The sequence below is a fragment of the Sminthopsis crassicaudata genome, chromosome 1, assembly GCF_048593235.1.
Source record: "Sminthopsis crassicaudata isolate SCR6 chromosome 1, ASM4859323v1, whole genome shotgun sequence".
NCBI classification, from domain to species: domain Eukaryota; kingdom Metazoa; phylum Chordata; class Mammalia; order Dasyuromorphia; family Dasyuridae; genus Sminthopsis; species Sminthopsis crassicaudata.
In genome coordinates, this window is record NC_133617.1 from 618,813,391 (window position 1) to 618,944,542 (window position 131,152).

The window sequence follows — 131,152 nt, forward strand, 5'->3', positions numbered from 1 at the left end:
TTGAAGTTTTTTTCTGGTATGATGTGAAGCTGGTTGATCATGAAAGGCTCTGAGACAGCTTCGTATTTGTAATTCATTGATTACTGATTTATTACTGAATTAAAAGGACACAAACCAAAGGACTCATTGGTGCCTATGGCTGTGACTAATGAGTTTCAATTTAGAGAAGTCAATCAATGCTGAAATGAATATATCCTTTATTTTGGCATATTTAAGGAAGGTCATATGGTTTAATTGGAGATAAAGAAGGAAGCCAAAACAACAAGAGAAAGATTCTAGGGAAACTCATCCCCAGCACATACCACACTAGTACACACACACACACACACACACACACACACCCCTTCAGTCATAACTATAAACTCTAATGTGAAAGCTAAAAAAAGCAAGAAAGGGATGTTGTTAGAAATGTTAGCAAAGAGTTTCAGCATAATGATCTTCAAGCCATGGTGAAATAGGGAAAGCAGATTGGCAACCAGGTTTAAGTGACTTGTCCAGAGTTACAGACTAGTATGGAGGTCCTCCTGACTCCAGAGCCAATGCTCTATCCTCTTCCTCACACAATGATCTTTCATATAGATGCATCCTTCTGGTATATGATGCTTCACTACACCAAACTCTCTTTGGAACTCCTGGAGGATCATCTTTATTCCATGTATCAAAACAGATCAAAGTCAGACTGCTCAGTTGTTTTACAGAGTAGAAGGATCCTACTCAAGTCAGTTTAATTGGTTTTCTATTTCTGAGAGCATGGGCATGGAGGTGCTAATCAGTCAGGAAACTACGAATATCTTGCCTAGAGCCATCCAGACATAGAAGATCCTAATATAAAGAGTTCAGGAGAAGGGAAGTCATATAACGATACAGTGCAGTATAAAGGAAAAACAGTAGAGAAGGATATGAAGCAACAGGAAAAACATGACTAGGACATAGATTAAGAGTTCTTTACCTGAAGTCCATTAACTTGATTTTTTAAGATATTTCTATAGTTATTTCAAAATAATTGGTTTCCTCTAATCCTATAAATTTAATTTTATATCTTTAAAGCAATTATTTTGGGAAGGGTTTATAATCTTCACCAGTATGCTAAAGGGGTCCTTGTCTCCATCCAACCCCTCACAAAAAATAAGTAACATTTAGAAAAGACTGAGAAAGAACAAGCTAAAAAAAAAAAAGTCTTTCCAGATTATGCTAGGACCACTTTAAATGAAATGATTTTTATTTGAAAGATATGAGAGGTGGGGGCAGGAAGATGAATAAAGACCTGAAGTCAAGAGGACCTGAGTTCAAATCTAGCCTCAGACACTTAATACTTCTAGCTGTGTGACCCTGGGCAAGTCACTTAACCCCAATTGCCTCAGATATAGATATATATATATATATATATATATATATATATATATATATATATATATATATATATATATATATATATATATATATATATATATATGTATGTATGTATATATATATATATGTATGTATGTATATATATATATATGATGTTATGAGTTCTGCACTTGTATGATTCTCTAAAAACTCTTCACTAGTTCCTTTAAAACAACAGCATGGACACATAAAGTCCTTTTGGAAATGAGCAGCAGTGTGGCTCTATTTCATCACTGCCATATCCTGCCCTGATGTGATACTGAAGACTGTGATCAGAGATAAGGAGGGGATCCTTCAAAAGGATTCTGCAGACTCCTAAGGCTTGAAAACAACTATTTTCATAGCAGGGAAAAAACTTTCAAGTTCAATATCAAGCTATTTTCCCCTAGAGTTCTTTTAGTTCTGAACTGATGAAAGTCATATATACTACTCTGTTTCACAGGAGTAAAAGCCTAAGTTGCCCCCTTCAGTAATCTTCTACTATGCAGAGTGCAGTTGTGCTCCAGGGAATCAAAGTATATATATTTTAAAAGACATCGGCCAGTTCCAGTTCTCTTTCTTGTGGAACTTAACATTGGAAAATCTTTACAGAGCTTAATAAAAGCAAAACTCAAAGTAAAAAAATAAAATAAAAATACCCTGGGGAAACGTACTTTTTAATAGCTAATATAATCCTGATTTGTTTTTAATTTTTTATTACTGCTGTTGTATTTCTGCATGCTACCTTCCAGGGAGAAAATTTATTCTTGGTCTACCCAAGGGAAAAACCTGAAACATGACAATGATTAGATTAAGGATAATGACCAAGCTTTCTACTGCCCCCAGGAGTCTCTCCCTACTAAAGAAACTTTTAGTGCCTAATGTTTAAGTGAGTGGCTGTCAGTAGGTCAATTTTCTTTTCCTGAAAACTGGGAGTCTGTGGCCAAATCTGTAAAGGATGCAATCAGCAAAACCAACAGCAGAATGATGGAAAGAGTCATCTTCCCCATCATATTCAGTATCAGAAGAAATAATTTCCAGCTTAGAGGGGTACACAAGACAACCCACACCGGGAACCATCACAGCCACCATGTTTCATTACATAGATAGTCTAGAGAAAAAGTGTGGGAGATAATAGACCACATAATGATGAGACAAAAGTAGAATATGATAAAAACAATACAGTTGTAATGAACATTTCTAATGTGCTAAATGGTTTTTATGGGTTTATTTATTTTAATGGATTTAGTTTATCCTCATATAATAGTTACCACAGGTATCTACTATAAGATCAAAGCTTTTAAGTGAATTACTGCTTCTTTATACATAGTTTGGGGTGGGAATAAAAAATGAACTATACATCATCAGTCCTCATACTTAGATGTAACTTTTTTTAAGTAAAGAAATAAAAAAGAAAGAAGCATGGTATCAAAAGAGAAGCGGTATATGATATAAAATAAACAAACTGAAACTCCTTGGAGTAAAGATCAATATGAGGAAAATTTATAAAGACCAGAAAATAAGAGGAGTGGGATGGAAAAATAAGTCTTTTAGTGCATTCATTGTATGTGCTTGCATGTAATTCAATAGGCTAACAAAATGGAAGCTTCATGAGGCAGAGACTATCTTGTTTGTGTCTTTGTATCCTCTGCACTGTTAGTCTACACATAGAACAGGCACTTACTAAGTAGATTTCAAACTGAATTTACTATGTAGCCCCTTCTTTGCTTTCAATGCTGGTCCCAAAGCAAATTGAGTCCACCTTGGTTTCAATATGACAAAAATGTGGTAAATGTTGATTTATATGTCTTAACCATTAATTGTTATTTCAAGGCAACACAATAGAACAAAATATCTCGTTTGAAAGGCATTATGAATTCCATCCTGTATGGAAGACAAATTTTTCAGTGTTGTTTAGTATAGTTATTCTGACCCAGCACAATAAGGTGGTTGTAAATTCTCATGCCCACCAAGCACTGTAATTTAGTCATTATGCATTTTCTTAATCAATAAATTATGTCAGGATATCATGGGGGAGTTTGCAAAATTGTTTGATTTGAAAAGGGGTTTTATATACATGAAAAAGTTAAACAAAAAACACTACTAGTGCATAGTAATTTTGTTGTTAACCAATTCTGTCTGCTCTTAGTGACCCCTGAGTTTTTTTTTTTTTTTTTTTTGGTTTTGGGGGTTTTTTTGGCAGGTACTGGAGTGCTTTGTCATTTCCTCTTTCAAATGAGAAAATTGAAGTAAACAGAGTTAAGTGACTTGTCCAGAGTCACATAACAAGTAATCGTATGAAGGCACATTTGAACTTGCAAAGATGAATTTTCCTGATTCTTGTAGCTCTATTTACTGTGCCACTTATATGCACAAAAGTTAGTACTCATTAATTCTTGATCCTTCTTTGCTATTAACTTGCTATAAGATTTTAATTTTAAATATTTTTAATTTTTAATCTTCTTGTACTTTAGTTTCCTCATCTATAAAATGTCAACATAAAAATGTGTTCCATTGACTTCACAGAGTTGTCATGAAAATCAAAGGAGAAAATGGATGAGAGCTTTGGAAAAAGTAATATGTAAATGTAAATAATATCATCATAGTATATAATATATGATGACTTATCATAGCACATATATAGAGAACTTTTCCCCTATTTAATTTCCTCAAAGCTAAATTTACAAATTCTTTAAAAGAAGCAAGGTTCAGCCTGATATAGTATTAGACCCAACACAGTGGAAGAAAGAATTCATTGTACATATCTTTCATATTAAAAAAAAATGGAGAAAGAAAAATTCTTCAATTTATAGTGATCTTAGTACAATGAAAAGATGATAATAGCATCAAAAATCAGAGAAATACAGGGAGTCACACTGTTTTCTTTAGCTATTATCTAGGAATTTAAGCATTAACTCTTTTAAGGCCTTGAAAAAGTTCATTTTGTCAGCAAAACAAGAATTTATTAAATAAACACAAGACCAAGTCTATATATGGGCACATAATGATTGTCTTCCTAACCCCCAAATGCTCATTTACCTGCATGTGAAATTCCTGTGATTAAGGTCATTAATACTTAGATGAAAATGTCAAAGTAATTGTCTTCAGGAAGTCTCAATTACAAAGTAGCTTGTGTCACCTTGCCCATTTGTAAATAGGACAGATGACTTTAGAGAAATAGACAGGGGTAAATTTATATAGAGTTAATCTCAGCTTTAAGAAAATTTTTATTGAAATTTAGTGATTTCAGTCATGTCCAGCTTTTTGTATTCCATCCTGGAATTTTCTTGGCAAAGATACTGGAGTAGTTTGCCATTTCCTTCTCCATTTTGTTTTACAGATGAGGAAACTGAAACAAATAAGGTTAAATGACTTGCTTAGGGTCACACAGCTAATAAGTGTATGAGACTGGATTTGAACTCAGGACGATGAGTCTTCTTGCCTCCAAGTCCCATATTCTATCTACTCTAATTCTTAACTGGTCTTCAGCATCAAGAATTGCTGGATTTAAATCTTATCTCTGATCTTGTTAGGCATGTAGCATGTGGCAGGTACTATGCTAAGCAGTGGGGATACAATTAATAAAAATAAAAGTTTCCACCTCAAGGAGTTTATAGTCTAATGGGGGAAGAGGGATAAAGACAACACATAAAGTGAAGGAAAGTGGGAGGAAGCTAGAGAATATTTGACAAGAAGAGATCACATTCCATGGAATCAAAAATGGGGAGGTAAGGGTGAGGAGGGGAACAGATGCAGAGTGGAGTGAGTTCAGTGCCAATCCTGAGTATATATTATCATCGTTCGTTCTCTATGATTATATCATACATACTGGTTGTATCACCCTAAAAAAAATCATTTAACCTTTCAGAGGTCCAGTGAATTCCCTGAACTTCTAAGTTGCTGAGTAGTTGCCATTTGGCATCGAAAGAATGAATTTCTTTCTTCACTAGGAGTTCCCCCTAGAAATAAAATCGTAAGTCCAGAGCAAAATCGTAAGTCCAGAGCAAAAAACAAACAAACAAACAAACAAAAAAACAAATGAGTTCATCAGATTAACTATTTGTCACCAGGAAGAGGTATAGTATGAGTAATATTGAAGAATTATGGCAGCAGCATACATTGGGTACATAGAGGATAGATATACAACAAAAATTACAAAGGCAGCAATTAGACCATATATTTAAGCTCCTAGAGAGTCTCTTTTTTTTAATTAATTGTATCTGCAGTTCTTAGAACAGTTCTCTGGCACATAGTAGGTACCTAATAAATGCTGATTGAATTAGTTTGGACTGGACAGTGGAAGAAGAAGGGGAGAAAAGGAAAGAAGAGAACTCCTAAGGAAAAAGATACATTCATTAAGGACCATCATGGTTTCCTCTAAAACAGGCCTTTCAGGGTTTTCAGAGAGAAAAAGGTTTTCTGAGAGTCACTAACAATAATTTTATCTCTAAGAGACTTCAAAAACAAAACAAAACAAGCAAAACAGAAGCAAATAAGCTTCTCAGGCTACTTCAAAAGCAAAGAGATAAAAGGACTTGAAATATAATAACACAGAGATGAGATTTTTCATCTAGGAGTGGAATATACAGGAGGAAAGTGGAAAATTAGGGCTGGAAGAAGACAATGCAATGTTTGTGATATCTAAATAAATAGATTAAATGTTTTGTGGGAATATCTAAATAAATAGATTAAATGTTTTGTGGGAATATCTAAATAAATAGATTAAATGTTTTTTGGACAAAACATCACTGAAAATAACAAAATATATTAACTTCTCACAGATGGGATCAGTTGTAAATGACCTATGGAATCATTTGCCCCTAGAACTCAAAGGGACCTCAAAAAGAGGCAGAATGATATAGTGGGAAGGACATTAACTTTGGAGTCAATGAGTTCAATTCTATATCTCTAACTTCCTACCTATGTATCTCTCTGAGCCTTAAATTACAAATAATTCCAATTTATCTTTACAGGGTTCTTTAGCTTTATCAGCCTAATCTCACACGCAGAGCGTGATTCTTAACCCTTTATTCTTACTCATCACTATGAATCTGGCCTCAGACATTTAGTAGCTATGTAACTTTAAGCAACTTCTCTAGGCCTTAGATCTCATCCATAAAAAGAGAAGGGAAACTGGATTAGATGGTCTCTGAGATCCTTTTCTACTCTATCATCCGTACTCTATTTAAATGCCTCTTACAATGTGAAAGATCATTACACTAGTGGACAGCTCTAATTATATGAAAATTTCTATTTATACTCGGTAAAAATCCACTTCCCTGTAACTTCCCCCTTAGGACAGAGTCAGAGCAAGTGTAATTCTTCTTTCCCATGAATGATTTTGTGATTATTTGAGCATTAAAATCCACATTACAAATGTTTCAAGCAGTTTTCACACTCCTATAAACACAATTTCTCTCCTTAAATTTACATCTTATAAATAATTCCAATCTTTACAGGATATTTTAGTTTTTTTCAGTCTTTTTTTCACACATGGAGCTTGATTCTTAACCCTTTATTCTTGATTCTATGTGGCTGGGGAGGACAGGTAGATGGCACAGTGGATAAAGCATTGGGCTTTGGAACCAGAAAGACTCATCACTATGAATCTGAATCTGGTATCAAACAGTTACTCACTGTGTGATTCTGGACAAGTCATTTAACCCTGTCTGTCTCAATTCCTTCATCCATAAAATGAGTTAGAGAAGGAAATAGTAAACCACTCCAGTACCATGGCAAAAAACAAACAAACAAACAAACAAACACACAAAACACTAAAAAATAAAAAAAAAGTGGGGCCATGTAGAGCTAGACACAACTAAACTTACAACTTCTGATTTTTGGTTGGCTATTTGTTTGGAAATATGCATTTGTTTATTAACTATTCTCTATATGTGATAGTCTTTTGCATATCTAGCATTTTCTAAATTCTTTAGAAAGAATTTAATGTAAGCTAAGAGCTAATATCCAGATTTTTTTTGTACCAGACTCATATCTCCTATATCAATAATATGTAGAAAGGGAAAATAGATGCCATATTAGTCCCCTACCCTTCTTTGAGACAGCTAAGGAAAGGAACAAGTACCCATTCACAGGCTTGCTCTTCCGTCTGCTCTCTTCAAAGTAAAATCAAAGGATTTTGGCAGAGGATGGTCCAAATTCTAGACATAGCTATCCATGTATTCCACGAGATAATCCACATATTTATATACATACATTGTACACACACACACACACACACACACACACACACACACACCTTAGAGAGGCAAGGAAGGGGCAGAGTAGCTGGAGTACTGAACTTGAGTTTAAATCTGGCCTCAGATACTTATTAGCTATGTGCCCCTGAATCTCTTTGTGTCCCTGTACAGCATTAATGGGCCATTTACACAGTATCTCCAGTCAGCTGGACATCCTCTATAATCACTCTAATATTAATAAAAATATAAATTACTTCAAATTCCAAAATTTTCTTGATATTCAGTCTCTTTTGGGGATTCAAGTATTCAAATAATTTGTGATAGGCAAGTACTCAGCTTTCTGGCTTTGAGAAATCTTGAACCTTCTCAGGAGAGGGAAGTAAATTATTGGTTCCTTTTTTTGACATATATCTCAAGCTCACCATACAGGCTGCTGAGTGAAATAGACAATAAGCATTTAAGCATCTATTGTATCCAGGTATGTTAAGAACTGGGGATATTAAGAAAAGCAAAAAAAAACAAAACAAAACAAAACAAATAAAAAAAAAACCAGTTCCTGCTCTCAAAGAGCTCACAGCTTAATGGAGGAAGACACCATGTAAACAACTATATACAAACTATATAAAGGAAAAATTGAACATTTTCAATAGAGGGTAAGCCCTAGAATTTAAGTGAATCAGGAAGTGCTTCTTGTAGAAAAATTGAGTTTTATCTGAGACTTGAAGGAAGCCAGAAAAAAAACAGGAGGCAGAGATGAGAAGGGGAAGCAAATGGCATGAGGGACAGATAATAGAAATGCTTAAAATTGAGAAATGGAACATATTGTATAATTAACATCAAGGAGATCAATGTTACTGAATCAAAGGAGAAGACGGAAAGGGGAGCATGGTAATGGATAACTGATAGCATGTTATACATGATCCTTGAGATGATAGGGAGATAAATGGAGGATGAACTAGATTAAAGAAAGACTTAAAGAAGAAAGATCATTGTATCTTTTTAGAATATTTTGTTCAAGACCCAAATTGCCTTCTCCTCCTTGAAGATTTCTCTGACCCTACCTTCTTCCTTCTGCTCCCTGCTCCTACTTAAAAGTGATCTCTTTATGTTGGCAGTGCACTAATTCTGCTCTGTGTGTATTTGAGTGTGTATGTAGTGGAAGGGGAGAATAAGGGGATCAATTTGTGGGAAAGGAAAAGGAATGTGGGGGATGCCCAGAAGTAAATAGAGGGTCAGCCTTGGAGTTAGGAAAACTTGGGTTCAAGTAATACCTTAAAAACAGTTATATGGCCAAGGACAAAATCGCTTAACTAATCTCTCTTCAGGAGACTAAAACTATAAATTATACAGCAGTTATCCTCCTGCATTGATAGAGGGAGTTTCTAGTACAAAAAGTCTCCAAGGCAATAGAAGTTTAAGTCACACAGACCCATATTCTGAAGGTACTCTGAATACAAGTCATGTCTTATTTATTATTATCTACAAGGTTTAGTCTAGTTTATTGTACACAGGATGCTCTTAATGACTATTTATTTGAATTGAATTGAATCTGTACGTCATTATTTTAACACAATGATCCTTGCCCTCTATGCGAAACTCTGAATCTTGATTGAAGGGTTTCTTAATTACCTCAGGCTTAGATTAGGATATATTCTATCCTCAAAGGAGAATAGTCATCTTCTTAGGTGTTGCTCAGGTGGATGCCAGAAAGATTCTATTGACCCTGTTCTGTCATTCTCTCAAGTAATTTCAAAACTCTCCAGGTCTAATTTCAATCTTCTGTTTGGGTGTGCAACCAGAGCATTCCCTGAAGAATTTCCAGCGAGGCAGTCAGCCAAGCAGTTTCCAAGCACTTGAGTTCAGCCTCTTAGGGATACAAAGTGATATAACAATTAATTTTACTCTAACTGGGTTTTCTATAAAACTAGCTAAGTAGTATATATAAATAAGAGGAAAAGGCTCAATAATATGATTTTCCAAAAATTTTGCTTCCTGCTTCTCCCACATAAGTCTCACAGGGCTGCTGAAATAATAACAAATTTCATTAAGAATATACCAGCAGCCATTGCCCAGCATGAACTAAGGAGGATGCTGGGATACTGCTATTGCCTTGCCAACAGGCAAGGTACACATGAGAAGAATCAGTGTTTTCCTAGTGGGGTGCAGGGTTGAATATAATATAACCTCTTTTATTTCAAAATTAGATAAAGCTCTGGGGATTGGATGGTATTCATGTTTGTATATTTATGTTTTGTGGAGGTTCAAAAATTTATACATATCAATTTGTTCTAATTTTTTATTGTTCAGTTATTTGTATATAAAATAAGGCTTCGTGATCTGGCTGCCATCTCTTACAAGTTACCCCTTTACTGTCTGCTATTTCCTTTACTTTTTCTTTACCACCTAAATAAGCATTCCTTTATTTTCCTCTTATTAGTTTTCAGGAAGCCCCACTCTTTTCTACAAATCAAAATGTTTAAAAGAGTCTATTTGAAAATTCTAATCATGGAATCACCAAATAAAAGCAGTGTCTCATAGCTGTTGATTACCTACTATCATTAACAAAGTGTGATGGATAGATCATTAGGGGAAAGATGAATTATAATCTTTAACATTGCCATTAACTATTTGTGTAACTTTGGACCAATCATTTCACTTTTGTGAAATTCATTTTCTTCATCTTGCCACAGCCAAGTGGTATAATGGATTGACATGCTGGACTTGAAATCAGGAGACCTGAATTCAAATTTTGATTCAGTCATTTTGTAGCTAAATCATTCTAATCAAATCATTTAACTGCTCTCAACTTCTGTTTTCCCACCTGTAAAATAGAAATAGTAACAGAATTCACCTCTCTGGTTGTTGGGAGGATCTAGTCAGATAACATGTAAAGTACTTTATAAATCTTATGGTAATATAAGAGCTGTAATTATCTGTATGGGTTGAAAAAACCTACCTTGCTTACTGAATAGAAGTATTGTGAAGATAAGACATCTATTCCATAGAGGTAGACTTTGTCTGTGTTTCCTGGATTTAAATGCCAAAGAAATCATGTTAAGTCTTAAAGTCTGTAAGCATACATCATAGCATGGCAATATATTAAGAAAGAAAACCTTTGAGACAGAACATTTATAAAGCAAGTGTTTCCAACGGAATACTGTAATAATGTTGGTCCGTTTTCCCCATACCAATAAATATAATATTTCCCTAGATTTGTATTTCTAAGATGTGTAGAGAGGTTCTCTATAAATGTAATTGCCAATAATGTGAGGAATCACAGACATCCAAACCTGATTTTCTGTATAGTCTAAAGAAATAAAGGATCTGTAAATTTGTAATCAACCACTCTGAGTTTCACCCTTGACATAGAGGGGTCACTCTTCTCTGGACCTTTGCAGCCTCATCTAAGAAATTAGAACTGGTTGGTATTTGCTTTGCTTTCCTACAAATTTGGGGCCATGTCAATATGGTCATCACTGCCTTCCTCTCATACTAAATAAATTCTGAACCTTACTGATGGCAGCATTCCAGCATCCTCCTTGATTTCTGCTGGGATACTCTTAATGAAGTTCATTATTATTTCAACAGCCCTATAAAACCTACATAGAAGAAGCAAAAAGTAAGATTTTTGGAAAACTACGTTATCAAGCCTTTTTCATATATATATATACATATATATATGTATATATATATATATATGTATATATATATATATATATACCCCATTTTGTACTTATCTTGCTAACATGATCATATTCTTTGTTAAAGTCCTTTAAAAGATTAAGAAGGGGAATGGGTAATTATGTGTACAAAAAAAAAGAAAAAGGAAAAAAAAAGGAATAAACCTGAATGTAAAAAAGTCAAAAGAGAATGATATAAAATGGTCCAAGAAAATCTGGGGGACAAAGAGAGTAGATTATTTTTAGCTAATGGAAAATCTTCACAGAGACACTAACAACTGAGCTAAACTTCATATTAAGAGAAGGATCTCAATGGGGAAAGACATAAAAGAAATGCATTTTAGGCATGAGGTAGCCCACATGAATAAATGAAAGAGAAATAGTGAAGAATGAAATTGGGAATATTCAGACTTAAAACAGAAGCTCTGAGAGCCTATTGTTAAATTTTGATTGTGAGCATTTACACTATAGAAATTGACAAATGCTATAAATAAGAGCTCAGTTTAGTATTTTGTTAATTTTATCTAGACTTTTAAAAATGGAGAAAATGTTAATAATTCAGACAAAACTTTAAAGTGTATCCTATGTATATCCCTCTCCTCCCGAGCTAGTTGTTAAATATTTATCAGGCCATCCCTACTTAAAAGCTTCATCTCTAGCTTCCTGAATGATACAGAGATTAATGGACCCATTCTCATATTCTTGCCTTCAATGTATCATGATATACATATAGGTGATCCAAAGCAAGTTATAACTAGACAACTCTACCCATTTTAATTTAACAAATTATTTATTAAATAGCTATAAAGTACTATGCTATGCACTTAGAAAAGAAAAACAAAAGAAAAAAAAAACAGTCCTTTCCCTCAAGAATCTTACATTTTATAAGGAAGGTATAGTATATTTAAGCAAATGCATAAATACAATATAATTTGAAAAGGAAGAAAGTGCTAAATTACAACAGGCAATCTGGGAAGGCTGTTCTTAGGAGAAGGCATCTAAGATGAGCCTGGAAGGAAATTAGAGATTCAAAGAGACAATTATGAGAACAGAATGTGTTCTAAGGATAAGGCTATGTAAAGGCTCTAAGAAACTAAGATCCATTCTCAGACTTACAGGTCCATGTCCATTTCATCTCTAAGCAGATATCATCTATACCACAGCTGTAGATTGTGTCTGTTTTCTGAACTTAAATGTTATTGTTTTAGGAAAAATATCATTACTGAAGAAAAGACAGGTGGCAATGCTTCCTGAAGAGGGAGTAATCCAAAGACAGAAGTAGAATCTTGGCAATAGGAATGGCATTTGGGCAGAACCTTTTGGAACCAAGTCAGGTTGATCAGTCCAGGATCCTGTGTTTAGGAGACTATCAAATGAATGACTTGAGGCAATCAGTGAGGGAAAAAAAGAGGTGATTTGTCTAGTTTACATAGTGCTAAAAAATATCCCCTAGTAAATTCTCCTATTATCAGTTAGTAAATCAATAAGTCTTTATCAAGTTCCAATTATGTTCCAAGTACTATGCTAGAAGCTGGGAATATAAAGAAAGATAAAGGACAATTCTTATCTTTATCACTAAACAAAAGAATGGGACTGTCTCTCTTCCATTTGCCATACTTCTCAAATCCTTTTATAAATTATTTTGCCTTTCGTAGCCCATAACCTACATGCTTAGGAGGAAAATAGTGACATAACTCACTATAAAGTTTCTGGGTTCTTTTTTCTTTGAAATAAATTAAGCTCTTAAAAATATCTGCTTGTTAGTAAATACAGGCCTATATCATTAAAGTTGTTCATGGGACATTATTCAGAGAAAACACATCCCAGAAAGAAAATGCTGATGGCTATGTAACACCCACTATATATGCATTTTGTGTTAAAACTAGAAAGGTTCATCAATCAAACGCTTATCAGTGCAATATTTGGAGAACAGGTTATTCTGATAAATTTGATCTTAGATACTTTTGGATCACATGATCACCAAAATATAATTATGTATGTACACACAAATATATAGATAGATATAGATATAAATAAATTAATAAAATTAATAAATAAATTTCAACCATTTTTATCTTTCTCTTTTCTACCTCTATATTTTCAATTCTTAGAACTGTTAAAATCTTTGAAAATAAGAATTATATACAAATATTTATAACAATCTACACAGACTAAGATGCTAAGACCATGTAGGATAAGAATAAGATAAAAAATTGATAAATTCTTTTTTGATAAATTAACAGCCAAGAAAGTCAAATATTAACCTTTAATATTCTCACTCAGCATGTTCTGTGGCAAAGGAACACATTGGCTTATCCTCTGCCTTAGCAATTTCTTTGTTTGGGGTATCAACATGACCTTCTATCTTCATCCTGCTATTCTGTGACAAGAAGCCAAAGAAGTCAACTGAAGGTAGGGTGCCTAGTTGTGGCAGAAAAATACTGAGCAGCAGTGTTTAGCCAGAGAATTAAAAATAGAAGAAACTGGAAGAGACTCCCAACATGTATGGGAAGATCCACCATGTCTGAAATAAATGGGATTCCTCAATAGCTGGGGTCAATTCTGTCCCCTATGCCACCTCCAGAAGTAATTTAGGTCAGGTTCTGAGGAAAGTGAAAAGTGCAATCTCCTGAACTAGGAGAAATTGAGATAACTTTGAAGTTCAGTCCTCCAGAGGTTAATCAACAAAAGGGAAGGAGTAAGAAAGAAGGTAATAGAACTATATAAGGAAGGAAAACTGAAATAGCTAAAGATCTCAAGTGGAAAAAATGGTTAAAAAAAAAAAACCTTTATCATAAGAAAAAATAAATAGAGAAGATATTATAACAAAAAGGAAGATGACCTTTGGGACATGTAAATGGATCTACCCATCTCTGAATAAATATTTCAAGGCAAAGGAAAATGAATCAATTCCTGATGAGACAAAGAACCCTGTTAACTCCCAAGAGAGGATAAAATCACAAAAGGTTATTCCCAAACAGTTTGAAAGATAAGAATTGTGATAGCATAATTGTGAAGGCATAATTAATTTTTACACAGCAGAAATAATTGGTAACATAGAAAAACTTGGACACACAATAATGAATCTCTCCTTAGTAATAAAAGAGCAATTGCTTGGCAATGTAAAAATGTAGAGAATAAAGGACATGCTAGAAGAAAAGAAGCAAAAAGCAATAATTGTTCAAAGAAAGCATGATCTCTATATAAGTAAAACATTAATTTCAAAGAAATATATATAAACAATGTAAGAATCATAAGTTTTTCAGAAGAACATGACAAGTTAAAAAAAGAACACTATAATGCAAGAAATAATATGAAAAGTATCTCAGAATTTCTGGACACAAATTACAAAATGATAATGAAAAGAATTAACAAATCATCACCATAAAAAAAAACTTGTACTATAAACTACAAAACAAATTGTCATGAAATTTAATAATTCCAATGACAAATCAAAAAAGATCTTAAAATGTAAAGAAAAGAAAATTTGAAAAAAAGAAAAAAGCTCACAATGCATCAGAAAGTAACATGCCCTAATCAATAATGGGAAAAGTAAACACTTGAAAAATGTTTATAATGTTTATAGAGACTTAGATACTAACTAGATGTATAACTTGGGCAAACCTCTGTTTTCCTCAATATTTGTAATTATAAAATGGGGATATAACAGCTTCTTCCTCCCAGTGTTGTTGTGAGGATCAAATAAAATGCTATTTAGAAACACAGTACAGTGTTTTGCTGATAATAGGTGCTTCAAAAATGCTTGTTTCCTTTCTTCCTTTTTAGAAAAAGATACAGAAAATGAAAAAAAAAAGCCAAAACTCACAAATAAAGAAGAGAGATTTTACTTAACTCTGAAATAGAAGGGAGAAAGGGAAGAATTAGATAACTATACAAAACAAAGAAAAAGAAATTAATAAGTTAGGTAAAACTTTAATGTTCACAGATAACAAAGATGACAAAAGTGTGGAGGACTTGAGGGTTAAGGAAGAAAACTAGTAGATATAGAGTTGCTTTACAGGAGTTAAACTAAAATAATACAGAGATAAAAAACTACTATCTTTGCAGGAAAAAAAGGAACAAAAAAATCAAATTCAGGGAGGAAAATGACATGGAGGAATAATTTTACCTAGCTCAAACCATCCAATCCAATGAAACAACAACAAAAAGTGAAAGTGGATGTGAAAATCAGACCCAGCCATCTGTCATTTACAAGAAATATGTATAAATATGTATAAAAAGCAAAGACATGAATAAATTTAAAATGAAGGAATAAAACAAAATTATTATGCATCAAGTGAATCCAAAAAAGGAGAAGTTGAAATCAGACAAAGTGAAAAAAATTCAAGTGCTTTCTAGATTCTTCTTTTTTTCCCCTCAGCTTGGAAGTTTTATCTAACATTAATTTCTTTTTGTTTTATCTAGTTATCAGTCTTCCAACTCAGTTTCATAGGTAATCAAAATCTCACCTTCCTCTTCTCTCCAACTTCTTTTGTTAAGTTTTTTTTTCTTTTTTGTATCTTTTTTTTAAAGAAAAATGGACAAAAATTAGGAAATAAGGAACTTCTTTTTACTTAAAGGATAGAAAATAAATCAATATCAATATTAAACTTAGAAACTCCAAATATATCTAAATTCATAAATAAAAATATAAGACATAGATAAGAATGGTAAGAGATTAAATATTCTTCTCTCAGTTTTGGACAAATCAAATAGAAAGCTAAGAGAAAGTAGAGTTAAAAGACATCTCCAAGTGATAACCAACATAATTTTTTTCAGCACCACATAGAATTTCTTTTAAAAATTAGTGCATTTTAGGACACAGAGATATTACTAATAAATAGTAAGAAGCAGAAGGAGTTAATATATGCTTTATAGACTATAACAAAAGGAGAACAAATAAATGAAGCAGATAATAAAATAATAAGCAAAATTATAACAAAATAAAAGAATAGAGACACAGACCCAATAATAAACTTAATAATGAAATTCTAAATAACAAGTTGTTCAAAGAATTGATAATAAAAACAACAATTATGTAAAAGAAAATGATAATAATAAAAAATATTCAATTTCTAATATACAATTAAAGTACTCTTCAGGAGAGAATTTATTTCCCTAAAAATATACGTTAATAAAACAGAAAAGGAGAGAATAAATGAAATAACTATGCCTTTGAAAAAAGTGAAGTCAACAAATAAACACAGAAGAGGAAATAACAAAAATTCAGAGGAGAAATAGATAAGATAGAAGATAAAAGAATTAGAGAAATGATCAACAAACCAAAAGGTAGTTATTTTAATTACAAAACATTCCTTTAAAAAACCCAATTTAAATAACTGGAAAAACATTCAGTATGGCAAAATAAAATAAATAAATAAATAAATAAGAACTTTTAATTTTAAATTGAGAAATCTACAATTTAATGCTATACTAATCAAAATATCAAAAGAATGCTTTACAGTATTTGACAAAACAATAACAAAATTCATTTGGAGAAACAAGATGTCTGGAATGTCAAGGGAAATTATTAAATTAGGTAGAAAAGTAGGAATGAAGGCAAAATAGCACTTCTGATGATCAAAATACATTATAAAATAACAATCATCAAAACCTCTTTTTGGTTAAAAATAGAGAAGTAAATCAATGAGACAAGCTAGACAAGGGAGAATCAGAAACAATAGATCTCAATAACCTAATGTTTGATAAACTGAAGAACATGAATTACTTAGGGACTCCTAATTTGATAACTTATAAGAAAATTAAGCTTAGAACAACATTTTACATCATATTCCACAAAAAACTCAAATTGGATACATGAAATAAATATCAAAAATCACAGTTTAAAAAATTAGTCCATATATCTTTTTATAGTTATAAGTAGAAGTATTCTAAATAGAACAAGAGATAGAGGCAATTACAAAAATTAAAATAAATATTTGATTATATGAAATTGAAATGCTTCTACACAAGCAATATATATCTTAGGTAAAGAGTGAAGGAGTCAAATAGAAAAAAAATTTCAAATATCTCTGAAAAAAGAGTTTGGTACAAACACACACACACACAGATATGTCTCTACACCTACACACACCTCTATACACACACATACACACACATAGATGTATATTCATGCACACAAATATAATTAGCAACTACATATGCATACATATACATGTATGTACACATAATTGTGTAAATATATTCATACATGTGGAATTTTTAAAAATTTTGTTTTAAAGTTTGTTTCAGAAGAAAGCCTTTATTCTTTCAACCCTCTCAGGATATCCTTCTTAATATTCACATTAATATTCATTAGTCAATTTTTCATTTGTGGAAAGTAGTAAACTGGCCAGCCAGGGCAGCAGTGCTATCTGTCACTGGATAGCAGTTTACTTTCTTCTTTCCTATAGATAGCTCACACTGAGGTGTGATTAAAGCAAATATGGGCCAAAGGTAGAATATTTCCTCTGCTCAGATCATATCCAGGTATTTAAAAGAATGATGCCAGTATAATTCTGAATGAAATGCTTCTTCTTCTTTAAAGGCATGCACAAGGAAAAAATCTCTTGTATTTGAGGATTGACTAAATTTTTACTGAATTGTAAGTTTACTTTAAAATTTTCCATCTTTCTGGGTTTTTTTTTTATCTAATAGATTCATGAGCAGATTTATGGAAAAAATCATTTTATGACCAATTCTCTGATTTAAAAGATCACTTTGCTTGAGTTCATGGAGGACTTTACAGGATTTTTTTCTGAAAGCATCCTGCTCATAATTTCCCATAAAGTAGTATTTCATGACAATGTCATACCACAATTTATACAGCTATTCCCCAATACATGTACAGGTTCTTTTCCTTTAAAAAAAAATATCTTTTGGACTTCCGGCCAAGATGGCAGCGTGGATGCAGACAGCTGCTTGAGCTAGCATTTTCTCTCAGGACTTACTTCATGACAAGTCTCGGAATTAATGCTTGACCAGAAAAGAAACCCACAAATATTCACCAAGAGAAGACATCCTTGAAATTCACCAGAGAAGGTCTATGTTTGCTCGGGGGAGGGGACAAACAGACTGGGCACGCAGGGAGAGGGAGGCAGGCAGCTCACTACAGCTCAGACCCAAGGGGGGAGGGGTACGATCTCTGCCGTTTCTGCAAAAAGACTTTTACCCCAGTGTGGCTATTCCATCTTGGCAGCAAACCAGGAGCAGTGGAGAGGGTGTAAACACCGGAGGTGAAGATTAAAACCCTGGAAAGCTAGCATCTCTTGGAACCCCGCCACCCCCAAACCCCACCTGGAGTGACTCAGCGAGTTCTCAGAGCCTCAGAGCACAGATGCAGCACAGCCATTGCTGTCCTGTTAGTGGCTCGCTGCTGCCCTCCCCCCCAGTCTGTAGAGGAAGCCCATTAACACCATCCAGCCCCATCCCCCCCAAAACAGACCAATTGTTTTTCTTGTTAATTTGTTTTCTTCAATTCTGCTCTGACAAAATGAACAAAAAATTCAAAAGGGCTCTAACCATCGACAGCTTCTGTATGGAGAGAGAGCAGACTTCATATACTGAGAAGACTAAAAACAGACTGGCTCCAGAGGAATCCCCTAAGAGGGATATGAGCTGCTCCTCAATGCAAAAGAATCTCATAGAGGAAATCAAAAAGGTTCTCATAAGAGAGCTAGAAGAGAAATGGGGAAAAGGAAAGGGAAGCTTGGCAAGATAGCCTGGAGAAGTCATCCAGACTGGATAAAGAGATCAAATCATTGAGAAACAAAATTAATGAATTGGAAAAGGCAAACAACTCCAAGGAAAATAGGATTAGTGAATTGGAAAAGCTAAACAACTCCAAGGAAAACAGGATTAGTGAGCTGGATAAAGAAATCAGCTCTCTAAAAAATAAAAGGGATAAAATGGAAAAAAATTCCATAGAAGAAAAAAACTCACTTAAAAACACAATTGGACAATTACAAAAAGATATTTAAAAAGTGAGTGAAGAAAATACATCACTGAAAATTAGACTAGAACAAATAGAAATGAATGACTCAAGGAGAAACCAAGAAGTAGTCAAGCAAAACCAGAGAAATGAAACAATTGAAAAGAATGTCAAGTACCTTATTAGAAAGACAACAGACCTAGAAAACAGATTCAGGAGAAGCAATTTGAGAATAATCAGACTCCCTGAAAAATGTGAGGAAAAAAAAGAGCTTGGACACTATTTTCTTTTTTTTTTTTTCTTTTTTTTTTAATTATTTTTTATTATATATTTTTTTATAATATTATCCCTTGTATTCATTTTTCCAAATTATCCCCCCCTCCCTCTACTCCCTCCCCCGATGACAGGCAATCCCATACATTTTACATGTGTTACAATATAAACTAGATAAAATACATGTGTGTAAATACCATTTTCTTGTTGCACAATAAGCATTAGATTCCGAAGGTGTAAGTAACCTGGGCAGACAGACATTAGTGCTAACAATTTACATTCACTTCCCAGTATTCCTTCTCTGGGTGTAGTTATTTCTGTCCATCATTGATCAACTGGAAGTGAGTTGGATCTTCTTTATGTTGAAGATTTCCACTTCCATCAGAATACATCCTCATACAGTATTGTTGTTGAAGTGTATAGTGATCTTCTGGTTCTGCTCATTTCACTCAGCATCAGTTGATGTAAGTCTCTCCAAGCCTCTCTGTATTCCTCCTGCTGGTCATTTCTTACAGAGCAATAATATTCCATAACCTTCATATACCATAATTTACCCAACCATTCTCCAACTGATGGACATCCATTCATCTTCCAGTTTCTAGCTACAACAAAAAGAGCTGCCACAAACATTTTGGCACATACAGGTCTCTTTCCGCTCTTTAGTATTTCTTTGGGATATAAGCCCAGTAGTAGTACTGCTGAGTCAAAGGGTATGCACAGTTTGATAACTTTTTGGGCATAGTTCCAAATTGCTCTCCAGAATGGTTGGATTCTTTCACAACTCCACCAACAATGTATCAGTGTCCCAGTTTTCCCACATCCCCTCCAACATTCATCATTATTTGTTCCTATCATCTTAGCCAATCTGACAGGTGTGTAGTGGTATCTCAGAGTTGCTTGGTCACTATTTTCGAGGAAATTATCAAAGAGAACTGCCCAGACGTTCTGGAAACAGAGGGTAAAATAGACATTGAAAAATTCATTGATCACCTAATGAAAGGGACCCTAAAATCAAAACGCCAAGAAATATAGTGGCCAAGTTCAAGAACCATCAGACGAAGGAAAAAATACTGGAAGCTTCTAGAAAAAAGCAATTCAGATATGGAGGAGCCACAATAAGGATAACCCTGGATCTAGCAGCGTCCACATTAAAAGAACGAAGGGCCTGGAACATGATATTCCAAAAGGCTAAGGAACTTGGTATGCAGCCAAGAATAACTTACCCAGCAAAAATGAGCATCGTTTTCCAGGGAAGAAGATGGACATTTAATGAAATAAATGAATTCCATCTATTCTTGATGAAAAAACCAGACCTACATAAAATGTTTGATCTTCAAATACAGAACTCAAGAGATTTCTAAAAAGGTAAAAAGAAATCTTGAGAACTATACTTCTGCCATAAAAATATGTAAAGAACATATGTATAATTTGTTCTAGAAACTAGAGGTGGAATATCATAAAAAAGTGTAAAGTGGTGGTACTACATCTCATGAAGAGGCAAAGGTAACCTATTATATCTGAGAGAAAGAAAGGAGGGAGATGAACATAGTGTGTATCAATAGACATATTTGATTTATGGTGAAGCGTCTTCCACTTCATTGAAATGACAAAGGGAAGGAGTAAGCTAAGGGGAAGGGAATACAAAAATTATGAGGAAAAGGGGTAAAATTAGGGGAGAAACTTTAAGGTGAGGGAGGGATACTAAAAAAGGAGGGCTGTGAAAAAAGCAAGTGGTGTTCACAAGTTTAATACTGCGTAGGGGGGTAAGAGGGAAGGAAAGGAGAAAAGCATAAGTAGGGGTTAACAAGATAGCAAGCAATATAGAATTAGTCATTCTAACCATAAATGTGAATGGGGTAAACTTCCTCATAAAGAGGAAGCAGTTAGCAGACTGGATTAAAAGTCAGAATCCTACTATATGTTGTTTACAGGAAACACACCTGAAACAGGGTGATACATTCAAACTAAAAATAAAAGGGTGGAGCAGAATCTACTATGCTTCAGGCAAAGCCAAAAAAGCAGGGGTAGCTATCCTCATCTCAGATCAAGCAAAAACAAAAATTGATCTAATTAAAAGAGATAAGGAAGGGCATTATATCCTGCTAAAGGGTAGCATCAGTAATGAAGCAGTATCAATATTAAACATATACACACCAAGTGGTGCAGCATCTAAATTCTTAAAAGAGAAATTAAGAGAGCTGCAAGAAGAAATAGACAGCAAAACTATAATAGTGGGAGATCTCAACCTTGCACTCTCAGAATTAGATAAATCAAACCACAAAATAAATAAGAAAGAAGTCAAAGAGGTAAATAGAATACTAGAAAAGTTTGGTATGATAGATCTTTGGCGAAAGCTAAATGGAGACAGAAAGGAGTATACTTTCTTCTCAGCAGTCCATGGAACCTATACAAAAACTGATCATATACTAGGGCATAAAAACCTCAAAATCAAATGCAGTAAAGCAGAAATAGTAAATGCATCCTTTTCAGACCACAATGCAATCAAACTTACATTTAATAAAAAGCCAGGGGAAAATAGACCAAAAAATAATTGGAAACTAAATAATCTTATACTAAAGAATGTAAAACAGCAAATCATAGACATAATTAATAACTTCACCCAAGAAAATGACAATAATGAGACATTATACAAAAATGTGTGGGATACAGCCAAAGCAGTAATAAGGGGAAGTTTTATATCTCTACAGGCCTACTTGCATAAAATAGAGAAAGAGAGGGCCAACGAATTGGGCTTACAACTAAAATTGCTAGAAAAGGAACAAATTAAAAAACCCCAAACAAACACAAAACTTGAAATTCAAAAAATAAAAGGTGAGATTAATAAAATTGAAAGTAAAAAAACTATTGAATTAATTAATAAAACTAAGAGTTGGTTCTATGAAAAAACCAACAAAATAGACAAACCCTAAGTAAACCTGATTAAAAAAAGGAAAGAGAAAAAGCAAATTGTTAGTCTTGAAAATGAAAAGGGAGAACTCACCACTAATGAAGAGGAAATTAGAACAATAGTTAGGAGCTACTTTGCTCAACTTTATGCCAATAAATTTTATAACTTAAATGAAATGGAAGAATACCTTCAAAAATATAGCTTGCCCAGATTAACAGAGGAAGAAGTAAGTAGTCTAAATAGTCCCATCTCAGAAAAATAAATAGAACAAGCTATTAACCAACTCTCTAAGAAAAAATCCCCAGGACCAGATGGATTTACATGTGAATTCTACCAAACAGTTTAAAGAACAACTAACTCCAATGCTATATAAACTATTTGAAAAAATAGGGTTTGAAGTAGTCCTACCAAATTCCTTTTATGACACAGACATGGTACTGATACCTAAACCAGGTAGATCGAAAACTGAGAAAGAAATCTATAGACCAATTTCCTTAATGAATATTGATGCTAAAATGTTAAATAAGATATTAGCAAAAAGACTCCAGAAAATCATCCCCAGGATAATACACTATGACCAAGTGGGATTTATACCAGGAATGCAGGGCTGGTTTAATATTAGGAAAACTATTAGTATATTTGACCATATTAATAATCAAATTAATAAAAACCATATGATCATCTCAATAGATGCAGAAAAAGCATTTGATAAAATCAAACATCCATTTCTACCAGAAATGCTTGAGAGTATAGGAATAAATGGACTATTCCTTAAAATAATAAGGAGCATATATTTAAAACCGTCAGTAAACATCATATGTAATGGTGATAAACTAGAACCTTTCCCTGTAAGATCAGGAGTGAAACCAAGTTGCCCACTATCACCATTACTATTCAATATTGTACTAGAAATGCTAGCCTTGGCAAAGTTTTACTTGGGTATAGATCATATCTTTTCATCAACTATCAATTGGGCATGGATCTTATTTTTCATAAATTTTACTCAGTCGCCTCTATGTTTGAAAAATAAAACCTTATCAGAGAAACTTGCTTCAAAATTATTTTTGTAATTACTATTGTTAACTGTGTTTTCTACCATTTATTCTTGAATGAATGTATTTTGAAATAACATATTCTATAATTATCTTGATAAATGCATTATATGTAATACACATATATTTATATAATTGAGGAGAGGCATTGTAGCAAAATGAATTGAGAATTGGCACAGGGTCAGGAATATCTACATTCAAATTCTGCCTCTATTCAATCCTGGCAAGTCATTTTTCACCTTAGTGGTCCAGACTCTAACAGTGACAACCTTAAGAGTGAAATTACAGGTCCTGGCTCTAGCATAAGAAATGGTAATAACCACCACACAACAAAATAATGTTGCATATGTCCATTTCATATTATATAGTCATTATTTTACTGTAAATGTAACTGCCTAAATTTATATATAGTTTGTCAGGACAACTAAATACATATTTGTTTTCTAAATATAATCAATAAAAATGGTAGACTGTGTGATCCTGGGCAAGTCCTTAACCCCAATTGCTTCAGAAAAAAAAAAGGTCATATGGTAGATAGAATTGAGATGATATAAAATTACAAATAATGACTTGCACACAAAAAAATGGCACCAAAATATATTCAGTTAGGCATGATGGACCAGAAAAAAGAAGTAGCCATGCAGTGAAAGCAAGGGATGAACAAATCTAGTTGGTACATAAGCTGGAATACTGAGTGACCTAGAGGAAGGCATCTAGCATTTTGGATAAATACTCCGTGGAGGATTTATAAAGGGACACAGTCAAGAATCATACTTGTAGAGGGTCACAGTCACTGAGGAAACTCTGGATAAGGTATGAGACCCTTTAGCCCAGAGAGAACCTGCTAATAATGTCTGGTTCAGCTCCCCACCTCCCCTAAGGGCTCTAGGCCTTCCTGAGAAGTCAGGGGGTGGTGACAACCTGTGTCAGTGATACCACATGAGAGAGTGATACCAGGTGGCAAACTACATACATAGTAAATTGTTTATGTGGTCCTACATGCACAATGTTGTTACATTATATAAAGGGGAAAGCCCTTGAAATAAATGGACTCCATTTTTCCACCATCTTCAGGAGTCCTACCTCATCACTTCTCCACTAGGAAGGTATATCTTTATCACTCCTGTGTGGGGGCCTTAGAAAGCAAGGTTTGTTTTTTCACCCCAGCTTCAGAGCTCTAGAAAGCAGGACACAATATTTGGTGCCCAATGTGGGGCTCTAGGTGAGGTCCTATACAAATCAGCTTGACTAACCAGATCCTCCAAGTTTAGTGGAGAAGTCCCCATGACCCGGAAGTATAGAAATAGGCACCCTGGAAGAATCGGTAAGGGCTAATCTAGTCACTTTCATTTTTCAACCAAAATGAGGCAAATACTAAGAAATGAACCTCCTTCCTGAGGGAAGTAAGAAGCAGGCTTAGTTAGGTTAAAAACAAGGTTTGTTGGTAACTCAGAAGCAGATCACTGAGTTCTCAGATACTCTGGAGAGCAAGTCTCTATGGCTTTGTAAGAAGGAGAGTTTGGTGCCAGAGATATGGAAGTTAGTGGGAGAACAACTAACTGAATACAATGGAGTAATATTGGTTTTAAGGAATCCTACAAATTTTAAAACAAGGAAAGATTTTAACTTGGGTAGTCAAACCAGGAAGTATGAGGAGAAAAATAAGCAGAGGGTTGGTTTCTGTAGCCATGAAGAGTACAGCACCTGGGACAGAGTTAAGGAAGCTTTTTTATTTTTTTAGCATTTTTACCAATTTCACTGGCCAAAGATTATGGCAAATGCCTATATGTCTGGCATAGGAGGATCAATAGCAACTGAACTTGGTGCTGCTCCTTTGAGGTGAAGATTTGGGGATGGAGCAGATGATTTTGCTCCTTTTTTACTGTGAAAAAAGATCCCCATCAATCTATGGGGAAGAGACATCTTACAACAGTTAGGAAACAATTAAGTACTTTGGCTTTTGTAGGCAGGGCTGCTATAGGCAGCCTGCCAACATTCTCACTTGTTCCCATTCAATGGAAAATTAATATACCATCTGGGTGGAACAGTGTTCCTTAATCAGTGAAAAAATTCAGGCCTAATGATACACTCCTGAAATGCAATTTGGTGATATTTATCCAGATTTTGACTCCCAATAACAGAATCCAGGATCAAGACACTCCTCCAAAAAGAAAAGAAAAGGGAATTCACAGATAATCCTAGAGAACTTCTAAATTTAACTTTATGTATTAAAAAAAAATTTTTTTGAGGACACATGGCTCTGGCAGACAAGTTTCATAACCCACCAGAAGGGCAGTGTCCAGGATGAGCAGCTCTACTATCTTTAGATAATTGCCAGGTGATATGGAAAGATCAAGAAAGTGGTGAATGGAGGGGACCAGATAGGTTAACTGTTTGGGGGAAAGGGTTTGCTTGTATCTCAACATATGGAAAAGGAACCCAATGGGTGCCAATGAGCCATGTCTGCCTTGTTCATGGGGAAAAGATGGAGATGTTGAAGACCCTCAAGATGAAGGGGAAGACCCAAGAGGCATTGAGTGGTTCCATCACTGACTGGGCCCACCACTGAAGGAGCCTGGCAATTAACTTTGTGTACTCATGAACATCAAAAATAATTCTCAATGAGACTAATGCAGGACTTCAAAACCTACAGGAATCACTGGATTCCCCGACACATGAAGTGATGGACAATATATTGCTTTTGGACTATGTCTTGGCTGCTGAAGGAGGTGTATGTGTGGTTGTGAATTGATAGTTATTTTTTACACCTTCCTTCTGGGACTCATGGAATCTTTATAGCATTTTGTTTATTCATATCATTTGTTGTATTACTACTTGCTTGTATGATATAACAACTTCCCTGTGTGATTCCTCCCATGGTAATGGATTTAACCAGTGATAAATACCTGCTTCAATTAAAACAAAAGAAAAGGAGTGGTGTAGAGGGTCACTGTCAGTGGGGAAACTCTAGGTAAGGTATAAGACCCTTCAGCTCAGAGGGAATCTGCTAACAATGTCTGGTTCACTTCTCCATCTCCCCTAAGTGTTTTTGGCCTTCCTGAGAAGTCAGGGGGTGTTGACAACCTGTGTTGAGATTGAAGCAAAGTGATACCAGGTGGAAGAATGATACCAGGTGGCAAACTACATACAATAACAAGTTGTTTATGTGGTTCCATGTGCTCAGTTTTGTTACATTATAAAAAGGGGAAAGCCCTTGAAATAAACAGACTCCATTTTCCCACCATCCTCAGAAGTCTTGCCTCATCACTTCTCCACTAGGAAGGTATATTGTAATCACCCCCATGTGGGGGCTCTAGAAAGCAATGGTACATTTTGTTGCCCCAATTTGGGGACTCTAGAAAGCAGGACTCAATATTTTAATCACCCCAACTTGGTGGCTCTAGAAAGCAGGAAACAACAATACTGAATGAGAAGGTGTGAATAGATCACAACCTGCATCAGTAGAAATACTCACAATGGTGAAGTATTAATCCACTGGTGAACTAAAGTAATCAGTGTAGTTAGTTGACTCCCTTTCTGCTCTCTAAAGTAAACAAACTCTATGTACAATCGCAAAAATAACCATTTGCCAACATTCCCAAAGTTACTATAAAACAGATCATAATAATAAGTACATAAATTGGTAACTTTTTATTGATTCCTTGAATAAACATAGCATTGATTCTAAAATTCTAAAAATATTACAGATAAGATTCTATATTACTTCCTAAGGGAGATACTCCCAGACATATGCATTTCACAATTGGCCCAATAACCATGGAAAATAAGTATGGTGGATAGTGAAAGGTAAAGGAAAGTTGCTTTCCAATATTCCTTGACTTAGTGCCCAATCCTCAATTTTTTACTAGATGTTTGGAGTAAGGAACCAAACATAGGGACAGAGAGAGAGAGAGAGAGAGAGAGAGAGAAAGAGAGAGAGAGAGAGAGAGAGAGAGAGAGAGAGAGAGAGAGAGAGAGAGAGAGAGAGAGAGAGAGAGAGAGAGAGAGAGAGAGAGAGAGAGAGAGAGAGAGAGAGAGAGAGAGAGAGAGAGAGAGCTATTATAGATCATCTTTTAGACTGGATGTTATCATACAGTTGGCTCTCATAATACCAATGTACAGTAGTTAAATACAAGTTTGCTGTCCCTTTGTCCATCAGAAAAACTTCTGGAGGCAATTGAGGTCCCAGGAGATGCTAGCATAGGAGAGTGGCCCTCATACACTTATCTCAAGTCTTCTTCCAAATCCAGTCCTGTGGATGGCCCTCTACCAGACCTTATCACCCAGGCATGCAAGACAGGCTCTGGAGGAAATTATGGGTGAGCAACAAGTACTGGAGCTAGAAGTAGAGTTATAACCACTTCTAGTGTCAATAAATGAAAGAGACAAAAAACTAGAGAGGGAAGCCAAGAGCTTAACTGGGAGTGAGGGCTCAGGACAGAGTTAGGGCTAAAGGATTAAGATATTAAGTGGTCATCCAAGGCCAAGGGACAGTCCTTGAGGGAGAGTGGTGAGGGCCTTTCCACTGTGCCGTCAGTTACACGTTCCTCTCAACTGCCCACTCTAGAAATTCTATTCCCACTGAGTGCGAGCGGATTGTGGGACAGTCACCAAGTAGAACAACCTACAAGACCACCAGAGGGGCTTCCCTAACACTCAAGCCAGAAAAACAATCACGGAAAATGATTCCCAAACCAAATTGTGTCTAATATCTCTCTGTTTTCACTTGATTAATGGACCCAGGCTCAAGGAGAAGAGTTCCTTTGTCCTGCACCCTGGGTCCAAGCCCCACTCTCTATACTACCATCATCTTCTCTGGATGCTGTGGTCTCCACTAAAGGGACAACACAAGGTGAAATGCAGCCATTTTGTGGTCAGCAGCAGCTCAGAAGCAAGATGTCTTAGCGACAACATCCAGTAACGCGCTCTTTGTCAGCACCCACATCCCAGATGGCTTTAAGACCTTAGTGTCAGCCGAGTGGAGACAGGGCTTACTTTTAGAAAATATCGTGAGCAATTTGTGAGAAACTTGTGAACCTGCTTTTTTTTTTTTTTTTTTTTTTTGATTCTTCAACCTAATCATTTGTGTTTTAAAAAGCTGCCTCTGGATTCAAGTAAAAGGGGGACAGTGAAACAACCAGATATGGCCTGCATCATGGAGGAAACTGGAGGTGAGGAACCTCATCTTCTCAGACATATTTCGTGTGTGTGTGTGTGTGTGTGTGTGTGTGTGTGTGTGTGTGAGGGGAGGAAATAGAGAGAGAGGTGAGAGATAGAGATGAAGAGAGGCAGAAAAAGCAAAAAGAATAGAGACAAAAAAGGAGAGGGAAGAAGAAAGAAAGTAGGAAGTTCTGAGCCTTAAATGTTTTAATACATCATTGCAAAAGGGAATTTGAGTAACCAGTTTTACTCCTTTTGCTACAGCATATCTAGACTAATGTTAATTTGTATGCAATTGTAAACATCTCAGACATTGTTTAGAGCTTTTTTTCTCTTTAAAGGTTTGCAGACCATCAGGGGATTTTTTTTTTTAAAGAAAATTTCCTGATTTAGTTTTTAACTATTCATGACTACTCTGGAGATAACTGAATAAAGAAGGGAATGATCAGGAGGTTTTTCAAGTAGCAAGCAGAGAAGAATTTGAAAAAAGAAAGAAATGATACAATCAGTACAATTATGAATGTTCCAAACCAGTGGGTCAGTTTCTAACCTGTTTCTCCCTGAAGTATATAACAACCAGAGAGAAAACAGTCTTTTAACTAGAACATTGTTAGAAGAGAAACAGAAAAACCATTGGTCCTCCTTGAGGAAGTGTGTATCTGGTTTAAGTAGCTATTGGAATTAACTCTAAATGAAAACTAAAAAACTATCTTTCTATCCAAAAAGATCTTCCTTAATGAGACATGTATAGGACTTTGGAGACTATGGATTTCCAAAATAAACTGTTTAAAACAGATTTTAGCCAAAAATATATTGCCCATTTCAGTCCTTCATGTTTTATGGTGGGAGAAAAAGATATACCCATGCCCTATTCTTTCCTCCACCCAATAAAACAGAGCCTGATAGTAGATTTAATTAACAGTTGTTAGATTACAAAAATAATAATAATAATAACCCATAAGAATGACATAAAGAGAGGTTCAGCATAATTTTAACCTTTTATCACCATATACTCATTTCTTCACACTTAAAGTGAAGTTGTAAAGAAAATGATACTCCTATCTTGTTATACATTAATTAGCCTCTACAACCCCTCATGGCTTCCAACTGACAAGATTATATTATTTACATAATTGCTAAGTCTAAATGTATGTCTCCTTAAGAAGTCCAATATTACGTAGAAAATTCCAGATTCAGAAAACAAGTAAATTAGGAAATGGTCATATTTTCCAGAATGTAAATGATTAAATTCTTTTAAAAAGTGAACCTCCTTTTTAAATTTTAGTAGTGATTTGATTAATGTATAACCTAAAGGGACATATCTAGCATATACAAGGAGGTGAGATCCAGAAATATGACTGTATATTGTCACTCATGAATTTTATATCTCAAGTTTGAGTGAAAAAATGTATTGGGAAATTTTATTGTCTGCCTTGATTAATCTATGTCCTTTGGGACCACTAAGGTCCAGTTTTAAAGATAGATAGGGGAGGCCTACATGGTCTGATGTTGCTGGTTTCTTTGAGGGGTCTCCTCTCCCAACAGGCATACCAAGGTCTGAAATTCCAACACTCCCAGAAATATATTCCTTTGATCATTGAAGATTATATAGTCTTTTAGAATAATTTAATAAGATAGTAATTACCAAGAAGAGTTTATACATTAAGATATTATCAACTAACATCAATGATGCTTGGTTTAGAGCAAGATACTATGGGAACAAGATAGAGAAGAGCTGTCTAGACAGGAATTGAGGATGGGGATGAGAGGATATTCAAAGGGGAAGATGAAAGATTGCCAAAGATGATCTTACTCATTTTTCATAAGGATAGTCATGACTAATGGGATTAAAGTAATCAGGAACAAAACTATAGGCATGAGAATTAAAACTCCCATGGGATATCATGTTTAGTGTCTTTTGAATGTTGGAATAAGAAGAAATGAGTAGTCTCTTGTCTGCCCAATGGATAGAAAATGAACACCTTGTCTATTTCCTTTTTGAGGCAATAGGACTTGTGACTTACTCAAGATCACACAACTAGTAATTGTCTGAGGCTGGATTTGAACTCAGGTCTTCCTGACTCCAGGGCTATCCCTTGTGCCACCTAGTTGTCCCTACTTTGTCTATTCTTCTGGATACCTTGACTTATGAATTGCATATCCCCCAAGTGGCTTTGTAACATAATAGATCAAGAACAATTCTTGACATCAGAAGGCTTGGTTCAAGTCTTGTCTCTGGCACACACTAGCTGTGTGACTATGAACAATTATATTTAATCTTTCAGTTCCCCGGGTAATGCTCCAAGAGTACACTTGGAGATGTGCTTCTGATGAATTACTGAAGGGAGCTTCAGAATCGAGTTCCCTGCACTAATGAAACCATGGGTCTGCACCAACAGCAATGTTCTTTAATACATTCTGAGCTCATTGAAGGCAAGATCTACGTCCTTGCCATTTTCCACAGAATACCCATCATACAGATCATAAACTTAATAGATATTTGTCAAAATGTTTGCCAAAATTAAATTAAAACTTGGTGATGATTATCCCTGGGGCATTTCAGCAAAGAGCTCAGCATCTCCTTTTGATTGCCTTACAGAAATTTCCAGAGATATTCACATTACTCTTGGTATGCTGGACAAAGAGGACAATGAAGGCAAGGTATGGTAAATTTACAACAAAATGCAATTGTAGAATCATAGATTGTTTGGTTAAAAAGACACCCTTCATTTTATATATAAAAGAATGGAAATTTGAAGAAAAATAACATCCTTCTTCACAGTTTTCAGATCTGTTGTAAAATTTCACACCAATCCCTTTTCACCTAGACACTGTAATTTCTTTCCAAGTTCCATTTATCTCTAGATTAGTGATACTTCATATGGTGCTATCTTTCCCATGAAATAGCAGCTTTAATAGAAATCTTAATTAGATTCAAATGACTACATTTAATGATATTTTAACAATCACAGAATCCAATTCTCTTCAGATTTGTGCAAAGGGCATCCTTTCCAGTGCCATTTTGATGTCTTATTTCAAACCATCAAATTTATGCTCTGATTGAGCCTTCATCAGAGTGGTAAGGTACTTTTATGTTTTCAAAAGCAAGGCTAGTGAAATATAAGCTCTAGTATGTCTTACCAACGTGGAAAAGATTGAATCTGCAACTGGCTATAGCTAAGCTGAGATACAAACTCACCAGTAAAAAACTGCCCATCAAATGGTAGTTATTTTATTTATTTCATTTTTAACTTAGAAGCTCATTCATTTTTAACTTTTAGGAGAGAAACTTTTGTCATCTTAGAAGGAAAAAGTACCCAGTTTGAAAAATTGCAGATCTTTTGAGACATAGAAGTATATGAACTATTGAACCATTGAAGTATGTAAGAACTATATTATATGTTGATTAAAAATAATTAAATTATTCATTTAGTAAAATTAAGACTTCCATTGAAGCTGTTTATAGCAGGAGAGGGGAGAATGAGCCAATAAATCACCAATGATCAAATAACTCAAATAGAAAGCCTCCTTAATTTTGTCATTTAAGAGGTTCTTGGAAAAGTCCCAAAATATCATCCTGCATGGGATTGTTGCAGATCTTATCAGACATTCATTCTTTTAGGTTTCCAAGTCAGTTCTAACTCTTAAGAGACCCTTCTCTAGTTCTTCAATGACTTCATTCATTGATACAAACAGTCCCTCCCTCAATGGAGATTACAACTCATTTGTGTTCTCTTGTCCTGGATGATTCTGTCATATTGTCTTCTACAAAGTTTTTATTTAAGCAATATATTGACTCTACAAGTTATTTATATACTTCAGAGACATTAAATGTATCACCTGGACTGTTCATATGTTGTTGTTCCTGTCAGGTCCACTTCTCTTCCTAGTTCTAAATGATGATTCTTGTGCTAGAGACATCACAGTATAATGGGTTAAAACCTGGTCTAACAATAATTGGATGTTAGAACTGTTCAGACTTAAAAACCTAATGTCTTAGATTAGAACCTAATGTTTGTACTAGCTTCATCATTTCTGTAGGTTTTTTTTAAATCAGCACATTATAAAATGACAAACATTTTAAATGGGTGCTTTTAAAATTATCAAATTTTAGCATAATTATCTGAGATCAGTGTGTTGTGATTTCATCTATGGCATGACAAAATTATCAACCTCTCATTCTTTTTACTGCCTCATTTATTATGAGCCACTTAATACTATAAACCAAACAAGACAGTCTGATACCAAAAAATCCATGTATTACAAATTAGATAGCTTCACTTGATAGAACATTAATTTAAAATAAACATTTAAATAACTTATTTTTTACTGAGTATGGACAGAATTCTATTTCAGAGGGGAAATTGTGCTAATTGTCAAGTGATCATATATAAAATGGCATTTAGAAAAGTGCTGGTTATATAAAGATACCAGATACAAAGCATACACAGATATATGCGTTCATACATTTCACATAAATGTAAATATATAATGTAAGCATTTGAATGTACTTGTTAAATTCATTATATTTTAAATGTGCTTTTCACACCATTAAAATCTTCATTTAAAATAGTAAGCTTAATGAAAATGGCAGTTTCAAAAAAAAAAAAAAACTAGTCTAAGAGTCAGAGCTGACATCTACTGGCTATGTGATTCTGGAAATAACATATAAATATTTCAGTCCTTTGGGAAACTCAAGCTCTAAGTTGTAGAACGGGAACCATGCATCACTGAAATTCCATGTCTCAACTATTTCCTATATAAAAAGTATTAGAAAATGTTCTAGTCGACTTAAATTCATTGCACAGCTGATTTCTCCACTGTTTTCCTGAGCAAGCTGAAACTTTATTTCTTTTGAGCTGGTGGTATTACAAGACCCATAACTATATACCATCATAAGAAGAATATTTTTGCTTTAAAAGATAGATTTCTGTATTGAAGCAATTTGAGATCATTAAATTACTGCACAATTTGAGATATCTTAATCTTCAGTTTTCAAACCAACTTTTTATTCATATTCAGAGTCTAGTTGAGATATGTATACTACAGATGGACTAACTAAACATATTAACCATTCATTTGGAATGTCATAGTCTCAATAAGAATTTTCACAAATTTTTTTTTCTTCTATGAGTTGTTAGGTTGATCTCTTTTGAATAATCACATCTCATTGATGAGGTACTATAATGTTTGGGGTCTTAGAAACAATTATTACATTGCTCTCACAAAGATTGATCATTTATGAGACCTCAACTGTCAGATATCCTTCATAATAATTTTGAAAATTCTGACAGGCATATATCTGCTTTTATTATGCTTCAGTAACTAGAAGGATTGAATGGAATGATCTTTGTACTTGGATTTATTAAATAATCTTATATCATAATATGAGCATTAAGCAATGTTGTAGGAGAACCTTTAGAGCTATTCTTTTGCTCTATCAAATCAAAGTTTTTGAGGCATGAAGGTATTTATAAAATAAGGAATGGACTTTTGTATTCTATCTTTTGGTCAATTGTGTGGCTGTAAATATGTGGTCTGCTATAGGGAATTATTTGTAAATATCTGTCTATATAATTTCTCATATTTTTATCATCAATATACTACATACATTTATAGATCATTCTTATAAAGAATATTATATTAAGATAAGAAATTGGGAATACCATTAGTTATAGATATCCTCTTTGCCATCTTTTTGGAGTAGTGTTGTATAATCTATTTTTCTCCATTCTGTTGCTACAATCACTACCTTAAGATATTATATAAAATGAATGCTCAATTATTTCACATTTATGTTGTCTCTAGTATGGAATTTCACTTGTGTAGTTGGTCTAATAGATTTTTCCCAAATTCAAAATCTTATATTCTTTTCTTTTTCCTCTTATCTTGGTCAAAATGTGGGTTCCATTGTTTTTAATGATGAAAATATATCATTATAGGATCAATGACAGCTAGGTGATACTTTTCATCTATTTGACCTATTGACATTTTTATCTATGAATGCCTTTCTTGGAATAGTATGGTTTATTGGGTTCTCGTGCAAAGCTTTCTGATGAATTGCTTTCTGCCGCCACTGATTTTCACTGTTTACTGAGGCAATATTGCTTATAATCTTCCACCATTCTTTTCAGTAATAGTTAATAAATAAGTTTGTAAACAAAGCTAGTTTTGTCTTTGACTATCATACTTCTCCTAAATCCATGGTCTCATTCTTGAGTTTGAGTGAGCAGAAACCCCTGCACCATTGGGTGTCTGAGATCTCAATACCCTTCTCTGGGTACCCTTCTGCTTCCTCTGACTCCATGATTCCAGTTTACCTTTTTCCTATAGTCCACACTGTAATCCCTTGCCTCTTACTCAACTTTGTGATTTTATGCCAAAAATATAACCCACTATTTATTCATTCTTTAAATTTGATGTTGATATTACTTTTGCTCTAATTAATAATTTGACCACAACTAATGTTGATACAATTCCTACATCAGAAACTAGTAGCATTTCATCCTTTAAGATATAGTCACTTTCATTTCTTGTATTATTGTCTTGTGCTTACTATATCTATTACATCGTGATGTTTTTCTTCAAAAAAAGTAGTTGTGATATATTGGTTTGAAACTTCTCAGTTCTCTACAAGTCTTTAATCACTTTTCTTAAACCAAAACCATATTTTTCAATACTTTTCACTATCCTCCCCTGTTCCTTTACTCTGAGTATCAAGTTATGTTTCTTTTTTAATTTAAAGGACTTTATCTAATGGTTTATAAAATTTTCCATCTCCTAAACCTTTAACAAAAATGTTAGCACAGAAGTTTTTAATTCTTTTCAAAGTGGACTCTTGCTTATGCTCACTGTACCATGAAATAGTTATCAATGTCTGAGTATATAATAAGAGAAAGTTCATAAATTCTTTTGTTTTTATCTATATAAGGAGAATCTGTCAGTTATCTTTCCATTTGGCTACTTTTGTCTTCTAATTTTGTTTATCAGAATAATGTCAATAATAATGTCATTAACTCTTCAAATAGTATGTCAGTCAGTTGATCATTAGAGAAAGATCTCAAATTTTGATAACAATTAAATTTTGATATTAACCATGAAGTTAATATTAACAATATTTGTTGTTGAATTATTTTCAGTCACACCTGACTTTGTGATCCCTGTTAGAAGTCTCTTGGCAAAGATACTGGAGTAATTTGCCATTTTCTTCCCCAGCTCATTTTACAGATAACTGAAGCAGAGATAAATTATTTGCTTAGTCACACAGCTAACAAGTGTCTAAAGTCAGATTTTTAACTCAGGAAGATGATTTTTCCTGACTTCATCTTCAGCACTCTATCCCTGTGCCACCTAGTTGCCCTTAAAAAGTATGACATTTTTAGTGTCCCTGTCCTATTTTCACAACTCCATTACAGAAGCATAATGGTGGTACATGAGATCAAGATATTCTCTCCTTTTTTTGTTCTATGTTTGGTCATTGTCAAAAAATCCATCAGCCAGCAGTCAGCCTACTGGAGTTGTCACTTTGCTTTTAATCAGGTTGGTCCTCTGACTTTTAACTCAGTGGGGACTGCCCTTGAAACTTTTGTAATGTGGTGAATCCAGTCATAACTTTAACATCACTACCATGGTCTTCAGTGATTACAACTCACCTCCACACTATTAGACATCAGAGTAGGATTTTATGGAGGAATCCTCATTATTAAATGTTAAATACCCCAGGATGGGAAATATGGAAAGACTTCTCCAAATTTGCCTTCATAAGTGGAAGGAGTGGTGGGTGAAGGAGCAGAGTAGAAAGAAAAAGTGATTCTCCTACTATATATGGGTATAGTGAAAATGACCAGACCTCAGTGTTTTTTTTTTCTCAGCAGCCTTTATACTAAAAGTACAATCAATAACTTTTGTTAATTGTTACTATAACACATCTTCTTTACACTTCAGGAAAGCTGAAAAAACTGAAGATGAGAATAAAACCAAGAGAACTGCTTCAAAGCAGTAGTCACAGATACAAACTATCCCAGACCACCCTAGCCTGAAAGATGTTTGAGAAATGTAATTCTTAGTAAATTTGTTGCCACTTTCATTAACTTTTACCACTCAAAGTTTAATAAACAGAAACTTAGCTGATGCTGTAAAATGCTGAGAGCTTGATCAGACATGAAGGAGGAAGCTAAGATCATGCAATGCATGCCAGGCCATCACCATTAGTACTGACTTTTGACTTGCCATGGAACTTTGACTCTAGAAGAGAGAGTGAGACTGAGAACTCTGTACAACTTTGCTTTACTTAAATCTAATTCACATGATTAATTAATTGCTTTAAATTTTTTGAAACTTGAGAATTAGTCTAATTCCTTCTCAGGCCTAAATCATTCCAATAGGATGAAATTTTTTTGCTATTTTTGAAAACTTTCTATTCTAAACTCAAGAGGCAACTGACTAGTGGATAGTATGCCTGGTGTGAAGGCAGGAAGACTTATGTGAAGTGAATCTGGCTTCAAATACTTATTAGCTGTGTGAGTCACTTAATGCAATTTGTCTCAGTTTCTTATATGTAAAATGAACTGGAAAAAGAAATGGCAAACCATTCCAGTATCTTTGCCAAGAAAACTCCAAAGGGGGTCAGAAAAAGTTGTACATGACTGAAAACAATGGAACAACAAATTCACATCTACTTTCAATCTGGGGACAGTTTCTTTTTCCCAGTCACCTTTGAACACTGACATGGAATATGTCATATATAAACTAAAAAATAACAACAACAACAAATACTAAACTCATCTTCATATTCAATCTGTGAATATAAACTATTGGAGAATAGTCAGGAAGAGATGTAGAAACCTAAAGTTATTCTTTCTGGTGGATATCAATAAGCATCGTTATTGACATCATATCTCTGAATCTCATCTGATTACTAAAATTTCATAACATTAGTTTCTGTTTTCATACTTCTGTATTCACAGGAAGACATATACAGTAGTCTCGCTACCATTATCCAGAATAATGACAACTTGAGTAATTCAACTATTCAAAGAATGATTTTTCATGCTTCCAAGGACATGAGAAACAATGACGTGAGTAAAGTGGTGGGGTTTTTTTGTTTTTGTTTTGTCAGTGTAGTCCCTAAACATCCTAAGGATGCTGAAAGGATCCACTCAAATAAAATATGTAAAGTCTCTGTAAACCATAGAGTATTAATGTGAAATTATAAGATACCATCTCTCTCATTACAGCCATCATTATGGTTATTTCACAGGCCCCAAGAGAAATCAGAATGTTAGCCGGGGAGGTTTTAGTGTCTCTTGCTGACCATGATTTCAACTCTGTGATGGATGAAGTACAAAGACACTTCAAGATCCTGGAGCTCCCTGATGAATTCACCGTCCTTGCCCTGGCTGAACTGGCAACCAGCCATGGTATAGTCCTTCTGCCAGCCTTGCCATCTGGTTGTTGAAAAAAGACAAGGAAATACTTTCTCTAGGAAATAACCCAAACTAAACTAATTACCAGTGGTTCAGGTACCTTTCCATATACCCCTAAGCAGGAATGGCAAGCTGTATGTAAAAGGAGAAAGAAAAATCTACTTTTGTGTTATAGATTAAGATGCTATGATAGAGTTGTTCCATGTTGTCCTTCATCTATAAAGATGACAGTGTTGATGCATCATCAGTAAAGTATGGAGATTTTCACTGGACAAGTATTGGGAAAATATTTTCTGAGATGATTCATTGATTCTATCTGGCCAAATTCTAGTGACATGTATTTGCAAAGTAGCTGATCAGGGCTTGGGAGCATTTCCATTTAATAGGGAATAGTGCTAATCCTGAAATCTGGAAAATTTAAGTACAACTACTGCCTCTGAAATATTTAAGCTATGTGACTGATGAAATCACTTAATCTTAGCAAGTCTCAGTTTCCTCATCTGTAAGATGCACTCTCACCGAGCTGTTGTGAGACTTAAATTATTTCTGAACTTCAAGGGGTTTTATCAATACCAGTTATTATTACTGTCATCAAAACAAAGCTAACTAATTTATACCATGATTAAGCCAACAATCCTTATTAACACGGTCACTGACCAATGGAGCTAATTAGCTATGACCTAACAATTCTCACTTCAGAGAATTGAGAGAAGGCCACCCAAGAAGAGGCAGAGAAGTAGCTCTCATGTACATTTGCAAACTTTGTCTCCCTACATAGGATTTTTTTTTGAATTTGCACAAAGTATATATACACCTGTTTTTTGCCAGATGTAACTAATGTCCAATTTATTTTGTAATTATAGCATGATTGAAGAGGCTCATGTAGACAATGCAAGGGTGTCCACCAGTTAAGCTCTTCAGCTAATTTCTCAATCCATTCTCCCCTAGTTCCTTCTGTACCAAGAACTATGTTTTTAACCCTTCCTGATATTAATAGGAAACTTAAGAACAGGCAGAATAATGTGAAGAACCACCCAGTGGGAGAAGGTAATATCATTGTTCTCTTCCATCTCTTCTCTGCAGTATCTGAGAGCATACCATTCATGACTATGACCTTACTCACTATTCAAACCATGGTAAAGTTGGCTGAAGAAGAAAAAATGAAGAAAGCATTCTGTATCGGTAAGTATTTCCTCAGCTTCCTTTTCATTTAATAAAATTTCACAAGGTACACAGTTTCTTCTTCTAAGTAACAGAAATTGAAAAGTTTAGTCTTATTTTTAGTGAAAATCCATATTCTTCTACTACTCACCTTTTACACTTTCTACCATCCCTCTGTCCTTACTTTAACCACAGAACATTGTATTCTCATAGTTACAGGAATCAAGTGGGTTTCAAAATTTAAACTAAACTCTGTATCCAGCTCTCAGAATGCAATGTTTTGTTAGTATATGACTAACAGTTCCACTTCCAAAAAAATCATAAAATATTTATAAAATAAAAATAAGGTTGGAGCACTCAGAAATCATCAGATTCATTACCCTTTTTCAAGCAGAGAGATGCTTATTCTATTATTAAAATTCTACAGAAAAGGAGAATCACTAGGTGTTTTTTCCCTCCCAGAATTCATGCTAATGCTCGAGAAACCACTTGTACTGTAATGAAATGACATGAAATATCTCTCTGCCAATAAACTATATATACTCTTTTAAATTTGGGCCCATTAATTGTCATTCTCAGTAAAGTTGGAGAATGATTAACTAACTACATTTTCTAGTCTTGAAGATAGTTAGGATTCTCCTTATACAAATTCACCTACAGAAATGCCACTTTTGACCATAACTAAAGAAAGGAGTAAAATTTTGGGTTTGAATATCCTAGGATCATATCTGTGTAAATTAAGTAATTTTGCAAAATGGCCAGATTCAATTGACATAATAACTAAGATGACAAGAGGATTAATAAAGACATTTTCTGATTTCACTACACAAAATTTTCTGAGATGAACTGTGATCCTAATATGAGTTAGAATCACAATCTGTCAATAAATATTTTAAAAGCATTTACTGCGGCCATTGTATTAACAGCTGGGGATATAAAGTAAAGCATAACACAATCCCTGCCCTCAGGGAGCTCACAATCTAATAAAGGAAAAAATGGAAGAAAGGGCAAGAATGGCATCTAGAGCTGGGACTTCGTGAAGTCCTACAGCCATGTAGGAATTGATCTGAGGAGGAAATAATTACAGAATAGCATCTTGCAGATGAAATGAGTTTCTGAAGATCATGGAGACTGGGAGAGATTGAACTTTGTGACTATTGGGTTGCTAATGCTAAAATATTACTGAATTATGAAAATAATCATTGATTTAGGTGACCAAAACTCAAAAAAATTTAGACTTCAGGCTGAATGGAAATCAGCCAAGACAGTTAATATTCTCTGCCTTGTCTTTCCTTTCCTGAGTATTTCATGCGAATCTATATTTGAGGGGCAAACAAGCACTGATATCTATCAATTGTCTTTTATGTTTGCTGATGGCTGAGAGAATTGTTATCAGTAAATAAGTTTGGTACTAAATGCAAATTTGATGACCCTAATGTTGCTTTTGCAGCCTATAGGTTTTTAAAAGTGATTTGTAATATTGATTTATTTAATCAGTTTTCTTCCTCCCTTCACCAGTTTTTCCCTCCCTTCCTGATTTGTGTTCCCTTCTGTCTCCAATTCTCTCTTTAAAATGCAGCCCTTGAGAAATTCAGTAAGGCCATTTTCAAATATATCAACCACTGGGAAGAATTTCCTTATCCTAAAATGAATGCCAACCGGCTCTCTGATAAAATCTACATGCTGTTTCGGTTCATAATGGACAAGTGGACATCAGACATGACCTATGAAGTAAGTAGGAGCTATAAATGGCTTTAACCACTGCTTTTTTGTGGTGTGGTTAAGCTTTCTTGTCCTTCTATGATGATATCAATATATAATTCCATTCAGAAGCTATAGAGTTTGTTTTATTAATTACAGCAATTTCTTTGTTTTTCCTTCTATTCTATGTGTTTTATTTGACTGACTAAATGAATAATAAGAATGGTATTAATATATCACTTAAAGGAAATTCAAATCATTTAGGTTTGGTATGAGAGGATGTACTGTTCTACCTATGTGTTCTCAACTTTGTTTTATTACTGTAATATCTTCTAAGAGTGTTTAATTATATCCTGTGAAGTCATATAATTATAGCCACATCTACATTTTTCCTTTTTTATATTAGAAATAAAGGGGATTTATATGGGATAACTTATTTTTCACATTTTAAGTTATCCAATAAGTTTACTAGGACATCTTGGGCTCTTTTCACAAATGAACAAAAATATTTTAAAAGCCTAAATGGCTTTATTTTCCCTTGGAACATGACTAAAAAAAATCTTTAAAAATGTAACTACAAAAAATGAAATGTCTGGTAAAGTTTCAATTCTGATTTTATATAATGCCAGAGGTAATGATGAAAATATTTGTAAATCATTTGTAACTTATTTTATGCTTACTTAGTACTTATATTTTGAGTTTATGCCATATTATATTTCTTTCCTAACCCCTCTACATTATCTTCCATCACATAAAGGAACTAGCCTAAGCATCATTTTAAAAGTCACCTAGTTTTCATTGATTGGAACAAGAGAATGACTTCTAATTTCACCTAGCCACAGTTGTTGAGGAAGGATGATAGAGTTGGATGTTGATCACCAGAGTTTTTGTTTCTATCCCTATATTTGCAGATCAACCAAGCAATCATCAAGGCTCATGGTCCAGCAGTGGCCCTCCTACTACACCGGGAAGACCTTCAGGAGTTTGCTTTGCACCATGTACCTTGGCTTTTAAGCCAATATAAGGATGTTGAAACAGATTTCTATGTCACTCAGGTAGGCCAGGAGTCAATCACTGAGGGAATAAGTTCTAAGACCTTCTCACAGATAGTACTGAGGACTATAGGGTCACATTCTTGGAGTGATATGATTTTGGAGAAATGACACGGGAAATGACATGCACCTGAATTCTGAATCTCCAACTTACTGTGTGAGCTTCAGCAAGTCACTCGCCTTCTTCAGGCTTCAATTTTCCCACCTGTAAAAATTGGATTATATTTCTCTAAGCCCCCTTCTCACTTAAAATAAAAATTTAATTTTCTCTATTTGGATAGTTTGCACAATTGTACTTAAAATTAATATTAAATTAATACGAATATAAAAAGTAGTGAAGCTAGGTGACCAAAATTCTTTATTAACTCATGGGATTTCTATATCTAAGGCTGCTAAGTAGGGAAATATTACATAAATGATCAGAAGTGGCAAACACAAGCCCTGTACCCCAAGTGGGTTCTGTCTCTCCCTGTGCCTGCCAAAATGATATCAATATCCTGTTTGTTGCACATTATACTCCTGTTCCACATTTATCTATCAGGTAATCTATCTAACCAGTTTCCACCTTAGACTTAGATATACTGGGTAAATATGAATCATCATTATTTCAGAGTCTAAAACAATTATTGGCTGCAGCCGACTTTTATGAAGTCTACATTCCAAAGAACACAAAAAGTTCCATCTTTACTCTCTTACAGAAACAGGTAAGAAATAGACTTTGTCTTTATTTTTCTAACAGTATTGCTTTTCCCCTTTAGTTTCCATTTTATAATTGTCCCTCTTCATTCCACAGATCTGTAGCTCCTTAGAGCCTAGAGTTAAGGAAAATGAAAATGAAGCTGTACAATGTTTCCTCATTCTGGGTAAGAACATCTGGTAGGAAGCAAAAAAACCTAGCTGAATGCCAAGCCCTCAAGGTAAACGGGACCCTAATGCATCCTCAATAAAAATGTTGACTAGCAGTGATGAAGAAACACTGACAGGCATATCATTAGCTTTTTTTCACTTAATACTGTCCTTCCTCCTTTGGATTCCTTCTTATATTCTTCCATGCTTCCAGTGATTATCTCCAAAGCAACTCCTCGCTTATTCAGTATTTCCTTCAGATTTTCATAACCAATCTGATCCCACATGAAAGGTGGGTAAGGTAAGGTAAACGCATCCAATTTGAACAAGAGGCCTTCTACAACATCCCTAAAAAATGTGTTCATCCAAACTCCACTTGAAGATTTTCTTTTATGAATAGCTCACTATCCATTTTACATTTGAACAGCTTTAAAGGTTATGAAATTTTTGCTTATAACATCTGCCTTTTAGTGACTTCCATCCATTGTTTCAGGTTCTGCACTTTGGGGCCACATAAAACAAATACAGGCTTCTTCCATATGGCAGCCCTTTAAATACTTAGTAATAACACAATTCCCGGTCTTTTATTCACCAGGTTAAACAAACAGTTTTTCTAAACACAACTCATTTAATATGGATTGCAATCATCTTATTATCTCAGATATCCTTACTGGATATTCTCAAATTTGTTAAGAACTGAATACTTTACTCATACTGTTGCTTTCCTTTTTCTAAATTCCCTGTCTCTATAATGCAACCTAAGGTCTAATTTGAGTTTTTGGCTGTTATTAGTCAACATTATTGATAAATTCTGAATTGTCAATCCACTAAAATAATAAAAAATACTCTTAATATTAACTGTTGTCTAGACATCCTTCCCACAGCTTCCACAGATGGCTCTTTATATCCCAATTACATTTCACATTTTTGGAATCAGCTCATTGTTCCATCTTCAAATTTTTTAGATCCTAATTTTGTTCTACATACTGTTGTTTTTTTTATTTTCTTGTACTATGGATACTTAGAAAGTGCACCATCCATGCTATCATCTAAGTCACTGGAAAATTTTCTTAGTGCCCTATTATTTCTATATGAAGTATAAAGGAATTTTTCTCATGGTACTGAAAAAGGAGTTTGCCATTGGCTAACAAAAGTATGGCCATATCCCCTGTAGCCTTTGTTCAGTTAAAAAAATCTTAATTTCTCTCCTTTCACTTGCCTACTTCAGGAGGCAGGAGAAAGGGAGAGGGAAGGAAGCCTATAACAAATATGGATAACTAAATATAACAAATCATTGTTACATATATATAATACCATTGTGCACCTTCTAACCTCTACTCACTGATCCTTGTCCTTCCCACTAAAACCATACAGGAAAAGCCAACCTTTCTTCTATCAGACAGTCTTTCAAATATTAAAGCACAGCAATTATGCTCCCTCTGTGTGCATTCTTCCTCACAATAAATACCTCCCAGGTTTGTGGATCTTTCTTCTTTTAAATCATTTTGAGTCCCTTTATCATCATGGTTGGCTTCCTCTGAATGTGTTCCCCTTAATTAACATCTGCTTTAAAATGTGATATCCAGAACTGAATGAACACAATAATCCAAATGTGCTCTGATTAGTAGAGAGTACTATAAAACCATAACCTCCTCTATTTTGGACACTATAATTCTATTAATGTAGCTTAATGTAGCAAAAACGCATTAGCATTTTTGACATCCATATTACACTGTTGACTGATAGTGAGATTACAATCAGATTAAATCCCTAAAATTTTACACACATGAACTAGCTCTAAATCATTCCATCTCCTAAAATGATGTGTATGATTTTATATCTTTCTCTATTAAATTTCACCTTATTAGATTTGACACATTGTTTCAGCCTATTGAAGTCTGTGGGGATCCTGACTCTGAATTCCATTAATTAAGTATCTCTCCCAGCTTTATGTGGTATGCAAATTTGGTAAGCATGGCACATCTTCCTCTAAATTATTGATTAAAAAAAAAATGAAGAGCAGAACTAAATAAAAGACAGATCCCTGAAGTGTGCCACTAGATATGTCCCTCCAGATTGGCATCAATCTATTGAAACTACAATCTTTGTAGTTGAGTGATTATTCAACAAGATATGAGTCCATTCAATTTTACTATCATCCAGTCCACATTTGTCGAGTGTACTAATGAAATCTAGATATGTTTTATCAGAGATAATTTTTTCATTTTCCAGTCTGCTAGCTTTATACAAAAATAAATAAGCAAGTAAACAAATAAATGCATAAATATATAAAGAAGACAAGTTAATTTGCTTTTTTGTGAATCCATTTAGTTGTATGTGTTTACTTTCCCTCCTTCTGAGCCCTTGAAGATAATCTATTTTATGATCTATTGTAGAATATTTCTAGGTATTTATGACAAAGTCATTAAATTATTCTGTATTTTTTCTGTTTTTAAATGATTAAAACAATAATAGAAGAGAGAAGGGATAAGAAAGTAAAAACTTCAAGATAGACAAAATTTTACCTATAAACCAGGTATTCCAGAGAGCACAGTGGAAGGGATAGGCAGATTTGGAATGATACTTGTGGGAATGAAGGAAAGGACAGTTATATGATATGTGTACAGTGATAAAAGGTGGTTCAAAATCATTGGAATGAGTAAAGTATGATGGGATGGGAATATGTTAATTACTGAAGAATGAATTCTGATAAGTTATCATCATCCCTAAAAGAATAGGTATGGAGATGGGGCAGGTTGATGGTATAAGTGAGCAATGAGCCTGAACTTTCTTATGTCTTCAAGACAGCCTCAGAGTGAAGTTGTCCTAAAGCATCAAACAAATTGTAACTAAAGGAGAAGATAGGAGCAGAATATAGTGAGAATACTGATGTAAGAGCAAGGCAACAAGTGTGGCATGTGGGAGGGAAAAGTGACAGGAGGATAATGGAATGTATGACTCAATAAAGACCTGACCCCTCCTATAAGAAAATTGATTAAATAGGTCAGCATTGCCTTGATTTAACACATCTTATTTTCCTACGCTTCATGTAGATAGCTAGTATGTAATCTGGTACCCTCAGAGAGCAGGAGAAAGTGAAAAGAGCCTCTAACACAGTCAGTGCTGGTACATTCTTGTGGCAGGATAAAGAATAGATGAGCATGATGGATTATGATCTGCATTAATAAAAGGAATTTTCATATTCATGAACTCACAGATAAATTTAAGTACCTTATTTTTTGCTCCTCATTTGATAATGATTTTTATCCTTTTTTCTAGTAAATTGTTTAACTTTAATTATTCTGATATCAGTCATTTCCTGTGAGAATATAATCAATTTCATTTGGTTTCATTTTATTTGGTCCTTGCTATGTTCAACACTTTCTGATTCTCTTCTTGAAGGAAGTATTCATGATATAGAAATGCTTTCTTCCCTTTTTATGTCTGCCTGTGAATTCCTCATGATGTCTCCCATTTTTCCTCATCATATCTATCATCCTCGTATTTTTGAAATCTTTATCTGGGTATTTGCCTCCTTTTATCTATTCTTCACTTTATGATGCTGGATTAATTTAAAAGTCTCCAACCAAAAATATTGTTTCCAGTCTTTGTTAAATGTGCACTATTCCTAACCAGGAACCAGTATCTTAAGCCATAGTATATAATACTAAATCCTATTCTTCAACATTCTCTTTATGGAAGTACTATTTTCCCAAATACTTTCTTCTCTTTTTTAAAAAAGTTTCCATCTGAATTTTTTTTAATTTTCTGGGTTTTTTTAAAGAATAGGAAAAAGAAAGACAGAAAAGGAAAATAAAACAATAAAAAACAATGTTTTAATGCTAGAAATATCAGGAAGGATCGAAAATATGTAAAAGTAAATTTCCATTCAAAACATATATAATAGAAGGAATTATATTCATGAATGCCCATCTTTTCTTTGCTTCCTTGAAGGTTGTTCTTTTTTTTTCTAATGTATACTTTTTTTACTTTATTTTTTCCCCTTTCATCCCCTCTCACTTCCCCCAAGCAGGCTATAGTTAAGCACAGGTATTTTAAATATATGTATATATATATATATATATATATATATATATATATATATATATATATATATATATATATATATATATATATATATATATATATATATATATATATATATAAACATACATGTACACACACACATAGTCATGCACACAGGCACACACACATATCCACACACACCCACAGATACACACACACACACACACACACACACACACACACACACACATATATATTTACACGCATCCACAGGCCCACACACAGATATACATATATCTATATTCACTCCTATTTTTTGTTGCAGTGTTTGGGTATATCTCTTCTTTCCTATGTTAACTCTTCTTCTTTAATTCTACTCCTTAACTTGCCTTAAATTTAACCCCCATCCAAAAATCCCCCCCTTGTCTTCTTATGCCACTCTTTGTTTCCCCTCCATCCATCTCTCTCCCCTTATTTCTTTATAGATCTTGGAAGGTGCTATACCCTTCATGGTATATATGTGGTGTTACTTATTTAATGCATTCCTGATGTAAGTTTTCAGAACAACAAGTCCTCTTTCTCCTTCTAATTTTATATATATATATATAATATCATATAATATATAATATATAATATATATGATATCATATAATATATAATATATATAATATCTATTCTTCCTCTGCATCTCATTTGCATAACTCTTTTTTTCAAGCTACCCAATTACTGGTATCAATCTCAAACATATAGTATATATTTCTATGTAAAAAACATAAATGATTTTTCCATGTTAAGTTCCTTGAAATTAATCTTGGATATTGGTTCTTATATGTTAAATTTTCTATTGAGTTCAGATTTGGTTGAAAATATAAAGTCCTGAAAAATCTGCAAGTTCATTGAATGTCCATTCTTCCATTCAATTTTATAGATAATTTTGCTGGATATGATATTTTTGGCCATAAACTTAATTCTTTTGATTGCTGATATATATGATTCCAGGGCCTGCAGTCTTTTTATTGTGGTTGCTACTAAGTCCTATACAAATCAAATTTAGCTCCTGCACATTTGAATTGTTTTTTTTCTTTTTTCTTGGAAAATTTCCTCTTTGATCTGGGGGTTTCCAAATTTGGAAATAATATTCCTATGTGTTTTTCTCTTTGAAGTGGTGATTGGTAGATTTTTTCCTATTTCTACTTTCCCCACATGTTCTATTACTTCAGGATAATTTTCTTCAATTATTTCTTGCATACTGTGTCAATGTCCTTTTTTTTGTCACAGCTTTCACTTAGTCCAATTATCCTTACATTTTCTTGATCCACTTCCCAGATTTGTTGTTTTTTTATAAAGTGTTCACATTTTATTCTATTTTTTAATCTTTATATTCTGTTTTATTTCTTGGTTTGTTACAGCTTCATTGGCTTTCCCTTGGCCAATTCTAATTTTTAAAGAGTTATTTTCATCTTTAAGACTCTGTCTCTTTTTCTAGTTGGATAACTTTTTTCATGTTCTATTTGGATGGATGGTTTTAATTTTTTTTTTAATTTTTCCTCAATGTCTCTCATTTGCCTTTTAAATTTTTTTTTGAGTTCTTCTATTTTGGCCAGGAGCCATTTTATGTTACTTTTTGGGATAGAAGAAGCTTTTTTTACTTCAGCGTCCTCCTCTGAAGATGAACTCCAATCTTTCCTGTTCCTATAATAAGTTTCTGTGGTTGGATCTCTTCTTCTTTGCTGTTTCATTTTTTAATGAGTATAAGTATAAGCACTTCTAACCATGGGATGCGAGGGAAGGTGCCTCTAATTTCACTTCAGCTCTCCCTTCTTACTGGAAACCCAAACTAACAGCTTCCTCTGTCCTGCCAATGCTTGAAGCCAGCAGTCTCCCTGCCCCACTAATTCTGCACTAATCAGAGTATTGATTTCTTTTCATTCAGAGCCATCTCTGCAGCACTGGTAAGCTTAGTGTTCTAATAAGCAGAGGTTCCCTCTATCTTCTGGACTCAGCCCCCTACTCTGCAACACACAATCTAGAAGATGAAACTGTGTTTTCTGCTGAGGCTCCAGCTAAACCCAGCTAACCCTAGGGGTCCCCTCTTTGTGTTTCTGCAGAGTTAGCTTGGAGGTTTTTGCACTTCACAATGATTAATCCCCAGTCTGGGGTCTTTCTTCAGATATTCTTGGGTTGTATCAAGAGAACCCCTGTTCTACCCCATCATCTTTAGTTGTTTACTAGTCTGTGTTCACCCTGAGGTACAAATTTGCTCTATTTGTGAGGAAAATCTGGAGAGCTTGAAATTTATTGATCTACTCTGCCATCTTCCCAGAATCCACCTCCATCTGAAATTTCAAAAAGAGATAGGAAACACAACCCACATATCCTCAAACTTTCAGTTTTCTTCCCAAGAGTTAAATCATTAGGGATATTTTCTGATTTTTTTAAAGTTTGATATAATTGTCAGTTATTATGAGAATGAAAATGAAAAAGGAGAACAAGAAAGAAGAAGAAAAGAAGATTATTATAATGATGATGATGATGATAATGATGGTGATGATAGTGATGGTGGTAGTGTTGTTGGTGGTGGTGGTAATTATAAGTATCATAGATTTTACATATGTTAGAAAAAGTGTGTAGCTTTTGGCAGATCTCATATTTCATGAAAATTATATTTGCTAGAAACAACAAATTATCCTCTCTACTTTTCTTAGATGATTCCTCATTCAAGGGAAATTAGCTATCACCAAGATTCATCACTTTCTCCTGAAACTAATATCTGATTTCTTAAGAGTTCATTGACATGTGCCAGGAGCTTATCCAACCAAATATAAAAAATAAAAGCATCATACAATTTTAGAGTTGAAAGAAACTTTAGCAACTCACTCAGTTGAGAGAGTAAATATCTTGTCTATAGTCACATAGGTAGAACTGGGTCTACATCACTGTAAACATACTTTTCAAATTGAGTAGTTGAATTGAATCTTTTCCTTCTACCCATCCAGCTTTTACAACAGTTCTGATATCCTTCTTTAAAATACACATGCTTAAAAAAGAAAAAGAAAATGATCAAAGGGGCAGCTAGATAGAACATTAATCAGAGCACTGGTCCTAAAGTCAGGAGGACCTAAGTTCAAATCCAACTTCAGATATTTAATACTTACTAGTTGTATGGCTCTGAGCAAGTCACTAACCCTAATTTTCTGCCTCCCTCCTCCCCCCAAAAAACCAAACACACACACACACACACCAACAAAAACAAACAAAAAAAAACATGCTTTACTTGTGACTTTAAAACACTCCAGTGGCTCCATAAGAATCCAGTAAAATGTAAACTGTTGTTTTTCATAGATACCTTGATAACTTTTAACTTTTTTCTTTAAACCTTTGGCCAGTGGCACTGACCAAAGGGGTAAAGAAGCCATAGAACTGCTTGGATACAGTACAGGGCTGAGGGCCATGTTTGCACTGTATCAGTACAGAGACAGAAGTGCATAATAAATTCCTCCTTCTCTGGCTCTACCACTAATCAGGAAAAGGATGAAAGAGTATTCACGATGAGCAAAGTATTGTTTTGATCGTGTTCTTTGGAACCACCAGGGAACCACCAAGCAGAGGTTGGAGGTGGGAACAGAAACCAAACATGTCTCCATGACTCTGTGACACTGAAGAAACTGTGATCCAATGTGACAAAATTACTGAAGGAGGGATGATGCTTATTCTTTGCAGTTTTAAATGGAAGAACTAGGAGACTGGAGGAAAATGTGGGCTTGAACATAAGGCAAACCTAATAATTGCATTGTCCTGAAGTGGAATAAGACTGTCTAGAAGATTCTGACAATATAGCAGAGGCTAGATTGACTGTGATTGGAGATATAGGCAGGATTTCTGCCTTGGATCCTGTTAGATGACAGCTATATTATGTGCAAAGAACAGAGTTTGGGATCAGGTACCCTGTATTTGAAACCCAGTTTTACTATTTACTTAGCTTTGTAATTTTTTCACATTAATGCTTTCATTTTGTTTTCTCCTCCTGAAAAATGGAGTCAAAGTCCTGAGAGCAAATTCTGCCTTGTATACTTAATGGTTGTATGTCCCGAGTACTAAGGTCCTATTTGCCTCTAAATCTATGAGGCATATAGACTGTTATCTATAAGGTCTTTTCTACCTATAAATTCCTTTTTTTCTTTTTTGAAATAACTTCTGATACTGAATCCATAATTTACTCACTATAATGCCACAATCTGGGATTTTGCTTTGGTAATCTGCTGTTTTCTTCAACTGTATAATTTGATATAAAGTTAAGTCCTCCCTGATCTCAGGATTCTTTCACTCCTACAGTGCATTCCAACACAGTAGATCTGCTGGAATTTTTTGAAGAACAAGTGAGATTCGGTGATGAGAATATCAGAGTGGGAACATTCTCTTTTTTAAGATCTGCCATCTATGCTGATGGTAAGTAAGAGACAACTAAAATATGAAAGACTTCCTTTAGATCCAGAGCTGGCCCCCAAACCTAACAAATTCCTGCACATTCGCTCCACTGCGCTCCCAAATCTATTTCATAATACCCTTCCTGGTGCCTGTTTTATCTCTTCAATAGACTTATATTTTATTTTTTATCATTTCATGATTCTAGCATTATTGAGCTTCTAATTCTTGGGTTCTTTAAAATACACATTTTCATTTCACTTTTTCTTTTATCATATTCATAGAATATTGTTAGTTTGGATAGCTAAACAAATCTTTACTTTTTCTCCATAAAGGCCTATATAATTTTAAGGAAACCAGTCTCATCTACCCATCTTTTTACTCAGTCCAGCCTAGCATTCCCTCACTCTGAACCCTAATCCTCCATCCCTACATCAAGACAATACTTGTGTCTGTCCCATTCCATTCCCCAAGTAAATATAACTGAGCACCTGCTGAACATTCCACTTTACCCATATTTAGCCATAACCTCTACATGTCTGTATGATGCACTTACATTTGTATAGAATAGTTTTCAAAGTAGATGTGAGATTTTCACAACTCTGTGATTATCAAGAAAAAAGTTGCTGTTACTGCTAGATCTATTGCTAATGAAACAATTTTATATAACTTTTCAAAGCACTTAAATATCTGGTATCATAACGGCTCATCAAGGTGCTCCTCTGAGGAAAGCAGTGCAGGTTTTGCTATTTTATTTCACAGATGATGAAATTCAGACTCAGAGAGTTTGATACCTTTCTAAGATCCCACATCTAGTGACATCTGGAATATATGAAGGAGTAAAATTATGAAGAATTTTAAATGTTAAGTAGAGTATATTTGATCCTAGAGCCACAATTAGGAGTCAGATCTTCTGACAAGCTGTTTATATATTGGAGTAAAGGATTAAAATGCAGAAGGATGGAATTAGAGAAATGGGAAAAATAAAAGAAGATTAAATCATACATGGGAAAGAAAAAAAAAACATTAAGCATTTAATACAATGGGGAGTTCAAATAATCAATACCAAGCAAAGTTAGGGATACCAGTGTTATTGTTTTTTGTAAATAAGAATCAGATTATGCAGATTACTCGATGTCTTCTCAGAAATCATCCGGAGTCAGGATCACTAAACGTCTTTATTCTTGATCTTTTACGGTCAAGGTCAGGTTAGGTCTAGCATTCTCACACACACCTTCCTCCCTCCAATGCCACGAGAGAGACTGACTAAGCATCAGCTTCTCAATTTCCTCTTCCTCCCACACATGTCACTTCCCCCTCTTTGTTCTACTGATCAAGTCAGCACAGAATAGCTGGGGAGGGTCAACCTTCAAACAAGTTAATAGGGAACCTTCCAATTGGCAATTAGTCTCACATGCTCCATTATCCAAATGCATTTGCTCAGTTCTAGCCCTTTACAAGATTATATTCAAATAAATAGATCATGTACAGACTATAAAAGAACCCTCCACACACACCCCAGAAAAACCCAGCTGAATGAGATAACACCAAGGGATTATATATTTAGAGCTGGACTTTAGAATCATTGAATGGACAAGTAACTAAAAGTTTTTCCAATTGCAACCTCTTTATTACTAACAAAGTTAGGCACAAATCATATTTGAAATCACTGTAGCATATAGTGATAGGGACTTAACAAAATAAATTAACCACCAAAAAGAACCCAAAGGAATAATAAATCTACTAACATGCATAAATGATGCCATACTTTAAAGGGATTAAGAGAAATTGATAAGAATTGGTTCAAAATAGAACAACCAAAACTAGTGAAAAGTTAGGGAACTAAAATTAGAGAAAATAGCAGTAACAAATATAACTTTTGATTTTAGAACAGGAAAATGTGATTTATCTTCAATTCTCAGAGGTCTCAGAATAGTTTAGGTTGCTATTTAATAGTGTCTCTTTGTCTTTATGTTTTTCAGAGCCCAAATTGAGGGATTATATTACTTTAATTGAAAGGACAGTCAAAATCGCCATGGATGATTACAGTATAAAAGTAAGAGGTTGGATAGGATCTTTGATTTGCTTGTCAAAAAAAGGAATGCATAAAATGGCCATGAGACTTTGAACTGTAAATTAGAATGACAAAAAGAACAGTATCAGAATCATAATGCCCAGAATTCAGTTCACTTTTTTATTTAGAAAAATATACTCCACAAAACTGAAATTCTATAGAAGAAACAGAGACCTCAGAAGGGATATATTTGAATTAATCATATCACTGAATAATTTCAATTATTAATAAATTATCTATTACTTTTCCTAATATATATTTAGCATAGAACCAAGTACTAAATAAATGTCTAATAGACATTAAAGTTTTCTCCTTAATACTTAGTAAAGAAACATTTATTCTTTGTTCTTATCATAAATAGAATAAAGAGTCTTACAGACAGGAGGTGCTCAGATACATGTTTGATAGATGAAGGCCTCAGCTCTAGAAGAAGATACAGGCATTTTACTAGGTCACATTACGTAAAAATAGTACATCAAGTCCCCAGATTACCCATACACCAAAATTCTCTGGAGCATTTAGCATCTAACTTCTTTCTGATATATGATAACTTCTTTTAAAATAATCATAGCTTCATTGACTCTCCACAGTGATCAGGCATAGTGAAGAGACTGTCCCCCAATGAAGTGTTATATTTCAACTGATTAAGAGGAAACCAATCAAATCAACTAATCCACTATTATATAGTAAATTACTAATAAGATTTGAGCATACTTCTACTATTCTGAGCTTTTATTAAAAAGAGGTAATATTTTACCTACAAAAAAGATATTTTCTAGCTATAAAATTACAAATGATATGGCAAGAGGGAGTTGGTTTTGGGGATACAAATAGACCTTTCTCTCAAATAGAATTCTAATGGGGGAAAAGTTTGAAATGCACAAAATGGATGAAATTAACTGGAGGGACCAGGAAAGGGCTCCTGTAGGAGACCGATTTTGAACTAGGTTTTGATGGAATGCAGAGAAGCTGAGAAGCAAAGATGAGGAAAAAGAACATTCCAAGTATGAAAGACAAACAAAAAGGGACTGAGGTGAGATATAGAGGGTCATGTTCAAGGAATAGGAAGTAACATTTTCTCACTACATTACTTTTGAACAATATTTTATTTGAGTGACTCAGGAAAGTAAAAAAAAAATCAAGTTTTGTTCCATTTAACATCATATATCATGTACATGTTTCTATTATTCTAGGTAAGGACTTCTATTCTCCTCCTCATCCAGAGCATGTGTGAAAAGGGCTACATGGAAGCAAGTGAAGGGTGGCAACTGATTGAATACATTTTCTTCCAGTTTGCATTTTCCAGGAGAAATTTGGTAGGACTCTGAGTACTATGTTTTCAAACTATTACTGGTCCAGAACTTATGCCAGTAATATTTATCATTTATATCTGAATCTCCACCAAAAGGAATTGTCTCAGTAAAATAACTGAAGCTTACTATAAGCAATCTGAGATTTTAACTGAACCCTGGCTGATTGATGATTCTTTGGTATAAGTGCTATGTAACAAAGACCAGAGTTAAAATGGTTTAAACTCAAGTTTTTCTCTGCTTAAATGAAAACCATCTTTTATTCTCTCTAGCATATTTTCACCATATACACAAAAGGTTGAGAAAACCATTTTGTCCTTGGGTGGATAGATTGGCAGAATCTTCTAGGCCATTATAAAAATAGCTGAGTAACACCCATTTCCTCTGGCACCATTAAACTATATGAAAATTCTATTCAGTTTGAGTATCACAGAGAACAATATATATATACAAACAGACATATATATGCACACACACAAATATACACAGACATATATATGCATATATATATATACATATATATGTAATTTAACTACTTCTCTATGCCCAATTTTTATGAGATAAATCTAAGGTTAATGATTTGTCAGGGATACTGTAGGAGGAATTTATTCTTCAGGTTGGACTAGACAACCTTCAAAGTCCCTTTCAATTCTGGGATTACATAATGCTCTTATTCTATGGAGAAATGTCACAAATTTTCCAATAGAGAAGGATCAACATAAAAACTAAGTATCAAATAATGGTAGTATTTTTTAATCAAGTGGGGATCCTGACTTTGGAGACAAGGTTCTATGTCTACAGAACTACCCATGAATCTCCAATCCTTTTAAACCTGGTTTAAATTCTTGACCAAGTATATCCTCCACCAAAAATTTGCCAAAGTGAAAGACAGAGTTAAAGAATCTGATTCTTAGGAAGTAACCAGTTTTGTCTTTCTTAAAGGTGGATCCAATAAGGCCCATCAACCAGGAGTACTTAGTGGCAGAAAATTCTGTCCTAGAAATTTCTCTCCAAGTCCTACGGGGATTGGACCCACTGGTTAATGGAATGCCCCAAGTAAGTAATCTATCTTTGTTGCCCTTGAGCTAGAGATACAATTTTTTTTGTGGGCATACCTCTTTCATGTGGATCGAACTATTGGGTAGAATTCATCTCAGCTGGAAATACACAAACATTTTCATTCTCTATTTGGTGAGCCATTAGCTTAGCCTCTATCATGAAGTAAGTGGTCACATTGATGCAGGAATCCTAAATTTGTTTTAGAGAGAATAAAAGCAACTTAGTGACCTAATTCGCCTTAGTTCCAAGGCCCCAAGGCCTTCTATGTGTCCTACCCATTCCCAGAATTTTTCTTTCCCTTACTTACATCATCTAGATCCTTCTTGTGGACTATAGATAATTGATTTAATACTTTGACAAGCTGAGATTACTCAGTCAAAATAGATATTAATTAGCAGATAATTCATCCATTCAATATTTCAGCATTTCTTTTTGTGTATATAACACATTTTGAAGTTTTTTTGAGTCTCTTCTCTCCAAAACTTCTTGAAAAAAGTAGGCCAATACCTAATGATTCCTCCTTCTCACCATTCTTCAGCCTAATCTACTGTTTCTTTCCACTCTCCATTAAGGCTGTTCTCTCTAATAGCACTTTCTAGCCATCTTTGCACCATGCCCCTTGTACATAGACCACAAAATCTCCTCTCTCCTTCCACTAAGATCATGTACTTTGCTCCTAGAACCATCTTGGGCTCTAATTGGTGAGCTTTCATCTTATATTCCCTGAAGTCAGGCTTCCATCTTATTTCCCAGGCATCATGCTCCACCCCTTCCCATCTTCCATTTATGTGTTACCTTTCTTCCTTAAAAAATAAACTCCTTCATGTCAGAAAATGTCTTATTTACATACGTGCCCTAGTTCTTAACACAGTACCTGTACAATCAGAAATTAATAAATGTGTGTGTGTGTAATGGCATCAATAATCCCTTCACCTACCAGAACATTTGGTACTTTATAATCTTTCTTCTTCATATTCTGTCCTCTCTGTCTTCCATAACAATACATCTTCCAAATGCTCCTTTTCATATTCTAGATGTTTGTGTTTCTATTTTCCTCTTCCTCCTTTTAGGTCTTTGACATTTTCTAAAGCTATAGCTTTCTATATCTGATCAAAAACCTTTACAAAGCTCTCTTCATCTAGTGCTCATTAAGGCTTTCCTATCAAATCTGGAATGAAAGGAAAATTGCTCCAAAGATACCCTATTCCACTTGGGAATATCTTCAATGATTCCCCTTTTTTGGCACCGTTGTTGTTAGTATCTCTCTCGCATATATACACCGCCCCCTTCAAAAAACATTTTGTAAAAAAATAAACATAGTAAAGCAAAGCAAAAAAGTGAAATAGAAAAGGATAGACAAATTGTAATGTTGCAGAAGTGAAATCAATAGGAATTTTGCCACTAACTGGATAAGGGAAAACAAAAAGATAACTGCAAAGTTTCAAGTTTCAAGACCTAAATACCTTCTTTTTCTATGAAGATTTCCCAGGTCACCCAGACCATAATTATATCTCCTTTCTCTCAACTCCTGTAGCCTTTATTATATATTATCCTCATTTACCTTTTAATCTGTGTGATGGTATTGTCAAAACTCTGGCCTTGCCTCTAGAGTTTTTAAACTCTCAGAGATAAAAAAAAATCTTAAGAAAAGGGATTTTGGTATCTTTGCAACTGGGATTGATCCATATTTTGCAAGTGACTCCAAAACTCTGCCAAATGAAAAATCTTAGCTTATCAAAGTATTAAATCAGTTGTCTATAGTGAATGAAAGTTATATGGGACTGCTTGCAAAAAACTAATCAGATAATTTAGCTCTGTTTTCAAACATGATAACATAAGTTTTGTGAATACAAAAGGACAATTTCCACTCCAAGAGGGATAAAGTTCATCTTTATAATATGAATATTTTCCTGGTGATGTTTAAGATGGCCCAAAATTATGAAATACTATCTTCTCAGAAACAAAAAATTGAAAGTAGCCTAAGGACAGGGGCAAATCTATAATGGATATAAATGAGTTGCAATATTAAAAAATGATAACTTATGTATAAGATGTGACAAGAAAGATATTGCCAAGGATCTCTAGCAAGAAAAGTAAAGAATAGCATGAACAGTAAAGGATGGTTCAATAGTTGTACTAGTAGCCACAATATATATATATATAGATAAGTATCCCATAAGATTGTTGTTGCTGAGATCAAATCCATTAGATTATTGCAATATTCCATATAGCATAACTATATAGCAAAAAAAATTGATGTTCTCTTGAAAGCAGTATTATAACTGTATTAAACAGAATCTGATACAAAGTTTCTAAATAAAATATTTATAAATGAACCTTTGTTTATTTTAAATGAGCACATTTTTCTCTTTAAAAAACTTCTTCCAAATGTGTTTTATTTTTAAACACTTAAAAAAGCAGCCAATTTGGGGGATCTAATAGGTGGTTAGAATATGGGAATATTTTCATGCACAGTTTTCAATGGTTCACACTGGAAAATAAGCTTCAAACATTTTAACAGAATAATATGACTGTTTACAAAAGGGATTATTTTTAAATAATACATATATTAGCAATTTATCACTGACCTTGAAACATTTTTCTTCTGCTTTCACTTTCATTACTCTTTTCCAAATTTTTTCTTTTTTCATCTTTTATTTGATTCTTAAAGTACTTTTGTGAGCTTTGCCAAAAGTTCTTTTTATGACTGAGAACAATTCAAATTTTTCCTTGAGACTTTACATGGAAAATTCTTCTGAGTTTGTGTTTTGATCTTCCTCTGTCACTTTCTGTAGTCCAATTTTTTATTGGTTGTATTTTTTTTGCTCATTTTTCTAGCATACTTCATGACTTTAATTTTTATATCAAAGTTGGGCTCTGCTCCTGGGGGAAAGGAGACACTATCCCAAGCTTCTTGTACAAAGGATATGAACCCTTGCTACTGGCCTATTGTGCCAGGGGCACAAGACCTTTTCCATACCTGTGCCAATACTAAGGTCCTCACAACCAACTTGCTTGGGCATGGCTGGCTGCTGGCCTACCTGGACATCATGTACACTGTATGCACTTCCCTTTTACTTGAGTGAGATAAACCTTTCATGTTGACCTTCTGAGTTGTCTTGGGCTAGAAAAAAAAAATTCATCCCATCCTTTTATTAGTTCTGCACTTCCATAATTCATTTTGAGGTATTATAGTAGTTTGGAAATGAATTTGGGAGAGTTCAGGCAAGTTCCTTACTGAATATTTCTTAAACTTTTCTTAAGGACTTTGCTTGTAGTTTGCAATTCGATAGAGAAAAAGAGCATGAATTATACTTGAAACAATAATTTAATATGGGTCTAATATGCAAGATACTGCACTTGGTACTGAAAGAATTAGAATGAACAATCTAAGTTTAAAGCGTTAATTGAATCAATTGAATGACTTATTAAGAATGGCTGTTAATGTCAATTCACCATATATTTTTAGAAAAATTCAATTTAGAACATACTTTGGATGACAGGATTATTGATGATTTTCCCTCTTGCATTTTTTTTCTGATGCCTCTTTGATTGTCAGATTTAAAAAAAAAAACAGTTTGTCTCAGAAGGATTATAGAAAAATAAATATACTAATGCATTAGGAGTAAATTTATGAAGTAGCTTAACTTCTGAATTTCATATTTTGTTAAGTGAAGTATAGATAGAGAGAGAATTTAGAATCAGGGATCCTAAGAAAGAACTACTGTGGTAACCTAGATTCAAGCAAGTTTCAGTGTGAAATTATGAGACATTGGATTATACTGGTAGCATTATGGGGAAATTAAAAAAGAAATGACTCATTAAAAAGACATTAGAAGAAAGAATTGTTTAGACTGTAATTTATCAGATATGAAAGCCATTCCAAATGAAAACAAAGTTGAAAGTTTGAATACAATCAGTTGTGAATTTGAATTATTACTGTTTTTCTGGAGATTTAAACTAAACTGATAGTTAATGTCCTAATCTATAAACTGGTAGTTTCCCTTGAGAATATCAAGAATGAAATAATACTAAGGCATCTATTAATGATTCCATCTGCCTAGTTTTCATACGAGGATCCCTTGTTTAAAATTTTTTTTAATTATAGAGACATTTTATTATAATAGTATTTTTAGTAACAGGATTTGACTTGTATATCTAAAAACATTGTATTATGGCATAATAGATAGAAACTGGTCTTGGAGTCAGAAAGACATGAATTCTAATTTTACCTCTAACATACACTGACTGTGGCACTGTGAATAAATCACTTAATCTTTCCTTTCCATCGAGGCAACTCTCCAAAACTATAATTCACTAAAATACTTATTGATTTATACTTCTATGCTCTAAATTCTTTATGCATCTGAGATGAGAGTTAGAAACACAGAGAGAGACAGACACAGACAAAACAGAGATGGGGGGGGGGAGGAATACAAATGGAGCTTTCTAATAGCAAAAGAAGAAAACCATAGAGAAATATGGAAAGGTATAACCTACCCTTGATCTCTTATACTATATTTTCAACAGGTGCTATGGCCAAAACTCCTAACTTTTGTGGTACCAGTGGAATATACTGGAGTTCTGCCCTATCTATTTAATATCCTTAGAAGTCTGCTAATGGCAGAGGAGAAGAAGCAGTATGCTGATGAGTCAACAGCTCTTGTCATCTCTGCTGGACCAGGTTTGTACTTAAAAAAAAAAAAATCCTACTGTTTTTCTGGTCATGGACATATTCCCATATAAAGCATGGTTCCTTCACGCTATCCAACTAGATCAAAGTGAAAATATGCTCTGAATCTAATGAGAATCATTCCAGTTCCACTAATACTACTATTTAACTTCTCTTTCTAGTGAAACTTCCTTCAGCCCAACAACTACTGGCCAGACTTCTGGTGAGTATGGTTTAATAAAGCAAGGGAGGAATATGTGGGTAAAACACTGGGGTGAAGTTGAGAAAGCAGATTTAAATCCCAGGTCTGTTGCTTATACATGTGTGTGGGACTTGGGGAAATATCTTTTTTATTCTCAGTAGTATTTTGTTTTTTCCAAATAAAAGTTGCTAATTTCCAAATAAAGTTGTTAATTGTTTCAAGTTGTTTTTAGTGGATTCTCCAGAATTCTCTGAAATAACCACCATATTATTTGCAGAAAAATTATAGTTTTCTTTCTTCGTTGCCTATTCTAATTATTTCAATTTCTTTTTCTTCTCTTATTACTAAAACTAAATTTTCTAGTACAATGTTGAGTAATAGTAGTGAGGGCATTTTTGTTTCACTCTTGATCTTACTGGAAATGCTTCTGGCTTATCCCTATTACATATAATTCTTGTTGATGGTTTTAGATAAATGTAATTTACAATTTTAAGGAAAACCCCATTTACTCCTATGTTCTCTATTGTTTTTTTCTTAGGAATGTGTTTTACATTTTGTCAAATTATTTTTCTGCATCTATTGAGATAGTCAAATGATTTCTGCTATTTGTTATTGGTATGGTGAATTATGCTGATAGTTTTCCTTATATTGAACCACCCCTAAATTCCTGGTATAAATCTCACTTGGTCATAGTGCATTATCTTGATTATAAGTTGCTGCAATCTCTTTACTAATATTTTAATTGAAAATTTTTGTATCAGTCTATAATTTTTTTTACTGTTCTGGCACTTCCTGGTTTAGGTATCAGCACCATATCTGTATAATAAAAGGAATTTTCCTTTTTTTCTTCCCCTATTTTTCCAAATAGTTTATATAATATTGAAATTAATTTTTCTTTTACAAATGAATTTTACCAAAGGTTTAATGCATCTTGCTCTGGAGATTTTTTTCTAAAGGAATTCATTGGTGGGTTGTTCAATTTCTTTTTCTAATATGGGGCTATTTAAGTATTTCATTTCCTCTTCTGTTAATCTGCAATTTATAATTTTGTAAATATCCATCCATTTCACTTACATTGTCATATTGTTGAAATGCAATTGGGAAAAATAGTTCCTAATTATTTTCTTAATTTCCTCTTCATTGGTGATAAATTCACCTTTTTTATTTTTGATACTAGTAATTTGGTTTTCTTTTTTCTTTTTTTAATCAAGTTGATTATTTATTTTGTTGATTTTTTCATAAAAAATAAAACTGTTTTATTCAATAGTTTTCTTTTAATTTTATTAATATCTCTGATTTTCAAAGTAATTTAGTATTTAATGGGAGTTGTAAATTTGTTCTTTTTCTAGCTTTTTTTTTTTCATGTCCAATTTTCATTGATCTCCTCTTCATCTATTTTATTTATGTAAGCATCTCCTCTTCATCTGTTTTATTTATGTAAGCATCTAGAGATATAAAATGTTCCCTAGGAATTGTTTTGGTTGCATCCATAAGTTTTGAGATAACATAAGAATGTTATCTCATTCTCTTGGATGAAGTTACTAATTGTTTCTATGATTTGTTGTTTGACTCACACATTCTTTAGGATTACATCATTTAGTTTCCAAATAAATTTTTATTTCATTATTATTTGAAAAGGATGGATTTAATATTTTGGGTTTTCTGCATTTGATTGTGGTGTTTTTATATGCTAATATACTGTCAGTTTTGTGTAGATGCTTTGTACCATTGAGAAAGTGTCTTCTTTTCTAAGCCCATCCAGTAGTCTCCAAAGGTCTATCAGACCTTACTTTTCTAAAATTCTATTCATCTCCTTAACTTCTTGTTTATTTTGTGGTTGTGCTTATCTAGTTTTGAGAGAGGAAGAATGGATTACCCACTATTACAATTTTACTATTTCTTCCTGCAATTCACTTAACTTTCCTAAGAATTTGATGCATATATATTTAATGTTGATATTACTTTATTATCTATGGTACTCTTTAGGAAGATGTAGTTTCCTTCCTTATTTCTTCTAATTAGATCTTATTTTTTCCTTTGTTTGGTCTGAGATCACACAGCTACCCCTGCTTTGCTTTTTAACTTGAACTGAAACATATTCTATTACAGCCTTTTTAAAAATTCTGTGTATGTATCTCTGCTTCAAATGTATTTCTTTTAACCCACTCTGCTATCCATTTCTGCTTTATGGGAGAGTTCATCACATTCACATTCACAGTTATGAATACTAACTCTGTATTTCTTTCTATCCTATTTTTCCCTGCATATAGTTTTCTCTTTCCTTCTACCCTTTCCCTTCTATTAGTATTTTTCTTCTGATCCTCACTTCCCTCAATCTACTCTCCTTTCTATCAGCCTCCCCTTTTTCTTTCCCCTTTCTCTTCCTCCTTCTTTATTAGGTAAGACAAATTCTTATGCCAAACTAAGTACATATGTTAACTCCTCTTTCAGCCAAATTTGATGAGATTAAGGTTCAAACAATGCCAATGCCCTTCCCTTTTTTTTCTCTACTGTAATAGATCTTTTATGCCTCTCCAAGTCATGTAATTTACCCATTTTACCTCCTCTTTCTACCTTTATCTATGTATTATAGAGGACCACAGATAGCAAGGGAACTCTGTGTAAGGTATAAGACCTTTCGGCCAAGAGGGAACTTGCTAACAATGTCTGGTTCAGCTCCCCATCTCCCTCTGGGGCATCTCACCCTTCCTGAGAAGTCAAGGAGGCCATGACCACTTATGTTCCACTTGAAGCAAGAGATACTAAAGAAGTATTTATATATCTATAGCAGGGTACATATAATTAGCACATGCTCAGTATACTGTGATGATGTGATGGTACTGTAGTTAGCACATGTAGTGATGTAATCATACTAAAGTATTTAGGGGCTGAGAGGACTTGAAATAAATAGACTCCATCTTTGACCAGCCTCATGGGGTCCCTGCTTCATCACTCCTCCACTGACTCCTCCAGAGTGCTAGTCCAGATGGTATATTTTGGCATCCCAACATGGTGGCTCTAGAAAGCATAGTATATTTGGCACCTCAAAATTTGAGGGCCCTAGAAAGCACACTACAATGAATATTCTTTCTAACTGCCCTGACAAAGTTATAATTCTTAAGAGTTACAACTATCTTTTTCCCCTAGTCATATACACAATTTAACTTTTAAATAATACATTTTTCCCTTTTTTGTTTATCTTTATATGTTTCTCTTGAGTATTTGAAGATCAAATTTTCTGTTCAACTCTGGTCTTTTCATCAGAAATTATTATAAAATGCCCTATTTCACTGATGTGCATCTTTCCCCCTAAAAGATAATGTTCAATTATGCTGGGTAGTTGACTCTTGGTTGAAGTTTAAGCCTTTTTGTGATTCTGAATATTGTTTTCCACGCCCTCCAGTTCTTTAAATGTAGAAGCTGCTAGCTCTTGGGTAATTCTGATTGCCTTATTTTATTTGTTTATTTCTGGCTGCTTATAGTGTTTTTTCTTTGATCTGATCTGGTATTTGTTTACAATATTCCTTGGAGTTTCAATTTTGGTGGTCTTTTCCAGGAAGTGATAGGTGGAGTCTTTCAATGGCTATTTTACCCTCTGGCTATAAGATATCAAAGCAGTTTTCCTTATTGATTTTTTGAAAGTTGCTATCCAGGTTTTTTTCTTCTTTCTTTTTCTTCTTTTCTTCTCCTCCTTCTCCTTCACCACCTTCTCCTTCTCCTTCTCCTTCTCTTTCTTCTTCTTCCTTATTCTTCTTTCCAATAATTCTTAAATTATCTTTCCTAGTCAATTGTTTTTCCAATGAGTATATGTACATTTTCTTCTGTTTTGTTATTTATTTGTATTGTTTTGCTTGACTGATTCTTGATGTCTCATTGAGTCATTTGCTTCCATTTTTTCAATTCTAATTTTTAATGAATTGGGTTTTTTGGTTACCCTCCAGTTGGCCAATTATATTTTTAAAGGAGTTGTTTTCTTCAGTACATAGTTGTTGTTGTTTTTTTTCATTTTGACAAAAAGAGTTGTTTTCTTCAGTATATACATTTTCCCTATTTCATCAAATCTATTTTTAAGAAGTTGTTTTCTTCAATGTATTTTCCCCATTTCACTAGATCTAATTTTTAAGTTGGTTTCTTCAGTGAATTTCTGTGCTTATTTTTCTAAGCCGCTGGCTTTTTTCCTTAAGATGATGACTTTTTTTTTTTTTCAAAATTCTCCAGCATAGCTCTCATTTCTTTTCCCAATTTTTCTTCTCTCTTACATGGTTTTTTAAAAATTCCTTTTGAGATCTTTTATGAGAACCTTTTGAGCTTGATATCAGTTCATATGCTCCTTTGAAACTTCATATGTAAACATTTTGCCATTGCTGTCCTTTTCTGGGTTTGTGTTAAAATTTTCTCTATCACCATAGTAGCTTTCTATTGTCAGAAATTTTTTGCTTTTTTGCACATTTTTTAAAGATAAGCTTTGCTCTTAGGTCATAGAAGAGATTTTCCCAATCTTCTTTTATAAGGAGACAGGAGCCTCATATTGACTATCTGTGCTGGGGCCTGATGCTGCCAGTTTTCCACTGTGTTGGGTTATCCTGGCTTAGTCCAGCTTGTTTTGCCTAGCTTCAGAGGTTCACAATTTGTGTTCTGTGCTTGGATTGAAGATCTCACAGCTGGCCTACTAAGTCACAGACACTGTGAACTAGGATAGAGGAGTCAACAGTATTGGCCAGTACTTTACCTAAAAGCCTTTCTCTAGATTCCCCATGCTGTACCTGTGCTGGATCACATTCCCCTTATCCAAGTAAGACAAACTTTCCTGAAGTTCTTCCAAGATATCTTTAGCTGGAAAATTCTTTCATCCTGAATGTTTGTGGGTTCTGTCACTGCAGAATCCATTCAGAGATTAATTCTGAGGAAAACTGGGGAGAACTCCAGAAATGTCCTGACTTCTCTCCATCATCTTGACTTCATTGAAGGAAATCGTTTGTCCCCCTGAAGAAGAAAGGAATAAAATTAAATGATCTCTATCTCTTTCAGTTTTAATTCCATGACCTCAGGATCCAGGCAAGTCTGGGCCAAATTAGCTCTTTTCAGCATTACATAAGTAGAATTACCCTGATTAAGTAGAATCACACTGATTAAGAATTGTTATATCTATAGCCTAGTCAAGAGTGATGGAATCTTTCCTTCATCTACTTAATTATACCTGATTTATATGTAGGTATATAAAGATATATTATTATATTACATTAGTATATAAACATATCTAATTAAATAAACACTTGAAATAAATTGTGCCATATGTCTTATTTGAAGATGTCATTATGGTTACTCAGGCCTCAAGCTTTTATCAGTAAGGTGCAAACCCCACTTAGTCCCACTAAACTTGAAAGGCTTTTAGGCAAGGTCTTGTGATAAATGTATGAGCCTGACATCATTGTATCCAGCTAGGTGAGCCTAGATGAACTAGGTTTATCACCAGAGGATTGGTCATCAAAGTGGGGATGGATGCAGTCATACTAGCTCATGAAGACTTTCTTCTAAGGCATAGATAATGAATCCATGAAAAAAGGATCCACACCAATGAAATCATAAAATTTTAAAGTGATGAATTAGTAGTGAACAGTTGTAGGATGACTATTAAAATAAATCAATTAATAATTCCTGATAACCCTTCAATTTTATTTCAGCTAAAAAAATTAAATATAATATAAAATAATAAAGTAGAAATATAGAAATAGAAAAAAGAAAATAATAAAAACAAAAAAGAAAATATAAAAAACCCAAAAATAAATAAATCAGTTAAGAACTGTAACCATGAGGTGTCTAATCATGTGGCCAAAGGATTGATGATGAAAAATGGGACCCACCTACTGACAAGTAACTGGCTCAAGATGCATAATGAGACACTTTCTGGGAAATAGCTAATTTTTCATTATCAAACTATACATATTTATTACAAGTTATTTTTCAATGTGGTTGTGAAGAAGTAATGGGAAGAGAAAGGAACAAGCATTTATTAAACATCTACTATTTGCCAGGCACTCTGCTTAGTCCTTTACAAATATCTCATTTTATCTTCATAATAATCTTTTGAGACAGGTATTATTATTATTCTGTTTCACAGTTGAGGACAATAAGGCAGAGAGAAGTTAAATGACTTGCCCAGGGTCACATAGCTAAAAAATTCCTGAGACTGAATTTGAACTCAAATATTCCTAACTCCAGGTCCAGTATGAGGGCAAAGGGATGAGAGATAATATTTTTATTAAATTTTTAAAAATAAAATAAAAATTCCAAAAATAAAATAAATCAGTATCTGCACAAGCTGATAACTGATTCCCCACTGCTATTGGTTAATTCTACCATTGAAGAATGTATTTTCTGTTGTGTTTCTAGCATCAATTTCTCAGATACCCTTTTTCAAGTATAAAAGTACCTATGTGATGATAACTCTTGAGTAATTCACATTTGCATTTTACCTTTTTTGATTCTAGTAATTCAGATCATTCAACAGTACTTTTAAAGGAAAAGTTTATGCTAGGCATTAGAAATTTGAAGACAAAAAGAAAGACCAAAAAAAAAAAAAACAATTCCAGCTTTCAAACTGTCTATATCCTACTAAAAACTTTCATAATCCTCTTGGGAGGGAAAAAGAAGGGGAAGCAAAAATAGATTGTGAGTTGGTTGATCTTTCTCCTTCAATTAATTCTTTGACAAGAGAAAAGATCAGATATTACTATTTTAAAATATCCTAAATAGAATTTGTAATGAAAATGAGATGGGCATTCTAGAGGAGAACAATTGCAACCATTTTCTCTTCCCAAATACAGGTGATTGCTGTACTGGCCAGTGAGGGACTACCATGTGGAACTGGAGCAATAGGTCTTCTAAAGAATCTGTCCAGTATAATCCATCCAAATCTGATAGAATTGTGGAAAGATCTCATTCCTCGTCTGCTTCTCCCTTTGGAAGGTACAAAGGAAAAAAGAACCTAGAGGAATTCAGTGACATCATGAGTTCAACCCTAAAATAATCTTATTACTTTTAGATAATAATATCAATGGATTTTTATGTGGGCTGAATGAATCCAATTGTTTCTACTAATAATTTCATATATATCTTTCTCTGGATATAATTGCCTATTCACAAAAAGGGAATGGATTGTATTTTACTGCTTTCTTCTGGACTTGAGGGATTCTGGATTTCAGTATTCATGAAGTGGTAATTTAAGGAGACAGAAGTCATGGTTTTAATAAAGCACTCATATCATGATAGAGATAACAGAGTCATTTTACAGTCAATATAGAAAATAAAGAAATAAGAAACCATGGATTGCCAAATTGATATGATTTGAGAATTTGTTCTTAAGTTGGAGGAAGGTTTAGAATAAATTATATTCAGAGTGAAACTCACTGAGTAAAGGCACCTAGCTAGTCAAGGCTCCTTCCACCAAATAGAAGAGCAGAGATATAAAGACAAAAACAAGACAAAATGGCTGATGACTTAATAAATGTAATTCCTGAGCACCAGAAGAATTTTATTTACCTCTATTTATAACCATAACAAACTTAATCATGATAGATATATTCAAAGATTCCCTAAGGTCAGCTTGCTTTATAGTAATGCATTTTCAAAAGGTTCCAGATATACTAAATCATAGAGGGGGAAAGGGGATCCAATTTCACTAACTTTTTTAATAGATTCTTTTTCTTCCTGAGTTTAGGTTAAATAAAAAAGAAGGAAAAAAGAAACATTTTCCATGCCCCCAATTATGACAACATTCAAAAGTTACTCAAGTCAGCATAGAATCTAAACAAAACTGAACAGATTCTGCTTGGGCTTCCTAGGTACTATGTTGGTCCAAATCTTCTTTGGACTAGGGGAAACTAGTTTGTCACAAACTATGCCAAAATCTGTGTCCTTCTTTTGTCCTTTGTTTTAACACCAATGAATTATATCTAAGTTTCCTCTTAATTTTGCTAAATATAAAGGAATCCTTATTATGAGAAACTATAAATTGTGAATCTGATCTAATTGTTAATTACCTTGCATTCATCAAATTGACTTCTTTTTCTAGGAAAGTGTTATAAAGTCAGACTGTGGGAGAATATGCTGTTGGAGGTAAGAGGGAATTTTAATTAGAATGCTAGAGATTTCAAGTCGAGTCAGGTAGGAATTAATATTTACACAAGAGAATTCAAACCCAAAGGACGAAGAATGGATAAACCTCCCATCTAAAACAAATGTAATCCATAGGATGTGATACCGAGTCTTTCACAGAATCTTTTATTTGGAAGGGCCCCAAAAGATTGAATAATCTGATGATTAAGAATCTTCTCTACACACAAGTCATCAAACTGGATCAAGTTTAATCCCATTTTTTTGACCTTGCATAACACAACCCCAAAGCCATTCCCAGAACTAGTTGTTTTCTTCTGGATCATCTCCTAGTGTTTCATCTCCCAATGTTTCATGTCCTTCCTAAAATGTGACACTTAAAATTGAACAGAGTATTTATTCCACATACAGTCTGACCAAGGTAGAATACTAAAAGACAATCACCTTCCTGCATCTGGATATTGCCTCTTTGAATGCAACTTCACATCATGCTAGCTTGCTTGGAAGTCTTATCACACTATCAGTCATATTGACTTTGGGGTCTACTTGTTTGTTTAAGGATTCTCCCAGTTGATACAGACATATACAACTTGTACAACAACTTAGAACCTTCACACTGATAAAGTGAGTCTTGAAGTTTAATGTTAATTTGCTCCCTATATATTTTGTTATGTCTTCCCTCTTTTTTCTAGGTTTTGCCTCATTACATACACATTCTTCAATCATTCACAAAAAAGAAAGGAAATAGGTACAAATATTTTATGATATACAAATATATGTGTATGTATACATATGTATATTGCATATATATGCTTGATAGGAGACATGATAAGAGTACCAGCTCTAAAATCTGAAAGATTCATTTTCCTGAGCTCAAATCTGGCCTCAGATACTTTACAAATGCTGTTTATTACTTACTGCTCCTCATCTGTAAAATAAGCTGGGAAAGGAAATGGCAAACCATTCCTGCCAAGAAAATTCCAAATGGGGTCACAAAGAGTTGGACTGGATTAAAAACAACTGAACAGCAACAATAAATGTGTATAAGTATATATTAAAAATAGGAAATGCAAATAAAAATGAAGCAATGTTTTTCCTAAAGGAGCTTAAACTCTTAACCAATTCTCAGCAACAACCAAGAATCACAGAGAATCACAAATCAAAACTCCTAACATACAATTATCTTTCAATCACAATCCTCAAAATGGTCTTTTGGAGAAGTATAATAAAACAAAAATGATTAGTGACAGCAAGAGGATGTTTTGTCTAAAACAGATTTGATAATTCTGTGGTAAGTCAAGAATGGATTCTCACTTCTAAATAACTTCTCATTCTGTGGCATCTAAAAATGGCTCTGTAACCTGCACAGTTCATTTCATCCTATTTCTTCCTTTATGGAAAATTCTTAGCTTGCTTTCTCTAAATACCAATATTTTACCATAGAGGGAACTTTTTGCCAAACATTTTCTTTTTTAATCTTTGTAGTAAATAATTTTTCTTAACTGTCTATAAAATAGCTTCCTCACCAATTTTTCCTCCTAAGCATAGACTGTCCTTCCTTCTCACGAGATTCAGAGTGAAGGATTTTAATCTGGAAATATCCCCCATTTTGTAACAGGTTTTTTTTTCTGAATTTTTGAAAAGGAAGAATCACAGATTTTGGAAAATAGAAATGATTTTTTCTTATCCCTAAATATAATAAAAGGGTAAGCTCTTTTGAACATAAGGATTGTTTTGTTTTTGTCTTTTTATATCCAACACCTAATATATTTATGTCAAATGCATTGATCATTGAATTCAATTGTACCATAAATGAATGAATAAGTAGCATTTATTGATCACTTATGTGTCAAGTACTATGCTAAGCACTGGGAATAAAAATAGAAAACTAGAACATTAGAGGTTACCTTCTTAATAAGGAAAGGACACACACAAAAGAGTGGTATGGCCAGGGAAAGTTGGCATGATCTGGGATTTCACAAAAATGGTGAAAAGAACAGGACAGTTATCATTAGATAAGTAATAAGAAATTATTTTACTTTATTTTTCTTAGGTATGTGTGTGCTTTCTTTTGCAACATGACTAATATGAAAAGTAGGTTCTATATGATTTCATATATGTAATTTCTAAAAATGAATTTAAAAAATTTATATGTAATTGGGAAACATTTAGTAAAATAAATTTCTTTATGTTTAAAAGATGAGTAATGAGAACTCTGACCTTAGGGCACAATATCAATGTTTACTATTATTATTATAATTCAGAAATTTTTTTTCTTTTACGTGTCAGCAAAAAAAACAAACAACAACAAAAAAATCTAATATCAAGAAAACCATTTTCCCAAAATATTTCCAACTTTGAAGAAATTCAACTTGCCTCAGAAATTCAGTTAAATATTATTTCTACTCCATTTGCTGACCTCTCCCAAAAGAAGCATAGTCAAAATATGAGGTCTCTTTTTCATTTTTTTTCTCTCTGTGGGAAATGAAATCTTAGCAAGGAAGATTCTGGGAATTGGCAGAAAAGAGCTCCAAAATGACACTTTATTTCAGTAGAATTATTTATATCTCTCATTTCTTATATTTATAATTTTTAAAACCAAAGGTACCAGAAAGATGAAAATAGAGCATGGCAATAAACTTTGTCTTATTTCTGATTTCCTTTAACAGATTTTAAGGGAAACTTTGTGGAAGATCAATGACAAAAATTGGAGCATTCAACTGACCCATGAATTCATCCAACAGATGGGGGCCTATTACAACACCTCACTTGAGAAGGTCAGTTCTCAACTAAAATTCCCAAATTAGCTACTAGTGCTAACAAGTTCATATTCAAGAAAGTAGTTGCAATGAGATCAGCATTTTATTTGGAATGTAAAAGTATTGTTTCCAGTTATCTGTTGTCAAACCAATAAGAAAAACTGATTTTCATCATCCCAGTTTAAGATGGGTCATTCTCAGATTTAGATGGACTAGCTTTAAGAAGGATTGTTTTTCAGTATGATTGAAATAAATTCAGACTCTTAACCCTTAATTGAAAGATGAGAAGTCATCAATTTTAGCTCTGAGTATTCAAGAATACCTGTGCCTAAACTATCTTGGATTCTCACTGTACTACTGAAAAATCCCACCAAAGAACATTTCCTAAACTCCATAAGCATTTTTGTAAGGGACCCTCCTCTGCTAAGGTTTTTGAAAGGCAACATGGTGTAATGAATAGGACACTGAGCTGAGAATCAGAAAGACCTGAGTATCAAGAATTGTTTTTTGGCACATCAACTACTTAATGATGGACAAGTCATTTGGCTTTTCTGTCCCTCCATTTCCTTATCTGTTAAATAAAAGGCTGATCCCTAAATTCCCTTTTAGTTCTAAAAATATGATCCTATAAAGAAGTTCTGCATCTCTAACCTCATCAAAAAAAATAACTTTTTAATGTATGACAGGACCTTATTAGTAAAAACCAAGTCTTTCTTTGGTTTCTTATGCCTTATCTTTGAATACTTCATGTCTTCTGGTAGAAGAGAAAAAGAAAACTTGGCTTCTTTCCCTTTAGAAACTTGCAGAAGGATCTGGGACAAAGTCAGGGGCTGAAGCAGATGGGGAAGATGGAACCATTCTCTTCAAACCTGCAGTCAATTTTAAGGGGGTGGAACTAACAGGAATATTTCATATCATTCCCTCACCCTAAGTTTTTCCTCTGCTATGTACTTTTTTCTTAGTAATGTCTGTCATTATGAAGAGCAAAGTAGCTTGGAAACTAGAAAAATAGTTGGCATGTGGCACAGGCTGGTAGCCTCAACTCCTAACATTTCCAGCTGCCTTATTCCCTTCTTGGGGTAGAGATGGATGTGGAGCTGTCGGAATTCAGATATGATCATCAAGGCTAGAGCAAACAAAATCTTTCCTGCCCCAAATAAGGCTCAGATTACTATTTTTATTCATCCTCAGTAAATATGGAGAACAGCTGGTAAAAATTCTGCTTAAAATAATCCTATTGTCGAACATTTATTAAATTAAACCATAGCTTTCCACTTCAAATGATAATTCTAATTCTTTGCTTTTCCCCTGACAACTTTTTTCATTCTCAAAAATGATTATTCTTTCATGCATAATCCCCCCACCTTCTTCCAAAAATACATTAGAGATGACTTACAGAGTTAAAACAAAGCAATGAAATGCATAAGGAGATCAGAATAACAATTAAAAGGAGCAGAAGCATTTGACATCCTAATGCTTGTCTTTCCTTTTTCTCCCTCAGAAATTCCTTTGGAAAGCTTTGGGAACTACTTTAGCATGCTGCCAGGATGTGAACTTTGTAACTGCACAGTTGAAGGACACCTTAATCAATGCCAACCAGATGGGGGACCAGAGAGAGGTAGAGTAACCTTCTCTCTCTTTCCCACTACTACCTTATTTTTGTGGGTTTGAGTCATATCCTCCAAACCTCCCACTGAAATGACAATAAAATTTCATACTTCAAGCTATTGTATATTAGGGAATTTTCCAGAAAGCTGAAGCATACCAACAACAAATCCATTTTTCCATGGAAATGGCACACAAATGATATTGCACATCTTTCTGCCCTCATGGGATATGGTAATAAACAGTATCTTGATCATTCAGTCCTAATGAAAATAATCACTCTCACTTATTGTAATACAGTGATGCCTTCAAAAACTAGTGAAGTTTGGAGAACTCTTTTTCTTCTCCATGAAACCCCGGTGTAATGCTTTTTGAGTTGTGCTGCTTTTTCCTAGCTTTTTTTTTCCTGCTTCCTTTATTATTAATAGACTGCCAGTTCTTACTTTTTATTATTGTTAGTGTGCCTATCTAAAGCAGAACCTCACCTAATTTGCTGTTGCTAATCTGCTGAATTGGGAAGCTAGATAACTAAGCCTGTTAAAATTGTAAAGTAAAATGCTCTCTGCTCTCATTGAGAAGCTTGCACTTTTTTTAATACTGATGACTTTTAATTCCTTTTTTCTGAACTTAAACATCAAATCAAATGAGTATTTCCATAAACATAGTAGAATGGTATGAGAGTTGTACATGAAAAATGCAGATTTCTCATATGTACAGTTTGTTGTTCTGTTTAAATATATAAAAGCTTTCAAAGCTGCTCTGCTTGTTTCTATTTCTTTCCAGCCTTCCTTCTTATCTCTGCTTTATATATATAATATGCATATATAGATATATTCCTCAATGCTCCCACTTTTTTCTATCTTTTTCTTTCCTTTCCTCTTTATTGGCAGAACTATCCCTATCTTCCTTTTCCTCCCACTTCAGCCCCCAGTGTAAAATATCAACAAAACACTCATTACCAAACATAGATACACAAATAAAGCACATTCTCATATCAGCTGTGTCGAAACATATCTGTCTTCTTCTGCATTCTGAGTCTATTATCTCTCTGTCAAGAGCTGGTCAGCATATTTCCTCACCAGTCTTCTGGAATTATGGTTGAAAGAATGTGACTTCTAATAGAGAGGACTTTTATAGACAAGTGGTGACCAACAAAAGGTCAGTGAGTCCATTGACATGGCCTCTCTAGAGGTCATAATAATGTTGACCTGATTGTATTTTTGAGAGAACCACAAAAGGAAAAGGTAAGAATAAAATAAATAGCAGACTGCATAGAACCAGGCAGTTCAGAGCTGAGGATATTAAATCCCTGTGGTATAGTCTTTAGAGGTCCGATTTAGAGGATGGACTGTCAGCAGTAGAACAGAAAATGGTCAGTATGAAGATGAGACAACAAGTCCAAGGGAAGTCAGAGATAAGTGCAAAAAGATTTATCAAGTATAAGAAGAAACACCTCCCATCCCCCAGTATAAAATCTGTTGCGCATTTAGTAACAGTAAATATTCTTTGACTCAATTCCTAGGCAACTGTTTCTATTCTGGGATACTGTGCCAAGAATCATATGGATGTTGTTCTAAAGGTTCTTAAAGAATTCCAAGTGGATCGAAAGTCCTTCTCAAATCGCTGTAAGGTAAAAGACATAATTTTCCATTTAACTATTTTGTAATGTCAGGCATAAACCAAAACTGTTTCCTAGCCTAGCATCTAAGTTCTTACACCACATCAGAGGCATTGCCAAAAACAAGATAGTTTGAAAATGAGAATGGGAAATGAGAGTGTAACATTCTTTGGTTAACATCATTATACACTTGTGGTGAAGGTAGAGGAATGTAAAATTGTACAGTCAAATAGATGGGTAACCAGTTAAATAATCTAAGTCAAAGTGTTTTGATTTGTGAATCACTATTGTCTAGAACAAGAGTTCTTAACTTGGGATCTGTGAACTTTTGGATTTTTAAAAAATTATTCTGATAATTATATTTCAATAAATTTGTTTCATTGATAATTCTGTTTATTTTTATTCACATGACTGCCAAAGAGGTCCATGTCACAAAAACAAGAATTCCTGACCTAGACAGAAATTTCTAGGAGCTTATTGTAAGACTCTGTCCTTTGTCCTTCCTCCCCCCCCCCCTTTTTTTTTTGGTTTGTTATAACTTTCAAGAAAGCATGATTGACATACATTGAAATTTGTGGATAATGTGAAGCTGGTATTCTTAAATCATTGAGTGACAGAATAGGTATCCCAAATGAACTTCAAAAGTCCAAAGTGTGAGTACAGAATAAAGGAGATGTGGCTAAATCAGAGTACATGTCAAAAAGGACTTCTGGGTTTGAGTTGACTGCAACTAATAGGAATTAACATTGTGAAATTAATATAATCTTGTGTGTATATTAGACAAAAAAGTCTAATATAAGGAAGGAAATATTCCTACTGTATTCTATATTGTCCAGGGTTTCATTCCCTTCTGGGCATCATATTTTAGGAGGGAAGGAGTCAATGATGAGATTGTATCAGACTTCCTTCCTATGTAATTTTGGCCATCATACTTAAAGAGCCCTAGACTTCAAATGTCTTCACTTACAAAAGGGACAATAAGACTAAATGGCCCTTATGGCAACTTCCAGATCTATGCATTAGTCCTATTTCTGATAATAGTTATTTTAACTTTCTGAACTTCAGTTTCTTCATCATTAATGTTAACATAAAAATACCTGTTATCTAACAGACTTATTTTGAAGATCAAATGAGTTTCAATTTCACAAGTATTTAGTAAGTTCTTATTTTGTAAAGTTACCATATTGGCACTAGGGAAATGAAATTATCCCCATCCTCAAGGAACTTATCAGGGTCAGGAGGGGAAGAGACAACAGTGGTGTAGAGATAGATGCAAATTGTATGGAAAGTAAATTTAAGAGTAGGTAGGTGTGGGAAGAATACTAACTACCAAAGTGGGAGCCAGAATTGGCTTCTAGAATACTTAGGGGAAGCACTTAAGCTGAAGGGAACTAAGGATTCCCAAAGTCAAAAAGGGGAGGGATCTATCAGGAGGGAAGAGGATCAAGAAGTTGGGGAAAATTTGAGCAAAAGTATAGAGGCAGGAAGGAAATGAGATGTCATGTACAGGAGCAAATGATAATTTAGCTAGAACATAGAGTATATGAGAAGTGATGTCAAATAAATCCAGAAAGATTATTTGAAATCATACAAAGTCTTTTAAATGGAAGTCTTTAAATGACCTACATATTAATTGCTATTTTCCCTCTTAAACATAAAAGGAAACTTCTAAAAAATTCTAATATAATAGTAATATAATATCTAATCTTTAGAAATATTATTTAAGCAACTATGTGATTGATTGGAGAGAAGAAAATCTTGATGTAATGATACTATTTACTAGGCTATAAAATAGTCCAGATAAGAGGTAATTAGGAACTGAATTAAGTAATAAGATATGTGAGGAGACAGAAAAGGATATATATGAAAGTTGTCAACAAAGCTGGGCATCTGATTATATTGAGTAGATAGGAAGCAAAAGAAAGTGAAGAGAAGAAAATATCTCCAGAACTGCAAACCTGGGTAATTGGAAGGATGGTAATACCCTGACAGAAAAAGGGAAGTAGAAACATGAGTGTGCTTATGTGAAATTGGGAGAAAATGACTTTCATTTTGGCTGTTATAATTAAGATGCTTATGAAATATCCATGTGGAAATAACCAGCAAAACACAATCCATTTTATAGACACACACACACACACACACACACACACACACACATATCCTCCTCTTTTCTGAATGTCCCTACTATGTCAATGTCTCCACTATCTTCCCAGTCACCCAGATTTCCTCCATCAAAGTTCTAAAAAACTACTTTTATATTCTCCCTGCCTAAAAGAGTCACAGCTTGGTCCAAATCAATCTAAACTAGGTGAAAACTTAACTCAAATTTTGTCAGGTCCATTCTATAGTTTCTTAGCTCATAACTGCCCCTGTTAGTGATATAGATGACTAACTAAAGTTTCTCCACTTCCACTAATGTCCTGGCCTACAACCCCTTTTCTCTACTCACACAGCCACAAGTCTAGCTCAGGTTCTCATCATTTCTCCCCTGGATTACTGAGGTAGCCTTCTCATTGGTCTTCCTGCCTTAAGTTTCTCCCCACTTCAATCTCTTTTCTGTTCAGCTGCCATAGGGATTTTCCTAAAATGTAAGTATGATCATGTCACCCCTTTATTTATTAAACTCTGATGATTTCATAATCCAGTACAATTCAATAAACATTTATTAAATGTCTACTATGTGTCAAGTGTTGAGGAAACAAAGGAAAAAAAAAGAAAGAAAATCTCTTCCTTCAAGAAGCTTGAAATATATTGGGGAAAGAAAACACACAAAAGACAGTTGGGGTAGAAGTTATCCATTGTAAGAGCATGATGGTAATGGTATCAAAAAGCACTTAAATAGATTCAACTAAAAAATAAGAAACAATAACTTTTTGCAAACTGAGGTCCTAATCATTATCATTTAAAGTATGAGTGTCACAAATTGCCAGCTCCACAATGAATACACAGAGCAAATAGCAAATAAACTTATATAAACCAATAACAACTAGAATTCAGAGAATATATATAAATGAAAATATGACCAACAATGAGCTCTCCCACTGGGAATGAAATATCTTGGCTTAACCAGAAGAGACTCCCAAATCTTACCTACAGGGAAATGCCCTGAAGTTTCTATTGTAATACACTGGAGATGAGGACATAATTAAGGTGTAAACTCCTCTACATGTCAACTTATTCCTAAATACAAAACCCTTTCTCTCTCCCTCTCTCTCTCTGTCTCTCCTTCTCTCTCCCCCCGCCTCTTTCTCTCTCCATTTTTCTTCTATACTTCTCCAGGGAATTCTCCCTGTAGAGAATCTGTCTGGAATGGGGTCATTTCTTGAGATACTTAGAAGCCAGAAGACCACGAGCTGTCCCCATTGCCACCTTTCAAGCAACAATAAAGTATAAGGTTCACAATGACATGGTCAAACATATACTTTAGAAATATCACTCTGACAATTGATAGGAGAATGGACTAGAGTAGAGAGAGACTTGTCACATGAAAAAAAAGACCAGCAAGTAATTTTAATAGTCTACACTTGTGGTCTACCTAGGACAACCAGTAGTATCAGAGAAGAGAAGGAGAGTAATAAGGAAATTAGAAAGAAAAGAATGTTTAGAGGAAATACAATATACAGAAACAAATGTATCTGGTACTGTAATATTTAAAAATCACAAAAATCAACTACTAGGATAAGGACTTATTATTTACCAAAGATTGTTGGGGAAATTAGAAGCAATATTGAAGAAATTAGAATTATAATAATGCTTTAGACCACATATCAAAACAGACTCTATTTGCATATATGACCTAAATATAAAAGGTCAAATAAGAAACAAATTGAAAAGTGTGGTAGAAAATTGCCTGTTATATTAATGGATAGGGAAAAGTTCATGATCAAGAGACAAAAGATAAAATAGGCAATTTTTACAATTTTTTTTTACAAATCCATTAGTAAAATTATAGAAAATTAAGTTAAAATTGATTAGGATTTCAAAAAGGAAACAACTAGGAAAATATTTGCATAAAGTTTCTCTGGTAAAGTTTTCATGACTAAGATATGTAGAAAACTGAGTCAAATTTACAACACTAAAGGTCATTCCCAATTAATAAATAATCCAAGGATATAAACAAGCAGCTCTCAATGAATGTTTATAGCCATATTTTAAAAAATGTTCCAAATCCCTACTAATTAGAAAAATGAAAATTAAGGAAATTTTGTGATTCTGCTTCATATCTATCTAATTGGCAAAGATGACACTAAAGGAAAAGAATAAGTGCTTGAGGTGTTGCAGAGAAATAGGCATATTGCTACACTGTTAGTGGACCTATGAGTGTGTAATTATTCTAAAAGAAATTTGGAATTATACACAAAATGTTACGAAATTGTACATCCATTGACCTAATTATACCACTATTAGTTCTACATTGAAAAGAGATCAAAGAAATAGGAAAAGGTCTTATATGTGCAACAACATGTCTCAGGTTTGTCTGTAAATGTTTGCAATATAAAAACAAAACATATAAATTTCTAAAGTTTTTTTAAACCTAATAGTTACACATTTCTTCCACTAAAATATGGCTTCTTGAAGGTAGGAACTTTTTTTAGCCCTTCTTTGTAATAGCACTTAATATGACATCTGGCACTTAGTGTTTAATAAATGTCTATTGATTTACTTGATTATCTGGCTGAGGAAGGACAGATCTTTAAGATATACCAGTGCATAAGGAGAAAGCACATGGATGACGATTCAGAGAGAAAAAAATTGATAAAAGAAAAAACAAAAAACAAAAATTCAAAAACAATGATCAAATATGTGAGTAACACCAGGAGAAAACAATGTCACAAAAATCCAGAGAGTAGTGAGCATTCAGTAGAAAAGGAGGGTAATTAGCAGTATTGGAGGATGCAGAGATCAATAATCATGGCTGAGAAGTCTACCAGATTTAGCAATTTAAAAAAACTTAAGCAAAAAAAAAAAAAGCAGTCTAAGAATGGAATCTGAGGCCAGATTGCAGAGGGCTGAGAATAGATAGAATGCTAAATGGAATCTATATGTCAGCTATTATTAACAAGAATCAATGGTCTGAAAATACATGCAGCACCTCTAGGTTTATTTATAAGGAAGAACTTGTTAACACAAATGCTATCACCATGAAATGGATGGCCTCGGGGAGTAGTACAGTGTTCTCCACACCAAGATGTTCCGGGAGGGAATAGAAGGCTACTACTAGAAAATATAAGAGAGGATGCCTGAATCAAATAATAGATACCCTCAAACATTTCTTCTAATTTTTTAGATGACGGCATCTTAGTGTTTGGGTACAATCATAAATTCATCATTGCAGATCAAAAGTCTCTAAAACTTCTCATCCTATGCCATATTTGATAATGTCCTTCCATATAGACTCTACAGAGAGTCTATCTAATCTGCTGGAGGTCTTTTTCTATATCTTCTAAAATCCATGATTGCCACAGTTCAGTGAAATTATCCTATTCTCCACCTTCTATTCTCATGGCTTATGCTGTCTTTTTGTGGAATTTCCAGGAGTGTCCTCCCTCCTCCTTTTCTTAAAAATTCCTTTTTATCCTTTAAAACCCAACTCAAATCCCTCATATTTTGTGCTATCTTTCCTAATAATCCTTGTTAGATAAATGAGTAGCACATTTAGGTCTCAATGTAACACACATGATTAATATGATTAATGTACTAACAATATACTTCCTTTAAAGATTTCATAGTATAGTTAATTCTCTAAGCTGCTTATTCTCCTTCCAGATTATAAGACCCTTGAGAGTAGAGACTTGTTTCCTATCTAAGTATCCTGTCCACTGCCTAGCACACTTGTAGGCACTAATGTAAATATCTATTAAATTAAATTCTCTCATTTATAGTAGAACTACTATCTTTTCCAATCATATATCATAAAAACAATATTGAGAGGACTCCCCCTTACTAAAAAATGATTGATAATATGTAACCTACTTATGCTGACAATCTATCTGTTGTCCAATGTGTTATTTGTATTTTTCCCACTGTTCCAAATACTGGTATTCTTTCAGTGATATTATATGAAATTATATTGCAAATAACAAATTTTCCTTTCATTTCTATTAACTGATACTAGTAAAAAAAAAAAAAAAGGATAAATTAAATTGATATGTCTGTCTTTTCTGAGATTCTCAGGAACAATGAAATCCAATTTGAAAAAAAGTTTTGAGTATCCTAACCAGCATAATTATCATTATTAATTTCCAGGTATTACCTGTATACAAGCTACCTAACTCTAAAGATGTACTATTAATAGGAAAATAATGTTATTACCCTCATTCTTTGTTTGGGGATCTCTTTTATAGTTACTAGGAAAAGAGGATTTCTAAATTAGAAAATAGTCTGAAAAAAAAAGAAACTGACAGTAATCTTTTTCATATTCCACTTTTCTAATATTTAGACTATCTTGTATGGAAAGAAGATATTGACCAAGATTGACCTCATTGCAGTTTATGGAAATATAGCTCTCCAATCTCCTAAAAGACTACTTCTCCCCATTGTGGAAAAAGAGATTGTGACCCCAGTCTTGAATCTCTATACTTCCAGCTGTCAGGTAACAATCAGAAACATCAGGATGCTTATGGGGTCTAATTCAATGTTTTTCCACATAAAGTTCAAGGACTTTTAGTTCACAGGCATTCCTAAGAATCAGTTCAGGCTGTGAGTCCTGATGACTAAGCCTCAAGAAAATTGGAATAAAGAATCTAAGAGAATGGGAAAAACATAAGAAATATTCTGTAAGAAAGTTTGGAGAGTTACTCAACTCCTTCAAAACCTAGGTTTATCCATGATGCTCTCCCAAAGAAATTTAGCTCACATTGATCTAATCTTACTCTGATCTCAGCACTTATTATGTGCATATAATTCCTTCAGCAAAAAGTCTTTTACTGATATATCTTATATTGTGAGCTTTTTAAAAAAACTTAAGCTCAAAGTCATCTGTGCCTTGTTCACCCAACTGCATTCTAAGCTCCTTGAGGACAAAAACTATGTTTTATTCCTTAGAACAGCACAGTACACTATTCACTATCTGTGAACTTGTTTATAGTGAAAAAGTGAAAATATAGACATGGTAAATATTATTTGAAAAGTGTAAAAGGAAAAATTTGTTGTTACATGAAAATCATGCCCCAACACACACACACACACACACACACACACACACACACACACACACAGAAAAATTTCAGCTAAAATTTTATAGCAATCAATAATATTGAATTTGGGTCAGCTAGATGGCACAGTGGATAGAGCACAATCCCTGAAGTCAGGAGGATCTGAATTTAAATCTGACCTCAGACATTTGACACTTAGTAGATATATGATCCAAAGCAAGTCACAATTGCAAATTGCTCCCCCCAAAAAATCCTAAAGTTATCCCTTTCCTGTTGTGTACTACCCTATAGCTTTAAATTAAAAAACAAAAAAGTTTCCTACTGAAAAGTCATTTTTATACCAAAAAAAATGGGAAAAAATTAAACAAAACCAGCTCATCAATCAAATTTAACTTTACACTAACTGTGCCATAACCATGGACCATCCTATCCACTTCTGCAAAGAAGGCAGAGATCTTTTCATATCTCTTCTTTGAATTAATGCTAGATCTTTGTAATTCAAAATTTCAGTTTTGTTCGTTTCTCTTTTGCTCATGAATTTCCAGCTCCATTTTTCCTCCCATATAGTAATACCCTTTTTTCTCACATTATCCAAAATAATTTTAGACTAATCATGTGACACCAGAAACTGTGAAATTCTGGAATAGTTTTCTGACTTGCATTTCAATGGTTAGTTAGTCAAGGACTACTTTGAGAATGGTACTTAGTTTGGTATTTTGGCTTTCAAAGATCACAAATTTGAGAGGATTGAGAAAAGCCATTGATAGGTTATAGAATCATGTGTCAGTGTTCTCTGTCAGGCAAATGAGCTAGTTTCAAAAAAGACTTGATTAATTCATAACCACTTATTGAGTTTTTGCTTTCATCTTTAACTTTTCAGGTATTGGGAATAACTGTTTTAAACAAGGTGAGTTATATTTCAATGCTTTTGTTGTTCTATTTTAAGTTCTATTATAAAAAAAATCATTCAAAATTACATATCATCTTGATTTGGTTCCCAACAATAGGATTATCAGATTAGGGATGTGTCCTATTCTGGAGTCATAGAAACTGAGGCTGCTCTAAAGCAATGCAAAGGACTTCACAGCTTTTCAGTGGAGTTTGGACTCTTCTATATAGAAAAAAAGCTAACAAATCCAATATGTGAAAGGGGTGGATTGGATTTTCTTGGGACAGATATAAAGATATCTTTTATATCCAGTGACTTCATTTACCTTTAGAGTACCTCCCCTTTATGAGTACCTTCATTTCCCTACAGAACGTGGATTTGCAAATGACCTTCACAAAAAGCATCACTGAAATTTGCATTGCTATTAAGGACACTGAAGAACTACTGAATTTTAATTTTACCAATAAGGAAGTACTCCTTGGACATATGCTGGTGAGTGTACAAAGGTTCACGGGATAATCTCTTAGATTTTTGTTTTTACAACAAAATTCAGTTCTGCACATATATATTGTACCTAGGATATACTATAAGATATTTAATATGTATGGGAATGCCTGCCATCTAGGGGAGGGGGTGGAGGGAAGGAGGGGAAAAACTCGGAACAGAAGGGGGTACAAGGGATAATGTTGTAAAAAAAATTACCTATGCATATGCACTGTCAAAGAATATGTTATAATTATAAAAATTAATAAAAAACCAAAATAAAACAAAAAAAAAAGATTTTTGTTTTTGTTGTTTTTGTTCTACAAAAGTTCGGGTTTCCTTCTAAAAAATAACAAATATGAAACACTGAAACTGATCAGCCCCAAGGAAGGACAGAGGAAAGGAAAAAAAGCATTTGTTAAGTTCTCACTGTGTCCCAGGCACTGAACCTTATAAATATTATCTCATTTGATGAGTGTTTCAGTTCCCACTAAGATTTCCTTCTTGAATTTTCAAGGAGGCAGCAGCATCTGGGATACCAAGATTGTTGAAGTAGGAATCAAGGGGATGAGCCCCCCCAAAAAAAATACTCCTTATAATCCATTTCACCTCTTTGTGTTTCAGGATTTAATCAGAGAAGAACCCCTGGATTCCTTAGCTAGCCCTGTCCGATGGAAAGCAGTAATTGCTATTCAATGTCTAAGGTATAGAACCTACCATTATTGCTCTTGTCCTCCTTTGTCATCCTAGATCTGAGGGTTTGATAACTGACAAAAAAAAAAAATCAAAATCCTATAAATGTAATTTGTTTGGATTTGGAAACTGCCTCTCTTTCCAGAAAGGTAGCAAACTATATGTATGGGGATAACTATCAAGAAACAAAGTCAGAAGAGTCAGCTTTAATGAAGTACAAAGTACAAATACACATTTTTAATGTGATCTCCTCAGGAGCAAACTTTAATCTTCTGGGTTAAATGGTGTTTGCCCTGATCTCATTCCTTTCATTTAGTTTCAACCCTTTCTGTTTACCTAAAAAAGAAAACTAGTCTAAACGTTATCATTCATTGTATTACATTAATTTCCTACAATATACATAATACTGGTCTAAACACAGTTGGTGATACAAAACAAATAAGGATCCTTGTTTTTAAGATTGTAGCTATTTAAAAAAAAAATACAGAGACAAATTAGCAGTTAAAGAAATATGAACTGTAACAAAAATTTGTTGAAAAATGCAAAAGGATTCAGTGTAGCCCTCTCTTTGGTATCGACTGAGTTCTCTTGCCACAATTACCACCCAATTTATATATTTACTCCTGTCCTTATAACTTCCTTCCCCATTTCCATCTGTAAAAAAATAATATTCTTTCTTCTTAGGATCAGAGCAATGACTCTTGAATACCACTTATCTCAACTTTCTGCTTTTAGTAAATCTTGATCTGACATGCATCCTCCTACATTTTCTCATTTCAGCAAACTGAAGCCTCAGTTACCTATAAATGACAACCTAAATATTCTTGAAGAGAGTCTTCGGAGTCTTATTCTCCTTCCTCATTTAACCCGAATCATAGAAGACGGACAGACTGATGAAGACAAAGCACACATCCAAGTATGAAGGAAAGAGGTCTGGGTTCCCAAACCAGGACAGTAGCATCATAGGACTGATCTTGGGAAGGGTTTTAGAAATCTTCTAGTCCAGTGATTCTTCACCTTTGTGTGTGTGTGTGTGTGTGTGTGTGTGTGTGTGTGTGATCAATTCCTTTGTCATTCTCAAGAAGATTATAAACTTCTTGATGTTTTTAAATTCATAAAATAAAATTCACAGAATTACAAAGAAAAATTAATTGTATTAAAAGTTATAAATTAAAAAAAAAACCAACTTTGTGGATCCCAGGTTAAGAACCTCTTGATTTCTAATTCAACCCACTGTCTTACAAAACAGAAAATTGAAATCCCAGAGATCTTAAGTGACTTTTACAAGGTCACATAGACAATAAATTGAAATGGAGTTTGAACTCAAATCTTCCAAATATAAGTCCAGCAGTCTTGCTTTTATAATCTTTAGCATTTTCTGTAAAAAATAGTAGAACAGCTACCTTAATTCAAGCTGAGCCTCACAGATTCATTTCTGGTTTTAGTTTCTCTATGGAAGATCTATGGATGCGCTTGGGAAACTTATGAAAACTCTTGTGTGGAGATGCCAAGAACCAGAAGAATGTCAAGAAATGTTTAACGTAAGTTGTCCCCATTGCAGTTGATGGTTATTCTCTCATTTTCTTTCTGACTCTTCACCCACTAACCCAAACTTATTCTATTTCTCATATGATCCCCTCTGTCCAAATCTCTTTTGTCTCTTCTGTTCCATATCACCAATTTCACAGGCTTTCTTGACTTGTAATAAAAGGGGAAAATAATATCATCCTCCTTTGATATTATGTTACAGCTCCTGCCACTCCACTCATCTGTCTAACAAACTTTTCTTAAAATCCCTATTTTGAGCTCAGGGCTCAGCATGATGTTGGGGGATATAATAGATACAAGAGGAATTAAACAACCTAGTTCTTGTCCTCAATTCTTACAACCTAAAAGAGAAGAAGACACATACATACAAAGAACAATCTTCTCTCTCCAGTGCTAAAGGAGCAGAAAATGCCTTCCACACATTAAAAAAAAAAAATTAAGGATCTCATTACTTCAACATTTAACATTGCAGAGTTTTTCCCTTTGGTTACAATTAGATAGAGGGTAATGCCAGAAGAAGGGGAAAGAATGAAGCAGAGAGATAGACAGAGGAAGAGAAAGAGTTCCAAGATGGAGAAAAGAAAAACTACTAAATAATATACTTCTTTTTCTTAATTACCAATAGCTTCTGCGAATCTGGCTTATTTCACCAAAAGAATGGGAACGAGAAAGAGCCTTGCAGATCTGTTCTAAGGTGTTGACCAATAGTAATGAAGTAAGTATTCTAACTATTTTATGTGAATGAATCTGAAGAAAATTTAACCAAAGAATCTTTAGGGAAATATAAAATGCTTTGGTAAGTTTTTTTTCTTACTTATTAAAACCTCAACCTCCATTTTTTTTTTTTTTACTGAAGAGGAAATTTTCCCCAACTCATGAGCCCAAGATACAAATATAGACACAAAATGATATGATTCTCCCCTTGAACATTAAGTGGTTTTTGCTATCACAGGAAACCACTAACTCTTTTTAAGGAAAAATTTAAATCTCATTTTAATCCTTGGGATTGTACAAAAGAAGTTAGTGGAATTAAATGTGATGTCCAAATGATGGAATGTCACTTCTCCTGTGTGAGAAATCTTAAGGTTATCTTTGTTCTTTCTCTATAGTCACCAGAGAGATTTAGAATTGGTCCTCTTCTTGGACTTTTTGCACCTCACTGCTGTGATACCCTAGCCACTATCCGTCTATGGGCTGCTGATGCTGTTATTGGTCTGTTTTTTTTCAAAGGTGAGGAAAAAAAAACATGAGGGAACTACTCTATTTTTTAAAAAACATTTTTTTTCTTCTGCTGTCAAATGTTCTGTCTCTCCTCATCTTTTCCTCTTCCTTTCCTCCCATCTCCTCCTTTCTTTTCCTAAGCAAGCATTGCAAATTTCTATATTAAATATTGAGTTTCACATTAAAGCACAATGCAGTTGGTCATATCATAACTTCCTCTGCCACATGTTTTTAAGTTGAAAATTGAATAACTTTTCAAAGGCTAAATTTATTCCAAAGGTAAATGTGAAAAAAAAATGTCTTTGTTGATTTTTTTTATTTGAATAGTATGACCCTACATAAACATCACTGAATGTACTCAGTCAAAAATTAACAAAGTATGGCCCTGGACAGAAGCCAGATGAAGAATCCAACAGTCAAGTAGAGTTTACTATTGAATCTACCAATAGTAAAGAGAAAGGCCTTCTGCTTACAACTTCTCAGTATACATTGGAATGTGCATATTTCACCATTTATTTAGAGCAAGAAGTGAGAAGTTGGGGGAAAATACACGTTTCTCCATTTAATTGAAATCTCACAGTATGTATGTTTGTATGTGTATAAATACATATGTATGTGTGTACACATATATTACATACATACAAACACATGTGTGTCATTGAGTACATATATGTATGCATATAGGAGGGAAGGCATGAGATTTCAATAAATATATATTTCAGTTTATATATTTAATATATAAATATATGGATATATATACATATAGGTGGAAGTAGACAGACAAACAGGCAGGCAAAGAGTGCAAATATCTGACATTTAAAAGGAAAAAACCAAACACCAGTGATCTTGTACCTCTAAGTGGGATTGATCATTCAGAAGTATTGATAGTCTACTTAGAAGTTTCAGACTGTACAATCCAAGGGAGTAGAGTGAAAGGTGAAAGAGAATAAACAGATAAAATTCAAAATTCCCTTGGAAATGGGGATATTGTTAGAATTTACTTATTGAAGAAATGGTTTTTCTGAGCCAAGAGAGAAAGGAGAATAGAAACAAACTGGGTCAATATTATAGCAAAGAGTGATGTTTGAAGGACTCATCAAGAGAAAAGTTGAAATCTCAGTTGGTCTTGACTAGAGTAGAATATTTTAGATAAATTGGCAAGACACTAATTTGCTTCATGGTACTCATACTTTTTTTTAATTTTCTGTGAAACCAAGTATTATAATGGCCTTTGCCTGCTTATCAATTGCTTCTAAATAGATATCATTGTGTCCAATAGAGATTATAAACAGAGAAACCAGCCCTATGCTTAGATGCCAAAATCTTGTTACAGCTGATATGCTGAGAAATCACATTATGAATAGTCCCTTTTACCCCATGGGTTCCTAATCTGGGGTCAATAAACTTTTTTAATATTCTAATAACTGTTTTACAATAAAACTGTTTCCCTTGCAATCTGAGGTATTTTGTTTTATGCATTTCAAAACTCGATTCTGAGAAATGATGTGTAAGCTTCATCAAACTGCCAAGGAGGCCCATAATATACACACCCAAAAAGTTAAGAACACTTGTTCCAACTTAACAGTCTCTTTATTCTGATCCAGTTTTTCCTCTGGTAATTTTAGACCTTCCCCAGGAGATGGAGAAACTAAGACATTTGCAGGAAGGACTGCAGTCTACTGATAGCCATGTCCAGCTCTGGATTATATCTAATATGGCTAAGGTAACTTTGGGGGAAGAAAGAGCTAGAGAATAAAGTGAATTCTTCCTTAGCTCACAAAATATTTAACTCACTTTTAAATTGTGTTTCTGATTGAACTAAAACACATCTTTATTAGTAATCATTCCACAAATCTAGATGATGTATTAAAAGGGGACTTTCAAAATGTTAAGAGTTTTGGATATAAAGAAAAAAGCAAAATAGCCTCTACCCTCAAAAAGCCTATATTCTTACATGGGAGATAAAATAGAGGATATAGTTCACACAAAACTAAATAAAGACAAAGATAAATTATTTTAAGAAGTAAAAATCCTCATAAGTAGAGGGACAAAGAAAAACTTCATATATAATACAGATTTTTATCTGTTCTTTGAATAAAACTGCAGATCAATGAGGCTCAGGAGCCCTTATAATGGGGAACATTATACAAAGGCATAAAGGGAGAGGATAAGATGTCATATACAAGGAACAACTAGAAGGCCACAAAGAAGGCCAATTTAATGATTAGGTGGGACCCAAGGATTAACTGCTGTACAAAATTGATAAATATATCCAGATTAGTGATCAAATATCATGGTAAATATAAAAAATGGTAAAGTATGGTAGGTATAATACTTCCTAACTGTTGAATATGATGGATTGTTTTGCTTTATTTAAATTCACTTTTGAGTTCCAAAGCTCTCCTCCTTCCTTCATATTCTCCACCCATTGAGAAGGCAAGAAAAACAGAACCCATTATAAATATGTAGAGTCCTTCAAAACAACATTCCACATTAGCCATGTTCTGAAAAAGAGGGTGAGGGAGGAAAAAAAAAAAAAGAAAGAAAGAAAAATATGCTTCAATATACATTTTGAGTCTTATCAGCTCTCTCTCTCTTTCACTATGAATAGCTTCCTTTGAATTGTTGTAGGTTATTGTTTTAAAAAGTGCCTGTTTATATATTTTAACCATTTACCAATTGAGGAAATAATTCTTGAGTCCTGAAATACTATTCCTAGTTAAGTCTATAAAAGATTTTCTGGTTACTTAAAGCTAACAGTCCCTTGCCTGGAAGAAGTCAGATTTGAAACTTTTTTTCATTGAAAAATCCAGCTGTGGATATCATCAACCTCTTAGTTTCATATTTCTTTCATCTACAGAATTCAAGGATCAGATTCAATGACCATAAAGGTCTCTGCCAGATCTTATTCTATGATTCTCTGATCTTCTGGAAAGTTGTCCAGAGTTATATTAATGATATCTCTCTATCCTTACTCTTGACCCAGTGTTAGATACAAATTGCTATGAAACAGTCATCTATAAAACTTGCCAAGAAATATTGAATTTTGTTCTCATATAAATGATTGGGGAACAAGCATTCTTTAATGTCCTCTGCATATGCAATTCAACTGCTTTGGTTTTGAATTGTTAATGACTGAAACAAACACAGAAGTAGAGATCTAGGTTGTATAGTGAATAGAATACCAGGCTTGGAGTCAGGAAAATATTAATTAAAATCTTGTCTCAGACACTGACCCAGTTACTTAACCTTTTTCAGCCTCAGGTTTCTCATTTATAAAATGGAAATGAAAATAATATCTAACTTCCAGGGTTGTTATATGTATCAAATGAGATCATATGTTAGTTGCTTTTCAAACTAAGAGTTGTATAAATGCTAAGGCAAAGGTGGGGTGAAAACCACCCCAACACTGGCTTTGATTTTATTATTAGGGTAAAGTTAAAGTTGTCAAACTTGCATAATCAAATCTCATATTTCAATAGATGTTCTCAGTTCTCCTAAAGAAAATTTTGTTTCATCTCTAGTTGGATATGACTCCTAAAAGGTTCACAAAATTCTGTTTTCATCTGTCAAAGACAAAATCTTAAAGAACCCACAAATATGTTCCCCTGGTCCATATGGAATATACTTTATCCAATCTGTTACTTTTCCGTTTTATTGTATTGTTCTATCCATTCATGTCAAAAGTTATGAGAGTAAGGTTTTAATTTTCTTCCATTTATGTCTATTTTTTTTTCAAAATTAGAACTTATTCTTGTTGTTCTTACTTTGTAAAGACAATATATCAACTCTTTATCTTTGCTTAATCTACTTTAGTCCAACTTATTTCTACTGGCTCTTCAAGTCCCCCTTCAAATTCTACCCCTTCTCATTTGTCTCCTATTTTCTTATTTCCAGTATTTTAAACTTAATTCAATTTCCCCTCTAATATTACTTATTTCCCTTTTTCCTCTTAGTTAAGTTGACATGTAAAACCTCACTCCTCTTCCCCTTTAAACTTATTTATTATTAAGATTTAAAATGTTTTTATGCTTTTTTCTGAAAAAAAAATTTATTTCCCTGATTTTCTTAATTAAGTGCTGGATTTGGAAACAGAAGACCTCTGCCTTGAAGTCAAACTTTGCCATGTACTACTGTGTTGTCTTGGATATATTATTTAACATCTCTGGATCTCATTTTCCCCATTTCTAAAATAAAGGGATAGACTATATGACCTGTAAGTTCCCTTCTGGTCCTGTATGATTCTATAAAAAAAAAAGCTACCTAGAAAAATCAGTTGCAATTGAAGGATATCTGCCAGTCCTTTCACTGCTCCTGAGCCTGAGCCAGAGACCAATTACCCTGAACCTCAGTTTTTTCATCTGTAAAATGAGTATAACAATGCCCTGTTTGTTTCAGTCCTCTTATGAGAATCAAAGGGTATACTGTGTGCAAAATACTATTTAAACTGCAAAGTATTATACATATAGGCTAGAAAAGGCTAGATTAGAAAAATCACAAAGATGTTAGGGTATTAAAACAAGCAATGTCAAATTGAATTTAGGGAGAAAGCATGAGTAATAACGCCAATATCTCTGACTGAAATCTTAGATGCTTAGCAAATATATTCCCAATGAAGAAATCCAAGCATTCCTAGAAGAATCACTAGATGGCATGGAGAACCTCAACGCTGAGTGTTCAAAGGCATGTGGTTTGTGGGTAATCACTATTCTAAAGGAAAAAGGAGCTGCCTTGGAAAATGAGGTAAGTCTGAAGACTGTTGTGGGAGAAGTGCAGAGGAAAGTGGTAGTAAGGAGGAAAAGGAAGAAAGGAAGAGAGGAAGAGAGGAAAAGATTTGAGAGAGAGAGAGAGAGAGAGAGAGAGAGAGAGAGAGAGAGAGAGAGAGAGAGAGAGAGAGAGAGAGAGTTATTTGTAAAATGAGAATTTGAATTTAGCTCCATTATCTCTTCCAGCACTAAATTTATAATCCTATAATCTTTGTCTAGGAACAATATTGTTTTTACTATATAAATTGTTCTCCTGGTTCTACTCACTTCACTTCACATCAGTTCACACAAGTCTTCCCAGGTTTCATCACCTTCCTCTTTTCTCACAGCATAATAATATTTCCTTATATTCACATTCCATAACTTGGTCAGCCATTCTACCAAAAATGGACATCCCTTCAGTTACTAATTCTCTATCACCACAAAAAGAACTGCTATAAGTAATTTTTCTATATATTGGCACTTTTCTACTTTCTTTGATCTCTTTGGGACATAGATCTAATAGTAGTATCACTGGGTATGCAAATGTTTTGAGTCATAGTTACAAACTGCTCTCCAGAATGGTTGTGATTAGTTCACCCCCTCATCAACAGTACAATAGTATACCTATTTCCCCACATCCTTACCAGCACTTTTCATTTTTTTTAAATTATCTCAACTTATTTAGGTGAGTGTAAAGTTGTAGCTTGGAATTGTTTTAGTTTACATTTTTCTGATTACTAATGACTTGGACTTTTTTTACATATGGCTATTGATAATTTTTATTTCTTTCTCTAAAACTATATCCTTTGATTCCTTACTAATTGGGAAATGGCTCTTATTTTTATAAATTTGACTGTTCCCTGAGCAATGAGACCTTTATTAGAAAAACTCGTTTAACATTTTCCTCTAGTTTCCTACTTCTAAAGTTAGCTGCATTTGTTTGTTTTTTTGGTGTAATTAAAATTATCCATTTCACTTCCTGTGAACCTCCCTATCTCTAGTCATGAACTCTTCCCCTATCTATAGTTCTGACAGGAAAATTTTCCATGCTCCACTAATCTATTTATGACATAACCCTTTATGTCAAAATGTTTATCTAAACCATTTTAAGTTTATCTTGGTATATAGAGTGAGATGTTGAGGTATGCCTCATTTCTACCAGACTGCTTTTAAGAAAAAGGTCTTAATGCATATTTATAAAGGTTTAGAATACCAATGTCCAACACAAAGAAGTATGGAACTTCCAAGATAGTAATTAAAACAAGTTTTCTTGAGGAAGGATATAAAATGAGGGACAGTCAAGGGAGGAAGATGAAAACATATTATGTTCTGAGGAGTCCTGGGTTGTATTGGACACCCTGGTGAATCATGGGAAAAAATTGGGTACCTTTCCCAAACCAGTTTTGAATAATTTTTATGGGGTTCTTCATTGGGTCTAACAGCACTGAGCATGGGAGAAGGGAATAAGGAGCTTGGATCTGAGGACTACTGTTAATTCATAGTAGTAATAAAAAGGGAAGACTTCTCTGCTCCCAACCTCAGGGGAACCAGAGGCTAATAGAGATTCAAACTCCCAATGAAAGGGGAATGGGGAGATGGGAAGGGGCAGTGTGTCATTCCTGCTTATCTTATTCTGACAGGATGACTCAGCTTTCTGAGTTTTCCTAGGGCTTCAAGGAAAGAATCAAGAAGAGAAAAAAAATGTAGATACAGATAAGGTTGTGGAGGATTCCATATTCCTTTCAGTAAGTTGGACCTTTTTGGAAGAAGCAGTTACTTGTGCCTTGTCAGTAAGTAAAATATTCAATAGCAGGCAGAAGTGGGAGTGACTGGGTTCCCCTAATGGGGATACTCAGACAGCTACATGTTGACCTAATAAAAATAACAGAGTGGTCTGTTGTCACCTGGAGAATGTATCTAGAATGGGACAGAGAATTCCAAGAACTGACAAATTTGAAAGCCATCTTCCTCCTCTGGAGATTCATGGCAGCAGTGTCAACTGGTTTCCAGACACCTTTCCAATTTCTCTCAATCATTTACTCAAATCATAAACCCAAAATATCTTCTCACCCCAATACTTCTGTGCACAACCTACCTCTCAGGAGATCCTATCCTCTAGGGTACAAGGAAAGTAACATTGTCCCTTTAAGATGTGTCATTTTGTCATCTCCCAGAGACTCACATAATCAGATACTCGGGACTTTTTTCCTGGCAGTATAAAGGATCTCCAGTTCCCAGCTATAAGCATACATAAATAAATAGTGATCATTATTCAGAAATGAGGCATAATCTATAAATTCATTTTGAGCTTTAAGATCCCTAAAGATTTTCCCCTTATTTGTAAATAAAAAGAAGAAATAGCAAGTAAACAGGTAAGGTCCTTGACAATGGACAAGCCCTTCATTATGTCAGTCTCATCTTACAAACAGACAAATGAGATTTTTGATGGGAATGACCAAAAAAGTGCCAATGGTTAGCATAACATGACATAACTATCCTCCAAAGCTAGCTGCAGACCACAATCAGCACAGATGATTTCACAAGAATGTTACAATAAAGTAAATTTAAACTAAAAAACTTTGTAAAGAATAGTAGGATTTTTAAGTGGGTCATGATCTCAGTTATTTCAGGTATCTATGTCTCAAGTGCAAACTGTTGTTTCAGAAGAAAGACATGACTGAGAAATACATTAGCATGTATAGGGATAATTAACTACCTATAGATTACTGGATCCTTAAAATGGGTGGTGCCTTTAAAAATCCAGCAAAAGCTAAAGTTTATGTGCAAAAATGACATTCATTAAAAATGGTAATTAGTTTTATTTTTTTTCCTTGCAGTTGTTGGATATCTTGAGCTTAATTTATCATCACATGCCCATCCTCAGACTTAAGGAGCAAAACTTCAGTTTTGTTCTACAGGCTATCACCCAGATAGCAAATTTCCACCTTGAGGCAGTTGTTTGCAATCTCCTGAATAAACCTCTACCCTTTGACAGGTAGGTATTAATTAGTTAACTCCTGACCTTTTGTCCAAGTAATGGACATCTACTTCCTCAAGATAAAAAGAGTAAATTAGAGAAAAGGCAAATAATAGATATAAAATGTGGGAAAACTTCAGTCATTAGATGAAAATATCTCATCTGTATTATTTGTACAAATACACTTTCCTGAGGGGATTCATATACATGCTAATTAGATGATAAGATATAATGTAATATAAAAAAACATCCTAAAGATTTATCTTTAGCAGTATGTATTCCTCCTCTTTCTTAGTGCCATGCTTGATAAAGATTTTTGTCATAAAATCTTAGGGTTAGGAGTGACCTCATGATTCATCTAGTACAACTCCTTCCTGAAGCCTTCCACAACATTGCCAAACAGATGACCATCTAGCCTCCTCTTGAAGACTTCCAATGATGGAGAACTGACTGCCTTCTAAGGCAGACCACGCCACTTTTGAACAGTTGGGAACTAAATGTTTTTTTTTTTTTTAATTCTTAGGAAGTTCTTGTTTTGAGCTGGGATGTGTCTTTCTAAACCTTGAACTGTGGGTATCATCCTTGCCACTCCAAAAATACAATTAACAATCTATTAAGCATTCACTATGTGCCAGGAATTGTACCAAGTGCTCAGGACATAAATGAAGGCAAAAAAAGAATCATTCCCTACCTTCCAGGAACTTATATTTTAATGAAGTAGACAGCATGTAAATAGGTAGTTAATAGAGAAGATACAGAAACAGTAAATAAAAGAGATGAAAAGGAAAGGCACTAGCAGCTAGGGGGTCTTAAAAAGATGATGGGATTTAAAGTAAATCTGAGAGGAAGCCAGGAAACCAAGTGGCATAGATGAGAGGGCAAAGCATTCCAAGAAATTTAGATAGGTAAGGCAAAGGCAAGGAGATAGGAAATGGACAGTTATGTTTGAAGAAAAGGAAGCCAGTATAATTAAATCATAGAGTGCATAAGGAGAAAAGGTCTGGAAAGATGGGAAGGAGCCAGATTATTAAGATCTTTAAATATTAAACAGAGAAGTTTATTTGACCCTTGAGTCATTGAAAGGCAATCAGTCACTGGTGTTCATTGAACAGTAGGGTAACATGATCAGAATGACACTCTTTCCAAAAAGAATCACCTTGGTAACTTAGTGGACAGATAAATACAGATGGGGGAAAAATCATTCTACAACCATTAAATTAGTAATTAAAATCTAGAAGGTAATGAGGACCTAAATTAAGGTGGTGACTATATGAGTGGAAAGGAGGGGGCATATAAATGAGAGATATTGCAAAAGTAGAAATGAAGAAAAAAGTTTAGAAAGATTGGGTCTATGGGATTAGAGGTGAAGTAAAAGACATCCCAGAGGCTGAGAAGATTCAATTTTTGACAAGCTGAGTTTAAGATGCCTATGGAAAATCTAGTTCAAGTTTTGTAAAAAGCAATTAGTGATTAATAATATTACCTCAAAAGAGAAACTAAGGGCATACATTTAGATCTGGTAATCATCTCTTGTCTTGTTAATAAATTCTTGGGAACACTTTATCTAGTTAAATAAAAATCGTCAATATCTCCCATGTGGAGAGAATGGTTCATCTCCTCAAAATGTCATTAATAGATCATATGTGCCCTTTGATTGGATGCTACCATGACTGGGCTTGCACATTAAGGATATCAAATGATTTATAGCAGCTCTTTTTGTAGTGGCAAAGAACTAGAAAATGGGGAGGTACCATCAATTGGGGAATGGTGGAACAAATTATGATACATTCAGTCTTCAGCATTCACACATTTAACTTTTGCTCCTTCAAGCATTTGTGTGATTTTATTTGTAACCTCATTTTCACTTTCACATTGACAACTATCCATATTTGTTTCTATGAGGGGGAAAAATGAGAGGGGAAATAATGTGCACAAGTTTATGAAGTGGTAGATATACTTCTAGATACTTCACTCGTCTCATTCATCTTGCTGTTTTAAAAGTAAAAATCTGCATGTGCATTTGTTTCATATTTTCATTGTTTGCCTTTAAAATTCAAATTTTGTGGTGCCCCCCCAAAACATAGTACAAGTCCTTTGGTTTCTAAGGTAATGTTGAGACCTCATCAGTCTCAATATCTTCCAAATGCAGCAATTAAAGTCCCAGCAACCTCTTCCTTGGTTTTCAGAGGGTGGCCAAGGTAGAGAGCTTTCCAGCAATAAAATACAATACCCTCACATCACCATCTGACACACTGAAAGGTAAGATTCAGGTTTAAAAAACTGTTTAAAGACTTTTATTTGCTGTGCAGTATGTAGATTTATTGTGTGAAAAGTGTTTAAAATTGATGTTGCTTTTATTGAAAATTAGCACAAAAAAGTCACAGAATTCTAGGAAATTGTTGTTGAGAAAAATGTTTTGCATATTAATCAATTTTATTTTGTGAACTGCATCTTATGGGATATTTCATGGTTACTTTGTTAGGAAAAGTACATGTTATCAAAATTAATGTTTTGTTATAAATACAGTTAGGTATTTTCATCATTCTCTAGGGAAAGTTTACCATTTTTTTGGTGGTCATAAGAACTTAACCCCCTATTTTCCATAGGCTCAATGTATCAACATTTGCATTTTTTTTTATTTTTGCACCACTTTCTAGGAACATTATCCCTGATAAAGTTGAGGATTAATTATATATTTATGTAATAAAATACTTTTATAATGTAAGAAATAAAAGAGGAATCTGGAAATTCTTACATAGATGGATGCAGAGTGAATTGAGTTGAACCAGAAGAACTATTTATAACATCAAAAAAATTTAAAGGCTAATGAATTCTGATTAATTCTATAATTAATCAAGATTCCAGAGAACCAATAATGAATACTACCTATCTCCTAACAAAGAAGTGATAAACTAATACATGGAATGAGACACACATTGGCCAATATAAGAATTAATTTTGTTTTGACTGTGCTTATATATTACAAGAGTTTGGTTGTTCTTCCCCTTTCCCTAGGGAAAAGTGAGAAGTAATTTAAAAAATAAAAATAACTTGATAATTTAAAAAATAAAATTTAATTTAAACAATGTAATTAGTAACTTAATGGTAAAGGTTTTGTGGTACTCAGGAACTACCTCATGGATTTTCCACTTCCTCACAATTCTAGGGACATAAAAGCACTGTGGAAGGCGCTGGCTGAGGATAGTTCCCCCAACATCCAGCTCTTAAAAGCCTTAATGGATAAACTGGAGAGTGGGCTGGAGAATGACATAGCAGAATCAGAGACAATTGCAGTAAGTTAGACTACTCATCACTAAATTGAATGAGTACCCAAGCTCAATAATCTCCCCAGTTCTGTCTGCTTGAAGCCTGTTGTTATTCATACCCTTTCTGGAGTGCTGATATGATTTCAGCAACAATGTCTATGGAACGAGTATAGCAATAATTTTGTCTGTGGATGATTCACTTGATAGAGCCTCCTTGCAATTCAAATTGAGAAGCCAATTTGTCCATCAGACCAAAGAAAGCCTATGTTTTCTGCTTTGTCTACAAACTTACAAAAACAAACAACAATAGCAACATCAAAAATCCTCCTCTTTTTAAATTTATAAAAAAAAAATGGGAAGAATCCCTGGTATTGATTAGACCATTTTGAGAAAGAAAAATACCAAAGCCTATCTTAGTTAAACATTTTTAGCACAAGGTATATAGGGAGATCTGAAGATCAAGTCTGAAAGTTTCCAAAGCCCTTAATAAGTAAGAACCATAATAATATCTATTGTTCTTTTCCTCAGAATTCCCCAGCAGAACTTACCCACCTCTTGACGAAGAATTCTTTCTCTCCCCTTAGGTTGCTTGTGCTATATATGAGGTGGTATCAATAGGCATCCCTATCAGAGATTCATATGCTGAGCTTTTGTACCTGCTCTTGAAGCTCATTAGCTACACATTGGGTCAGAAAATGCCAATGCCAACCCCAACCTTGAGTGAGAGAAGAAGGGTCTTGCAGCAGGCACAGAGATTTCCAGAGGGAGATCCTTGCAGGTAAATGGCAGATATGGGGTGGGGTACTCCTATAATGGCTGACTTCACATCACAGAATCAAGAGATTAAGAACTGGAAGAACCAGAAGAGATTAAGAATTTGGAGATTTTAGGTTAGCTCATGGAACCCCTCACTTTGTGAATGAGAAAACTGAAGCTTCTTGATTAACCCAAAGTCCCATAGGCGGGAAAGAGCAAATCTCAGATTCAAACACAAGTCTGATATCCAACTTGTTGCTCTTTCCAGGGCATTAGATGATGGCCTTGTCCCTGTCATGAAACAGAACAAATATAAGGACCTATCTATTGAGCAAGCATATTAATCATGACTTCAGTAGTTCAGCAAGAGAGACCAGATTCTCTATAAATAGATTGGGTACACATACCATCTCTCCTATCCATCCCTCTAGCATCTCTCACAGCCACAGATCTAATTCAGGGTCTCATTGTCTCTAGCATACATTATCATAATCATTTCTGGTTTTTCTTGACTCTATTCTACTATATAGTTGCCACTAGCTCCAGCAGAATGGGAATTCCAGGGACTGCTTTAATTCTGTCCTTGTTTCAGCAAAGCAAAGTGCCTTATACAAAATAGGCACTTTATAAATATAAAATTAGCTAGGACCCCACCAACTTCTTTATATGTTTGATTGTCTACACAGAACCCCTACAGAGAAGTGACTAAAAGATAATTAGATTTTTAGAAGATAGAGAAGGATATATGGTCTCTGATGATCTCTATCCTGAGAAGCTGGTATGGTAGATATTCTTCATGGAACAATTCATTTCTACTCCAGGGCTATAAGGCACATGGTCCCACAATAACTTAGAACTTTCCTAGCAGCTCTTATTGCTTCCTTCGATTCCTCCCTGCCCTGTGACTTCTAAGGAATACTCATTCACTCTCTAAATTAAGTGGTGTCTGACCACAGGAAGAGGTGGATTCTAGGTTCCAGCAATACTGAACTCCTTCTGTGGCCAAGAATGGAAACATCAGTGCCACTTACTACTTAATTATGTGTCACTTAAATTCCTTGCTCTTTATTTTTCTCATCTGTAAAATGAGGGAATTAAACTAGATGACCTCTGATGCCCACTGCACCTCTAAATCTATGATACTATAATTCTATCACCCAGTGAATTTGTTTCATATCTGCAGAAATTTCTGCTGTTTCTCTTGCAAAGGTTTACTTTGATGTTTTATTGTGTTTCAAGAAGAGAGAATGATCCCCAGGCAAAGTTTATATTCCATTCTTAAGCCCTTTTGACCATCCTATCTACATTATAGTGCTATTTTGTGTAACATACATATATAGCATATATGTATTTATATACATATATGTTATAATATGTATATATGCACACATATACATATACACACATGTAGATTATATAAATATACATTAAATCATTCTTTATCTTATGCTTCTAATTGAAAAGATAATAATTTATCTTTGCGTTATTACTAACTAGAGCTACAATATCCTACACATATAGTAACAGCTAACATTTATAAACTATGCTAAGCACTTTGTATATATTATTTCATTTAATTCTTACAACAACTCTGAAAGATAGGTGGTGGTATTATCTTCATTTTACAGATAAGAAAATTGAGGCAAACAACAATTAAAGTGCTCTGCCTAGACTCACAGAGCTAATAAGTGTCTGAGACCAGATTTGAACTCAGGCCTTCCTGAGTTTATGCCCAATGTTCTAACCACTGCCCTACCTAGAGCCCTCCAAATACATATATGAGCTAAATTATATATTTATTCATATAATTATATTTATATGTGTATATATGATTATATGAATTATGGATTCATATAATTTTAATTGCCTTGTCAGTGACCACAAATAGCCTCTGGCCCTTTCCTCAATCCAACATGTGCAACAATATGTCCTGTCTTTCTCTTCCCTAAGGCTGATGCAACCTTGAAACTTGGTACAAACCCATCTGGTTTCCCTTATCACTTTTCCTTTTATTTTGATGGGCTTAACCCATCCTCTTCCCCTTATTATTATTAAATCTCATAGTTAGCTTTTATTTCCTCTTTCTCCTTTTCCTCTTGCCCACTCCCACTCCTTTCTTTTACTTGAACTCAAAATATTCCTATTAAACTTTTTCTCCATGGAATTGGACTTGGCATTTCCTTTTGCTTCCACTTTCCAGATCTGTTAAATTTCACTGCTAACCAAGAATTCCAAGGGAAAGAGAAAGATAATACTTTTTTCATTCCATCTTTGGAGCTTTGATGACCTCTAAGGCTGATGAGAAATTGTGATGTGGTTTGCTGCCTCCACTAATCTCAGCAAGTCCATCTGGATGAGTCTCCTATTTTCTCTTACTAATCTGGATGATAAATTATATTTGTGAAAAGAATTGAGCCTAAGCCAGCTCATTTCTCTAATTCTTCCTGTCATCTTCAGGCTTTCAGCTACCACCCTCAAATGTGTACAAAACCAAGCTATAAAAGAGGGCCTGGCTAAAGAGTCTGAAGAAGGAGACAACTTGTGGAATCTTCTGAGTAGTCCTCATTCATACCACATAGGAGTGTGTGTGCTGGCCAGGTAATGGTTAGAGACTCTAGGGTTGGTACGGGGGAGAACAAGAAGTAATTATAAGCTTCCTATTAACTCCACATTGCTTTACACACAGTGTTGCTGAATAAATGTTAAGCACATGAATAAATAAAACAGGAAAACTTAATATGCTTGGACTCTCAATTAGGGCTCTCAATTAGCTTTATTTATATTGATTGCCTCACTCAGGATCAAGAAAGAAAAATTGAGGGAGGGATAATGAAAGGAGTGGGAAGAAACAGAAAAGCAAAAACCTATTCACTCATCCAGGAAAAAATAAAAGTTGTTACTTATGGGCAATTTTTTTTACAAAGTTGGTTTAATTCTAGAAGATAGGTCATTTAGAAGTTCCACTCTGACATCCCTTTCCTTTAAGTTTTTTTTTCATGGAAAGTTTGTCTCCACCACGGTATCTGATGCTTCCCCTAACTCAAGGTATTTCTTAGCCTTTTTTAACATCATAGATGACATTCTGGTGACTCCTATAGACCCCTAGTTAAAGGAAATAATTCCCATTAGAGGTCAGGAAAAATATACAATTTTTCCCCCATCTCCTGAAACCTATCAACAAACTTCTCAGGGGCCCATGGACCCAAAGTTAAGATGCTCTGTCCTAATTGTTTTGAAATGCATTTTCTGTGTCAATATTTTGCCCTTGCCTTTTCCTAGGAGTCTGGTCCTCTGGCAACAGGAGATCATGATAGGCATCATGGAGCACATGTCCCATCACTTTCTTCAACCTCAGAGACCTTCCGAATAATGGGCACAGCATTCTTCTCTGAGGCAAGGCCCAACACGGCTCACAGCATTTTATTCTTCCCTTGGAGTTATTTTTCAGACCATAAGATTAAGATTCAGACGACTATGGCCAAGTCAAAGACAAAAACTATTTCCCAACCTCATCTTCACAATTAGACTGACTTTCAGGATTCTATGATTTTTTGACAATAGTACCTGGCGGGAAACGATAGAAAGGCTCTTAATTTGTTGTCAAATCTAAAATTGTCATTGACCTTATATAGCACAGAGACATCCTTACTCAGCCTTTTGATAAATGGTATAAAACCCCAGGCTGCTTATAGCAAATTCCAATGAGCAAGATTTTCACTGGAAACACATTCACCCCAGAAGAATACACACACACACACACACACACACACACACACACACACACACACAAACACACACACCCTCAGAGAGAAAGAACACAAAAGCTGAACTACAAGCAGCCAGCTGGATGACACCCAGAAGTCCAGGCTTTATGATTTTGTCTGTCCCATGTAGTAGGTCAGAGAGGGAAAGAAGTTAGCACTATCACTGGATTTCTTGGTGGCAGTTGTTGCCTTCCTACTCTGACAATCTATTGCTATGCCTTCCTGATCATAGCAACACTAGCAAATCTTATCATATCACAAAGTTCTGAAAAGAATTCTGAATGGAGACTCATCCTCAGGACTGTCCATATCCAGAAACCTGGTTTCTGCCAACTGCCACCAAATTACTGATCAACACGTCTAGGTCCAGTTGTTCTCTCTCTTATCTCCCAAAAATACTTAAAACCCATTTCTAAATTATGTGTTCATTGGTTCCTTTGCTTTCTTGACTAATGAAAAAGAAAGGGAAAACTCTGATTTTTAAGGCTAATTGTAATTATGTTCATTTCAGCTCATGAAAGAGCCATTTCTTTGGAAACAGGGGAATCTAAGAGAAGTTCTATTTGTAATCGACCAGAGTGCCTGGGACACCAACACTACTTTGAGACAAATGGCAATCAGAGGACTTGGGAATGTGGCCATCGGAGCCCCACAAAAGGTAAGAATTTATGAGGATTAAAATAAATAAATGTCTAGTCACATTTTTAAGCTGATATTTTTTTTTTTTTTCAAATGTATTCACTTGATTATCAAAAATTTAAGTAAAGATACTACCAAATGAAACTGAAATGGGTATTCATGAATCTATATGAGCTCTGATAGAATTCTGGGTTTCTTGCTCCCTACTTCCTAGAGTTACTTTTCTACATCAATTCTTAGCATTAAGAGGCCTATTTTCTCAACAGGTGAAGAAAAATAAGCAAATGCTATTAGAAACAGTCATCAGAGGCCTCTACCACTTGACTCGCACAGAAGTCATCTGTGAAAGCTTGAAGGCATTGAAAAAAATCCTAGAACTGCTCACTGACAAAGATGTGAGCTTTTACTTCAAAGAAATCGTGCTGCAAACGAGAACCTTCTTTGAAGATGTAAGTGATTCAGATCCAGGAATCCTCCCCAACAAAAAGAGAGTTTACAAGTATGGAAATCTAGCACAGAGGTGCTAAGTGCTGAGTGAGGGGCCTGATGGAAGGTATCCCTCCTCCTATTTTATTTATCCTAGCTCTTCCTTCTCCTAAATTTTCATCAGATTATAGAACTGGGGAAATGCTCATCTACTCTTAGTTTCTGCCTTCAGGAAATATCACTGAAAAACATCCCAGACAGGCGAGAATCATTCTATATTTAAAGTCTGCCAGAGGAGAAGACTCAATAACCTCTCAGTAATGCATTCCAATATTTATCCTCCCTCAAAATCAGGAAATCATATGTTTGTCAACTCAAATCCTGTTTCTTCCTCTTGTTCTGGTATCAATGGAGATGGAAAATAGCTATTCATGTCTCTATGTAAGATTTGAAGTATTTGAAAAGTATAATTAAAGCACCAGCCTACTTTGCAGATTAAAAAGTTTCATCTTCTTTCAATTTTTCTGCTAGCACCAATTGCCCAGTCTTTTGTAATTCTTCTCTGAGCCTTCTCTAAATTTCTTAAGTTTCTGTAGCCCAGAATTAGATAAAATAATCTAGATAAGATTGAAGTGGAATTGAACACATTATAAAGTAAAATTCTTTCATAATTCCAATTTTTTTCCTCATTTATCAGTCAATCAATTGGTCTCTATTTAAAGCACCAGCCATGTTCCAGGCACTCTGCTAAGCATTAGGGCTATATGTGTGAAGAATGAAAGGATCCTTTCTCATTCTAATTTCTGGTTTGTTTTTGTGGGTATTACTCTATAATCCTGTTGGATTAGAATCATATTCTCTAGAATAAGTGGTCTATATCCCACCCACTATGGTGTGTTCTTCAAAATAAATGAACATCTTTCTTTTCTTCCTTTACACAGATAATTAATGATCAGCTTAATCCAGGGCCCAAAAATGACCCTTACAGAGAACCACTTGTTATACTCTTCCCTCCTCTCCTCCTCCCATCCCCCCTCCCCATTTGACACTGACCCTTAATAATAATTCTCTGAATATGACCTTCTTATCAATAAATATACATAATAGTTGTGTACTCTAGAATAGATATGTTCTCAGTATTGTTGTAGAATCTAAAGAATCATTGAAATCAAGTTAAATTATAGCCTATCATTTTGCCTACATCTACCTAGGCTGTCAGTTTGTCACAGGAGAAAATTAGATTAGTTTGATAAGTCTTGGGCTTTCACAGAGCCATTTTGTTTATTATGCATGTAGCCTGGTTTCTTCAAAGAGTTTACAAATTTATTTTGTGATTTGTTTCATCCTGTATTTTCACTGTCTTATGTTGCTGGAATAGGAATCTGTAATTTTGAATCATTGCCTTTCTTTTCAAAATAGAAATACGGCATTATTCATTTCTAATTTCCAGACATGATGCCCTCTGTTCCTATCTCAATACCTATATCCCCAATACTCTAGCATTTCTCTGAAATTGTAACTGTGTAAATCACCTAGAATCAGGAATTGGTTTTGTTTTAAGTAGGAAGGCAGAGAAGTAGACTAGGGAAAGCAGAAGACAACAGGAAGAATTATGTGCAGTAGATCAACCTAGATGATTTTGTCTATTTTGAAACCATAGAATTTGTTGGATTAAATGAACTCTGCTTTTTCTTGTATAATTATTTGGTTTGGTTTGTTGTTTTGTTTTTGCTGAGGCAACTGGGGTTAAGTGACTTGCCCAGGGTCACACAGCTAGGAAGAGTTGTGCCTGAGGCCAGATTTGAACTCAAGTATTCCTGACTTCAGGGCTGGTGTTCTATCCACTGCACCACACCTAACTGCCCCACTATTTTCTTTTTTTTTTTTTTTGTACTAATAAGGGGCAGTTTCTTTTTATCCTATTTCCCCTTGACACTGTAAATTGTACAATCTCTAATTCCTCCTTTAGTTTTCTGCTTTTTACTATTTCTTATTCCTTTATATGTTTTTTATATCAATAGGAATAATCATTCTTAGAAATGATTATGAGGTAGTAGTATTTGTATTGTCCTAATCTAATGCTAGAGCACTGAGATTTAAAAGCATACCTTGTAGAAAAATTAGACCTGTCATTCAATGCAAAACAATAGACCTTTATTTGGCACATTTCAATTCACACAGAAGAACTTAAGATATCCAAAGATGGGAACATGGAGGTTTAGGCAAGGGCAACTTCTGGACAACAAGCAACAAGAAAAGCATATCAGGGCAGTACCCACCCTCAAATAAGGGCAGCAGCCACCACCTTAAAGAGTCATTGTTTGCACTGGGTACAGTGTTGCTATGCTAAACTCTAACCAGGGGTTCTCAAACTAAGGCCCTCGGGCCAGATGCAGCCCACTGAGGACGTTTATGCTGCACACCAGGTTATGGCAAATGGGCTGAGGGGCAGAAAGAGTGTGAGCTTTTGTTTTTACTATAGTCCGGCCCTCCCACAGTCTGAGGGGACAATGACCTGGCCCCTATTTTAAAAGTTTGAGGACCACTGCTCTAAACCTTCCCAGATTAAGTGGTTAGTACTTTTAGGTCCATCAATATATGCTTCAGGGCAGCTTAGGGATACTGAAGAAAGTTATGTATTTTATAGGAGGAACAGGTTCTTTAGCAGGTATACCTCATTGATATACTCCTGTATATAAATAGGGTGGAGCTGAAAATTTGTAACTTGGAAGGATCCAGAAATAAAAGATTTCAGAAATGAAAGGAGCTTTAGATAGGAGTAGGTTATAACTATAACCAAGAAAGTGTATTTCAAGAAAAAATTAGATCCAAAAAAAAGCAAAACAAAAGACTATTACAATTTTTATTATACTTTTAATAATTTCCTTTAAAAATGGCAGATGCTCTCTGACCATTTTTGTCTCTTCCTTCCAATGAATGTGTCATTTAAATCTCAAAATCTGAAAAAAAAATCTTTCAAATATATTTTTCTGACATTCCCCTCTTTTTAGGACTCTGAACTCTTGACTACAACATATTTTTCTGACAAAATGAAAGTCTCAACTGGAACTTCACCAGCCCTTCCCTTATCCCCAGCCCCTTCCTCATTCTGTTAAAGTTTGTTCTAATTATTGGCTGAAGTGTTACACAGAAGAGCATAGAATAATTTATAATTTATGTTGCTCCACAGAATCCTATTCTAGAAAGGCATAGATTTCTAACTGACTGAATTCTTCTCTCCCTTTGAGACCCTACAAATCATCTCTGAGTTTCTTGGACAACTACTGGAGAATATTTAGGCTCATATTTGTTGGACAACTTTGGTCACTTGTTCACATCAGCCCTAGTCTAATATGGTAAAGCAAATAAATCAGGACCAATTACAACACCAGAACAGTCCTTGAGAATTCAATAGTTCCAGCCCAGGTTCTTGCTTCATGTGTGGCAATAGATGGCCATCACTATGGCCAAGTTCTTCCTTACTTCCTCAAAGACAAAAACTGTGCCTTCTGTCTCATATCACCCTTTTCCACTCATTTCCTCACATTTCTACTATTCTCCAAACTCAACAGACCCAGTTTTTTAAAATTCACGTGGAGCAAAGTTATGGATGTGGAGAGAAAACAGTTCATGTCCACACCAGGTGTTCTTAACCTGTGGTCCATGAATTTGCTGTAGATAGATAGATACATAAATACATAGATACAGATGATAGAAAAATAGAAATATAAGATAAGAAAATATGAGATAGAGGTATAGAGGTATATATAATTGTCTTCCTGTATACTTCTATGTATTTTTTCTGCTTTTGAAAACATCCTGAGAATGGTCATAGCTTTCACTAAACTTTCAGAGAAATCTCTGTCTCACAAATGATCAGAATCCCTAGACTATTACCTCCTTTGCAAATTATAGAGACAGGAGGGCCCAGGAGTTGAAAGTCTCATTTACCTAGAGGATGTGTTTGTGGCTACAGGAGCAGGATGATGTCAGGCTGACTGCATTCTTCTTGTTTGAAGATCTGGCATCTCTAACAGGAAAAAGATGGAAAATGTTTTTTACTGAAGAAATTAAAAAGAGCATGATTTCATTCGTTCTCCACCTCTGGGATCCCAACCCAAAGATAGGTACGGTAAGTGAAATAGCACGAAAGCCCATCCCTCTTTACTCCCCTCCCTCCAAAGAACAGAGAGCTTGCAGATCCCCTAACCCATTCAATCGAAGAACTATGATACTTCTGTTCAGGTGACATGGTCTCTAAAAGTCATTTCTGGAATATTGATGGTCTCTCCAAATCTCCTTTGGATATGATATTTGATATTTGAATGATATGAAGTCTCCTAGAGGCATTGACATTTCCTGTTCCTGATTCCCATTGTCTCCCAGGATTCTCTCCTGGTTGGGATGGAGATTCTCTTAATTGTTGGGAGTCAGAGAATAGAGCAGAAAACTTTGTTTTCTAGGCCTGTCGTGATGCCTTGGCTGCCTGTATCCCATTTCTTGGTGTCCAAGATTTACATGCACTACTGGACCGCTTTGTTGACTGCCAGGAGATGCCAAAGAACAAGGAATTCTATAGAGATCTATGCATGAAGTTGGTGAGTAAGGGGCAGATATGCCAATGAAAATCTCAGGTTCTAAGAAAAGAAAAAGGGTCCATCAGGGTGACCAGTTACATTCTTCTCCAGAATGATTTGGGAAAACCAGAGCTAGGCAAATGGAACAAATAAACACTGACTCTATACAGTGAAAACACCCTAGCTAAATTAAAGTTAGTGTTTTTTACCTCTCCAAACACAAAATGCCACTACTGAATTCAGGACAGTATAGGATAGGATCTATACCTGTGATTTCACTGATATAGGGGTCTACTGGGTGAGGGACAATCTCTATATCAATGAAGGATGTCACCTTCTCTGCAGCTTATAGTCTTAGATTTTACAAGAGCACCTGAAAATTTATGTGCAGCCTCATCCCAGAATGTGTGAAGGGGAAAAAGTGTAAGAAGAATGATAGGAAGGGAAGAGGTAGTGAAGGAGGAGCTTTATGTGCCAAATAGAGGCTATATAAGGGCTCACTTATTTTTTCATTCCCTTTTAAATCTTTGCTTGCAGGATTTGAGAGAGGAAGAGAGCCAATTAATTCCTCTTCCAGCTCCTACCAGTTTAATGTTCATTTCTCCTAGGCAAAGAAAAACCAGGATCTCCTCTGGATCCTTCATACACACACGTTTGCCTATTTCAGTAGTTCCTGGGAAGGAATCCGAAGTGGTGCAGCCAAATTAACAGGTCAGGTTAAGTCTCCTCTGTTACTCTCATGATCCTCTCTCCTAAATTCTTCCTTTTCTGGTATCTGTCCCAGTAAAATCCTAGCATGATAAATAGAAAGTATCCCAGAAAAATAGACAAGATCTTTCCCCATAAAGAGTTCCTGGCTGCCTTTCTTTGCAAGTACCTTTAGTGTGTCTCCAAAGCAAAGAATCCCCATGGAAGGGATCATGGAGGCAGCTTATTTCAACTCAAAACAAGAATCTTCACCATACCCTTCAGTGTACCTGACAAGTAACTGATTTCTCTTTGCTAGAAAATTGCTAATGATAGGCAACCCCTAGAGATAATACATTCCTCTTTGGGCTGCTTCCAATGATTAGGAAATTCTCCTACAGCACAATTAGAATTGTATTTTTATACCTTCCACCCATCATTCCCTATAGAGGGACTTGTTCTTATGCTATAACACAAATTTACATATGTGTTCTTATTCCCCACCTTATACTACAAGTTCAAGTTAGATCTCTCTCTCCACTGCCCTTCTGATATACCAGGTTCAATGCAATCTCCCTGACTGTCTTTTGAGAATATTGTCCACACTTGCTCAAACCTTCCTTCCTTAAGACTTTCCCTCTCAATTATGGAAAGACCACCATAGTGGGAACCTGGAAGGTAACATAGGTATCATCTTCAGCTTTTCCCCCACCTCATATCCTATCTCTTTCCAAGAACTGTGGTTTTAACCCTTAGTTCCAAGGTATATCTTTCCAATGAACACCTGCTCTCATTGCCACTGACATTGCCACTATTCTGACACAAGCCCCCATCACATCATGTCTGGACTATTGCAATAATCTTCTGGTTGTTCTCTATCCATAAGCCTCTCCCCAGTCCAGCCCATCCTTTACTCAGCTGTAAAGAGCTAGAACTGACCAAATGCACTTGGATAATGGAGCATGTAAGACTAATTGCCAATTGGACAATTCTCTAATAACATGTTTGAAGGATGACCCTCCCCAACTATTATGTGCTGGCTCGATTGGTGAGAAAAGAAGGGGAAGTGACATGTGTGGGTGGAATAGGAGGAGGAAATTGAGGCATTCTCCTGGCAGTGGGGAGAGAGGAAGGTGGTGTGGAGATTGCTAGATTTAATCCCCTGACAGCATAAAGATTTTTGGTGATCCTGACTCAGGCTGATTTCTGGGAAGAGACAGTTCCAGCACTCAGCTGCCAAACTGATGTTCCCAAAGCACAGACTGATCCTGTCATCACCATACTCAATAAACAGCAATCATGTCCTACCTCCAGGATCCAGTATAAAATCCTATGTTTGGCATTCAAAGTTCATCATAACCTTGCCCCTTTCCAACCTTACACCTTACTCCATAGCATATACTGTACAATTTAATGACATTGGCTTCCTTACTGATTCTCATACAAGAAAATCTTACAACTTTTGAGTATTTTCAATAACTACTATTACCTATATCTGGATTACTCTTTCTCCTCATCCTTGCTTCCAGAGTTTTCTGGTTTCAAGTCCCTGTTTCTATAAGAAACTTTCCTGATTTCTCTAATTGCTCATGTGTTCCTTCTGTTTCTTATCTCTAATTCATCCTGTATACAATTCATTTGTATATAGTCATCTTCATGCTCTCACCCCCATTAGACTGTGTACTTCTTGAGAGCTTTGTACCCCTAGCACTTAGTACAATCTCTGGCATATAAGCAGACATTTAATAAATGCTTATAGACTGATTAACCAACGGGATATCTGGGTCCTCTTAGAATCAATTAGCATTTGTTACATTATCTTGGAAAAATTGCTTAAAAGACTTTGATCTCAGTTTCCTTCTCTGTGAAATGTAGGAAATGATTTTTTTAGCATCTCTGATGATTCTAATATTCTAGGTTCAAGTTCCACATTTTTTCCTACTTATTCTGCATCAATTATCCCATTCTACATTGATGTCTTATCTGAATTCCCACAACTTCTTTAATACTTAATAGTTCCATAGATATTGGTCTTATCAACTGGCACTTTTTAAAAAATACTCTTCTTGATTATACACCCTCCTCACCGTAACTCCTTGCATAGTACTGGGCATATAGAAGCCACTCAATATTTATTGTGATTCCAGCTAGAGTATCCATCCTCACATACCCTTGAAAAGGAAAGTCCAAAGTGAAGATTTACCTTCCATGTATATAACCAACATCATAGCTCAGTTTTTAATAAGATACCATTTCCTCTTCTTCCTTCCCTACTACTACCACATCTTAACATTTGTTACCTCTAGTAATGAAGTAAATGTTCCCTTATCCTCTTGAATTTAGATGCCATTATTCAAAATGTGACACCTCAGTTCTTGGAGATGCTCGATCGAGAACAATTGGACTCATGTAAGTATCAAATACAATTTTTGCCTAGTTCAGAGCTGTATCCAAAAAACAATGCAATATTATCCTTACTTAAGCTCTGGGTGAACCTGGAAGCTTTATAAGACAGCACTGCTTGAGGCACTTGAATCAAAGTTAGAGAATCCTTAGAGAGAGAAATTTCTCAAGAACTCCAAACTCAGATTAGAGTCCAATACCAATTACTGAGCCCCACTCCCAGCAGTCAGTGTCAACCTGCTTCTATTTTCTACAAGACTACTGATAAGGCCAGATTATTTTCTTCCCCACGACCCATAAACAGAGAAGTCTTTCTCCCACTTGCTACAGGTTAAAGTGAGGTAATAGATCTCATGTTCAGAGTGGGGATAATAATAACACCTATTTTACAGAGTTGTGAGAAACTAATAAAATAATGACTGCTTTGCAAACCTTAAAGTAGTGTACCATTGTGAGCTATGGTGGCTATTAGGAAGGCAGGATGATACACAATAAACATAATAAGGTAAAAGAAAGCAACACTGAAATATCTGAACTCAGATCAATACAATGTTAATTCTTGACTTCTCAAAATTGCTACAATCAATATGCCTGCCCAAGAAACATGGCAGAATAGTATAGGAGAAGAATGATAAACCCAGAGGCAAGCATTCTCTGTGTTTCAGATGGATTTGTTATCCTGTACCTTCTCTATTCTAAAGGAAGATTCTTTTTGGTAGAGGAAGAGAGCATTGCAAATAACAGCGATTTCTATTTAAAAAAAAAATTGGAAGAAAGGAGGGAGGAATATATATAGAGAGAGACAAGAAAAGATATAGACACAAGAAAAAAGAAAAAGAAAGGGAGGAAGGGAAAAAAGTAAAAGAGGGAGAGGGAGAGAAAGGGAAGAGAAAGAAGGGAAGAAGGGAAGGAGGAAAAGAGAAGGAAAGAAGGGAGAAGGAAAGGAAGAAGAAGGAGTTGCAAAAAAAAGCAGGAAGGAAAGGAAGAGAAGAAGACAAAGTAGAGGAGGAAAAAAAAGAAGATGACAGCGAGGAAAGAATGGAGGAAAGGAAGGAGGGAGAGAGCTATCTTAAGTTCGAATCTCCTTTCTAGTCTTCAATGAAGGAGTCTTGATCGAATAATTTTGTGCTTCAAGATCCTCCATAAAATAGAGAACATTCTTTCAGTACCTGCCAAAGGGTTGTGGTGAGGAAAGTATGTTTCAAAACTTAAAAGCATTATATAAATGTGAATTGTCACTAATACCCACGACCTGAGTTGGGGAATTGGCCCTACAAGGCAACACTTGCTTGATCTGATTTTGTGTTGTCCCTCCAGTTATGATCTCTAAATGCCTCCTCATTCATTGACCTTTCCTTTCTCTTCTATTTCAGGTCTCCAGGCACTTAGGGAAGATCCCTGTGTCAGTGTCCAGAGAGCCGCAGAAGCCGCCATGCAGACCTTCTTGAGAAGATGTAGAGAGATAGGCAACCGTTCATAAACTGTCAGGAAATAAACTGCTGGGCTTTTTATATGACTGAATCTAGTCTTCATCCTAATCCCTCATAATTCTGCAGCGTCCCAGGAAAGGGCTAGCACGTGAGAGCTGGCAATCTTGTCACAGTAGTAGCTTACTCTTCTCCAGATTCAGACACTACTATGCCAGTCTGAATTCTGGCACAATTAGTGCCCCCAGCATTTCATTTCTGGGGCACTTCTTTGAATCATCTGGTAGCACCTCCTCTCCCACAAATTTTTGTCAGATTTGTCCTTGTTCCCAGGAAGTTCAAATTCCAGAAAATTTCAGAAAAGCCTATCAAGGTATTGTTTTTAAGTTTCCAAAATGGAAGTCATGATCATTCTCCACATATTATCTTTTCCTCTTCCATCTTTGTCCCCACTGGAAGCAGCGTGACCCAGACACCTCTCTCTCATTTAACAAGTAGTCTTACAATCACTATTAATTTGCCCAAGTCTTCAGTAGCTAAAGGATTTGTGATTCTGTCATCATGTGATCTCCCTGCGATGACCAAGATAGCAACAAAGTATACCTTAAAAGAACAGATTTGCCTGGGACTCAGAACTCAAACAATTTTCCAAGGTAAAGCTTATTTGTTTCAAACCAAGCTATGTAAGTAATAGGATTTGAACCTACATCTTCCTGACTACCAAGTTGGGCACATCATTCTATCTTCTCAAATGTAATTTATAAGCTAAGATTTATCACTTGTTTTCTGTGAAAGAAACTTTTTGCTCTAAAAATCATTCAGTACGCATTTATTAAACGTCTATTATGTGCCAGGCACTGTATTAAATACTGGGGGTACAAAACAAGGGGAAAGAGTCTCTGTTCTCAAGGACCTGACTTGCATCCCAAAACTTCTGCTTCTTTATATTCTAGAGTGTGGTAAGGAATTGGGGGTGGTGATGGTGGTATTTTTTTTTCTAAGCCTCCAATACTATATAATCTTTCCTCTACTCTTCCCCCCAAATCATTAATGATTCTCTTTCTATTTTGTCCTAATGTCCTCCTATACTCTGTTACTAGATTGAACCCTATCTAATTATCTAGCCCTGGGAATATGTTTGGCCTCCCAGAACCTTCAGTAGACCAAGTAAGACTCCATAAGGGGGACTCATCTGAGCACCGGAGGTAGGGCATAGAAATTTAGCTGACCTGCCTCACAGGATGGTTTCAGTTAAATGACCTTTAGGAATGACAAGGTACAATGGAAACGCTCTTTATGTGACTTATGTTCAATCACCTCACACAACAAGATAATCCTAGTAAGTTTGGAAATAATTCAAGGACATGTTGCATGACCTAGATTTCTTCAGTAAGCTTTGCCATGGTATCGCATAGTCTTGTGTACATAAGAACTGCTTGATTAATAATAATTGCCTGTCTGGTCAGTTGATCCTCTCATCTAGTTAAATCAAAGGCTGTTCTACTAGTCCAGGATCTAGCAATACTCTCCCTATAGATTTCAATTCCATTTAGTATTTATTGAAGTGTTGTGCTGCCTAACCATTCATTTAACCTTAGGACTTTTGGGATATGGTAGAATTTAAATGGACTTGAGCCAAATAACTATTTGTTTTATTTTGCACAGCCATTGAATGTGATTATTTTATCCTGAACTACTATTATTCCATTTAATCCACTCTTCTAGATAAAGTATTCTTGATCAGGGGTGTCAAACATAAGACATAGAGGCTTCCCAAAATACTCCCGGCGTGCTTTAATCCAGATTAAAATGTAATTTGGAAATATTTAACAAAATAATTAAAAATAAACTAAAACCTAGATAATATATTTTAAAACTAAGCTAATATGCAGCCACCATGATCCTTATGGGTAGATTAATGGCACTGTTCTATTTGTTTTATACCACTGCTGTAGGACCTCACAGATTGTTGAAGTAGGCAAATGGGCCACCAAACACAGTGTAGAAAATTTTACCACAACCTGCCGGACACAGTGCCTGAAGATATCCACTATTAGAATCACTAATAGTTTATAATAGAATAACTAATAGTTAAAACCCAGAATCACTGGGTTTTAAAGTTGGAATAGACTTTAGAGATCATCTGGTCCAATTTTTTCAGCTATAAAATGAAGGTAATAGATAGCACCTTCTTCTCAGGGTTGTGAGGATCAAATGAGTTGCTTGTAAAACATTTAGCTTATTACCTGCAACATTTTCATTGGTTAGATATATTAATCATGTCCAATTCTTCATGACCTCATTTAGGGTTTTCTTGTCAGAGGGCAAAGATACTGGAGTGGTTTGCCATTTCCCTCTCCAGCTCATTTTAGAGAGGAGGAAACTAAAGCAAACAGGTGACTTATCCAGAGTGACACAACTAGTAAATGTCTGAGGTCAGATTTGAACTCGGGAAGAGGAGTCTTTCTGACTCCAAGCCCAGCATTCTTATCCATTGAACCTTCTGGTGTCCCACTTGATACATAAAATGCACTTAATAAAAGCTTGTTTCTTGTTTCTACTGTCGCCTCCAGCTTAATATGTCTAAAACTATATAAACATCCCTCCCCTGAAACCAGCTCCTTCCTGAGTTGTCTATTTATTTTAGTGATACTGCTATTTTTCCAATTCACCAAGATCTGAAAATTAAAATCATCTTGGACTCTTTACTTTTTTTTCCATGAGGGTACTTCTTCAATACTTCCCACAGCCCTTTACAATTATCTGGAAGGTAAATTATATGTGACGCTCAAGCTCATTAGTAAGGGTTTAATATGTCTTTAATAGGTTGTCTTGGAAGCAATCCTGAAAGTAAGTGTGTAGAGGGTACAGATAATAGTTTCTCTTAGGCACCATACAGCGAGTTCTGTGCGCTCTGTAGGGAGTAACTATAATTCCAGGAAAATTGGGAAAGAAACTCACAGATTCCTTCTACTGGTACCTTGGTTACCCAGATGCCTGTGTTTGAGAGAGAATGCCAATACCTGGCAGCAGACAGGAGAGGAAGCAAATGAGGATTTGATAGTTAATGGCAGCAGGAAGCACAGCAGACCTCATGGGATTAGCACAGAAGACTGAATTTCAGAGAAGTGATATAAATACTGTATGTGACACTGAAAATATTGACAATAAGTTCTATACTAACAGGATTTAAATATATTCAGGTATGTTTTTAAGGTTTTTATATACTTTTCTCACAGAAGGCAAGTGATCCAAATAATATTATCACCATTTTCCAGATGACAAAAGTAAAATTCAGAGATATTAAATAATTTGGTTGTGGTCATACAGCTAGTAAAGTCAGAACCAGAACTCAAGCCCAAGTTCTTGTGCCTCTAACTCCAGTGTTTTTAAATAGAGATGACTTTTTCATTTCTCTTTGTCTTAATGAAATATTTTTTGGAAACCTTATATAGCCTGCCTGCTTGCAGGTAGGGACAGGTACCAACCTTCTGAACTGCCTAGTGGAAAAATTACCCCAAGGATAAGGACAATTAAAAACAAAAAACTAAAATAAATATGATACCTCCCCCCAAAAAATAAAGAGACTTTTAGGCCACGGTCATCTGAAAAACACTATTGGGCCTCCAGGATCATAAGAAAGAATTTTATAGGAATTTTGCTGAAATTTATAGAGTAATCTCCTGAAGAGCAGCCATGTGTCTTTCAGTCTCTATTAGAGTTTGTCATCTTATTTAGCCTTTTTTTAATGCTTATGTTTATAAATAATATTTGGATTGTATTTGCTGTGTTCTTTGTGCTCAGCTTACAAGTCCAGCACAACTTCAGAGATCTCTATCCTCATATTATTTTGCAATCTTTCACTCTACCCTTTAACCCCACAGTGAGAGATAGGATCCTTCTGGTAAATCACAAACATTTAGTTTGGATGACCTAGCTCAAAAGGCAACTCTGCCAGCAAAGAGGAGACAAAGGTCAGAGAAAGAAATGAGAACTTTCTTAATTGGCCTTTATACACACATTTTTCATCATTTTCAAATAAAATGAAAATGAACCTTTTCTGATGACTAAGTTCCAGTTTACATTATTTGACCCACACTTCACTCCACTGTATCTATAGTTCTTAGAACTAGAAGGAATTGTTAAGATATGACTTTAAGCTATCAAAAGCCCTAAAAGAAGGGCACCACCCTAACAAGTGTACAATTAACTAAAGATGTTCACTTCTTAGTTATTGGGTGTTTTTTTTCTCCTTTTCTACTAATTTACTATATTTTTGTTAACAATCTTAAATTTTAATGAAAAGAGAGAAGGGAAACACACAGAACTAAGAGCTAGTAAGGAACAAAAGATTCCATCTAAAACCAGGGCCAGCTTAGAATTTGGAAATCTTCATGTCTTTTCCATCTCTTGCTTCTCTAGCTTTATTTATTCCTCTTTGTTGTTCATTTCAGTCATGTCTGACTCTTTGTGACCCCGTTTGGGATTTTCTTGGCAAAAATATTGAAGTGGTTTGCCATTAATCTTCCTCAGGGATCTTCTCCAATTTCATTTGTGGAATTCCATGATTGATCCTATTTGGAAGTTAATATTAGAAATTGTATTGAAAACAATCCTAAAATACCATATGAGGAAACAATTTTATAAATGACAGCAAACCAAATTCTTCTTTTCAAGTTTGGGAAAGAGAAGGGGAAGGAAAGGGAAAGAGAAAAAGCGAATGAGGATTTGATAGTCGATGGTAAAGGAAAGGGAATTTATATTCTGGGCTTGACATGTTCAGCAAGTACAGTTTTAAAAAGATTCTGGTTTTCAAATCTTCTTCTGGGTTAAGTATGAAAAGGCTCATTATCAACAAGTTGACCAATACATGATGGACATTATGACCCATGAAAAAGTTTATAAAAATGTCTTTTGATCTAGTGTGGTCCCATTTTGTTTTACCAGTGATGGTGGTAGAGTAGAAAAGGGCAGTTTCTGGGCTCTTAACTACCCTGTTGTATAAATTATTTAACAACCTATCAACACTAGTGGATAGTCTAAATATGATACCCTTTTCCAACAAGCTAGCAAATCAGCTTAATCTATCCACATTAGCATTCTCTATAAGTGAAACCAGAAAACACAAGGAAAAAAAATTATATATATATATATATATATATATATATATATATATATATATATATATATATATATATATATACATATATATTGTGTGTGTGTGTGTGTGTGTGTGTGTGTGTGTAGGGGTGTGTGTGTGTGTTTGTGTATAAAAGAAGGGTTCACAAATTCTCTAGGGAGAAGGAGGGCTATAAGAAACACTACTAAAGTATTTGGTCCTCTCTGTAGCACTGATGATGAGCATACATAAAGGGGTAACGGTGAATACAGTTGACAGATTAAGACTGATTACAAAAGGTGAATTAGTAGGAAAATCCTTACAGAAGTTTGATAAAAGTCCTTCAATACAACATGCAATTTTATTGATATTCAGTGACATCAATTAGAAGATGTACACAAGGAAAAACATATCGGAAGATATAAATCAATTAAGAAAACTAAAATCTTGAAATTCAGAAACCTCATATTTCTATATTAGGGGGACTTTCTTCAGGAAAAGAGTGCAAAAGATCTGAATAAAATTATCCACAAAAGTGAAATTTACTATAGCTTTACAGTCAAGAAATAGCTTATTTCTAAGATGAGTTATTTTAGAATCAGCTCTGTACAGAATCAGATGACTATAGAGTAAAAAAAAAATTTTTTTAAGATCAATATTAGGATTCATTTCAAAGGACTAAAAATCAAAAGGAAAGAGTTTATAAGCATCTTAGCATGAATCTCCGTATTATGAATCATGATTTACATAAAAGAACCACAAGTAGGGTTACATTAAGCCACCATTTCCTATAGTGATCTTAATGAGTGATGAAAACATATTTAGAGACTAATATGTGAGTATGAAATTTGCTACATATATGAATAAGTAGAAATGGCACTCAAGAAAATTAAATTATGGTGAGAGATTGGAATTGATAAAAAGGAAACAAAAGAAATCCATGTTTTAAGAGAGCATAATCTCAGTGGTAATTAGTGACTAATTTTCCAAGCCTCACAAGGGAAAAATAGAAACAAAAAAGAAAAAGGGATAATTACTGTACCAAAAGGAAACTGAAAATAAAGCAATAACTATCCAACACATACCTACTTATCTCTCTAAAATCTTCATAAGAATGCATGTATTGAGGGTATATCAAAAAGGAGACTTTCATAGAAGATCTAGAATAGACAATTTTATCTGTTGTCACAGAGCTAACTAAAGTAAGGAAAATAAAATCTATGTGTCATTGAATCACAAAATCTAAGACTTAGGACCTTAAAAGACATCTAAGCCAACCCATAACCAAAAAAAAAAAAAAAAAAAAAAAAACCCCAAATCCTTATCCAATATGGATGTCAAGTGATCATCCAGGTTGAAGACTTCCAGTTAAGACAAATCTACTGCCTCACTTCCTTTTTAGGCCATAAACGTGTCTAATGAATCCTTTACATAGTTTTTTTTTTTCTGAAAAAGTATTCATTGGTGATATGTTGTAGCATATGTCCACCATATATCTCTCTTTAACAGCTATAAAACTTATTTATTATCTGAATTTTTAAAGAGAAAATCCTAGTCATGTATAATGTACAATTTCCCAAAAACAATCCATTCTACCTTCTCCAATTAAATTCTATAACCACTTTATTGAAGATAAAAATTTTCTATCCAAGTAATACATGCTACTAAATCCAATGAATTGTCCATCCAACTACATATCATAGACTAGACGCCAAATATCCATTAATTGGATTTTTCCTGTGGAGATGATTGACTCAAATTCTTTTGAATGATTATAGATTTCACTTAGAAAGGTCTTCAGTATGGTATCCTCAAATATAACCATGAGAGGACCTCACAACTATATAGGGAATGCTTTTTCCATTAAGACTCTGTATTAGATAGCCTCCATGATAGTACCAAATACCATTTGACAAGTATACAACTACTTGTTTTGTGACTTGCCTGATTTCAAATATCAAGAGTCATTAAAGCAAGTTTTTTCTCATTTCATCTTTCAATGAACTTTATATGTCATTTTGACATAGGAAGAATGAGTGACATTTTGTTGAAACAAAATCTATAAGGTGGTATTTGCAGTAATGTATCAAAGTACTTTTTAAAATAATCCACTAAGCAATAACCATGGTGAGATCTTGGTCACTGGACAATCCCACATATAGGATAACAAAAGCTAACTTCTAAAAGCTGAGCTATTCATAAAACTTTATTTCCACTAATATGTTGCTCTACCTTCACTGCAGAATAGATACCACAGGACACAAGCATCTTTATTTTTCTTTGTTTCATGGATTGTCATGACCAGAGAATTTATAATTAAATGGTGAATCTATAGGTGACAAATTTTTCCATATATAGCTTTCCATATATATTTTTCCTAGGAAAGTAAATGGTTTTTTGTTAACCACCTCCTTGAAGACAATGTGGTATAATAAATAGATAGGATGGTACTTGGAGTTAAGAAGGCCTAATTTCAAGGCTTGCCTTAGAAAACCACAAAAGTCACTAAACCTATATGAGGCTGGGACCTATTGTTGATCAATCAGTGAGAGCCAAAGTGATTTGGGTTTAAAATAATAGTCAAGTAGCTCCATTTGAATCCCAATGGGCTTTTTAAAAGCCTGATTTTTCAGAACTATATTTCAAGGAATAAATGAAAACTATGAGATAGAATAAATTATAAAAAAAAAATAGAATAAATGTCAAAGAAAAAAATTACAAGGGAAGCCATAACTTTCTCTTTAAGTTCAAGCAGCTCCCCCTTTTATTACTTATCATTTCTTCTTGTGTCTTTAGAATCTCTGTCTCAGAGCATCTATCCTTCTTGGACTGACTTCTGCTACAGATATTCAGCCACTGTTTTTTTCTTATGCTTTAACTGAATCATTTTAAATCTTTTCCCAAAAACTTGAGAATTTTTTAAATAAAATATGCCTAGCTTCCCTCTCTATTATAATTTTTTTTAATGAAATGATCACTTGATTCCAAAATTGATATTATTTTTAGTACAATGATTTATTGTTTGTTGATTACAAAAATAGATTTTGATTATATACAATTTTTAAAAGGATTAAAAGTCTTCCTCCAAACTAGTGTCTTTTAAATAGCTACTAAGCCTACCGCTACTTACCAAATCTAAAATTATAAAGCATTTGGTTCTGGGTAAGAATTAGGATGGTGGATCAGTGGAATAAAGTAATACATATGGCACAATAATCAAGGCCTATAATAATCTAAAATTTGATAAACCCCTAAAATCTAGCTTTTGGAATAGGAACTCACTATTTGACAAAAATTGCTGGAAAAACTGGAAAACTATGTCAGAAACTCGGCACAGACTTCTCATACCCCATACCAAAATAAGGTCTAAATGCATACGGGATTTAGGCATAAAGGTTAATACCATAAACAAAGTAGGAAAGCAAGGGATAATTTGCCTATCAGAGCTTTGGAGAAGAGAGGAATTTATGATCAAAGAAGAACCAGAGAAGACAAAATGGACAACTTTGATTACACTAAATTAAAAAGGGTTTGCACAAACAAAAGCAACAGAAACAATATTAAAAAGGAAGTACAAAGCTAGGAAAAAAACTTTACATCCAGTATTTCTGATAAAGATGTCATTTCTAAAATTATAAAAAACTGTGTCAAATTTATAATACAAGTCATTCTCCAATTGACAAATGGTCAATGAACAATTTCTAGATGACAAAATTAAAACCATCAAATGAAAAAAATACTCCAAATCACTATTGATTAGAGAAATGCAAATTAAAATAACTCCAAAATATCAACTCACATCTCTCAGATTGGCTAAAATGACAGGAAAAGATAATGATAAAAGTTGGAGGGGATGGGGGAAAACTGGGACACTAATGCATTGTTGGTAGAATTGTGAAATGATCTATCCATTCTGGAGAACAATCCCGAAGGGCTATCAAACTATGTGTACCAGCAGTTCTACTACTGGGGCTGTATCCCAAAGAAATTATAAAAGTGGGAAAAGGACTCAACATGTGCAAAATTTCTATAGCAGTTGTTTCTGTGGTAAAGAATTGGAAAATGAGTAGATGCCCATCAATTGGGGAATGGCTGAATAAGCTGTGGTATATGAATGTAATGGAATATTATTGTTCTATAAAAAATGATGAACAAGCTGATTTTAGAAAGTCCTGGAAAGATTTACATGAACTGATGCTAAGCAAAACAGAACCAGGGGTACATTGTACATAATAATAGCAAGAATGTGCAATGATCAATGATCAATGGTTCTTCTCAGTGTTTCAGTGATCCAAAGCAATCCCAAAAGACTCTGGACAGAATATGCCATCTGCCTCCTGAAAAAGAACTATAGAGATTGAATGTAAATCAGCACATGCTATGTCCACTTCTCTTTTATGCTTTTTTTTTCTTTCCAATGATTTTTTTCCTTTTCTTGTTCCAATTTTTCTCTCCCAACTTGATTCATAAAGCAATGTGTATTAAATTTATTTTTTTAAACCACTAAATATAGCACTCTGATAGAAACAACAAAAAATCTAACTTGATTTAACAGTGATTTCTTATCATCAGCATCAAGTGAGCCTGAAAGATGAAAAAGTGAATGTTCTCCAAAAATGTTTATGGAGAACTGTCATGGAAGATGGTATACCAAAGTCTAGTAACACTGAAAAATAAGTTGGAACCATATTATAGATCAATGATGTCAAACTCAAAATAGAAACAGAACTACTAAATCATGCATAAGGATCCGTAGAGACTGCATACTGACTGGAAAACTACATATTAACATTATCTGTGTTCTACTGTATTTTTATTTGTTTTATTAAATATTTTCCAAATATAACAAAGTACATTTGACCTCAGTTTTAACCAACATATTATAGACTATAATGCAGGAAAATATATTCATAAAGTATTCATTGCCACAGATAAAAAGCATACTCCATAGAACATTTAGCTTATATTAAATGAAGCAGATATGACTTCTCTCTACCCCATCCTTACACAGATATCCTACCAACATTATCATCAACATCTTGAAACATTGCTCTAAACAGTTATTCAAAACCTAGAGGACCAACACTCTCAATCTAGTGTTTGAAATTAGGATTGAGAAATTCACTTCTTTTGATATAGCCAAATCTTTCTGAGCTCCATTAAGGAAGTGAGACACTACACTTGATTAAGATAACCGTCTATTTGGTTGTTGTCTACATGAATGAGACTAAATAGACAATCTGCTTTTTAATAATAGCAAATGTTTACTTAGCATTTTAAAGTTTTCAAAGTTTACATACATTATATCATAGATATTATCATCCCCTTCCTACTTACAAAAAATTGAGGCTCATAAATTTTAAATGATGTACCAGTGAGCCCACAACAACTAAGTGTTGGAGAAAGAATTTCAACTAAAGTCTTTAGCTCTCTTTCCACAAAACTAGCCTGCTCTTTCTACTGATGCACATGTTACCATGGGGCAGGTAGGTGGTAGAGTGGAAAGAATACCAGACCTAGAGGTCAAGAAGACGTGTGTTCAAAATCTGTCCTGATACCTCATACACAACTAGTACGACCCTAGGCAGTCACTTAACCCTGGTTGCCTCGGTTTCCTCATCTGTAAAATGAACTATAGAAGGGCATAGCAAAATATTCCAAGAGCTCTAATGAGAAAATCCCAAATGGGGCCACAAAGACTCAGTCATGACTGAACAATACATAACCATTGCTCAGACAACTGCTTTCTTCATCACAAGCTCACATTCTAGTCTCTATTCTCAGAAAAATTCTGAACACATGATCTGATCATGGCTTTCTGTGTATCTGATTCATTTCCATTGTAATTCAAGAGAAGAACTCCCACAAAGCACACATGGGGTATGAATCAGGCTCAACTGGTTTATTTTGGTCTCTTTGCATTGCTTGCCATTTACACAAACTAAATTTCATCTGCCACTGTTTTTGTCAGTTCCCCAACAGGCTGGTGTCCAAGTGAAATTTCTCAACAACTCCTTACTGAAGCAATTTAGTGTCATCAACATCCCTTAGGAATTGCCTCCATCCTCCACCAAGACATGAATGAATAGTACAATCCTAATCTCAATCTCTGCCCTAGTCCTTTCTGAACAAGGGTCTCCTCTCCTCTATGTATAAAGAGCCTAATTGTGGTTTAGGTCAGGGTCCCAAATCTAGAAACCAATAGCAGCTTGATAGTCTCAGAAAAACAGGTAGTTAGTGCTTTTATGCAGCTAAAGTGGAATAAGGAAACTGTCAAACCAACACAAAAACTGGACCACTAATAATACATTTATAGAGTACTTACTATGTACCAAACATTATGCTAAGCATTTTGCAATCATTTGATCCTTACAATGACCCACAGATGTGGGTAAGTTCCATTATTATCATTTTACATTTTATAGAAGAGGGAACTAAGACATGCAGCTATTAAGTGACTTGCCCCGGGCTACACAGGTAATAAATGTCTGAAACAGGTTTGAATTTAGGTCATCCAGACTCCAGACTCATCCCTAAATCCACTAATCCCTATCTTAGATTCCCTGAGAGTTATCTGTTAACTTTGTGTGTAAATGTAATATTATCTATGTTTTACTTTATTTTATTTTATTTGTTCAGTTGTTTTTGACTCTTCACAACCTTACTTGGGGGTTTCTTGACAAAAACACTAGAGTGGTTTGCTATTCCCTACTCCAGCTTTAGGTGACTTGTACACAGATAATAAGTATCTGAGGTCTGATTTGAATTCTACTGATTCCAAATCAGACACCATCCACTGCACCGCCTAGCTTCCTGATTCATTTTGTTAAGTAAGTGGGAAGTGTGTCTAACATCTCTAGCATAGGGAATAATATACTGATTGTAGAGTAACAGAGATTTTTTAATCTTGTCTGTATGATCCTGAGAAGATCACTTAATTTCTGTCTATCTCAATTTTCTCATCTGCAAAATGGAGATAATAATAGTACTCTCCTCTCAGGGCTGATATGAGAATCAAATGAGGTAATGTGAGCAAAATGTTTTGCAAATCTCAAAGTGCTATAATAAATGCTAGCTTTGGTTACAGAAAATCCTATCAAGGGTCTTGGGATCATAAATTTAGAGCTAAAGCTATTTAGACCAAAACCTTCATTTTTGCAGATTTTGTAAAACACCATAGTTGAGTTTTGAAATCATGTCTTCCTGACTGCAGGGGCATTTAGGTGGTGCTATAGTGCATAGATTGCCAGACCTAAATTCAGGAAGACTCGTTTTCCTAAGTTCAAATCTAACATCAGACATTTAATAGCTGGGCAAGTAACTTAACCCACTCCAGTAACTCTTGACAAGAAAACCCCAAATGAGGTCATGAAGAGTCGAAAATGGCTGAACAACTACTTCAGGACTTAAATTCCCTAACTCCATCTCTTACATACAGTTGCTTCTAGCTAGGCAAATTATATTAAGGAGAGGAGGTCAAATGAAGGTAGGTACAGTGGATAAAGTACTGGGGACTCTAAAACTGAATTCAATCCACCTTTAGACACTAATTGTGTAACCTTAGACAAGCCACTTAATTTCTATCTTCCTCAGCTTCTTCACCTGTAAAATGGAGATAATAATAGCACCTACCTCTCAGTATTTCTGTGAGGGTAAAATGGGATATTTGTTAAGCATTTCTCAAATTTTCAAGAACTACATAAATGTTACTATAATTCAAGGTGCTATTGACACCATGCTTATCTTATTTAGCATTTTTTAATCTAAGAATTATGAAGATGCTTTATCAAGGCAGCTGATGACATAGAGCTAGGAGGTACATATGTACTAGGAAGGAAGAAAAAGTTTAGAATGAAGTAGGTGATAGCTATACTGTTTTTCAAGCCAGTATGACAGGCCCAACCTAACAAGACACTAGCAAATTGAACCTTTTAAAGTCAAAGGTGACCAAAATAGTGAGGAAATTAGAAATCAAGTGTTATTAAAATAAATCCAAAAGGCATTTGAGATGCTTTAAATTAAAAAAAAAAAAAACAAACAGGTATCTTACAAGGGAAAGGCTCAATGCCTACAAATATATGAAGACATAATCTGACATTCAATCTGATTCAATTAACTGTTTATTAAGTGTTTACTGCATGCATGTCGCTGAACTAAGGGCTGGAGCTGGAGCTGCAAAGTTAAAAATGAAATTATCCCTTTGCATCTCCTTTAAAGTTATTTTGTATCTACTCTGTATATATTTTGTATAAAGCTATACAAGTATAGTTTTCTCCTCCCCTTCCCCCCAGTAGAGTGTAAGCTCTTCAAGAGCAAAGACTGTTTTTTGCCTCTCTTTGTATCCCTAGAACTTAATTGGTACAGTGCTTGACCTATCATTTATGTTGACTGATGTTGATTGATGCATATTAATTAAGAAAAATTGCTGTCATTAAAGCTCCTCCTTTATTTTCAAGGCAGTCACCAGGAATTATACTATGTTGTTGCTTACAAATAGTTAAGTGACGTAGTGGATAAAGCCCAGATTCTGAAATCAAGAAGACCTAAGTCCAAATTTGGCTCCAGACACGTAATAGTTGTGGGCAAGTTTCTTCAACATTCAATAACTGGAAGTTAATTTATGCCTGCTTTTCAATTACTTTACTTTTTCAGATAATTTATACATTCTGGGACAAGAAAACTGATGCCATGAAAGGAGAGCTTGGATTTAAACTTGCATTGACACAGCCAAGAAAAAACTGATTCGTGTGGGCACCAGGCAGTCATTTAATACTTTTCCCTCAGTTTCCTTATCTGTTAAATGAAATGGCAAAATCACTCTAGCATCTTTGCCAAGAAAACCCAAATGGGGTCACTAGGAGATAGACATGACTCAAGCAACTGAACAACAAGAAGTTGTTTAACATCTCTATTTTTCTCAAGCTTTTAATGTCAGTACCTTTCTCCTGGTAGCAATACAGATTTTCCCTTAGTGAAAAAAACCTCTAACATTTGTTCAGAAAATTCATTTGACTTTTATTTCTCAAACTAATACAGATAGGCATTATTATTTAATATTATTATAAAAAGATTAGAAAAGGACTACAGTGTCACAGTCCATATGGTCTATTTCGGTCACTATTTTTCTGCAGTCTGGACCACATGTCTTGGAATATGGTCTGATTCTGCTCTCACAGAAATGCATGGATCTCAAAGTGATAAAGGAGCAATTGCTAGTCTTCAGACTTTGACAGGAAATTGCTCTTGGCCTATCTATTCCACTAGGTCTTGTGATGTTCTTCCTGCTCCTCTCACCTTGCTCCCTCTCTAACCTACTCCACTCTTGGAATAATCTTTCCATCTGGATTTCTTAACCCTTAACAAAAGGCAATTTTTTTCTAAGTGATTGTTGCTTTGAGACTAAATATGGAATCAGTTTTTTCTTAGCTGTGTCAATGCAGTTTTAAATCCAAATTCTCTTTTCATGACATCAGTTTTCTTGTCCCAGAATGTATAAATTATCTGAAAAAGTAAAGTAATTGAAAAGCAGGCACAAATTAACTTCGTTATTGAATATTGAAGAAACTTGCAAATATTGCTTTCTATGTTGTAAAAGTGAGCTTACAAATTGTTCCTAGGACCTATATTGAGCAAAACTTTAAGAAAAATCCTTATAGCCTAGTAAAAAGCAAGAATAAGTCAGTGTTCAGGTGGAAAATGGAATTGAAAATAGGAATGTAAGGGAGAAAAAGGGTTTAGCAGATAAAATGGAAAGCAAAAGGCAATGGGGGCATATCAAGTCTAACTTTGCTTATTTCACAAAATAGTTTTACATGTGGAGGGGTATATATTTATGTATAGTATATATTTTTTTTCTTTTTTGAACAAGAACCACAACAGATCTTTTTTCAGCTTACAACTTGAATCTGAGTGGCTATATGATCTTCTAGATGAACTGGCAAAATACCAAAAAAAAAAAAAATCCCACTGTTAATGTAATTATAAAAGTCCTGAATATTCAGAGAATATCATCTTCAGAGTCCTTGTTACTTTTCCTAGAATCAATGTGGTTTATTTCAAGCAATAAATTTCACAAATCATGACATCACCATGCAATACTCTATTTAAAGACCATAACAAACTATAAATCCAGCAGCAAAAGTATTAATTTAAGCATGTAGACAATGCAAATATTAGAAATTATATAATAGGATTATTATTTTTGTCATAGTCACAAATGGGTACAATAACCCTTAAAGTTTTCTCAGGGATAATTATCTAGACTTCATCCAATCCCAGGAATTCTTCCTTCCTGACAGCCCAAAAAAAACCAGAAAGAAATATAGTTAATTCAGAACTCATGGCCCACAAATTTAATTTTAAATTCAGTGCTATCTGGCTCATAGAAATCTGTGAAAATCTCTAAAGAAGGGCTGCAATTTGTTGAGATTGTTTAATGTGGCTCTGTCTCATGATTCTGTCAGGATTCCTGAATTTAGGGACATCAAGACAATACTATTCCATATTCTTTCTTTCCTATTTCTTCATCCAACCACAACCCAAGGGACCCACATTTGCAAAAATGTTTGTGGCAGCCCTTTTTGTAGTAGCAACAAATGGGAAACTGAATAAATGCCCATCAGTTGGAGAATGGATGAATAAGTTATAGCATATGAATGTTATGGAATATTGTTCTATAAGAAATGATCAGGAGAATTATTTTAAAGAGACCTGGAGAGACTTACATGAACTGATGCTAAGTGAAATGAGCAAAATCAGGAAATCATTGTACATGGCAACAGCAAGATTATAGAATGATCAATTCTGATGTATATGGCTCTTTTCAACAATGAGATGATTGAAGCCAGTTCCAATGATCTTGTGATGAAGAAAGCCATTAATAAACAGAGAGAGGACTGTGGGAACCAAGTGTGGATTACAACATAGAATTTTCACTCTTTTTGTTGTTTTTGCTTGCATTTTGTTTTCTTTCTACATTTTTCCCCTTTTGATCTGATTTTTCTTGTGCAGCAAGATAATTGTGTAAGTATGTATACATATATTGGATTTAACATATATTTTAACATGTTTAATATATATTAGATTACTTGCCATCTAGGGAAGGGGATGGGGAGAAGGGGAGAAATTTGGAACACAAGGTTTTGCAAGGGTCAATGTTAAAAAATTATCCATGCATGTTTTGAAAATAAAAAGCTTTAATTTTTAAAATTGCTCCTTAGTAAAAATTCCACAACACTAAAATGAATTGCTTTTTTTTATATATAATCCTGAAGGAAATAATTGTTCCTCTCAATGATCTTCTCAATCAATCTTCACCAATCAAACAAACTGAACAATATCAATTGCTTTCATATAATGACCAAGTCCCCAGAATCCCTCTAAATTGATTAAAAAATACTCGCAAATTGTTTTGAAGCTGTAGAAGTACTCCTTAATTTCTCCTTTGTGTTTTGTTATTAAATTCTGGGTCTTCAGGGATCCTATTAACTGAGAAGAGCAACTCCCTCCTTTATAAAAGAGGAAAATTAAGTAGGGAGAGGGAAATTGAATCACTTAAATTGTTTAGTGACACTAATTTTTTTTAGAAAATCATATTCTTTAAATATGTTTCAATATTCTAATAGATCTGAGATCTCATCAATGTTACTATTTCCTCCAATAATGCAGATGACAGCCCATTTATATCCTTTGTATCTCTCATCTAGATCTTCCCATAAGTCTACTTCAAGCAGTCTACCCAATGAACCAGTGGTCTTCTTCTCATTTCCTTGATATTTCAAAGTTCTTGCATTGGTCATCCTCTATGACTGGAAAATACATTCTCTTCATATAGGTGTAAGAGAATTCCATCCCTTTTCAAGATTTATCTTAACCAATGCCTTTACCATGAAGACTTTCTGATCTTACCTGGTATATCTTCTTTCTTTATCATATATTTAAGTTCTTTATATTTATTTGTTTTTAATCATTTTTGTATTTATTCTGCCCATATTAATATGTGTACTCATCTCCTCTGTTAAAATATAAACTTTTTAAGAATAGAGATTGTTTCATTCTTTTACTTAAATCCCCAGTAAACAGCAAGTGTTTCCTAAGTAAATGATTGATAGCAATGGAGCATATCCAAAAAGATGTCCTTCGGTTATCTTTTGTTTTTTTCCTTTCCCTTTGATAAAGGGAAGGAAATGGAAGGGTTGCTGTTTTAGGAATATCAATTTGACAACTCTATGCAAAAGAACTCAAAATTAAATTCATGAAGGCATATAATTTTTCAAGCTCCTAAATTATAAGGACAAAGAGATTATGCTTAAACTGATAAGAAAAAATATCATTATTATATCACATTTAACAAATTTTCTATAAAAATAAGAAATAACAAAAGCTTCAATAAGCTAATCCAAAGTTGAGAAATCTGATTTGATACTCAAATTATATTTTCAGCAGAATTATATATGCTTTTCAGTTATAATAATGAACTTTTAAAACCAAGGTGACAATATAATTCCTGCAAGGAAGAAAAGCTCAATCTCAGAGAAACTTTTAAAGACTTTCAAAGAATCAGCAATTGGTCTAAGAATAAGAACAAAGAATTCTCAGAAGAATTGCAAACTAACAAGAAAATGGTATTTACACACATATATTGTATCTAGGTTATATTGTAACACATGTAAAATGTATGGGATTGCCTGTCATTGGGGGGAGGGAGCGAAGGGAGGGGGGGGATAATTTGGAAAAATTAATACAAGGGATAATATTATTTAAAAAATTAATTACTCATGCATATATACTGTGGGAAAAAATTCTAAATAAATAATAATAAATAAATAAATAAATAAATAAATAAAAAAGAATTGCAAACTATTAAGCAATCCTTGATGAATTCCAAATCACTAATAATAAGAATAATGAAAACAAAACATCCCTAGACTTTTACTTAATGCCCAATAAACTGGCAAAGATGATGAAAGAAAAATCAATATCAGAAGAATTATGTGAAGATAGGCAAACCATTGGTGAACTGTTTTTAGCTGGTCCAACTATTCTGAAAAACAATTTGGACTTATGTAAGAAAAGTAAATCAATTATTTATAACTTTCCACTCAAAGATCCTAGTCTTGGGAATAAAAACTTCCAAGTAGGTTGTTCTGAGCTGAGCCTGACTCAGCTCAGTACCCTAGTAGTTTTTAAGTTTGATCCGTAACAAAATGAGGCACTCATACATTACTCATCAAATTTATTTAGCAATGAGAAAAGAAACTGAGAATCATTTGGGTTGATTAAGTTGAATGAACCTCTCATATGCATTCACTGGCTAAGCATCTTGGCTCTTCCAGATCTTTGTGGCTGCTTCATATCCAGGTAATAAGGAAGTGTTATCCACAGTTTGAGCTTTTAGTATCTTGAGCCAACCAAGTCTCGGAGAACATCACAACATATTTTAGGCTACCTCAACCTAATCTGTATCCAATACTCCTAATTAGAGGTTAAAGACAAGAAAAAAACCTCAAATTTACCAAACAATAGGTATCATCAGTTTTTGTGGTAGTGAAGTATTAGAATCAAAGTGAGTGTCCATTGATTTGGAAATATCTGGAGGAAAAGCTGAATGTGAATGAGATGTAACATTATTATAATAAAAATGCTAAATGAATAATTCAGAGAAATATAAAGAGAAATTAACTAAGGCAGGGCAAAATAAGCAGAATCAGGAAAACAAGATGCATTATGATTATAATATAAATTAAAGGAATAATAAA

General features: G+C 34.3%; 1 protein-coding gene across 1 annotated transcript; it reads left to right on the forward strand.

Annotated features, from left to right (window-relative positions):
• Positions 1-27,629: 27,629 nt before the first annotated feature.
• On the forward strand, positions 27,630-112,358 carry MROH2B (maestro heat like repeat family member 2B). Its single transcript, XM_074282592.1, is given in 44 exon segments — positions 27,630-27,730; positions 28,510-28,582; positions 31,171-31,232; positions 37,538-37,648; positions 37,831-37,990; positions 39,080-39,178; positions 40,737-40,888; positions 41,770-41,913; positions 42,522-42,614; positions 42,704-42,773; positions 51,115-51,228; positions 53,187-53,260; positions 54,472-54,594; positions 55,531-55,644; positions 60,178-60,331; positions 60,502-60,542; positions 67,346-67,487; positions 68,593-68,636; positions 71,303-71,410; positions 72,894-73,010; positions 74,520-74,627; positions 81,058-81,210; positions 82,653-82,679; positions 83,031-83,153; positions 83,769-83,848; positions 84,618-84,753; positions 85,283-85,378; positions 86,011-86,100; positions 86,495-86,615; positions 88,232-88,329; positions 91,197-91,349; positions 94,192-94,349; positions 97,498-97,624; positions 98,182-98,375; positions 100,811-100,951; positions 101,633-101,682; positions 101,685-101,746; positions 102,629-102,775; positions 103,023-103,205; positions 107,159-107,314; positions 107,646-107,780; positions 108,368-108,470; positions 110,790-110,855; positions 112,223-112,358. Coding segments are annotated over 44 exon segments (4,839 nt in total). The 5' UTR covers positions 27,630-27,700; the 3' UTR covers positions 112,330-112,358.
• Positions 112,359-131,152: the final 18,794 nt, after the last annotated feature.